Source organism: Pongo abelii, chromosome 4 (assembly GCF_028885655.2).
Source record: "Pongo abelii isolate AG06213 chromosome 4, NHGRI_mPonAbe1-v2.0_pri, whole genome shotgun sequence".
NCBI classification, from domain to species: domain Eukaryota; kingdom Metazoa; phylum Chordata; class Mammalia; order Primates; family Hominidae; genus Pongo; species Pongo abelii.
In genome coordinates this window covers 3,564,234-3,708,412 of record NC_071989.2, presented here as the reverse complement: position 1 = coordinate 3,708,412, position 144,179 = coordinate 3,564,234, and the positions used below count along the sequence as shown (strand labels likewise).

Genomic DNA, 144,179 nt, shown 5'->3' with positions numbered 1-144,179 from the left:
AAATGTGGGCGGAGGGAAGGAGAATGAGTCATCACCAGGCAACTCCACATCACTACCATATCACCCCACTATCCTGAGAAGGAGCCGCAGCAGCCATTGGCTCTTCCATCACTTACTAGAAAACCACAGACTAAGAAGTAGTGAAAATTCGAAGTAGTGAAAATTCCTTCAAGTACAAACAAAAGGACTCTCCCTGAACCGTGCTTTGTGTTTTTGTTTTGTTTTGTTTTATATTGTTTTCCATAGAAAAATTGATGTCTTTACCAATGTTCTAGAGTCTTCCATTTCTTCGAAGAAGAACCAAGTTCAGACTGATAGACCCACACCTGCTTGCAGCATACTGGACTCTAGGGAAAGGCATTATCTTCCAGCTCCCAGTACCTGGACCAATTCACACAGAATATCCCAGGGGATATGGAAGGCATTCTGGTTCATTCTGAATCACACGAAAATGATCAGCTTCCTAATGCCAACACCCTCCCTGTCCTCAAGAATCCCTGAATTTTGTTACTTGTCCTAGTAAGTTACATGGGCCAAGGTGCCCCACTCTGGGCATCACACATCACACACTTCTACCTGTGAGGTCTCCTATTCTGTGAAAAATCACCTAAGGGGCTCACAATCAATTTAAAAAGCATCCTGCCTGACTTGAAGGTGTGTGAAAAAGTAAGACAAACATAAGGACAAGCAAATAATGAAGCTAGGCTTTGTTCATTGATAGATACCAAAGTGTGCCCCAGGGGAGGAGAACACTGAGGAGAACAGTCTGTGTCTCCAGAGACACAGAGCCAATAGGATGGAGGGATGGATAGATAGATGATAGATAGATAGATAGATAGATAGATAGATAGATAGATAGATAACAGATTTATGAATGGATGGGTGGCTAGATGGATGAATGGATGGTTAGATAGAGAATAGACACATGGATGAATGGATACATAGATGCATGGATGGATGAATGGATAGATTGATGATTTATTGATGAAAGAAAGAAAGAAGAAAGGAAGGAAGAAAATAGATAGATGCATGGATGGATTGATGGATAGATGAATAGATGGATGGGTGCATAGATGAATGGATAGATAGATAGATAGATATAGGTAGATAGATAGATAGATATCAAATAGATCCATGAATGGATGGATGGATGGCTAGATGAATGAATGGATGGATAGAGAGAAAATAGATGCATGGATGGTGTGTAGATAGATGGATAGATGAATAAATAGATGGGAGCCTGAATAGATAGATAAATGATAGATAAATAGATAGATAGACAATAGATTCACAGATAGATGGTTAGATAGATGAATGAATGGATAGATAGAAAATAGTTGCATGGACAAATGGATAGATGCATGGATGGATAGATAGATAGATAGATAGATAGATAGATAAATAGATAGAAAATAGATAGATGAATGGACTGATGGATGGATAGACAGGTACATAGAGAAATGGAAGAGAATATTTACTAAGGGAATTGGCTCATGTGATTATAGGTGCTAAAGAGCCCCAAAATATGCTCTGTGCCAGCTGGAGGACCAGGGAAGCCAGCAGTGTGTCTGGTCTAAATCCAAAGGCCCGAGAACCTGGAGTTCTTATGTTCAAGGGCAGGAGAACATCAGAACTCCAGGTGTCCAAGCTCCAGGAAAGAGAGAGCAAATTTGCCTGTCTTCTGCCTTTTCTTTGTATCCAGGCTCTCAGCTGATTGGATGGTGCCTGTCCACATAGAGGAAAGGTGAAATTTTCTTACTCAGTCCAGTGATTCAAATGCCAGTCTCTTTGAGAGATAGCCTCACAGACATACCCAGGAATAATGTTTTGCTGGCTATCTGTGGGTCCCTTAACCCAGCCAAGTAGACACCTTTAATCAAACATCATAGGTGTGGAAGGTTTGCTGGAACAGAGTGTTTGCCTTCATCTTGAATTCATATTCTGGCATAACTCCCTAGAACTCCAAAATACAGATTGCTACCATTACTCTCTCTTGACCACTGCTTCATAGCAAGCTGTAACGGATCTTAGGTATGTTTTATTTTATCAGCTGCTCACATAACATCCTCTACGTTCCAGGTAATCCTCAAAGTTCTTCCCAATTACTGAGGCCCTGAATTCTCAAAATAAGCCTGTAAGATAACTATTCCAATTTTACAGATGAGAAAACCGAGGCCCAAAGATTCATGCAGCTAGTGAGTGAAAGAGCCAGAACTCAAACCCAATCTGTCCCAACAGCAGTGCTCTCAGCTTGACACCATGGTGACATCAAACAGAGACCCCCCTAGTCCAAGAATGAAATCTTGAGGGGAGAATGGATTGTCATCAAAACTTCATACCTGCTCATTGGTACATCCCAGGACAGGGTAACATGTCTGCTCTCTAAGTGTCTGCTTGTGGAAGTCAATCAGGGCAGCCCATCACAGGTCACCTGCCAAGAGTACACAGCACACTCGCTATGAGCTAAGTGTACAAGGGCAAGTGGTCCTCTCCACTGGGCATGGAATGTTGTCTTTACTTTTCATATTTTTTAGATGAACCAAAACCATAAATTTGAGTGTGAGATTTATACCTATTAGTTTGGAAGACTATTTCATTTTCTTGCCAATTATGGTCTACAGTAGATTCAAATATTGTGTGTATTCAGTGATAATACTAGATTCACCCTAGTAGATAGTCTGACAAGTGCATAGAATAGCCGTAATAATATAAGTAATTTTAAAATGTAGAATCAAGTGGTTTAGACATGTATTTAAATAACCAAATATCATAATTTACTGAATAAAGAACACAGTATGAGATTCAGTTCATAAAACGTGAGACCCATAGCTCAGGCTCACAATTCTGCCATCACTTTGTATAGTAAGGACGTTTTCACTCCCCTACTTAGGCTTCCCTCTACTTGAATCATTGGGTCATGCATCTCTCTAGTGACCCATGTTAGACGTTCTTCCTCTGGAAGTCAACTTTATGATCAATGAACCTAGCGGAGGACATTTATGCTTCTATGGAGAGAGCATGAATTGAAATCGAAGTGAAGAGGAAGAGCTTTACCCAGCATTGGAAGGCAGAGTTCCCCAACTCTGCCTGCATTGGACGCTGATGTTACCACATGGCTCCACCTATTTGACCACCCCCCAAAAATGATTTCCTGATTTGGGCTCAGCATCTAGGAAGCAGGTTTTCCACCTCAAAGAATTCCATAATGTGTCTCTTTGCAGTGTCCCTTGTCCCATCTTTGTCCCTGTGGAGAAGGGAAGGAATCAATGGTCACCAGCTTTTAGCTCCCTGGAACCTCCCAGGCTGTGCTCTCTGGAGGGTGACATTCAAATGTGTGAGGAGAGGCCCCACACTGAGACATTCTAAACATGAACAAAAGACTTCCATTTTAATGGCACCTTTCATTAAAATTTTCCTCAACAAAAAAGAGATATTTCAATGCTTGAAAGATAACAGACCCCCTCTGTACCCCCTTCGGACACGCAGGAAGCGTGCTAATTACCTTACAAGGTCGCACTAGTATCAGCAATAAAGTTCACTCCATGTTGGCGACTTGATTTTAGAAATCTCTTTAAACTCAAGAGGAAAGACAGGAGGGGGCCGGGAATGAATGTACCCCACCTCTTCCTGATGAGACGAGGTGAGCTGCACCTGACCCACTGCCTTGGCACAGATTCGCTCCATTTATGTGTATTTTTCATTCCTCCCACCAGCTCTGAAAGCAAAGCAGAGGTTTACTGCATGCTGTAAATATGTAATATGAAAGCTGGGCTGGCTGAGAATATTCCAGGCTTAATGACAGTTCTCAAGCCGTGAGCTTTGCAGATCCTAGATATCAGAGTTGCCTCAGCCACTGTGCTGCAGCCATGCTTCTGCGGAATTTATTTGAATATTTCAGCATTTTAAGATATTTGCATGCATCCGAGGCTAACCCAAGCCTGAAATCTCTGAGTAAGTGCTGCTCACAAGCCTTGTTTTGGAATCACAAAGGAAAAAGTCAAAAGCAGAGACTGAGTGAAGAGGCTCTTGCAGACAATCCACCCCTCAAGGTGCAAAAAGACAGTGCCAAAAACTAAACTTGTCCTGCTTTCCTAAGTCAGGCATAAAACAAAAAAGTGTACTGAGCTAAACACAGAGCCACAACAAAAGGCACAAACACTACGTGAGGAGCAGAGCCTGGTTTCGAATCTGGGTGTGCTGCCTGTGCATGGGGGAATTTTAAAAGGAGCTGCAGACCGTGCTACCAAGAGCAACTAATTACAAGGGCACTGGCTTAGGAGCTCTGCTAGCGTGTGAAGACTGCCTGTTTGCCTATAACGTTCTGCGTTGTACTCATATGTTTCATGAAATTATGTTTATGAGCATTATTATGTCTTTTTCAATTTTATTTAGAATTCATTATTTAATAGACAGAAGTGTAGTTACGGCTGCCATTCATAAGTACCCTTTCTTCATCACACATGTTTCCACATTAATATAATTTAAATTATTTGCTCAGAGGTGCTACAAAAAAAAATAGAAAGAAAGCAAGCCTGTATTTTAATAAGATTTTTTTAAATGTATTTATACAACCTCAGCTTTAACTTTTCAGGAATTATTGGTTCTGGACGTCTTTCCTTTGAGGTTAATTGTAGTTTCATTTCTGAGATCTAATTCCCTACAACTTCTCAAATTGTGTAGCAGACATCTATATACAATCCATAATATATATAATTATATAATATACACATACATAATATATACACATATAATATATAAAAATATATACATATATATATAACATTTTTTTTTATCTAATGCTATAGATTCTTTTCTTTTTTTTTGAGATGGAGTCTCGTTCTGTCACCCAGATTGGAGTGCAGTGGCGCCATCTTGGCTCACTGCAACCTCCGCCTCCTGGGTTCAAGCAACTCTCCTGTCTCAGCCTCCCGAGTAGCTAGGACTACAGGAGACTGCCACCAAGCCCAATTAATTTTTGTATTTTTGGTAGTGAGGGGGTTTCACCATGTTGGCCGTGCTGGTCTCGAACTCCTGACTTCAGGGGATTCATTAGCCTCTGCCTCACATAGTCCTGGGATTACAGGTGTGAGCCACCATGCCCAGTGTATAGATTCTTCTCTTATATAGCTTTTGCTTATTTTAAACTGTCATAACTCATTTGTAAGTTGAGTCTGAAAGTCTGAATTAATTTCCAAAGGGCTTTGCTTCAAGAGAAAGTGCATTGTGGGGCAGAGGATCCAACCTTTTAAGCACAGCGCACGTGAATGCAGGGTAATGATCGCGTCCGTAGAACAGGACCAGAGCAGTGAGCTCAGCAGAACCCATGAGTTTCAGGGACTCATCCTATCTTGTCTTTGCTATAAAATGGGGTTCAGCTTATATTTAATGCATGGTTTTAAAATGTACTAAAACACTTTTCTGTGAAGGGTACTGATTTATATTTTCAGATTTTAAAATTCCAAGACTCAACTGGATGAGATCCAAGCTGAGTTGATCTGCAGGGCTCTGCGGAGGTCCTTTACCACCTGGCAACAATGGTCTCTCCCCTCCCTCAGTCAAGACGGAGATGCTGACTCCAGTGAGTCTTCATTCGGTGAGGCTAGTGCACCTCTAATAATTTTCCAAAGTTGACTTTTCTCCCTCTGAGCCCGTTAGAGATAATCATACATGGATCTCAGGCACTGGCATCTCTCCTAATGAGTGTGTGAGCAAGTCTGGGACAGACATTGTAGTTCCATTCCAATCTATGAAACAGAATATTTTGTGAATATGCAATCAATGGAAAAACCAGAAATTATTAGAATTTGAAAAATGTGTATAGACACAAATTCAATTCAGTGTTTTTCTATCATAAAATACAGATGAACTATACATTGAAAATAATCAATTCAATCATCATCACTCTGTTCTTGGACTTTTATCTCTGGCATCACCTGGGCAAAGGCTGGGATGCAGGCAGCCCACATCTAAATGTGGGAAGGTTCTGATGACATCTCTTACATACATCTGATGGAATTATTCTCCTTCTTTATTTGATAGCATCATAGGGGTTCTTGACTTTTTTGCTCTTTAAAACTTCCACTTATTTTACAGAATTTTAAAGCAGTGGGAGTGAAATGTAAATATATGGTGATAGAAATAGTGGGACCGCACTGCACATTTTGCCACGGACTCCTCCATCACAGTGTATGCACATGACTGAAGCTGGCCTCGGAAGTGTGCAAAAGAATGGGAAATGAATGTATTGTTTTCTAATATTGGAAACATGAAGTTTGGAGCAGAAACCCAGTGGGAAAAAGAAGAAAGAAATATAGGAAGAAAGAGAAAAAAGAAGGAAGGAAGGAGATAAGGAAGAAAAGTAGGGAGAAAAGAACCAGGAGGGACAAATATAAGGAAGGAAAAAAGGGAGGACCGGAGGGTGAGAGGAAGGAAGGGAGCAAGGAAGGAAGCGAGAGGGGAGAAGGGAGGAGGAGAGAATGAGAGGAAGAGAGAGAGAGAGAGAGATAACAATGCACAGAAAATGGCTTTTTCTGGGCCTTTTTGTTCTGCCAAGGTCTAGGCTCCACCCCTGGAACCAACCGCAAACTGAGAAACACAGAGGCCTGGATGTGAGGAGCCACATGAAGCTGTGAGAAAATTCTGGAGGAGCCAAGGCTTATTGCAATTACAGGGCTGGAGAGAGGTCTTTAGGGGTTTTCGAACCCCTGGGCTCTCAGTTCTGAAGCTCATCTCTCCCTTCTTTGCGCAGAGCAGCACGTCCCCAACACACATCACCAAACAGAGCCATGGATGCCCCAGGCACAGGTCTCTAGGTGGCCGTGACAGACCTTGAAACACAACCGTCATGTGACTGCCCACAGGGACCCAGGCATGTGCAGAACGTGAAGGGGGCTGTTGATAGAGACAGGTGATTTAAAATATGCCTGAGAAACAGCCTTTAAAGGTGGTCATGATCAACACATGCACCTACCTTCCCGGAGATGGGTCTTTCCATTGTAGACAGACGTATGTAATAGTAACTCCGCCAGTCCTGCAATGGGTTTAAGAGCTAGTTGCTCTTATAATGCCTATTTTCAGGATTGGAAAACAAGGGCACAGGGAAATTAAGTAATTTGCTTTAGACCACAGAACTGGAAAGGAGCAAAGCTGGATTGGAATTCAAGTAGTCTGCCTCCAGACTAAAAAGAAATATTGAAATACTGAAACGCTGAAAACCGTAGTGGTTGAAATAAGGCAGACAACAGATGAGCGAGTATGCCGAATAGATGCAAGCAAGGCAAAAAGCTTGTTTGTGAAACTACCAGAGGGCATCAGAAAAGGATAAGAATAATAGAGACATGGAAGGAAAATTACAAGGTCAGGAGGATAAAATAAAACATGTCCATATTCACTTAGCAGAAGTCCCACAGGAGAGAAAAGGTCATGGGAAAATTATTCAAAATAGAAATGAAAGATGTGAGGTTGCAAGGGTGTAGAGAGGACCGAGAAGGTCAGAGAAGACCAAACTCACTCCTGGCACACGACGGGAACATGTGAGTGCTCAAGGGGGTCAGAGGACATTCCGACGGCTTCCAGAGAAAGACGGCAGATCACCTAGCAAGAACAAGGAGCACGGGGAGGTTTGTCATCAGAATTCTCAACAGCAACACTGGATCCAAGAATAATGATTTTAAACTAAGGAAGGTGGAAAAAAATCTTTGAACCTAATGTTATGCATTCAGTGAAATTTTTATTTAAAATCTGAAAGCAAATTACAAATATTTTCAGACACACAAAACCTTAGAAGACTAATTATAGGAAAATCAATCTTGAAAACATTCTTGGAGGAAGACCAAAAAATACAAGCCCAAGAAAGTTTCTGCAAGAGATTTGAAAAATAAGGGAGACCAGAGAAGTTAGTAGAAGTTTTTACATAAAAAGTAAGAACAAATGAAAAAGAGAGGGATACATGTATATTCACCCAGAACTAAAATTATAACATTTATAACAATATGAAGATGGAATAGGCCAAAAAAAGCTATCAAAAGTTTATAATAATACATTAAAAGTCTTCTTTTGTTAGGAAGAAAATATGGATATCTAAAAATAAGTTTAAATGAATAGAACAGAGATGGAGAAATATATAATTTTCTTGGAACAAAAGCCACAAAGTTGTAAAGATGTCAATTCTTGAACTGATCTATAGCTTCAGTGCAAACACTATCAAAATCCCAGAAGCATTTTTTTAAGCAATAGACAAGCTGCTTTGAAAATCTATATGGAAAAAGAAAGAACATAGTGTAGTGAAAACAATCTTGAAAGAGAAGAACAAATTTGAAGGACTAATGCAAATTGCAAGACCTATTATAAAGCTTCTGGATGAGTTGATATTGAGATAAAGATAGGCAGAGAAGGCAACAGAACAGATGAGGGAGAACAGAAACAGACTCAGAAATGCTACCAAGTGATTTTTGTCTGAGATGCCAAGTCAATTCCAATGGAGGAGAAATGTGTTTTTAACAAATCCCACCAGAACAATAAAAAGCCAGCTGGGTGAAAAATACACTTGGACCTCATCTCACTGCATACACAAAAATTAATCCAAGACCAGACATAGACTTCAATGTGAAGTCAAAACTCACAATGTTACTAGGAGAAAACATAACAGAATACTTTTGCAAACTTGAGGTAGACAAAGATTTCTAGGAAATGACACAAAAATCGGGCCCTACAAAAAATATAACTGACTACTTTGACTTCATAAAAATTAACCATTTTTGCTAATCAGTGTATCATAAGTTGTATAAAAATGTAGCATATGCATCTGATTTGTATAGATAAAAATTTTGCAAGTTTGGTAATAAAAAGACAGACAACTTAATTTTTAAAATTGATCAAAAGATTTAAACAGGGGTTTCACAAAATGAAATATAATAATGGCCAATAAGCACATGAAGAGACGTTTCATATCCTTAGTCATCAAGGAAATGAAGATTAAAATTTCAATGATACTATTTCACACTCCCTGAAATGACTAAAAAGACTGAGAGCACATGTGCTGGTGAGGAAGTGGAGCACCTGGTAGGCTGGTACATCCTCAGTGAAAGTATAACAAGATCTAATGTTTCCAGCACTCTTTGTCAAGTTCTCACAGTTAACCAGGCATGCACCCTATGACTCCGCAATTCTAGGATAGACTTTTACTTGCAAGAAATGAAAACTAATGACAAAATAAAAAATAACAGGTAAGAATGTTGATCGTAGTTTTATGCATAGTAGCCCAAACTGGAAATAACCCAAGTGTTTACCAAAGGAGAGTGGATTATTAAAAATCAGGATATAGCCATATATTCATAGAATAGGATGCTATTCAGCAATAAAAAGCACAACAGAGATCATTGCAAAAATGAATGAATCTCAAAACAATTATGTTAAACAAGCCTCCCACTGTATATATTATAATATACATAAATATATACAATATAATTATATATGATTAATAATATATATTATTCAGGAGTACAAGAATAGGCAAAGCCATCTACAAAAGTGAAAATATTGTCATTTCTGGGGAATAGGAGAGATGACTTAGAACGAACTTGGAAGTCTCTGGGGTAATACAAATATTTGAGGTAGTGGTTACAGAGGTGTATGCAATTGTCAAAACCCATCAAACTAAAGACTTAAGACTCATGCATCTTATTGTTAATTTTACCTTAATTATTATTAATTTTACTTTAATTTAGAAAAATCAGTAGAAGTTAGTAAACATAATTACGGGTTTCTAATCTTAGGAAACCAAGATAAGAATAAAATAAAATAATTTTAACGTAATTTAAACCTAATCTGTTCAACAAGAATGATGAAAGAAAAATCAAAAACAAGTATAGTAAATTGGAAACATAAGTTTAAGGTAGAAATAAATCACAATACAATAGTAATTATGATAAATGAAAATGTTAAACTCAGTAATAAAAAGACCAATAATTCCAGATTGGTTAAAAAAATACAACATTCCAAATGAATCAAGAAAGGCTACATTGAAGAATGAAAAATACATACTATAGAAATATTACCCACAAAAAAGCTGTAATGACAATTTTAATATTTGACTAAATAAATATCAAGACAAAAATGTCCTAAGAAAAAAAGATGAATGTTATACCAATAAAAATAACATGTAACCACTATGAGCCTGTATACACTTAACAATATATCTTTAAAATATGCGAAACAACTGACAAACCGAAGAGATAAATAAATACAAAAACATTAGTTGTTGGACATTTTAACGCATCCCCTTCCCACCTAATGGAGACAAAAATAAGCAGCAGTAGAGGCCATAATACAATTTATAACTAAAGTGATTAAATTTGCAGTGCTAAGACTAGCAAACCAAGTACACGCAGTCTTTCCGGTTACTTGATGCCTGTCAGCCCCTGTTTTTTACCTGTCTGAAATGAAAAAAATGTAAAAATTGAGAGTATTAAAAAATTTATAACAGTTTGCTATTATTGAGACATACGATTTCATAATTTTTTGTATTTTATTTTATTAAAATTTGAAAAATAATAGTTTGTAACGAAATTAACAATTTTTTAAACTGGTCCTTCACCACAGAAAGTTTGAGAAGTACTATTTTTATGCATACAATGAAGAGTCACATATATTGACTGTATATTAGGCCACAAATGAATCCTCAATAAAATTTAAAGAACCAGTATCATAAAATATGTCCTCTCACCACAGCAAACATAACTAGAAATTCATACAAAAATATAACTCAAAACAATCCTCTATTTCAAAAATTTTGACAACATACATTTTTCTAAAAAGGAAATGATAAATAAAATTGACATAGTTAGAACAGAACAACATAAAACATTACATTTTAAAATGTGTGGGACTCATCTAGAATGGTATGTAAAGTAAAATTTATATGTTAAAATACATTTTCATGAGGCAAGAAAGATTAAAAACAAATGAGCTAATTGAAGGCAAAATATGTTGAATTTATTGCATTAAACTAAGGATTGATTTTAATGAAAAACACATGGGCTAAGTTAACAACAGATTGAGAGAATGTATTTGCAATATCTAAAACCAACAAGGGGCCATATTATCTAGAATATGCAGGAAATGCCTATAAATCAAAAAGAAAAACCGCAATAGATACGGAGGCAAAAAAGATTAAAAGACAATTCACACGAAGAGGAAACCCAAAAGGCTAATAAAATGTGAAAAGATGCTCAAGCTCATTAATAATTAGAGAACTGACATTTAAAACCGCAAGGAGATTTCACTTTGCAACCAACAGACTAGCAAATATTAGAAAGTTGGATTGGCAAGTGTTGGCGAACATGTAGAAAAAGGAAAACACTTTGGCCTGTGGTTATCCCAGGTAGAGTCACAACCTTTTGGAGAGCAGGTTGGCTCTACTGAGTTAAATGTAACATGCATAAAAACAAAGAGTAGAATAGTGGTTACCGGAGGCCGGGGGATGGAGGAAATGGGAACATGATGATCACAGGATACAAGGTTTCAGTTAGACAGCAAGAATCAGTTTTTTGAGGTCTGTTGCACAGGATGGTGCTTACAGTTACTAACGATGTATTTAAAAATTGCTAAGGGTACATTTCAAATGTTCTCACTACAAAAATAAGTATTTGAGATAATGGTAAAGTTAATTAGCTTGATTTAATCATTCCACATTGTGTATACATATATCATAACATTACATTGTCATCAATAAATGTACAAAATTATAATTTGCCAAGGTAGAATTAAAAATAAATTAAAATAAATAAACAAACTAAATTACTGATCCATATCATCTGGTTCAGTAATTTCACCCCCAGGAAAAAACACTTCAGAAAACCAAATGACACATGCACAATAATGTTTCCTATGGTGTCAGGTGCAGTAATGGGGACTTAGAAGGATTCTAAATGTCCACGCTTGGGAAAAAAAATAAGTCAAATCACATAGTCGCACACCATGAAGCAATGAGTAGGCACAAAGTTATGTGAATATTCTGCCATGAAGGGATATTTGAAATAGAATATTCGGGGGGAAAGCAAAAGAAGAAAAAGATGAAGGGGAAGAAGGAGAAGAAGAAGAAGAAAAAGGAGAAGGAGAAGGAGAAGAAGAAGAAGAAGAAGAAGAAGAAGAAGAAGAAGAAGAAGAAGAAGAAGAAGAAGAAGAAGAAGAAGAAGAAGAAGAAGAAGAAGAAGAGGAAGAGGAAGAGGAAGAAGAAGAGGAAGAAGAAGAAGAAGAAGAAGAAGAAGAAGAAGAAGAAGAGAAGAAGGAGGAGGAGGAGGAGGAGGAGGGAAGAAGAAGAAGAAAAGAAGGAGGAGGAGGAGGAGAAGAGGAGGAGGAGGAGAGGAAGAGGAAGAGGGAGGAGGAGGAGTGGAGGAAGAGGGGGAGGAGGAGAAGCAGAAGAAAAGAAGAATAAGAAGGAGGAGGAGGAGAAATAGAACATTTTACTAGCAGCATCGTTTCAAAAATATTATCAGAATATATATAACGTAAAATTTCTCAGTTTAATTATTCTTAACCACGTACAATTCTGTGACATTAAGTACTTTCATATTTCTGTGCTGCCATCACCACGACCCACCTCTAGAACTTCTTTCATCGTCTCCACCTAAAACTCTGCACCCATTAAGCATTATCTCCCCATCCCCTACCCCTGCCTTTGCTACCCACAATTCCACTTTGTCTCTGAATTGACTTCTCTGGGGACCTCATATAAGTGGAATCAGGCAGTATTTATCTTTTTATGCCTATCGTATTTCACTGGACACAGTGTCTTCAAAGTTCATCCATGTTGTGGCATGTGTCAGAACTTCCTTGCTGTTGAAGGCTAACTACCATTCCGTCGTATGGATGTGCCACTTTTGTTGATCTGTTCATGCATTGCCACATGCTTGGGTTGCTTCCCCGTCTTAGCCCCTGGGAATAATGCTGCTAGGAATGTGGATAAACACGTGTTTGGGGCCCTCTTTCAATTCTTTCAATTTTTTGGGGGTATACCCACAAGGAGAATGGTAATTTCATGTTGAATTTTCTGAGAATCCCCCATACTATATTCGACAGGGGCTGTGCCATCTTACATTCCCACCAGCCAAGCCATTACCATCGACTTAAAATGCATGTACAAATGGCAACAGAACGGGCCTTCATAAGATCACACAGCAATAGAAAGGTGGCTCCTCACCCACTGCAAGGCTCTGGGGTTGAGGGGATGCAAGCAGGAAATGGGAATATAAGGGGTAATATAACTAAATCAGCAAGGGTTGGAGGGCTTCCCCCGACAAGTGAAAATGATGGGTCAAAAGCTGATGAGTTTGAGTAATGGAACACTCTGCACTGCCAGAAATCCAAAACCAGAATTGACTCTTCTTATTTCAGAAATGTTAATACCTCTCTCTCTCTCCTTCATAGCAAAAGTAATCATTAGTTAACAAATTATTTTGCTTGGATACGTTTCTATTTTCTCATTAGGTTTCTGGATTTTTTGAAATTTGATTCAGCTAACCTAGGCAGACACAGAAGAGTCCAAGGAGGAAGACACTGCTCCCCCTGCAGAGCGCTCAGGGGCAGCAGTGTTCCCACGAGGAGCCACCATCCCAAGTCGTCCGCAGTACCCACACTTTTCATCTGCGCAAAAAGAGACTTGGAGAGCTGGTCCTCTGAAAAACTATACGGTAAAGTGATTTGTTATTGGCACAAGAATAAATGAGTTCTCTAGAAAAATATTTAAACAGTTATTTCTACCTTTGGACATTTTCAAATTGTCTCTGTACGTGTTGTCAGGTGAAAAAAGCATGATGGCAGCTAGGAAAAAAAATGGTAGAAAGCAACCAATCACCAACAAAATTTCAAATGAAGCAACTTACTTAGCAGTATTACTTCCTTTCCAAATCCTAAACTGTTCCCTGCTTCATACAGCTATGGCTTTTGGAGGAGGCCTGGAAAGCATTGATGAGAAAGACTGGTAAAATAATAATTTGTTTATGTGGACATTTTCTCCAGAACGGTGCACTGGGGAAACATCTCCAAAATTAAATAGTAGAAAATCAACGGCAGCTCATTTGTTTCTTTTTCTGCTACAGATACATGTCCAGCATAAATCGCTACCATTTATGTGACAGTTCTGGAGCTGACAGGCAAGTGGACTGACTCCAGAAATTGCAAATTTGCACCCTCTAGCTTCTGACTCTCTCTGGAACATGGCTCATTTGGGGACATCTCACGGCAAGTAAGTCAGAAGGAACTCTGTTCGCCATCGCTGAGCATACCCAAGTGCTTCCTGGAGCCCCTCGGTGGGCTCAGCTGGAGAGGCTGGCTGGGGCCAGGCCATGCTGGCGTGCTCTCCAGAGTGCCTTGCCTCTGAGTAGGTCTGAGGAACAGACCCCACTCTGAGGCTGGGTACACCCTTACCCCAGTTGCACAGCAGAAAGAGGAGCTGGGCTCGGGGCTGGGAGGGCCAGGAGGGACACATAAGGAGGATGCCACAGGTTTGCTTTCTCATCCCTTTTCAGACACCTGCGTTGCAGAGTGCTTCCACGTGGTGTGCAGATCAGCCTTCACACAGAAAATCTGAGGGTAGGATGTCTGCAGTTTCTGGTGCAAACACCCAAACCCAGCCCTGGGAGTGGGGTCAGGAGCTGAGAACCCTCCCAGCATGTTCCAGGCACAATGGGAAGAGCTCCCCAGTGGGCAAGTCCAGTGCAAGAATTGGTCCAGTCTAATAACTCAGAGCAAGGCTGAACATCTTCCTGAAGGGCTCAAGAGCTGGCGAGAGTCAATAAAAAGGAAGAGAAGGGATGATAAGCCAAGCAGAATGAACCTTCATGGTAATATATGTTCTTACTAGGAACTCTGAAATAGCTGGATAAGGAATTATAAATTTGCGCAGATGGAATCACAGTTGTCCAGTCTTTTTTTTAAACTCCTTTTTTCCAGTAAACAAAACCAAACTACCTCATGAGACATTGCTAATTATTGAATGTACTGTTTTACATGTGGTAAAATTTCAATTAATAAAAATGTTAAGGAAATCAGGGTCTTCCAAGGAATGGATTAAACTGGTCAATGGGGGATTCAGTAGAAATTATTTCATATGGGTCTTAGTGTTGGAAACCTTTCTAAAACATATTAGTTCTATGTTCTTGCCTCTCTAAGCAGTAAAGAATTCAATAGAGGCTGGGCGCAGTGGCTCACGCCTGTAGTCCCAGCACTTTGGGAGGCTGAGGTGGGTGGATCATGAGGCCAAGAGATCGAGACCAGCCTGGCCAACATAATGATAACCCGTCTCTACTAAAAATACAAAAATTAGCTGGGCATGGTGACACGTGCCTGCAGTCCCAGCTACTTTGGAGGCCGAGGCAGGAGAATCGCTTGAACCCGGGAGGCGGAGGTTGCAGTGAGTCGAGATCGCGCCCCTACACTCCAGCCTGGGTAACAGAGTGAGACTCCACCTCAAAAAAAAAAATTAATAAAATCTAGGTGTCTAGTACATAGCAGTTACTCTGATAAGGCAGAGAAGATAGGAAAATAAACAATTTCATTAACAGCATAAAGCTAGAGTTTGAGTTTTGACCTCATCAGATAGTCCCTGCTTTTCATGGAAGAATTCAGTTCCTTCACAATTGATATCAGGATGAATATAGTCAACTTTAATCTCTACTTTATTTTACAATTTTTACTTATTTTGGTTAATTTTTCCTATTGGATTTATTTGCTGGTTTAATGCTTTCGTTTTTCCTGCTCATCAATTCAGGAGTTCCATTTATTCTTTATTCTTTTCTTTCTTACCTGTTTTTTCCTCACATTTATAGTGCAACACGTTTCTTTTTAGAGATATGGATATTATTTTCCACAAGAAGTTGTTTTACTTTTTCAACTGCTCCGCCCCCCCCGCCACACACCTGCTGCACCTCACTACACACAACATCCCATTCCAATTAAACTGGATGCTGGGAAGTGCAGGATATTGAGTCTTTAGCACTGTCCATCCCATGCCCTAAGGCAGATTCCCTAGAACCTGGCCACTCCCCAGGTTTTGCTGAAAGGGTTTAGCTGATTTTGTTTCAGATCATCATAAGATTTTCACTAGCAATATGTCTCTTCTATTTCAAGAAACAAAACGTGGTACATAATTACACATTCCCAGAGAGTTAAGTATATAATCATGCATTCAGAGTGAGAGAGAGAGAACCCACTCAGGCTCAGCTTGGAGCGGCTGGGTCTGTCCTCTTTGCTGTTTCTTTAGATTTTCCTTGGGTATTTGGCTCAGATTAGCTTGCAGTTTGTGTATTTGGTAGACTCACAGTTTGCGTATTCTCTAAAACATTTTTTTTTAAATGTCTTACACCTGAATAAGTCAGTGATTGCTTGGCTGGATATAGAAATCCTAGTGTGCAGTCCTTTTCTTGAGCCACCTGGCATGCGCCTGATTATGTTTGACTGTAGTATTTCACTACATTTTACTTGCACTGTTTGTACTTGAAAAAAAAAAACAAACAGAAACCTAATGCCTTTGTTTGGTTAACAGCTAGGTATTTGAGCCTAGAAACTTGTTAGATTTTTTTTCTTTGATTTTAGAGACGTCTAAGTGTGGATGTTGATTAACTATTTCAATTTGCAGAGGTGGGAATCTCCTTAGCTCAGAAATTCTCATCTATTATTTGTCGGGTTGTTTTTCCCATGTGTCCCTTTTCTGCCCCCAGAACCCCAATCATTTTCTATTGCAACTCTCAGATCTTGCCCCTATTCCTCTGGTATTTTTCCCCTGAGTCCTGTCTCTTGCTGCTTTAGTTCATTTACATGCCATTAATTCCTGACACAAATGCTATCTTCTTCAATTAATACCCCGATTTGGTTGGTTCTCCTTTGTTTTGTTTTTCAGTTCAGGTCTATGTCCTAAGGCTCTCAGGTCACATCAGCCCAGAAGACAAAGTCAGAAAGCAGGTATGTGCCTGCCCTGGCTGTTGGTCCTCCCATCCTAACTATCCTTAGCTCAGGGTGATGGGCAGGTGGGCTGGGCCTTGAGAGGCAAGGAAAAGGCTGACCCAGAGATCTCCCAAAAGTTTAAAAGTACAAAAGCATAAGAATAATCTAAAAGAAATTAGAGAAGTCCTTTATAGCCATACACATACAGATAGCACCCACACATACACACACACAAATACACTCACTCATGCATATACACATACACAGACACACACTCACAACACACACAAATACACTCACTCATGCATATACACCTACACAAACATGTATGCACACACAGGCATTCACATACACACACAAACACACTTATGCACATACACATACACACACTAACAAGCTGTGTCATACACACTAATAGACATCAGAGTTCAATCAGAGAAGTTTTCTAGAAATGATGTAGAGTGAGGAATTTCTTTTTAACATTTGATTTTATGCCATTGTGGGAGCTTCAAAAACAGTCTTGGGCCTCTGCTTCTGAGCTTGAGGTTGCAGGACAGGTGGTCCGGATTGAAGATGGACATAAAGTGGGAGAGGTGGAGGGAAGGTTCCTTCTGGAAACCAGAAGCAAGGAGCTTAGGCCTCCATCTGACTTCCCCACCCCCAAGCCTCCAATGCACGGCCACCCTGCAACTCCCCCAACATCACGGCCACTACCATCCTCCCATTAGCTTACCCAGAGCCTGGGCAGGCCAGATGCTGCTTAACCCACACTCTTTACCCCAGCACTCCACACCTCACACCCCAGCATCCCACCCCACCGAGCACTGTTGCTTGCAGCCGTCAGTGAAGCCCACTCTGCACAGTGTACACGATGTCATGCTCAGTATGGCAGTATAGCCCAGGTGCATGGCAGACAGGTGTGGACTCACCTGCTCCGTCCTCCTGAGCGTGGTGACAGTATAGTGAGCAGCCACCCATTCCCAGTGGCAGCTCCTAACTCCCGTCTCCACCAGCGCAGTGGTTACTTACCGCATTGCACCAAAACCACCCCTTTCCTAGGAAAGAACATCTCAATCAAGAGCAATATGGGTGCAAATTCATTCAAAAGCCACAAGTATTCAAGAGCTGAGTACCCAGGATTAAAATGCAAATGTATGTTGAGAATCAAAGTTCCATTTACTTTGAAGAGCAAGTAGCCTCAGTAAAGTGTCCTTAAATTATCCTTATTCCTGATGGTAAGAAAAAATTGGAAGAGCTGCGACCAGGACTTACATTAAAATTGGAGAGGGGGCAGCATGTTGGGGAAGTTCTTCTGTCTCCACTAAGGCTGGGGCTAACCCAGACCCAGGTCACACTCTCTTGATGGGTTTAAAGGGCTTTACATGAAGCGCAGTTTATATTGAATTTCTTTGTTTCTTGTTTTGAAGGTCCCTGAAGACATGGCAACTACAAAGCAGCCCTGAATAACAGGAATGTTGGAACAGATGTTATTTAGGCATTTCCACATAATAAAGACTTCTAAGAATCCCCAATGCCCAATTATCCTAACAGTTACTCCAAAGTTTTCACTCAATGCATGATAAACGCAGACAATATTGACTTGAATAAAAACGCAATTATTTAGGACACAGGTGATGCCAATCAAAGGAGACATCTAAACAATTGAGTACCACATTTTGAGGACCGGGATAAGCCAAGAACCTAACTTTGTACTTACATAGAACCAATTAGCAAAGTAATAATTCCCTGATAAAGTCTATGTTCTCTGTTGAAAAGAATCTAATTGTTTCTGCATTTCTACATCAAAAATATTTCATATAGTTCACAGTAGGTGTATTTGATAGCATATCTTGCTTCCATCCTTTGCCCTAATTAGAAGGGAGTAATGTACAATCAGGGAAGACGGAGTGTTTCTCCACAAGTACTTTATTGCTTTTTAAAGTATAGGTCAAGGATAATCGCAGTACTGGAAAGAAATTTTAGTACCTCTACCTATTTTTTTTTGTTTTCTTTTATACTGAAAATGCAAACACAATTCACAAATATAGCTTCTGACAACTTCTAGCTTAAAAAACAAATTGACGTGAAGCAAAAATAGCAGATTGATGCACTAAGGTATTTCTTCACTTTTCTCTTTAATGCACTTTCCATTCATACCCTTAACTCTGTGGCCTGGTGATAATATGAGGCTTTGATTAATCAGAAGAGTTTGGAAGACCAGGCCAAGCTCAGCTTAAGAACTCCGTATTTTTGTATCAAAAACAAGCGCATATCTTTTCACTGCGTCAGAATAATGCATATTTTAGAAAGGAGACAAATAACCTTGTGTCAAAAAAGCAGATCTGATGGTTGACAGCAATCTCCATAGGAGCTGTAATCTCTTCTGAAAAAGACATAGAAGAATTTAAACAAGAAGCCAGAAATTAATAACCCTTTCTTTCCACTGCTCGTGCTCTCCCAGATGAACATTAAAGAGGAGTGAAGGGCGTCGTTCAATGCCCCTCAGAATTCAAGGTAGACACAGCTTTGCAGGGAAAAATGGTAAAGGGTCTGCCTTTCTTTCAAGGAGTGAGTCTGCCCAGAGAGACAGATTGAGGAGGAGGAGTGTGTGTTCTTGCCGACCACACCAGTCTGTCCTTGATGCTGACGACTGTCAGAATTCACAGAAGTGGCTCTGGCCACAGATGCTTGTGGAGCTCCACCTCTGCTGTGGATGGGGCTGGTTGCTGTTTCTTGGCTAGAAAACAAGGAACTCTGTGATCCCCACCCCAAAACCACTGCTTGGGATCACTTAGGCGATTATTGACCATGATAGGAGATGTGTCTCGAACTCAGTGGCCTTTTGACCTTCCTGCAAAGACAGGACCGGCTTCCAGCAGCTGGGCACCCCTGTCAGGCTTCAAAATCCAGCTCAAGAAGATTTCTCTTTTCAATTTGAGAATGCTTTAAGTATAACATACATGAAACTACAGAAAATAAACCTTTCCATACTCACCAGCAAAATCTATGTTAACATTTTTCTCTATTTCTTTTTGATATAAAACCTTCCAAAACTTATTTTATGGAGGCATGGAGATTTCTGCAAATCTCTCTACATAATACTTGCTAATTTGTGCTGCCACCAAGACTCTGAGATTGCAGAGTATCCAAGGACCAACTTCTACCCCACCCCTCACTTTATAACTCTTATTTTAACCTGTTCACATTCAATGGTGAAATGTCATAGAATTTCATCTATGACGGTGAAATTCTCAGTGTTGAACAACTAACCCACAAACCCTAACTACAGTTCCAATAAAAGGGATGACTCTGTACTGAACATGTCCGAAGAAATATCGCAATAGTCGAACTGCAAAAGGCTACGCGTAAAGAAAATAATTGAATTTCATAAAAGTCTTATTTTATAGTGAGCACAAAATGTAACTGTTGAAAATATTCATAAAATGAAAAATCCACTTTATATAGCAACCCTACTTTTGGAATCATCAAATCAAAAAGTCCTAGATAGAGATCATCTAATTTGTCAGTAAGCAAAAATGCAGCCCATTAGCTGCAGAGCCAGGACGTGGTCCCAGGTTCCTGGCTCCCAGAGAAATGCAACAAAGGTGTTCTAGAGTCAACCTGGAAAGAGAAAATTCACTGCATTGACTTCTGCCTTGCTGAATATCTACCTTCTTCTATTTGTTACTGGAGAATGAAAAAAGATAAGTGACAACTAGTAACATTTTCTATTTTTAGCTCCACAAACGTTTTCTGGCTATCTAGTTGTTGGAGAAGGTTTCCTAATCAGAAGACACTATTCTTTAATCATCTTATTAACTGTAATTTCACTGTAAATGCTGGCTGAAAAGATGGCAGCGTTGTTGCCATACCTATAATATTGTAGACGCTCTATATTTATTTCATGAATGCAGCTTTAAATTTCATTTCACTCCATCCTTTTATTTTCTCTGATTACAAAAATTATAAATATGTATGAATGTAGAAAACTTTGAGAGCACAGAAGTGTATGAGAATTACAGGTAAACACTGTTAACTTTCGACACATTTATTATAAGGGCTTTCTATGTACTTTGTAAAATTAACATATTTTAACTCACTTTGATGAACAATATATCTACATTTTCTTACATCTTAAAAATACCTTGAAACATAATTTCAATGGCTGCATAATATTTTCTCAAATGGACATATCCTAATTCACTTAACCACTTTCTAATTTTCCCAATCCTGCCTTATTATAAATAATACTTTTACAATGAATTTCTTCGTACAAAATATTGGTAACACCTCTGAGTATTTTCTATAGCTAGATTCATAAAATAGACTTAATTTATATCTATATTAATTTATTCAATCCATATTTATTAAACAGTAGGTCAGATAATCTCAGAACCCTCCAGACACAGAATTTCTAAAATTATAAATAAAACATAATTGAATATATGTATGTGTATGTACATATGTGTATATATATGCATACACACATATATGTCTCAGTATTTCCTTTAATACACACAAAGAAAGGATGAGTGACCAAAGCAAAATTTAATAAGAAAGGGCAAATTCCAAAGTGTTCGAAGACCTAATTGTATCTGTTCATCCTCAGAGGTCTAGAGCTCTCAGTTTAATAAAAGGTGTGCATGGAGGAAAGAGATAAAGCTGAGGCTCACTGTAAGGTATAAAATCAGATCCACGTCCACAAAATGGAAATATGAAACTCTATACCTGTAGTTAAAAGGTGAAAGAAAATGGCAAAATAATAATAATAATAAAAACAATAAAACACAATTGTCTAAGGCTTGGCTCTGCATAAAGAAGCAAGTTTTTCCTGAGAATCTGTAACCACAAACTGGCCTTTACATGAGTTAGGCCTCTAAGTCATGCCTCCATATAGCCTGATAACACCACACTGAGAATTTAGTTTACACTGACCATGATATGATGCCCTAAGAAGGGTACATTATTTTTATGCTATTCTTAGCCAAAATGTAGAAGTTCAATTTAGTCATAAAAAAATATTAGATGAACGCAAATTGAGAGGCATTTTACCAAATAACTCACTAGTAGTCTTTGGAAGTGTCAAGATCATGGAAGGAGAGGGGTGACTAAGGAATGACACGGAGGTGAGGAGACTAAGGAGATGTAGAAATGCAATATGGTGCCCTGGATTTGATACTGAAACAGAAATGGGGCAATAGTGAGAAACTGGTAGATTTTGAAAAAGACCTATAGTTTAATTATAAGTATTGTAGTAATATTAATTCCCCGATTTTGATAATTATACTATGGACACGTGAATGTTAACAGTAGGTGAACCTGGGAGAAGGGAATATGAAAAATCTGAACTATTTTCACAACTTTTATGTAAGTCTAATTATTTTCAAAAGGAAAAGTTAAAACTCTTGATAGTAAAATGTTCCTGACATGACTCTGCACTCAGGAACCTGGCTGAAGTCATCAGATCTCTCTGGAAAAAATGTGCCTTAAACAATAGCTTCAAGAATTTTCAAGGATAAGGTTCTAATAATCATGAGTTTATAATTCTTTAAAAAAAATGACAGAGCATATGGGAAAACAAAACACTGCTTTCCAGATTCAGCAGAAAAGAAAATGAAACTACCAACACAATAAGGATCACAAAGATCTCAAATAACTGAATTACTAGAGTAAAAATATATTTAATATTTGATATTATATTAAATATGTTTAAAGGAAAAATAGAATACTGAAGATATGAGAAAACAATAGAATATTATCAAAGTAAATAGGCAGACTTGTAAAATAAGTACATACAATCTCTAGAAATGGAAAATGTAGTAGTTAAAGCAAGAAAAGCAATGGAGATTCAAATATTAGCTATTAGATAAATGTTAGACACCGCTGAGGAGAGAAATGAACTGGAATGTATGCCTAAAGAAAGTACTCCTAATTCAACAGAGATAATCAAAAATGAAAAGAAACACTAAGAGAATGAAAAACAGACAAATGAGACCTAATATGCATCTATCTAGGTACCAGAAGAATAAAATAACAGACAATTAGGAAAAGAAGATATTTGAAGAAGTCAGGACTGATAAGTTTCCAAAGTGGGCAAAAAAAAAAGATCTTTATATTAAGAAAGCCAAATAAATTATAAACAAAAATGAATTCTCACTTACGAGTATGACGGTGACTTTGTAGAACATCAAAGGCAAAAACAAGATCTTCAATGAAGCCAGAAAGAAAAAAATAACTGCCAACCCAGAATTGGATGCCCCAAAATACTCTTCAAGAGTGAGGGCAAATAAGGATGTTTTCCTGTAATCAGAAACTGAGAAGTTTATTACCAAGTTGAAATAAAAGATAGGCTGTCTATGAAGGAAAGTCATCCAAACTGAAAGCTCATTTCTCAAAATCACTAGTAGAAACCAGAAGACAATGGAATGACTTCTAAATATTGAGAGAAAGTTACTGTCACCTAGAGTCAGAAAGTTGCTGTCACCAGAACCCCCATCTTAAAGAACGAGGGCACTAGGAAGATATTTTTCTGACAAAGAAAAATTGAGAGTGTTCACTATAGTCTGAAAGAAAGCAACCCCAAAGGAAGATTTGGAATACAAAAAGAAATGGGTAACAGAGAAAATATACACATGATGGTAAATCTCAGCAAGCATTGCCTTTAGAAACAATAATAAAAGGGTGAAAAATTGCCAAGCTAAGAAATAAAATACAGAACTAAAATATTAGAAATTATAAAATGCTGGATAGCATGCAATTTAAGAGATGAGATTAAACTGAAGGAAATCTAAGTCTCTTTTATTGTTTAGAAGGAAAGTAAGGATCTAATTAAGCTGGGGTTAATCAAATTAAAAAATCTTGTTACAAATCCTATGAAAACCAGTAAAAGGAGTTATAAAAGTCTTCATCTTGCAAGCTAGTCAAGGATTAAAAAAAAAAGAATGTGAAAAAAATTAAAAATAGAACCAAAGAAAGAAAGATAAGAAAAAATTATGGAGTATAACACACATGGATTTATTTGTAAATAAATCCAAATGTATTGGAAATCACAAAAAATGTAAACTTCTAGTTTAAAGACCTATTGTTAAAATAGTTATAATTAAATTCATCAATATGCTTTTAAAAATAGATCTCTTAAAAAAGAATACAGAAAGTTTGGAATTAAAAGACTGAAAAAGAAGTCACAGGCCAACTACTAATTCAAATAAAGTCCGTATGATGATATTAACCTCAGGCAACATAGATATTAACTAGGAAAGCCACACTAGTGCATAATCCACCCAAAAAAATCAAAACATTTAATTTTACCAGAAAGATATACAAATTCTAATCTTGTAAAAATAGTAGAACTCCAAAATAAATACAGCAAAAATTATGTTTTTGAATAAATTAAAATATCTACCACAATAGTGAGAGATTATATATCCTTTGAAAAATAATGGATAAAAACTGACATAAAAATCAGTATTGATACAAATTTTCTAAAGATGAGTCTCACAGAGAGGATATTACTGCAGAAAATCATGGTGTTGAGATTTTTTTCTATCAGATATTAGTATTCAGCCACGGCAAGGAAGAGAGTGTATAACTGACAAAGGATTCTGTCTAGAACGTCTTCAGTATAGAATGGAGTCCAGAAAGAGTCCTACACATAGGTGAAAATGAAATATGACAGAAATGCTTGTAATCATCGGTTATTGATGAACTATTCAATAAGATCTAACCAGAGCAATTAGTTATCTATATGAGATAACTAATCATATATAAAAGTCAATTACTGATGAAAACTTTAAAATGTTAGAACACTGGGACTAACTACTAGGGGGAGAGAGGGAGAAGGGAGGAAGGGAAGGGTTGAAAACCCAGTTATTAGTTACTATGCTTACTACCTGAGTGATGGGATGATCCCTACCCCAAATCTCAGTGTCACACTGTATTCTCATGTAAAAAAACTTCACATGAACCTTCTGAATCTAAAATAAAAGTTGAAATTATTTTTTAAAAGAAATAAAATGGAATATCTCTACTAAAATAGCACCCTCTAACCTGGGAGTGCATGAAAATCACCAGGGAAGTGTCTTAGTTAGTTGCCTTTGCTTCGTCAAGATATAGTTTACACAAGCTAGGCATGGTGGCTTACATCTGCGATCCCAGCACTTTGGGAGGCCAGGACGAGAGGATTACTTGAGCCCCTGCGGTAAAGGCTGTAGTGGGCCATAATTAAGCCACACTGCACCACAGCCTGGGTGACACAGTGGGACCCTGTCTCAAAAAACAAACCATACCAAAAAAAAAACAAAATCTATAGTCTAAACACAATAAAATGCACAGGTCTGCCACACTGCACCGCAGCCTGGGTGACACAGTGGGACCCTGTCTCAAAAAACAAACCATACCAAAACAAAACAAAATCTATAGTCTAAACACAATAAAATGTACAGGTCTTAAGTGTACAGTCCATGTATTTTGACAAATATATACACCCATGTAACTTTCACCCCAATATAGACAAAGCATTGCCAAAGAAGTTTCCCCTGTACCCCCTCCCTAGCTGACTTCCCCTCACCCACAGTCAAATACTCTTTAATTCCTGTCATTATTTAAATGGAATCCGAAGCATGTACTCCTCAGTATCCGGCTTCTTTCACTCACAGTGTCTGTGAAATTCAGTCACTCACTCCTTTGCATTATTGAGTAGTATTTCATGGGATGAATATACCTGCTACAGAATGGGAGCCCCAATATTTCATATGTTGAAGTCCTAACCCCAGTGTGATTGAATTTGGAGATAGGGCTTTTAGTAGGCAATTAGGACCCTAAAAAGGTGGGGTCGTAATCCAAAAGGATTGGTGAATTTATAAGAAGAGACAGAGCTCTCCCTGCCACCCCACTCCTCTCTCTATGTGCATACACCAAGGAAAGGTCCTGTGAGGTCACTGGGAGAGGGGATGTCTGCAAGCCAGGAAGAGGCCTCACCAGAAACTGACTCAGCCCACACCTTGATCTGGAACTTCCCAGCTACCAGAATCATGAGAAATACATTTATGTTGTTTAAAAAAAATTTACAACAGAATAGGCAGAATATCTTTGTCACCTTAGTATAGGAAAAGTTTTATTAATAAGAGAAAAAACTGTCATTTTGGAATAAGCATAAATAAACTATAGGATATATTCAAATTAAGAATTTCAATAAAGCTCTATAAAGAAATTGTGGAAAATGTGCCTAAAAACTAACAGGAGATATTTGCAATACACACAACCACGAAAAATCAGCATCTGGAATTCATACTGCCTATACAAGCTTCTTAATGTAAAGAATTTTACACTGCATATTTTATACTGCATATATAAGTTTCTTAATGTACACAAGAAAACTACAACCTAAAACAAAAAAGAGCAAAAGGCGTTGATATGGTTTGGCTGTGTCCCCACCAAAATTTCTTCTTGAATTGTAGCTTCCACAATTTCCACGTGTTGTGGGAGGGATCTGGTGGGAGGTAATTCAATCGTGGGGGTGGGTCTTTCCCACACTATTCTCATGACAGTAAATAAGTCTCACGAAATCTGATGGTTTTATAAAAGGGAGTTTCTCTGCACAAGTCCCCTTCTCTTGTCCGCAGCCATGTGAAACGTGGCTTTCACCTTCTGCCATGATTGTGAGGCCTCCCCTGCCACATGGAACTGTGAGTCCATTCAACCTCTTTCTTTTGTAAATTATCCAGTCTCGGGTATGTCTTTATCAGCAGAGTGAAAGCAGACTAATACAGGTGTGAATAGGAGAATTAACAAAAGAAAAAACACAGGAAAAACAAATGAAAACATGGAAAGATAGTCCACATTGGGGAAATGCAAATTAAACCCTCAAAGAGAACAATTTCTAATCTTCATATTGGAACAACCAATATATCCATCACTACCATATGGAAATTATCTCTCCAAGAATACTGGAGAAATGAAAACACTCACAGCTGATATGGGTACAACAATATTCTGTAAAACTGGAGATGTGTGTATCCAACAAGCCAGCGAGGCCACTCCTACACTTGTATACTAGGGGGAAACTCTCGCATCTGTTTCAGGGATCATGTACAAGAAGGTTTCTAGAAGAGAAGAATATAGAAGAAGCTGGATGTTAGTGGACAAGAGAATGGATAGGTTGCAATATTTTCATCTGAAGAAACAGCATGCAGACTGAAAATGATTGAACTAGCATTCAAAACTTAATTCTTGGGCCAGGCACAGTGGTTCATGACTGTAAGTAATTGCAACACTTTGGGAGGCTGAGGAGGGCTGATCATTTGAGCCCAGGAGATTGAGACCAGCCATGGTGAATCCCCATCTCTACAAGAAGTACAAAGATTAGCCAGATGTGGTGGCACACACCTATAGTCCCAGCTACTTGGGAGGCTGAGGTGGGAGGACTGCTTGAGCCTGGGAGGTGGAGGTTGCAGTGAACCAAGATCACACCACTGCACTCCAGCCTGGGCAACAGAGCAAGACACTGTCTCTAAAAACAACAATGAAGCATAATTCTTAATGAAAAAAAGCAAGTCCCAGAAGAAAAATAAAATCACCTACAGATGAAATTATGTGCGAAAAAGTAACAATATGTGGCTGAGTGTGCAACTGCTCCTGATAGAACCGTAAGTAGTAACAAAGAATTATGAACAAGAAATTGGAGATGCGAGTCACATGCCAACAGCATCCTAGAAGGCATGTAGGATCCCCGAGAGGTGATGGTGTGTCTTCTTAAATTATAGTATGGGCTCCAAGGTGTATATTTTATTACCATTCATTTGCATTATATTTACTTTGTAGATTACACGACACCTTTAATAAATAAGCTAATAAAAAGGCATCACCTGTCATGGGCGTGGTGCTCAATGCCATGAGAAGAACAGGCCAGAGGTGAAATAATCCATTACAACATACAGTTTTTCTTCAAAGATGTTTACAATTGAGTCGATTCAGCAGAAAAAGTTTGAAAATGAGTTTTTCAGTAGTAGTCCATCTCAGTTAGAGAGAAGTCCCTGCAGGCTGGAGAAAGCCAGGGGTGGTGTGAAAAGCCTAGACAAGGTCCAGATGGGAGGTCAAGGCCTGGGCCAAGCCCCGCCCCGGGTCACAGGGTTCTAGTGAGAGAAAAAGGCTCCTGGGCTTTCCGGAGCCAGAGGGACCAGGGGTGGCAGGGTGGGGACTTTCCCACAGGATAGGCCTGTGGGGTTCTCGGGGTGGGCCTTGCTTTCCAAGGGTCTCTGTTCCCATGCAGAGAGCCTGTGTGTGGTGCACACAGCACTGGGCTCAGTCCCAGCAGGCCGAGGAGAAAGGAGGTGTTCCGTGGGGAGGTGTTAGACTCACTCAGAGAGGGAGACGTGATTCCAGGACACCTTTAGGTTTGCAAACCTCATGACATTTTGTTAGCAAAGCTTTCCCTGAGCTCCCTGACTGGAGGTTGTAGTTGGGTTTTCAAAAGTCTCAAGGTTCCACGGGGCCAACTATTTATAGGGTGAATATAACCGATTTCAGCAAAGCCACATGAGAGGATTGGTCTAATCTTTCTGCCCTGTGTTTCTTTCTGTGACCTAAGGTCTAATGGTGAAAATCTATTAAAAGACTTCCTGATAATAAAAAAAATGTTGACATTTCACTTGGTCAAAATTGAAACCCAGCAGGGAGAGCCGCGGCTTCTGATGCACCCGGATTGACACAGCTGCATTTTGCTGACGAGCTGGTCAGACGCCAGCCCCAGCACAGCAGGCCGGTCAGGACAGGGGCACCTGGAGGGGCACCTGGAGGGCACCCTCAGGGGCACCTGGAGGGCAGCCTGGGAGCCAGCGGGCAACATCTGTGCAAACATGCTATACAGGTGCGGTATCACAGGTGCGGAATCAGCCACCGAGGGCGCCCAGATGACCCGCTTCTTCCAGTATGGATACTGGCTTTTCCTATTAGGTGTCCCCCACCTTGGAAGCCGACCTTACACATGGGTCGGAGGCACAGGGCCCCAGGAGCACGTCTGTCTCCCCTGGGCTACAGCAGAGCCAAGCCTGGCCCCTGATCAGGGGAATTTGTATTTCAGGAATCTCCTGGTGCTTTTCACATAACTGAGCCTCACAAGAAGCACAGAGCTCTGCACTTAGAGCTGTAATTTCACATTTTTAATTGCTGTCACCCTTAATCTCATTTCATTCTCTCCCAGCTCAGTGGAGGATGAAGGAGGCCTGTGGTCTCTGTTTCACAGCAGAGGATGCTCTTCGGGGACCCTTTTCTCCTTTGCCTTTCTGACAAGATGCCTGTGAAGAATGGCCCCTGGAGCATGCATTTGGGAGGGGCCATTGCAAGCTCAGAAATGCCCTCCGGGCTGAACAGGCCCGGCATGTTCTCTGGGCAATGGCAGGGCTGCCTGGCCAAGAGGCTGAGCTTTGCGCTGAGTGAGACGGGGTGCAGGTGAATTTAAAGCACACAGGGAGATAAGAGAATGTATACCAGATTGAAAAGTGATCATCTGTCAAACGCAGTCATAAGTATTTTAAATACATGTTTAAGAGAGTCTGAATGAGTGGATGATGCCTGTGGCTTCAGGACTTTGAGATTGGGCTTCTGGGTTCCAGGTTCTAATAAAATCAGCGCTGGTGCTGGCACCGTCACAGCCCTCCCTGTTCGTGCCATTTTCTTCTGCTTCTGCAGACCCCTCCCACTCTCCCACTACCCAAGGAGTCAGCACAGAAGCACAGAAGAGAGAGAGAGAAAGAGAGAGGGAGAGAAAGAAGGCGAGAGATTCCCTACATATTTCAAACTGTGAGTGATTGGTGACATTTATGAACACGCACCGTGGGCTAGGCCCCAGTGCCCAAATGAGCACCTCACATGTTCCTCACAACACATGTCATCCCACGTGTTCCTCACAACAGCTAAAGGAGGGGACGGTTACCTCACTTTTCAGATAAGGATGCCAAAACCCCTAGAGCTGGGATGATGTGCCAACATCACCCAGCTAGACAGCGATGAGCTGGGATTACAATCCTGACTGTGGGACCCTGGAACCACTCAGGCCAGTGTTTGTGATGACAGGTACAGTCAGTCCTCTAAACCCATGAGATCTGCACTTGCAGATTCAACTCATGGAGAATAGAAAATATTTGGAAACTATTTCAGGAATGGGAAACCAAACATGGTATGTTCTTGCTCATAAGTGAGAGCTGAGCTATGAGGATGCAAAGGCATAAGAATGATGCAATGGACTCTGGGGACTCAGGGGAGAGGGTGGGAGGGGATGAGGGATAAAAGACTACACAATGGGTACAGTATACACTGCTCGGGTGATAGGTGCACCAAATTCACAGAAATCACCACTAAAGAGCTTATTCCTGTAACCAAACACCACCTGTTCCCCAAAAATCTACAGAGATAAAAAAATTTTAAAATATGACTATTAAATGGGCAAAAAAGAAATAAAATACTTGGAAAATAATTGTGTCTATGGCAAACATGAACAGACTTTTCTCATCATTATTCTTAAATAACTAGCATAACCACTATTAGTGTTTACATTGTGTTAGGTACTATATGTAGTCTAGAGATGATTCAAAGTACATGGGGGATGTGCATAGGTTACATCAAATGCTTCACCATTTTGTATAACAGACTTAAGCATACATACATTTTGGTATTTAAGGGGGTCCTGGAATCAGCCCCCCAGGGTCACTGAGAGATGACTGTGTATTCCCTGTAACATAAATTTAAATTAAAAAGTTCACTTGCTCACACAATAATTAATTTTGATGAGGTAAAACAAGAATTATGTTAGGCATCTTTGTTTCTAACACTATAAGTCAGTTTGAATCAGTTCTTCACAACATAAAATTAAAACAAGTATCATTTACAAACCAAAGTAAGACTAAAACAACTCTTGTTCTGCCAACATTAACTTGGAAAAAAAAATCACTGTTATAAAGATCCTAAGACCGTTTCTAAACTTCTCAAGGTTGTCCAAACAGGAAAGAAAAATAAAATTAAAAAGGAAAACTAACCCAAGTTCCCTGGAAGCATTAAAATGCAAAATGATTCATCTGCCCTCCACCCCCTCCAAATGGGATGGCTTTGGACTCTCTTTATGTCAACAGACTCAACACCCAATTAAAAAGCCATCAGCCCACCACCCACGGTGCAAGCTGACTCTCTGAGCATCAGGCCAGACCCTCCAACCAGCCATGGCCAGGAGAGAACGGGGACCTAGGGGACAAAGAAGAGATAGCAAGAGAAGAGAAAGAATCTGGCTGCTCCGAACAATCCCTTGAAGTGGAGTGTCCTGATTACACTGCTGGTGATTGACTCGGAAAGCCCTCAGTCCGGCAGTGAGAACGGGCCTCCTTCTATCCTCAAGAGAAGTGTGGACAGCATCACCCTCTGGGAACGCACAGGACTTAGGGACCACTTGAGGCCGACTTTCTTCCAAGCCCTGCGGGTCTGAGCTTCCAGGAAACCTCAGGAAAGCTCCCTCCACAGAGCCGCTCGTGGTGTTGAATGCTCGGTAAACTGCCTGCGATGTGGGTGAAACTGCTCTGCCCGCCTAGATCCGAACTTCATCTGTACCCTAATACCTCCGGAGAGTTTCCAAACACTTTATCTGAGCCAGACAATTTGTTCAAACCATTCATGTGTGTCTCAGCAATCCTTGGAATACCTAAAGCATGCATTCTTACTTTCCCATTTTACAAATGAGGAAACTGAGACCTGGTATGGTCCAGTGAATTTCCCCACCTACCGAGGGCAGGGCCCGGCTATTCAGCCAGAGTCTAGTGGCTTCCTCAGCCTGCTCCATTCCCATACTGTTCATACACTGATCAAAGCTGAAACACAGCATTTGGTTTAAATATATTGTTTAAGTTTTCTGAATACAAATTGCTTGATTGGCACATCCTGAACTCAGCTGGTTCTTATTTCACATCTCTGCTCTTAAAGAGAACCCATTCACAAAGACCCAAAGCAACAGGATTGTGCTTCTATCTGGAAACACTTGAAAGCAGCAGTGTTTTCTATCACTCGGCCTTCCCTCTGATGGATTAAGTGATCAGGAGGGAGAATGGTGACAGCCCTGGATGGGAGCCAGGAACTGCTCCAAATAGTTCCTATCTGAAAGGCGGGGAGAGGATTCTCTGCGTCCATCAAAACCCCCAGCACCATGTGTCCTCAGATCAATGGGACGGGGTTACACTGCAACTGAACTTCTAAGGAAGTCATCTAAATGCAAGTACAGCAGGAATGAAGGAGAGAAAGGCAGCGCCATGAACTGGAGTCAGGTGCAAGCCTCCCTCTGCATTCATTGGCTTTCCTCACACAGTGGTCAAGAACAACACTCTGTTCTTGCCGGTCATAAGGTTATTTCTAAAACATCATTTTCTTTTTCTTATAGATGGAGTCTTGCTCTGTCGCCCAGGTTGGAGTGCAATGGTGCAATCTCAGCTCACTGCAACCTCTGCCTCCTGGGTTCAAGCAATTCTCCTGCCTCAGCCTCCTGAGTAGCTGGGATTACAGGTGCCCGCCACCATGACTGGCTAATTTTTGTATTTTTAGTAGATACTGGGTTTCACCATGTTGGCCAAGCTGGTCATGAACTCCCAGCCTCAAGTGATCAGCCTGGGCCTCCCAAAGTGCTGGGATTACAAGCGTGAGCCACCACACCTGACCTAAAACATCATTTTCAAAAGGAGTAAAATGAGTAAACAACTTCAAATTTAAAGCAGTCAACTAACCCCTTTAAAAGATGCAGATCTTTTCTGCTATAATTGGCAGTATAGAGGTGTAACTTTCATCTGGGTCTCTGATAATTTGTAGGTATGGAACATAGAATCAGAAGAAAACACATTTAGTGGATAGAGATGGGTAGGTAGACAGAGATCCATAGAGCAAAACCTGACTGTGAACTGCTTATTCCCAAGGGAAATCATTAATTTGGTGAGTATATGGAACACTTTTTCTATTGAAAGGATCTGCCACATCAACACAAATGGTCATTACAGGAAGTTCATCCTGCTTCCTGGAGGTGTTTTTGGGGATAAGTCAACTGAGACCTCCAGGGCGAACGGACATTAAAATGATTGATTGATTGATTGATTCAATTAAAAGAAGACTGTAAACTGAGGGATTGGGGTATGGAAAAAGGGAGATGTCAGTCAATGGGTATAAAGCTTCAGCTGGATGGGAGGAATCAGCTTTGCTGATCTATTGCACAATGTGATTACCTTGGTTAATCATAATTTGTACATTTTAAAAATGTTGGCTGGGCGCGGCGGCTCACACCTGTAATCCCAGCACTTTGGGAGGCTGAGGCAGGCAGATCACTGCCAGGAGATTGAGACTATCCTGGCTAACACGGAGAAAACCCATCTCTACTGAAAACACAAAAAATTAGCCAGGCATGGTGGCAGGCGCCTGTAGTCTCAGCTACTCGGGAGGCTGAAATAGGAGAATGGCATGAACCTGGGAGGTGGAGCTTGCAGTGAGCCAAGATCACACCACTGCACTCCAGCCTGGGCGACAGAGCGAGACTCCATCTCAAAAAAAATAAAAATGTTAAAAGAGTATATTTTAAATGTTCTCACCACAAAACATGATAAGTTGGTGAGGTGCCGGATGTTTTCATTAGCTTAATTTAACCACTAGGCTGTATGCATAGGTCAAGCATCACAGCGAACCCTATAAATATATGCAATTAATATATGTCAATTAAAAATAATTTCTAAAATTTGAAAAAGAAGATTGTGAATAGAAAAAAAAGGATGAGGGAAGGGAGAGTGGGAAGGAAGGAAGGAGGGAGAGAGGAAAAGTAACTAGAAGGATATCATACATATCAGTCTAAGAAAGAATTGTTTGAGAATAAGAGAAAATTTAATACCTGATATACGCTTTTTTGTTTGCTTGAGTAATTATACTTCATACAAATGTACAGGATTATAAACACTGTCACAACCAAAAAGACTCATACAACAAATTGACTGCTTATAAAAGCATTTCTTGGGCATAAATCACCATGACAAATGTTTCAAAAGAGATTCAGTTCTAATTTTCTTTATCATAATTTATTATGCAGCAATGCAAGAATCTATTGCATAATCAACTCATTTGTTCACTCAGCAAATATGTAGGAATGCCCAGCACGAGTGAAGCTGCAGTGTAGCACGGGACTGGGGAGGGGGTAGTGATGGAGAGATGGCAGTGGGCAGGCTCCACTCCTATGGCATTCACATCCTTGATTCACAATGCGGGGCTGGGGAGGGGGCAGTGATGGAGGGATGGCAGTGGGCAGGCTCCACTCCTATGGAATTGACATTCTGGATATACAATGCAGGGTTGAGGAGGGAGTGGTGATGGAGGGATGACAGTGGGCAGGCTCCACTCCTATGAAATTTACATCCTGTATATACAATGCAGGGCTGAGGAGGGGGCGGTGATGGAGGGATGACAGTGGGCAGCCTCCACTCCTATGAAATTTACATCCTGGATATACAATTCGGGGCTGAGGATGAGGCGGTGATGGAGGGATGGCAGTGGGCAGGCTCCACTCCTGTGAAATTTACATCCTGGATATACAATGCGGGGCTGAGGAGGGGGCGGTGATGGAGGGATGACAGTGGGCAGGCTCTACTCCTATGAAATTGGCATGCTTGAAACACAGCATGGGGATGGGGAGGAGGTGGTGATAGAGGGATGGCAGTGGGCACGCTCCATTCCTGTGGAATTGACATCCTTGATACACAATGCTTTAGCCATAAATGCAGCTCTCATCCTTTCATAGAGAACTTTATTTTTTACTCAAAGTTCTACTCACATTACATCTTTGTGTGCCTGTTAAATTTTCTTCTTTCTTGAGTTTCTAGATATGGTGGACTCCAGGTGAACTCTGGAGAACAGAATGGACCCTCAAGTGGTCCACAGTTACACACTTTTAGCTCTGGACCTCCCAGGTTTTGTCTGGCTGCACAAGACCTTTCTTTATAGGACTGAGTAGGGTCTCCCTTGTTCATTTGGCTCCAGTAATGAATGCCAGATGAAGGGCGTAGCTCCCATACTGGAAGAAGAACCTCCATTACTGGACTATCTGTCCCTATGTCCCCTCTGGATATTTTCTATTGAAGTGTGTGTAGAATTCCCCACGTCCAGCCTCCTCCCCTCTCAGAATGAGCCCACACTGGTGCAAGGACAGTTACCACCCTGACTCTAGGTACTTCCCAAGCCCAGTCTGTCTTGACCCCATACCTTTGGGCCTAGTTTTGAACTGAATTGAAGGATCTGTGGGGTCCTTCAAAGGGCCTTGGAAAATTAAACACCTCCCAGAAGGTGTCATCCACACAGGGAAGCAGGGCAGCATTTCAGGTGAGACCTTTCACCCTCTTATGGGACCAGGAGCAGCCTGCCTACAGCCCCACAGTCTGAGCAGCTGGGTCTACAGGCCCCATCACAGAAGCGGAGGAGAAAAAGCCAGAACCACAAGCACCCTCTTCCAGGAGGGCCCTACTGAGGCCACACTGGCCCTTTTTGTGGGGGCACTGTCTCCTCCTAGAGGGTCTTCCTTTTTACAGATGTCACAACAAGGAGACTCCCTCCTGGGACTGAAAATGGAGAGGCTTCCACCAAACACACCCAGGACTGGCCAGTGCCCGCTGCCAGGCTGGGAGTCTGCTGGAGCAGGTGCCCCCCATGTGCTGCAGGAGGCACCCTCTCATGGTCCACACAGCTGCCTTCCCACCATGAAAAGAAGAGATGCTCACTCACTGCTTTTCTCCCCGCTTTCTAAAAGCCCCTGTACTATAGCAAGGTGGGCACTGATACTAGAATTAAGAGAAGATGTTAGAATTAGCTGGGCTGAGGAAGGACAATATACTTAATAACCAGGTAACCCATGCTTGGGGGAAGAACAGTTGTGAGAAGCGGCTGGTTCACCATGTTTGCCAGTTCCCATGGTGTAAATTCTCCGAACAACAGGGCTCCTAGGTGTGGCCCTGAATGTTGGCAGTCAGGGCTATCACCCTGATGCACACCTTGGGCACTCCTCAGCCCAGCATGAGGCTCCAGCAAAGGGCAGGAAGAGGCTAAGGCAAGCCAGACTCTCAGGGCATGGCCTGGAAGGAACTGTCCATGCTTGGGGCCACCCTGTGTGACCTGAGCCTGGGCATCGCCCCGAATGCCCCTCCTGAGCTGCTGCCTGCTCCAGCATGACTTGGGAGCTGTCTGCTTGGGATTCCATTTATTATTGATCAACAGCAGCTTTGAGAAGCTGTGAAAACCTCAGGGAAGCCACACTCGCTTCTTCACACCTCCTTTGCCTTGATTGGGACCCTGCTGGTAGCTCAAAAGGTGAAATCGTCGCCCTGTGAAACCAGAGAGGAAGCCCTGGGAAGCAGAGTTTTAAAGGGAATCCAGGGTTGAGGAAGCACTGCAGAAGAGGGGGCAGCATCCTGGCCATGAGGGACCAAGAACCCCACCCCAAAGACAGGAACTATAGGGACAAAGATCAAAGCGACTAATTACTGCCTCCAGGACCACACCTGGACCAGGAAGTCATTCTCAGGGGGAAAGTGCCATCCTCTTCCTTCCCACTTGAATGTCATCTGCAAACCCAAGAAAGCCACACTGAAGCTCAAAGGAACAGAGTCCCCACGTGACTGCTGCCTGGCTGTGACAGTCCTGACAGTTATGATCTTCTCCTCCTAAAACATGAATGTATTCATTCACTTCAGATGCAGAGGGAAGAGAGCAGAGAGGGATGGTGTCTCAGTCCCACCTGTGAGCTTGTCGGAGGGCCGGCTGCCAGGCACATGGGCTGTTAGTCCTCACAGCTGGAGGCCCCATGGGTGGCACAGCTGGCCAGAGCAGAGGCTGGGCAGGCACATGCCGGGTCAATGGCGTGCCTTGTGTTGGGAAGAGGCAGCAAGGTGCATGTCCAGGGTCTCTGCAGCCACCCCCTGCGACGTCCTCCAACTCGGCTGCTCAGTTCTCTGCTGTGTGCAGTCGCTCAGCCATGGAGAGCTTCTGCGTTGAGTCTGCCGGGCAAAGGCAAACCTTTTATGCTGTCCTGAAAGCCAAAAATCAAATCACAGCTAGGAAAATGCCCACAGTGGAGCTGGGGTCCTGCTGTCTCAGGAGGGAGGATGTGTTCCCAAAGCTACTCTTCCATTTCCTGTCTTGTCTTCCCAACACACTTGAGGACACTGATGTCTTAAAGAGTTTAAAAACAAAGACACACCCATGGGGAGGGACCATTATGCCTAAGAGTAAACAGACACTCACGATGAGGCCAGGTGATGTCTCAGGAGGAAATCCAGCAGCCTGGAGGGTCCAGAGAGTGGAGATGGTGACGGGAAGCCCGCCGCAGCTCTGAATTCAAACTCTGCTCAGCTGCTCGCCAGCTGCCGGCTGCCCAGCCTTATGAATATTCCGTAGGCTTCCTGGGTTCTCATCTTTTCTTCCAGAAAAGAGGATCACGAGCACTCCCTTGAAGTTTGCTTTGAGGCTAATGTAAGTTTAAATGTAAAATGTCTTAATACAGTTTAAATGTAAAAATGCCCCTCAAACAGTAGGTGTTTAATAATTGTCCCTCTGTCTCCTTCGCTCCCCTTGGCTCTGCTTCACTGTGATTGATTGAAGCTTCTTTCATCAGACAGCCTTAGATTCGGGTCTTGTCTATTGATTAACTCTAGAGTCTTAGACATGCATTAGCCTGTGTGAAGCCTTTGTCTTCCTATCTCTTAAATTCAGAGCTGTGATATCTGTGTCCTTGCATTGTTGTGAGAATTAAATGAGATAATATACGTCAAAAGCTTAGCATAGAGTTGGGCCACAGCTAACACTTAGTAAATGGCAGCTACTGGTATCTTTCTTTCCTCAGACAGAAATTTCATAAAAAATGAGTATTGAGTAAGCCGCCATTTCTCTATTCATAACAAATTGAGAATGTGAATAAATCATGAACATCTAACACTGTGGTAATCCACGAACAAGATGAGAAATTCCAGTTAGGAAGGGTTTTTACAAGCTTGCATAGGCCACTCAAATAGTCCCATGACAATCCTAACTGAGAGATGGAAGAACGGTTTCGGCTATTTTTTTAAATTGTCAATAATGTTGAGTTAGAATTATTTATTTTTGCTGAAAGTAATATGTTCATAAGACAAATTTTAAGCTAAGACACCACAGACATATAAATGCTTTGCTAAGGTTTTTACAAGTTATTTATGATTTTCTAATGATTTTCCTAATAATTCTAACATCAAATTAATTCGATATTCATCAGCTTAATACAAAGTACATTTCACCTTCAAATTAGCATAAGAAAACTTAAAAAAAAGTTAAGGAAGAAGACGTAACTTTTGATTAAATTTCATTGAGAATTTCTTTTTGCGGTGACTACAGCAAAAGCATGGCTCTTGCTGTGATCTGGAATGAACTTCATTCAGCAGGATTAATCTGTATCAAATGCTAATTTACTTCTATTGAAATTGTGCTTCTTGAAGACATTTAGTTATTGAAGATATGTAGCAGCAGACCAACAGGACCAAGAAAGAAATATCTGGCTTTAATCCTATCCTGACTGACAGCCCCCAAAAGCTCTAAATAATTTAACAAAAGGCTAAACTTCTAACAGCATAGAAGCGACGTGAACAGAGGAGCCTTCCAGCAGGTGAGGAGTCGCACAGGGAAGCAAAGCCTCACCCGACCTCCCCGCTCCCGGAACACACGTCTCCATTTTCCCTCTCTTGAATCCATTGACTGTCAGAAAACAACAATTGCGGTGGCTTTATAGCCTCTCCTGTTTAGTAGCTTGTTTCATAATTTAAAATATTAAACTTGAAAGAAAACTTGAGGGCAGGGAAGGTAAATAGTCCCTGGGACTGCCCCCTCTTCCCATCTCTCACCTGGGGAATTTGGGCGGTTTGTGTTGGCAAGGATGCACCTGCACGGTGTGCTGGCTGTCAAGAGCGTGGCTAGCTGGCCGCTGGCGAGGAGCCTAGTGAGCACACCGTCCACTGTCCCTAAAATCCACTCATGTGTCCTTCGACAAAGACACTTGCTCTGGGCTTGTGAGATCCATCGGGAAACAAAACGGACAAAGATCTCTGATCCCTGCCCTCTGGAGGTTTACATTCTGGTAGTTGGGGAATGGTAGTACCATAAAAGTAAACATACAAATAAGTAAATTATCTATATGTGAAAAAATATATATATATTTGCTTCATATATATATGCTTTATATATATTTGCTTCATATGTATATATTTGCTTCATATATATATGCTTTATATATATTTGCTTCATATATATATTTGCTTCATATATATATATATACATATATATATATACACATATATATATATATGTGTATATATATATATATGAAGCAGAAAGTAGAGGGAGAGAGCCAGCTCTGAGGAAAGAGAGTGGGTCAGGGCATGCTTACCGGAGAAAGTGGCATCCAGGAAGGAGCTGAGGGATGAGTCCTGCAGGAAAGCCGGGAGCAGCATCTGTGTAGAAGGAACCACCAGCACAAACACACCCAGGCCGAGCTGCCGGGAGTGCTGAGGAAAACGTAAGGAGCAGCCGCTGGAGCAGAGTGACTGGTGGAGAAAACGGCAGGAGGCGAGAGGTGAGCTGAGTAGAATCAAGGCTGGAGCAGTCCCTGTGAGGACGTTAGCATTCTCAACAGGGAAGCCAGGACCTTAGCTGGGTTTGGTCCCATGAATAAGTCAAATAAAACCTGCAGTTAAAGACCCAAGACAAACAACACATTCAATGCTGAAAGCAGTGTGCAAAGATCGCAGAGCTGGATCGATAGAAGAGAGGTGTCAGTATTTGCAGGTGGTGGTAGGATTCACTGCACTTTGCTTCTCCCATCAGAGAGCTGGTGGGCTCTTTTCCTATCTGTGAACAAGTATCTGCCAGTGAAAGGTTTCCAGAGACTTCTCTGTGTGGTGATAGGGCTTGGAGGGGGTCCTCGTCACTGCAGCACATTCCAAGCTCCAAGGAGCATGCCTCTCAGGCCAGCCCATGCATGCCCGTGAGAGGCTGCCCATGAGGAGGAGCTGGGAGGCCTCTGGACTGTTCAGATGACTGAACGGAGGAGGCCGACTTGCAAAGGGGCCAAGAGTTTCCTAGAAGCCCAGTGTCAAGACCTTGAGCTTGGCCCTGAGAGTGGTGTTACCAAAAGTTTTCTGATTGATTGAGAAAGGCCTGACCAAGACTCCCTGAATTTACCCTGGAAACCCAACGGGCAGTACCCCAACTGGGAGTTCTGGGGTGGTAAGTAAGGAAACACGACTCAAGCAGCCCTTAGCAGTAAAAGGAAGAATTCCAGAGTGTATTAGTTCCTTCCCACACTGCTATAAAGAAATACCTGAGACTGGGTAATTTAAGAAAGAAAGAGCTTTAATTAACTCACAGTTCTACATGGCTGGGGAGGCCTCAGGAAACTTACAATCATGGCAGAAGGCAAAGGGGAAGCAAATTTGGACCTTTCACATGGCAGGAAAGAGAGGAAAGTGAAAGCACGAGGAATGCTGGATGCTTGTGAACCCCTTAGATTGTGTGAGAACTCACTCACTATCACGAGAACAGTATGGGGGAACTTCCCCCATGACCCGGTCACCTCCCTCCCTCCACACGTGGGGATTACAATTCAAGATGAGATTTAGGTGGAGACACAGAGCTAAACCATATCACAGAGGAAAGGCGGGCCTCAGGTGGGCTTGACCCCATGGCCACTGTGACCTCAGGGCTGCGGCTCAGTTCCTTGGCTCTCCCAGCTCTGTGACTGCTGTGTGTTTACTTCTGCCTTGGCAGTTGTCCCGTGTCACAGCAGCTCCTGGACAAGTGTCTCCACTCACATCAGGGCAGGCTTTTGGGATTTATTCTGACTGCATAGTCCTAAAGTGTGAGCAGAGTGCAGTGGGACAGGGTTAACCCAGAGGGCTCAGACCAGGCAGCACTCTCCCCTTGAGCTGGAGAAGTGCCCATCCCACCCAACCCTCCCAGCTGCCATGCCATGGGGATGGGTGATGTGGGTGAAGCAGGGACAGAAGGGCGCTGACTGAGAGTCCACCTGATGACACAGGGAGCCCAGGCTCCCTGCACCCTCCAGCCAAGGCCCGGTGGGCCTGCTGATCCAGACTCTGTAGCTTGGGGGAGGCCTTGAGCACATGCCTGGGCAGCCCCTTTGCCAAACAAAACACACAGGAAGCAGGCAGCCTTTCTTTTTGGTGTCACCATACCTCACTTGGCCCCACCAGCACCGGGGTTATCCAGCAGTTGAGGAACCATCTTAGGAAGGGTCTTGGCCAAACCCAATGGCATCTCCTTTATGCTGCTCAGCTCAGCACAGAAAATATCTCCACAGGGCCTTGTCCTACCCTTGTTTCATATGGTTCTCTGGGGGCTGATTTGGCCCTTCCTGCCCCCTACAGCCTCTGGAGTACAAGGTCAGCACCATCACAGACAAAGCCTGGCTGAGCCTCTGCTCACCCCCATCACAGTTAAGGTCCAGGAGCGGCACAGGTCCTAGCCGAGTCCACACAAGTTTCTACTAGGGGTATTGGGTGAACTCTGTTGATCACTCAGGAGTTCAGAGCAGCAAAGACCACACACCGTGAGCAAGGAGACCCTCTGCCCTGGCTTGTAAGGAAGCCGTTCACACAGGAGAGAGCAGGGCTAAAACCCAACAAACAATGCAGCCAAACAGCAAGAGGAAGCCACGACGCCACGGTCTCAGTCTTTCCTTCGACCCAGGCCTGAGCCTTTTACCCTAGACTTTTCAACTATGTGAACCAAAATTTCCCTCCCCAGGGTTAGGTGGTGGGAGTCGGGCCTTTAGTCTGAGCAACCGGCAGGGCCCTGGGGCACACACACATTGAACATTCATGACTCCCCAGTACAAAGCCTGGCCACAGCACTGCCTGGCTCTCAGATATCTCCCTGCAAACACCTGCTTCTCCCATGTGACTCGTCTCAGTCACCTTCCCTCCTCTCTCTCCCAGCAGGGTGCATTCTCCCTGTCTGTGTCCCTCCCTACCACATCATATTACATCAGTCAACACTGGATTGAATCAACTGGCTTGCAATTCTCCCTCCCCACTGGCGCATGGGTTCCTCTGGACACAGCTCAGAAGGCATATCTGTGCCTGAGTCAGCTTTGACTCTGCAGTCCTCAGCACAGTGCTGGCACACATTAGATGCCAAAAAAATAGGTAAATCCCTAAACTAGCAACTGAGCTGCAGGCTGTGGCTCTCGGCAGCCTTATCCTCTTTACATAAAGGTACAAATTCACACTAAACAAGCAAATACTATGAAGAACATACATGGAAGACATATTCAAACTCCCTGGAAAATCACTGATTCCCCAAGTCCCATGTGGAGTTCGTTCATGCATCCCAAACCTACATCAAGTCCTCTTGTAGGAATCTACTGAGAATATCCAAATATGCCTAGGGTGGTGAGCAATAAAATTATTACCATAGATTAAAGTTTTTAAATTGCACAAGGACTTTGTAAATATGTGATAACTGCATCCACATATGGGGAGGGGATAAAGTTACACTAGTAAGTAAATATTTGAAAAGATGAAGGTGCAGAACATTGTGTAGTATTCTGCCACTGTGCAGAAGCAATTGTGCATGGCTATGCAGACAAGAACATATCTCTGGCGATACACAGATCCTAGCAATGTCAGTTTCCTATTAGAAAGGAAAGATAGCTAAGCCACAGGAGAGGAAGGGAGGTTTTTTTAAAAAAAAAATCCTTTTATTTATTTGTTTGTTTTAATTATGAACCATAATATTGTATTAGGTACTCAAAAATTTTCATATTTTAAACACAGTCAAATCTCTGAAGGGGGATTAATATAGTTGTATTTGTTTGTAGAGACAAGCTCACCAATGAATGAGCATTGTCTCAATCACTGCTTCTCACCTCTTTTGCTCATCTCGTCCACGTGGCTTTTCAACAACAAAAGGCCACTTCAGTGGCGAGGCCAGGAAGCTGATCAATAAAGGAATTGGACTGCTCTTGATACTTTTACATAATATTTGTATTTTTCTTTCCTGTAAATATAATGAAGTTATATCCTCATAGGGAAATCTGAACCAATTCAAGGTCATATCCGCATAACTTAAGAAAACTTGGTCTTTGAGTGTCTGGCAAGATGGCTGAATAGGAACAGCTCTTGTCTGCAGCTCCCAGCCAGATCAATGCCGAAAGCGGGTGATTTCTGCATTTCCAGCTGAGGTACATGGCTCATCTCACTGGGACTGGTTAAACAGGGGGTGCAGCCCATGGAGGGCTAGCCAAAGCAGGGTGTGGTATCACCTCACCTGGGAAGTGCAAGGGGTCGGGGAACTCCCTCCGCTAGCCAAGAGAAGCCATGAGGGACTGTGCCATGAGAGATGGTGCATTCTGGCCCAGATACTATGCTTTTCCTGTGGTCTTCGCAACACACAGACTAGGAGATTCCTTGGGTACCTTCACAACCAGGGCCCTAGGTTTCAAGCACAAAACTGGGCAGCTGTTTTGACAGACACCAAGCTAGCTAGAGGAGATTTTTTTTTTGTACTCCTGTGGTGCCTGGAATGCCAGTGACACAGAACCGTTCACTCCTCTGGAAAGGGGACAAAAGCTGGGGAGCCAATTGCTCTAGCTCAGCAGATCCCACCCCATGGAGCCCAGCAAGCTAAGATCCACTGACTTGAAATTCTTTCTTCCAACACAGCAGTCTGAAGTCAATCTGGGATGCTCGAGCTTAATCAGGGGTGGGGTACCCACCATTACAAAGGCTTGAGTAGGCGGGTTTCCCCTCACAGTGTAAAGGAGAAGTTCAAACTGGGTGGAGCCCACTGCAGCTCTGCAAAGCCCCTGTAGCTGGAATGCCTCTCTAGATTCCTCCTCTCTGGGCAGGGCATCTCTGAAAGAAAGGCAACAGCCCCAGTCAGGGGCTTACAGATAAAACTCCCATCTCCCTGGGACAGAGCACCCAGGGGAAGGGGCAGCTGTGGGCACAGCTTCAGCAGACTTAAACCTTCCTGCCTGCCAGCTCTGAAGAGAGCAGCGGATCTCCCAGTACAGTGTTTGAGCTCTGATAAGAGACAGATTGCCTCCTCAAGTGGGTTCCTGACCCCCTTGCCTCCTGACTGGGAGACACCTCTCAGTAGGGGTCAACAGTCACCTCATACAGGACAGTTCTGGCTGGCATCTGGCAGGTGCCCCTCTGGGACGAAAATTCCAGAGGAAGAAACAGGCAGCAATCTTTGCTGTTCTGCAGCCTCCACTGGTGATACCCATGCAAACAGGGTCTGGAGTGGACCTCCAGCAAACTCCAGCAGACCAGCAGCAGAGGGGCTTGACTGTTAGAAGGAAAACTAACAGACAGAAAGGAATAGCATCAACATCCACAAAAAGGACATCCACACAAAAACCCCATCTAAAGGTCACCAGCATCAAAGACCAAAGGTAGATAAACCCATAAAGATGAGGAAAAAAACAGCACAAAAGGACTAAAAATTCCAAAAACCAGAATGCCTCTTCTCCTCCAAAGGATTACAACTCCTCACCAGCAAGGGGACAAAACTGGACAGAAGCTTAGTTTGATGAATTGACGGAAGTAGCTTCAGAAGGTGGGTAATAACAAGCTCCTCTGAGATAAAGGAGCGTGTTCTAACCCAATGCAAGAAAGCCAAGAATTTGAAAAAAGGTTGGAGGAATTGCTAACTAAAATAACCAGTTTAGAACATAAAAGACCTGATGGAGCTGAAAAACACAGCACAAGAACTTTGTAAAGCATACACAAGTATCAATAACTGACTTGATCAAGTGGAAGAAAGGATTTCAGACATTGAAGATCAACTTAATGATATAAAGCATGAGGAAAATATTGAAGAAGAAAAAAAAAGGAACAAACAAAGCCTCCAAGAAATGGGCTATGTGAAAAGGCCAAACCTACGTTTGATTTGTGTACTTGAAAGTGATGGGGAGAATGGAACCAAGTTGGAAAACACTCTTCAGGATATCATCCAGGAGAGCTTCCCCAACCTAGCAAGACAGGCCGACATTCAAATTCAGGAAATACAGAGAACACCACAAAGATACTCCTCGAGAAGAGCAACCCCAAGACACACAATCATCAGATTCACCAAGGTTGAAATGAAGGAAAAAATGTTAAGGGCAGCCAGAGAGAAAGGCTGGGTTACCCACAAAGGGAAGCCCATCAGACTAACAGTGGATCTCTCTGCAGAAACCTTACAAGCCAGAAGACAGTGGGTGCCAAAGTTCAAGATTCTTAAAGAAAAGAATTTTCAACTCAGAATTTCATATCCAGCCAAACTAAGCTTCATAAGTGAAGGAGAAATAAAATCCTTTACAGACAAGCAACTGCTGAGAGATTTTGTCACCACTAGGCCTGTCTTACAAGAGCTCCAGAAGGAAGCACTAAATATGGAAAGGAAAAATCGGTACCAGCCACTGCAAAAACATACCAAATTTTAAAGACCATTGACACTATGAAGAAACTGCATCAACTAGCAGGCAAAATAACCAGCTAGCATCATAATGACAGGATCAAATCCACACATAACAATATTAACCTTAAATGTAAACTGGCTAAATGTCTCAATTAAAAGACAGACTGGCAAATTGGATGGAGTCAAGAACCATCGATGTACTGTATTCAGGAGACCCGTCTCACATGCAAAGACTGACATAGGCTCAAAATAAAGGGATGGAGGAAGATTAACCAAGCAAATGGAAAGCAAAAAGAAGCAAGGGTTGCAATCCTAGTCTCTGATAAAATAGACTTTAAACCAAAAAAGATCAAAGGAGACAAAGGAGGGCATTACTTAATGGTAAAGGGATCAAAGCAACAAGAAGAGCTAACTATCCTAAATATATATGCACCCAATACAGGAGCACCTAGATTCATAAAGCAAGTTCTTAGAGACCTACAAAGAGACTTAGACTCCCACACAATAATAGTGGGATAATTTAACACCACAATGTCAATATTAGACAGATCAATGAGACAGAAAATTAACAAGAATATTCAGGACTTGAACTCAGCTCTGGACTCAGCAGACCTAATAGACATATACAGAACTCTCCACCTCCAGTCAACAGAATATACATTCTTCTCAGCACCACATCACACTTATTCTAAAATTAACCACATAATTGGAAGTAAAACACTCCTCAGCAAATGCAAAAGAACAGAAAGCATAGGCCTGGCACAGTGGCTCATGCCTCTAATCCCAGCACTTTGGGAGGCCGAGGCGGGTGGATCATGAGATCAGGAGATCTAGACCATCCTGGCTAATACAGTGAAACCCGTCTCTACTAAAAACACAAAAAATTAGCCAGGCGTGGTGGCGGGTGCCTGTAGTCCCAGCTACTCAGGAGGCTGAGGCAGGAGAATGGTGTGAACCCGGGAGGCAGAGCTTGGAGTGAGCTGAGATCGTGCCATGGCACTCCAGCCTGGGCGACAGAGCGAGACTCTGTCTCAAAAAAAAAGAAAGAAAAGAAAAAAGAAGAAAAAAGAAAAGAAATCGTAACAAACAGTCTCTCACATCACAGTGCAATCAAATTAGAGCTCAGGATTAAGAAACTCACTCAAAATTGCACAACTGCATGGAAACAGAACAACCTTTTCATGAATGACTACTGGGTAAATAAGGAAATGAAGGCAGAAATAAATAAGTTCTTTGAAAACAATGAGAACACAGACACAACGTACCAGGATCTCTGGGACACAGCTAAATAAATGTTTAGAGGGAAATTTATAGCACTAAATGCTCACAGGAGAAAATGGGAAAGATCTAAAATCGACACCCTAACATCACAATTAAAAGAACTAGAGAAGCAGGAGCAAACAAATTCAAAAGCTAGCAGAAGATAAGAAATAACTAAGATCAAAGCAGAACTGAAGGAGACAGATACATGAAGAACCCTTCAAAAAAAATCAGTGAATCCAAGAGTTGGTGTTTTGAAAAGATTAACAAAATAGATAGACACCTAGCCAGACTAGTAAAGAAGAAAATAGAGAAGAGTCAAATAGATACAATAAATAACGATAAAGGGGATATCACCAATGATCTCACAGAAATACGAACTACTATCAGAGAATACTATAAACACCTCTACACAAATAAACTAGAAAATCTAGAAGAAATGGACACATTCCTGGACACATACACCTTCCCAAGACTAAACCAGGAAGAAGTCGAATCCCTGAATAGACCAAAAATAAGTTCTGAAATTCAGACAGTAATTAGTAGCCTACCAACCAGAAACAGCCCAGGACCAGACAGATTCACAGCTGAATTCTACCAGCGGTACAAAGAGGAGCAGGTACCATTCCTTCTGAAATTATTCCAAACGATAGAAAAAAAGGAACTCCTCCCTAACTCCTTTTATGAGGCCAGCATCATCCTGATACCAAAACCTGGCAGACACCCCACAAAAAAGGAAAATTTCAGGCCAATATCCCTGATGAACATGGATGCAAAAATCTTCAATAAAATACCGGCAAACCTAATCCAGCAGCACATCAAAAAGCTTATCCACCACAAACAAGTTGGCTTCATCCCTAGGATGCAAGGCTGGTTCAACATACACAAATCAATAAACATCATCCATCACATAAACAGAACCAGTGGAAAAAAACTCATGATTATCTCAATAGATGCAGGAAAGGCCTTCGACAAAATTCAACACAGCGTCATGCTAAAAACTCTCAATAAAATAGGTATTGATGGAACACATCTCAAAATAATAAAAGATATTTATGACAAACCCACAGCCAGTATTATACTGAATTGACAAAAGCAGGAAGCATTCTCTTTGAAAACCGGCACCAGACAAGGATGCTTTCTGTCTCTCACTACCCCTATTCAACATAGTATTAGAAGTTCTGGCCAGGGCAATCAGGCAAGAGAAAGAAATAAAAGGTATTCAAATAGGAAGAGACAGAGTCAAGTTGTTTCTGTTTGCAGATGACATGATTGTATCTTTAGAAAACTCCATCATCTCAGCCCAAAATCTCTTTAAGCTGATAAGGAATGTTAGCAAAGTCTCAGGATACAAAATCAATGTGCAAAAATCACAAGCATTCCTATACACAAATAATAGACAATCAGAGAGCCAAATCATGAGTGAACTCCCATTCACAATTGCTACAAAGAGAATAAAATGTCTAGGAATACAACTTACAAGGGATGTGATGGACCTCTTCAAGGAGTCCTGCAACCCACTGCTCAAGGTAATAAGAGAGGACACAAACAAATGGAAAAACATTCCATGCTCATGGATAGGAAGAATCAATAACGTGAAAATGGCCATACTGCCCAAAGTAATTTAAAAATGCTATCCTCCTCAAGCTACCATTGACTTTCTTCGCAGAATTAGAAAAAACTACTTTAAATTTCATATGGAACAAAAAAGATCTCATATAGCCAAAACAATCCTAAGCAAAAAGAATAAAGCTGGAGGCATCACGCTACCTGACTTCAAACTACACTACAAGGCTACAGTAACCAAAACAACATGGTACGGGTATCAAAACAGATATAAGACCAATGGAACAGAACAGAGACCTCAGATACAATGTCACACATCTACAGCCATATGATATTTGACAAACCTGACAAAAACAAGCAACGGGGAAAGGATTCCCCATTTAACAAATGGTGTTGGAAAAACTGGCTAGCCATATGCAGAAAACTGACACTGGACCCTTTCCTTACACCTTATACAAAAATTAACTCAAGATGGATTAAATACTTAAACATAAGACCTAAAACCATAAAAACTCTAGAAGAAAACCGAGCAATACCATTCAGGACATAGGCGTTGGCAAAGGCTTCATGACTAAAACACCAAATGCAATGGCAACAAAAGCCAAATAGACAAACGGGAACTAATTAAACTAAAGAGCTTCTGCACAGCAAAAGAAACTATCATCAGTGTGAGCAGACAGCCTACAGAATGGGAGAAAATTTTTTCAATCTATCCATCTGACAAAGGTCTAATATGAAGAATCTACAAGGAACTTAGGCAAATTTATGAGAAAAAAATCAAACAACCCCATCAAAAAGTGGGGAAAGGATATGAACAGACACTTCTCCAAAGAAGACATCTATGTGGCCAAAGAACATATGAAAAAAGCTCATCATCACTGTTTATTAGAGAAATGCAAACCAAAACCACAATGAGATACTATCTCACACCAGTTAGAATGGCGATCATTAAAAAGTCAGGAAACAACAGATGCTGGAGAGGATGTGGAGAAATAGGAATGCTTTCATACTGTTGCACTGTAAATTTGTCCAACCATTGTGGAAGACAGTGTGGCAATTCCTCAAGGATCTAGAATCAGAAACACAATTTGATCCAGCAATCCCATTACTGGGTATATACCCAAAGGATTATAAATCATTCTACTATAAAGACAAATGCACACATATGTTTATTGCAGCACTATTCACAATAGCAAAGACTTGGAACCAACCCAAATGCCCATCAATGACAGACTAGATAAAGAAAATGTGGCACATATACACCATGGAATACTGTGCAGCCATAAAAAGGATGAGATCATGTCCTTTGCAGGGACATGGATGAAGCTGACAACCATCATTCTTAGCAAACTACCACAGAACAGAAAACCAAACACCACATGTTCTTATTGATAAGTGGGAGTGAACAATGAGAGCACATGAACACAGAAAGGGGAACATCACACACTGGGGCCTGTTAGGGGGTGGGGAGCTAGGGGAAAGATAGTATTAGGAGAAATACCTAATGTAGATGATGGGTCGATGGGTGCAGCAAACCACCATGGCGTGTGTAAACCTATGTAACAAACCTGCACATCCTGCACATGTATCCCAGAACTTAAAGCATAATAAAAAAAAAAAAAAAGAAAAGAAAACTTGGTCTTCATATAATGAGATCTAAAGGTGTGTTTCCCTAATAGGCATTTTTTTCTTGCAAAAAGGGGTCCACAGACACTTCCAGCAATGTATGCATTTGCCACGCCAAGATGCTTTTAATTTTTCACTGCAGTTTCAATTGCAATAAAAAATGTGTGGAGGGCCAGGTGCGGTGGCTAACACCTGTAATCTCAGCACTTTGGGAGGCCAAGGCGAGTGGATCACCAGAGGTCAGGAGTTTGAGGCCAGCCTGACCAACATGGCAAAACCCTGTCTCTACTAAAAATACAAAAAAATTAGCTGGGCGTGGTGGCAGGCACCTCTAATCTCAGCTACTTGGGAGGCTGAGGCAAGAGGATTGCTTGAACCCCAGAGGTGGAGGTTGCAGTGAGCCGAGATCACGCCACTGCACTCCAGCCTGGGCAACAGAGTGAGACTACATCTCAAAAAAATAAAAAATTTGTGGAGACCTATCCTATTTTGGCTTGTTTCATGGGTAACTTGGCCTTAAGAAAAGGACAGAATTGGATGTAATTAATAAGTGATTCTTTTCTGCCAAACTGAGAACATTTGGCACCGTGGTGGATGAAGGGATGCTTCTCTAAAGTTCAATGGAGAAAACAGAAATGGGGAATTTTGCCATCAGATAACACATCGTATGTTTAACATACAGCAAGTTGAACCCTAGAAATCACAATAATGTTCACATTGTGAAGAGAAACTTAATTCCAACTAAACAACAACACTGATACTACTAATTTAAATATTATTGATAGTAAACCTGTATTTGCATCTAATTTTCAAATTTTGTGCATAAAGGTAAATGGGAAGGGTTGATACTAGTTTTATTTGTGTACATCTTCAAGTAACAGAAATTAACATCATTTATGCCAACACTAGAGATCACTGAGAAAATGTATCCCCTGGGCAGAGAGCCTATTTAATATTCATGTCCAAGAAACCCTACTCTGTGGGATCTCTATAAACTAGGAAATCCAGGGTTCCTTTGTGAATTGCTAAGAACTCCTCGAAGCAGAAAGCAGGATAGAGCCGCCACAGGAAGCATTTTTCTAAATTGATGCATTTCCTGAAAAATCTCTATGCAAAGCCTCCTTTCTTCTCCACCCACTATCCAGGTCTAAGCATGCACACAGGGCTGTAGATACAGGAGAATGTTTCTGCTTCTCTAATGAAGCACAGTCTATATTTGTTCATGCTAGTCTATAATAATTCCCTGCCATTTTATTTCTTCTCTGATGTGTCCATGTAGAATGATCTGAGAATAATGCACTTGGCCTCAGGCAACAGACAATCCTACAAAGAGTGGTGTCTTTACAGACACACAACGCTTTCTTTTCCTCTGTAGCAGACTTCTGGAGGTGGGTGACTTGGAGGCATGAAGGTGCCAGTGCTGCACTTTGTAAATCTCTCAGCCTCTTCTCTATGGCAATCACCATGCCCATAGTCTCAAGGCTACAGTGGGAGCTCCAGAGCCCAAATTTGCAGGACAGGCAGGGATAAGGCCACAGCTGCCAGGGCTTGCTGGAGAGACTCTTTCAGTTTCTTTTTGTTTCTGAGAAAGAGAGTTCTCCCCAGCAGAGCTTCTCCCTAAACTCTAACCAAAACTTGACCCCATGCCCACAGTGAGGCCAACCCCTGGTCTAAGGGAAATGAGGCTTCCAGAGCCCAGGACCCTGGCCCTGTAGGGCCTTGCCCCCCTGAGATGACAGGAGCTGAGCCAGCAACCTAGAGCTCTTGGTGGCATAGCAGGAAGGGCGGGAGGAGGTGGCCATTCTGCTACAAACAAGCCTTTCATTCTCATTTTTAAAAACACTGTCATGTTGGCTGATAACTGTAAGAAACCTCAGAATTGTAGGAAAGTCCAAAATTTATGAAAACAAACTAAAGGTTTATAAAAATGTGTTCAGAATATCAGCCTGTTATATGTAATAACAAAAATACTCATTTGGTATATCCAATATTGTTTGGACAAGATTCAATTCTATTTTTAGGAGATTTCAATTTCCTTTCCCATAAACTCTATGAAATACAGTATGTGGCATATTTATAGTGACCCTTTTGAAGAGTGTTATACTTTGGGCCATTTAATAAGTCTAAATGAGAAGGTCTCCCCCTCACCTCGCTCAGCAAATAAATAGCTGCCCATGACAATCATTGGAATTAGGCATAGTGTCCCTTTGCCTCTCATGCTTAACAATCTCAAGGCTTCCAGTTCCTGTAACAAAAGCTCTCTGAAGACAGTTCTAGGTAATAAAGACAATATTTAGGGCCATCTGGTGATTCTATTCAATTTATTTCATTGACAAGACTTGTAAATAAGAAAGCGCAATTTCCAAAAGCAATCATGAAATTTACTATGCAAACTACAAGCCGTAGCCCCTTCTGCCCCTCTTTCCTTCTAGTGTACATGTGGGGCCTCCTTACATCATGATAATTTTACAGCACTTTGCATTTTCAAAGCACTCTGCAAAATTAACCCATTTATCCTCAGAGAATGGATGGTAGCAGTATCTGCAATGAAATGAAGCAAACTGGCAGGGGCTTTTACACACCCGGTGAGAATCACAGTGGACGTGCCCTTTCTATTTGCAGATATTTATTGCCACCCCCTGTGTTCCTTGGGTGCCTTCCATCTCACGGAGGCAGCCCCTAAAGAAGATGCACCCCACATGCTCTTCATGGAGCCACAGCACCCTGCCCTCCCAACTCTGGAGAAAACAGCAAAGCCAGTGCCTCATCCTCAAGGCATCTAACAGCCTCCTCTCCAAAAGCATTCCTCTATAAGCCTGGGTGCCTGAAAGCCTGGGAGCTAGAACAGTCCCCTCTCCCGTGGTGATCCCCATCAGGGAGGCGGGCACCAGGGAGGGCTTCAGGAGATGCTGCTTGGTTTTTCTAAATGAACCCCACCACCCCCAGCCCACGTAGAGAGTCACACAAGTAACTCCTCTTGCATTGGCATAAACTCATCCCAGTGGCCCTACAATCTCTCAGCACCCATCAGGAATCCTTTCTTTAGAAGTTTTTCTAGGAACTGTGAAAATGAGACCTGTATCGTGGAGGAGGGCTTACCAGGTTTTACCAAGGATGCTAAAGAGGAGTGCTGAGATATTCTGAGCAGCAAAAGCATTATTTTAAAAAGCGCCTTTCCATCCCTGCTCCAGGATGCTATGCAGCAAGGAAGAGGGATGAACTACCAGTACAGGCAGCAGCCGGCATGGGTCTCAAGGGGTTTATGTTGAGAGGAAAAAGCCAGTTCTGAAAGGTGACATACTGTGCAATTCCATATACATGGCCTCCTTTCAATGACAAAATTCTAGAAATAGAAAGCAGATCAGTGGTTTCCAGGGATTAAGGAGGGGAAGAGGGAGGAAGGTGAGGTCATAACAGGGCAGGCCATCACATAGCATTCCTGCGGTGGTGGGAAGGTTCTGCGTGGTCATAACGGGGCAGGTCATCTTATAGAATTCCTGCAGTGGTGGGAAGGTTCTGCGTCTTAACTGCGATGACGGGTACATGAATCTGCCTGGGTGATAGCATTGCATAGAACTCAACGCTCATCAGAGTGAGTGAAGACCGACTGGGGAAATCTGAACAAGATCAGTAGATGACATCAATGTCGCTATCTGGCTGTGAAGTGCGTTGTAGTTTCGCACTAATGTTATCATTGAGGGAAACTGGGCATTTGACATCTCCCTGCATTATTTTATGCTCCCGCATGTATATCTACAATTATTTCAAAATAAAGTTAAAAGTTGAGTTTTTTTAATAAAATATATTACTTCCCGGAATTTGCTGGCACTGGGCAATGTAAATTCCATTCCGTGAATCTGCATTCATCATGAGACGAGCTGAGAGCGTGCTGCTCTCTCACTGCTCTTGTCGGAGCTGAGTCTGCGGCCCAGGCCACAAACCAGCCTCCTAGAGGCCTTCAGAGGCTGCCGGGCCAGGGCTGAGTGAGCAACTTCAAGGCCATTTTGAAGCACTGCTCTTACTTTCTGGTGGTTCTTTGGCCAAACGTGATCCTATTTTTCTGTAAAAGGATGCTTAGGAGTTACTTCCGCATTATTATCAAATTTCTTCTATATCTCGCTGTTGAGAAAATCATTTCTCTGCTTGGCAGGATCCAAGAATGCCGAATAGATATGAATGCAGAGACAGGCCCCAGGCAGAATATCCACTGCGAAAAGCCCACAGGCAACCCCAAGAGCGCTTCCTAACACGGAAGCAAGGACCATCCAGACCCAGAGCCCTAGGGACTCCACGGTCCCCTCCTAAGAGCCCAGTCCATGTCCATGGCCTCCCAGCCCGACAGGCCACCCTTCTGCTCACTCTTGTGCCCTGCCCCAGTGTAATTTCATCAATTCCAGCCACAGCAGCATCCTCACCCCTCCCCAGACAGCCCAGGCCCTTTTACCCCGGGACCTTTGCACATGTTTCCATCTGGAAAGCTTGTGTGCTCAGTGTCTGCATACTGGGAGAGGCCTAGGTTTTGGATGCTAGAAGCCGAAAGTGGGAGTAGAGCAGGAAGGCGGAGGTTTTTCAAGAAAGGAATACAAAATTACCAGTAGGGAATTGGGCACATAAGAAAATATTTCTTTATAACGAGTACATAAATTACAAATTTTTAGTTTTATGAAGACCACATATATCACAACATCCAAAATGACAGCACATTTTCTAAATCTCCTGCCAGACACTCTAGTACTGCTCCTCCACGTTTTCACTGCTTCTTGTCATGACAATGATTTACTAACATCATTTTTCTGCAGAGAGAATAGATCAATGGTGTAGCCTCGCTGATGGAAATTCGTGTTTTATCTTTGATGTTTGGAACGCATAACCATGCACCTTTACACACAGGTGTCCTCACTTTTTGTAGAAATGCAACAAGTCTGTATTCTCTAAACAAATAAATCCTGCAAATTCTATTTTGATCTTTTCCCATTTTAAAAACAAAGAGAAGGAGGCTGGGGGCGGTGGCTCACGCCTGTAATCCCAGCACTTTGGGAGGCCAAGGCAGGTGGATCATGAGGTCAGGAGATCGAGACCACAGTGAAACCCCATCTCTACTAAAACTACAAAAATTAGCTGGGAGCAGTGGCGGGTGCCTGTAGTCCCAGCTACTCGGGAGGCTGAGGCAGAGGCAGGAGAATGGTGTGAACCCAGGAGGTGGAGCTTGCAGTGAGCCAAGATAGTGCCACTGCACTCCAGCCTGGGCGACAGAGCGAGACTCCTCAAAAAAAAAAAAAAAAAAAAAAAAAAACCACAGAGAGAAAGGAGAAGAGGAGGAAGTAGCCTGTATCTACAGAGGAGGATGCTACCTAGGAGAGAGAGCCCCTGGGGTGAAATCTCTTGTTTGGGCCAAGCATGGAAGAGAAACAAGTCCTCCTCCTATACAATCCGGTACAAGCCATGAGTGGAGGAATGTTCTAGCATTGTGCATTACGGACCTGGTTTTTCCTCCTTCCTGCAGGTGTCCAGATAGGGGCACCCTGGGATATAGCCGAGGTGAGCTGGTCCCTCTGGCCTGGAGTCTTCATGTCTTGACACGCTGGCGATGACCTGGAAAATGATGGACACCTTCCCATCAGGGCTGTGCAACTCAACAGAGTGGCAGCAAACCACACGCACGTGGTTACTAAACCCAACCAAAGCATCCCAACTCAACCTTAGCTGGATCCCAAAATTGTCCACAGCCCTCCAGGGCTACTCACCACGGGGCAAAGTGACAGAGGGGAATTCAGGATGGAAATAGTCCTGACTACAGAGAAATCATATGGACCCTGTGAGCCGCAGGAACAGCCCATGCAGAAAGCGGGTCTTGAAGCTGAGGACCCTTGGCTTTGGGGCAAGTCCCTCCACCTGCAAGGCTCTCCCTGACACAGTGCAGGTCCTCCCTCCACCCCTGTGAGTGCTCCCTCCCCTCACGTCCTCCCACACTCGCTTCCCCACTGCTTTTCCTACGTGACACTTGCAAGGTCGAATGTACTCTATGCCTTACGTTAATTTCCTGATTGTTGGCGTCTCACCACTAAAATACGAGATGTTCCTTCTATTTGATTCCCTGCTGAATCTCTAAACCTAGGAGCATCCTGGCACACAGAAGACACTCAGGAAATACTTGTTGAATGAATGAATAAACAGCTATAAGGTCCCTAATCATTCCTCCCTCCTCAGGTCCCACATACCCTATGATGGCAGCGTGGCATCAGGAAAACAGCTCAGCTCATGCCCATCGCCTGCAGCCATCACTTCACCCATGAGTATTTTTAGGATCAACAAGGAGTAAACAGAAAGAAGACCTCGGGGAGCTCAGAGGTCTTCTTCCAGACTCAGAGGTCTGGAAAAAACCTCGGTGAGAAAACCCTTCTCTGACAGCAGCTCTGAGAAGCACTGGGGAGCAGGGAACCCAGGAAGAAGAGAGCATGGGAGGTGAGCATCCTCCTGCCCCCGACTTCAGGTCTGGTCCCCAAGCAGCACCCACCATCGCTGCAGGGGACTGCTGGGTCTCCCCGGCACCTGGTTTGCACTCATTGGCCCTAAAGGAAACCAAGGGACTCAATCCTGTGCCGGCAGAGAGAAGAGCTGAGGTGCAGACTGGCTTGGCTGCCCAGACCCATAGCTCACGATCAGTGGCAGCTCACAGATAGCAGATGTGGGGCCATTAGAATCCTGCCTGCAATGATGCCTGGGTTAAGTAGCTTAGATTCCCAGGGATGCACTCAGCCCACTAAAGCAGGGCATAGAGGAGGAGGAAACAGCCTATCTCCACTGTAAACACCTATAGTCTTAAGAAAATCGTGCAGAAAAGAGACAGACTTACCTCAGTTTAACCCAGTGTTTCCCAAACTTACAGTATTTCCTAGGTGCTCGAGTGCTTTAAAAAAAGAACTTCTGAAGTTTGGGTACATCTAGGAAGTGCTGTTAGCATTAAATGCCTAAGTGTCAGATGTATTCCAGAAAAACTGTCATTAAATTAATGAGGCATACTCCAGCTGTCAGCACCTGGGAATTAAGGAAATGTGATATTTAATTATCCACTGTTCCAAACGTATCTCCCCCCACCCCCTCCCCCCAACAATCAGAACAAAGTTTAGGAAAAGGAGCTTTACATGGAAAACAGAGCTGACCTGGCACATCAAGTGTCTGTAGATTGGAGAGGAGTAATTCCACAGAAAAGCACCCCACTGGTTGAACAGGCTGGGAGCCCCAGCACCTCCTCCCCGCTCACAGAAGGGCTTCTCCCCAAGATTTGGAAGCTGGGCCCTAAAGAGCAGGGTCTCCCTTGGGCCATCCATCTGTCCTGTCCAGGCCACTGCTCTGTCTCCTCTGGAAAGCAACCCCTTCTTGCGGATTTGTCAGAGGATGTGGAGAAAAGAAAACCCTTGTGCATTGGAGATGGCGATGGGTGCAGCCGTTACGGAAAACAATCAGGAGTTGTCTCCAAAACTCAAAGAGAGAACTACCATTGGAACTAGAGACCCTACTTGTGGGCATACATCTGAAGAAAACAAAACCAGCAGCTCAAAGAGACGTCTGCACTCCAGTGCTCATTGCAACATTATTCACTGCTGCCAAGATGCGGACACAAACTAAGCCTCCCTCGATGGATGAAGAAAGACATGCAGACGTAACAGAATACTGTTCAGCCTTAAAAAAGAACAAAATCCTGCTGTTAGTGACAATGTGGATGAATGTGGGGGCATTATGCTAAGTGAAATAAAAGTCAGACAGAGAAAAACAAATACCACACGAGTTCTCTTATATGTGGCATCTAGGAGTCTAACTCATAGAAACAGAGTAGAATAGTGGTTCCCAGGTGCTGGTGATGAGGGCAAGAGGGAGATGTTGGTCAAAGGGTTGGGAGGTTCAGTTACAAGATTAATCAGTTCTGGAGATCTAATGAACAACATGGTGACTGTAGCTAGCAATCCTGTATTGTATCATTGAAATTTGTTGAGAGTAGATCTTAAATGTTCTCACCAACACACACACAAATGGTAACTAGGTGGGGTGCTGGATGTATTAATTAACTTGATTGTGGTAATCATTTCACTACATATATATTATATTATAATATATTATGTTATAATACATATATATGTATATATATGATCAGCATATTATTTTCCCCCTTAATTCATACAATTCTGTTTGTCTATTATACCTTAATGAAACTGAGAATAAATTTTAAAATAATAAAATTAAATTTATAAAGATTTAAAAGGCAAATTATGCTGTTCAATTCACCAAGACACGAATATAACTGTGATTCTATTGATAGCAAATCTACAAAGAAAAAATATTGATTGAAGTCACCTTTGAACCAAATCCCTTGCTTTGAGATGTCACAGCACGCTCAGAGGCTGAGAGCGGGCAGAGCGCTGCCCTGGGAGGTGAGGGCAGTGGATTTCAGAGACAGGAGCAGAAGCAGGGAGGTCAGGAAGGGAGCCACCTCCCAGGGAGTTGGCAGGTGCTTCCTTTATAGTCAGATTCTACCTCCTTGGGTAACAATCAGTGCGGAAAACCATACTGACCACATCGGGTAGGATATGAGTTTCTGTCCTGGAAAACTATATTGCCTGAAAATCCAGTTAGTGTCAATTTGCAGAGATCTGACTGGTCCTGGGGGGCAGCAAGAATCAGTCCCCCATGGTTCTACGGTCCCATGGACAGTGGGCAATACTCCTTCAGGCTGGGTCGGGGGCCAGGGAGGGCCCTTCAGAAGGATGGAGGCAGCTCCAGGCTTCATGTTGTCTCAACACTTCCACACTCTAACAACTGTGCAGCCACGACACAGCCACAAGTCCTGGGATCGCCACTTCATCTCGACAGATGTGGCTGAGGAGCATGTAAGTGGCACCTACTGAGAGTGGAAATGGACTTATTTCCTGGCTCTAAATTTTGACATAGCTTTACTATCTGGATTCAGATGAAGACCATAACAAATGAACAAACTCAGACATCTCCGTTAGGCAGGTCGTAAAGGGCCCGTGCTGAATAGCTATCCAGTATTTCCAAAGTCCCTCTCCCCACTCTGAGAATTAAGTGACACGGTAACGTGTGTTGGGTGACAGGAGAGTGGATCACTATTACCCCTGAGTTCTGACTGGGGCTTAATGAAGGGTGAGATGGCAGGCACGCCACATTCCAAACCTCCTGTATTTTCATAATTGTGGGCAATCTTTCACAGTGGGTTGTGTGTTCGTGTCTCATCAGACGTGTAATGCAATGGGAAAAAAAGTAATTTTCAGACTCCAACACACCTGGATGCAAGGTTCCTCTGTGCCATATCCTCAGCGGTGCCTGGATCTCCAGTGAGATGCATACATGTTTGGAGCCTCCATTTTTCTCATCTGTAAAGTGTTATTCTTTTACTTACTTCATGGGTTTGTAAGGGTTGATTAAGACACTAAATTGGTAAGCAGATGGATCTCACACACAAGAAGCATTTGACAATGGTGGCGCCTTTCCTTCTGCCTCCTCAGCCGGGCCCTCTTGTGAGTCCACGAGTTGCATCTCAGAGCACAGCAAACAGGCTAACATTCATACAACAGGAATAACAGTTTCTAAATGACAATATATAAAGCCAGAAAAATAACTTATCAGATAGTCTCTGACTCTAAGTTCATAAAGGAAGCTCACATCCTATATGGGTTCCCCAAGTAAAACCACTTACTCCTTCCAACTTTCATTCCAACTTAGTCTTTTCTTTCTTTCCTTCTTTTTCTTTCTTTCCTTCCTTTCTTTCTTTCTTTCTTTTCCCTTCTTTCTTTCTCTCTCTCTCTTTCTCCCTTTCCTTTCATTTCCTTTTCTTTCTTTCTCTTTCTTTCTTTCTTTCTTTCTTTCTTTCTTTCTTCTCTTTCTCTCTTTCTCTCTCTTGTTTCTTTCTTTCTCTCTTTCTCTCCCTTTCCTTTCCTTTCCCTTTCTTCCTTCCTTTATTTATTTATTTCTCTCTTTCTCTCTTTCTCTCTCTCTCCTTTCTTTCTTTCTTTCTCTTCCTTTCCTTTCCTTTCCTTTCCTTCCTTCCTTCCTTCCTTCCTTTCTTTCCTTCTCTCTTTCTTTCTTTCTTTCTTTCTTTCTTTCTTTCTTTCTTTTCTTTCTTTCTTTCATCAGATTCTTGCCCTGTCACCCAGGCTGGAGTGCAGTGGCATGATCAAGGCTCACAGCAACCTCTGCCTCCTGGTTCCAAGCCATCAAACCATCCTCCCACCTCAGCCTCCTCAGTAGCTGGGACGACAGGTACATGCCAGCAAATCAGGCTAATTTTTTCTTTTTTTGTAGCAGTGATGTTGCACCATGTTGTCCAGGCTGGTCTTGAACTCCAGGGCTCAAGCAATTCCACTGCCTTGGTCTCCCAAAGTACTAGAATTACAGGTGTGAGCCACCACACCCAGCCTCCAACTTAGTCTTTTTACCAGATTTTTCCCACTATAAATTTTAATCAATGAAATACAATGAACCAACCAGAATGTTTTCTTGCAGTGCAAAGTGAGTTCCTTATAGAAGCTATATCTTAGGTATTTTATGGTTCTGAAGTGGTATGCTATGTCTATTGATTTGAAGTAAAATATGGATAACTAAACTTTATTGTTAGGAAATGAGACATTTTGGTCTGTGACAACATCATCTAAATGTTGGCCAATACCAAATATGCACTAAAGCCCTCCTCCCTCTACTCTCCTCGTCACCCCTGGTGGGAAGATCTAACAGTGCTGGGCTGTGCTTTCTATAAAGGGATGGATTTTCACCTCCTATTTCCCACTTTCCCTGCCCGACAACACTTCACAGTCACCACCGCAGACCAACACTCCTAGAAGATGTTGTTGGGGAAGAAATGTAGACTCGTGGTTAGGATTATACACTTCAGGAAACTTTAAGGTGAAAGTAGTTGAAAATCAAGGTCTGAGATTGCTTGGAATGGTTGACACTGACAAAGAAATATGGAGCTGCAAGTTACAGATTGAGACATTAACTTGTTTTGTCACTCCAGGGAATTCTTCTGAGCACCAATCAATGAGTTCTTTTGATGCTTCAATATCCTCCCTAATGGAGTCATTTCAGGGATGAACATTCCCCAAATGAAATAGAGGAAAAATAGCAGCAACTATTTTGTCAGGTATAATAATAAAAAACTCAAAAGGGAACATATGGGGATAATAACATTAGCAATGGAAGGTATCGCTACTGCCTTTTCAAGGGCATTTGGAATATTAAAATGCTGAATCCTATGGCGGCTGGGGATCCTGGTATGGGAGCTGCAACACACAGAATGCACAATGGTGGCCTAAGAAACACCTTGTTTGATAGTTTGCTTGCTTTAAAAAAAATGCAGATTAGATTTACACTTCAAGGCTATTAAGGAGTGAGTTGAGAAGCAAAACAGGTACACAGAGTGCATTGTTTTGAAACCTGTAACCACACCCAATGCTACAGGAAACATGCTCTGCAGACACAGCTCTGTCATTCAGTCTGGAACATGGCAGGAATAAGGTACAGATGGGCAGGGCTTTCAGGCAGCCAGTTCCCAGGGACCGGATTGCTCAGCCGCCTTGCCAAAGAAGACTGAACTGGAGCTGAGATGGAATGGATGGCCCTTGGTGATGCTGTCTGCTCAGGCACTCTATGGCAACCATGCTGACACGGTGAAGACCACAAAACTACAGCCATGCATTTCTGGCTGTGTGGCTTGGGTTGGGCTTCTTGGACCCATTCCCCTCCATCTGCTCATCTCTAATATGGGTTCATACCATCAAAAGTTTCTGAAGAGTCAACTACGTCTTGTCCACAGTGGGCTGCCCAGGACACCTGGAGCTTAGAATGCACTGAGTGTTGGCCCCTGATGTTGGTATCAAGAGACTTCTTGACTTTCCACCAAATATGGTCTGGAAAACCCTCCACCCAATGCCTCTGTTGAGTGCCCAGGTGCTGGGTGAGCACTGTCCCGTGGGTTATTACTGCCCTTGAGGCTCTCCTGAGACATGGAGGACCTATGGGAACTGGCAAGCAGAAAACCGGCTGTGCTCCGGAGCACACGTGTTTAGCGGGTCAAATTCACCATAAGCAGCCAGGACCCCAAGAATGAAAATCATGGCAGGTGTTGCTTGGCTGGGGGTCCCTCTGAAATGGCTGCAATATTCATATTTGGGTGTAACCACCAACTGAAAGCACACTGAGCCTAGAATACAACCACGGTTTCTCCCAAGAAAACAGTGGAGAAAATAGCATATCCGGTTGCATCATCCAGGCCCAGAAGAACAATCTCCAGCCCACGAGGCCCACACCCTTACCTCAGTCAGAAGGTGGAATATTGTTCACAAGCTGAGTTGTAAAAAACACAAAGATTCTGTGTGTATGAAGGGGAAAAATCTAGCGGAAAGTTCAACCATTCCAAAAATGAAGCTCATAAAATAGTTTTGAGCAAATGACTCCGCTTTTAACTTTTAACAGTTATTTACCGGTTTTTATAGCCCAATGTTAACCAAAGTAGTAAAAATATAATGACTTAGACTGCACAAAAGCACCAGTACTTTTCAAATTTTATTCCCAGAATAGCAATGCATGGTTTTAATGTTTAGTTGGGATTATGTGAGTGTCCCAAAAATGTGTTATGAATTGTTGTAGAAATTAGAATTTGTTCAACGGAAAAATAAAAGAAACTATGGCTGCCTGCTCCTTCCCACTCTCAACCCCAGCACACTGTCCTTTGCGACATCTCCCTCAGGCGCCAGCCCAGTGAATGAGGCTGACAGGGGGAGCAGTTCCATGGGCAGAGAGCAAACTTCCAATGGCCTCCTTCTAGAGTTGCCTGACACCCACAGCAGGCATTCCTGGAATGGATCTTCTCAACAGGAGAGGTTTCTGTTTCCCTCACTTCCTGTTGGAACTGACTGGTTACTGCTGAAAGAGGATAAGGTAAGGTAGGGTAAGGCTGTCCACCAACCAGGGCAGCATCAGCTTCTGAAAGGCAGAAGATGCCCCTGGAGGAGCTGAGGTCTGCACCTCACCCCATTGTAAGAGGTGGGAAATGATGTCGCCACATTGATCTGTGGAGTCTTAAGCTCCAGGTAAAGGAAGGAAGGATTATTAGTCATTCTCACGCTGCTGTAAAGATCTACCTGAGACTGGGTAACTTATAAAGGGAAGAGGTTTAATCGACTCATAGTTCACCACGTTTGGGAGACCTCAGGAAACTTACAATCATGGCATAAGGCAAAGGGTAAGAATGGCACCTTCTTCACAAGGTGGCAGGAAGGAGAAGTGCCAAGCAAAGGGAAGCCCCTTATAAAACCATCAGATCTCGTGAGAACCCACTCACTGTCACAGGAACAGCATGGGGAAACAGCCCCCTCGACATGTAGAGATTATGGGGGATATGAAGATTACAATTCAAGATGAGATTTGGGTGGGGATACAAAGCCTAATCATATAAGAGGGTCTCCGGAAACATAGCCAGATTCCCCCAGGCCAGCTGCACTGACTGAGCATCCCCACTGCCTCCACATTCGCCTAGCAATTAGGGTCACAGGAACTAAAGCTCAGAGAGTAGCCCAGTGCCTCTTGACAGCCGCCAGCCTGAGCCAGGGTGGTGGGACTGGCTTTGCCTCCATGAGGGGAACTCAGGCTGCAGTCCTTGCTTTCCAGACCCCCTCCAGGTGTGGGTCACAGTGAGGGATGGTTGGGAAGACCCTATCCCTGCAAAGACAGCTAAGAGAGGAAGAAAGAGAAAAGGAGCCCTGAACAAGTGGGTGATGACCTCCCCACTCGCCCTGAATATGAGTTTAGCAATTGCTTAGCACCTTCTGCAGAACTCCAGACCTCAGGGAAGGACAGAGAAACCAGCCAAGGAAGATTCTGCAAAGCCCTCACAATGTGCTGGCATAGTCTTTATTATGAAGACTTGTCGGGACCTCTCTCTCTACCCCAGAACAGAAAAATGCAGAAAGAAACCCATGTTTATGAAGCATCTGCCATGCAACAGGGGCTGTGCCAAGAGCTGTCAGCGGATCATCCCCGTTAGGCTTCACACTGGTGCGCGAGGTGGGTAAGAGCGTCCCAACGTTCGGCAATGCTAGGCAAGACACCCAAACTCACAGGGCTACAGGACGCAGCTGAGTCTCCCATGCAAGCCTTATGATCCCTCATCTTCTGCGCCACAGCTCTTAATGCACCTTAGATGCCTCAAGGATTTCATTAGGGGGTAAAATCAGGGGTGAGACCAGGGCAGCCTCAGCTCCTGAAAGGCAGAAAATGCCCCTGGAGGACCTGACGTCTGCACATCACCCAGTGAAAGAGGCAGGAAGTGATGTTGCCACATGGATCTGGAAGCTTTGGCGATAAAGGCAGGCTGAGCATGATCCCATCAGGTGCCAGGATGCTGGTCTTCATGTAGGGAAGGGTAGGGAGAGAGAAGTCCTGTCTAAAGGCTAAGCCCTTCTCTGTTTTGAGGGTTTTGTGTATTCAGAAGGGTGGACCAAGGAGCAATTAGTCCTGTGGGCATCTCACCTGTTTCCCCAGGACATGAAAGAGCTTGACCACCCAGGGTTTTTCTCCCTCACCACTGCAGGTGGTTGCCTGAGCCACTTCCACAGTTTGTTCCCTGTACACAGCTAAATCCAGACTATAAGAGTTTCCTTCCAAGGCCTCATGAAAACAAATAATCCTACTTACATTTGTATCTTTCACAAAGGATCTTTTATGATGATACAGAATATGCATGAATTGTATTTTCTCCATTGGATGTACTCCCACTTATGAATGAAGGCTACAGAAAAGCTTCCAACCCTCCTGGTAGAAACAGCAGCCATTTGCCTTCGAGCCACCCTGACTGCCCTTCTTCCCACTCCTTGGTCAGTGTGCCGAACAAACAGGACCACAACTGCCACTGGTGGGAAGGACCCCAAGAGTAACCCCAGTGACCCCATCCTTCACCAGTGAAAAATAGAGCACAGAGTGATCCAACAAGCGCCACCCCCATGTCCACAGCTGAGATGGGGAGCTGGGTTCCCTGATGCCCTACTCAGAATTCTTCCTACATAAGAAAACAAAATTATAAGCAGAGTTTTGAAGTATGTAATGCCACAGCTAAGACAATGGAAAGATTTCAAAAAGCTAGATCGTGACATAACAAAGTAATTTGGAAAACACTAGAAAATGACCATTCTCATCTATGTTTGGCCATTAAAAGGAAAGACTATAAAAAGGAAAGACTGTCTTTGAGGATTATGTTTTTATGTTACTAATGAAGACATAACCAGGTCATGAAGCTCATCAGAGCCCCTCATTCCTGGAGCAAGTGTGAAGAGACCCCAGCAGAGGCCCTGCAATCCCCCACCAGCTGCACATCTCTGAAAACTGCCAGGGCTTCCACGAGACCTGCTGAGAAGCACTAAGATTCCTTCCTGGGTTTCCGGAGCTTCCTGAGGACAGACACCGTATGTGGGCATGACACCACCAAACATTTAATAAGCATCTGTTGAATTATTTGATTGATGGGTAATGGATTGATTGTCCCAGTGGGTGAGTGAGTTGATGACCTTTCAAACAACTGAAAAACATGTGTCAAGTCAAATTGCTGTTCAGGAATGCCTCCAGCAACAGAGGCAGTGCAGACATGGCACTGGGGGAAATGGCAAAAACAAAGCTCAAAATTATTGGTCCTACCAGGCCCATTTCTGTGGACAAAATGTGGCTGTGGGGTTTGTTGAGAGAGAGGTTCTGTGGACCAGAACTGGTCTGGAAAATCTGGAACAATCTAGGATCCATGCACGACAGTCCTTAGAAATCCAAGGCTCAGGCCGGGCATGGTGGCTCATGCCTGTAATCCCAACACTTTGGGAGGCTAAGGCGAGTGGATCACGAGGTCAGGAGTTTGAGACCAGCCTGGCCAACATAGTGAAACCCTGTCTCTACTAAAAATACAAAAATTAGCCGGGCGTGGTGGCACACACCTGCAGTCCCAGCAACTTGGGAGGGTGAGGCTGGAGAATCACTTGAAACCCGGAGGTGGAGGTTGCAGTGAGCCAAGACCATGCCATTGCACTCCAACCTGGGTAATGCAGTGAGACTCCATCTCAAAAAAAAAAAAAAAAGAAAGAAAGAAAGAAAGAAAGAAATCCAAGGTTCTTGGTGGGGAAGGCAGAGAATGTTCCAAATGCTCAGTTGGCTTGACAGGAGTCTTCTTTTCAAGGTGCCCTCTAGAATAACTAAAACTTTCTTTTTTATGATTTCAATTTTTATTTTATTTTCAGTGGGTACATGCACAGGTTTGCCACCAGAGTATACTGCGTGACGCTGAGATTTGGGGTACAATTGAAACTGTCACCCAAGTACTGAGCACAGTACTCAATAGGTCATTTTTCGTACCTTGCCCCCTCCCTGTCTCCCTCCCTCCCTCCCTTCTTTGTAGACCCCAGTGTCTATTGTTCCCATCATTATGTCCATGTGTATCCCATGTTTAGCTCCCACTTGTAAGTGAGAACATGCAGTATTTGGTTTTCTGTTCCTGTGTTAATTTGCTTAGTATAATGGCCTACAATTTCATCTATGTTGCTGTAAAGGACATGATTTCATTCTTTTTTTTGTCTGAGTAGTATTCCATTGTGTATATGTATCATATTTTCTTTATTCAGTCCAGTGTTGATGGGCATTTAAGTTGATTTCATGTCTTTGCTATTGTGAATAGTGCTGTGATAAACATACGCATACATGTGTCTATTTGGTAGAATTATTTATTTTCCTCCGGGTAAATACAAACACCCAGATATAGGATTGCAGGATCTAATGGTAGTTTTGCTTTTAATTCTTTGAGAAATGTCCAAACTGCTTTCCACAGTGGTTGAACTAATTTACATCCCCACCAACAATGTATAAGCATAACATTTTCTCTGCAGCCTCACCAGCTTCTGTTATTTTTTATTTTTTATTTTGTTTTATTTTTTTTGAGACAGGGACTTGGTCTGTCATGCAGGCTAGAGTACAGTGGCATGGTCATGACTCACCGTAGCCTCAACTTCCTGGGCTCAAGTGATCCTCCCACTTCAGCTTCCCAAGTAGCTGAGACTACAGGCATGTGCCACCATGCCCGCCTAATTTTTAAATATTTTTTTGTAGAGATGAGGTCTTGTTATGTTGTCTAAGATGGTCTTGAACTCTTGGGCTCAAGCAATTCTCCTGCCTCTGTCTCCCAAAGTGCTGGGATTACAGGCATAAACCACCATACCCAGCCAGCATCTGTTATTTTTTTAGTTTTTCATAACAGTCATTCTGACTAGTGAGAGGTGGTATTTCATTGTGGTTTAAATTTGCATCTCTCTGAAGATGTTGAGCATTTTCTCATGTTTGTTGGCTGCTTGTATGTTTTCTTTGGAGAAGCGTCTGTTCATGTCTTTTGCCAAGTTTTTAATGGAATTATTTGTTTTTTGTTTGTGAATTGTTTGAGTTTCTTGTAGATTCTGAACATTAGACCTTTGTGGAATGCATTGTTTGAAAATAGCTTCTCCCATCCTGTAGGTTGTCTGTTCACTCTGTTGATAGTTTCTTTTGCTGTGCAGAAGCTCTTTAGCTTAATTAGGTACCACGTGTCAATTTTTGTTTTTGTTGTGATTGCTTTTGAGAACTTCGTTATAAATTCTTTCCCATGGCTGATGCTCAGAATGCAACTTCCTAGGTTTTCTTTTAGGATTCTTATAGTTTGAGGTCTCATATTTAAATCTTTAATGCATCTTGAATTTATTTTTGTATATGATGAAAGGGAGAAGTTCAGTTTTATTCTTCTGCATATGTCTAGCCAGGTATCCCAGCACCATTTATTGACTAGGAAGTCTTTTCCTGTTGCTCATTTTTGTCGACTTTTTGGAAGATCAGGTGACTGGAATAAGTGCAACTTTATTTCTGGTAGAACCACAAAGACTTTCTGAGGACAGACTCCAAAACAAACTCTGGCCTCAGAGGCAGAAGCTGGTCCATTAGCTCCAATCTAATAAATCCACTTGAGCTCCCACTGCCAACAGACAGGAGACTCCCCAGTGCACCCCCAAGAGTCTCGGAGGGCTGTCTTGAGAGCCACTGAGCCCACCATCCACCACGGTGAGAGCCTGTCTCACAAGCCTGCTTCCCCGCCTCTCTTCCTCCTCCTGTTTCCTCTCCTCATCCTTTCTTCTTCCCCTTTTCCCCTTGCTGGGGATGGAAAACGCTCCAACTAATATTCTGAGGACAGTCTCACAACCTCCGCAGAGAAGACCAACAAAGTAGACCAATTCAGGTCACAAGCAATGCAAGAGGAAGCTGCCTTTCCCTACAGAGTCTGGAAACTCCCATAGTGGGTTTCATGGCAACTCAGCTTGAGGGACACCGGGTTTGGCTCAGGAAGCAGGTAATTGTGAGGATTACACAGGAGGGCAGTTTCTGTTGGGTGTGCTTGGGGCACAAGAAAGCCACTGTGAATATGAAGCCAGAAGGACGCAAAGGAAGTGAGTGTGTACACCTTTGACCCAAAGGAAATTTGACTTTTTCCCTTGACTTTAGGAAGAAAAATAGAGCCTAGAGAATCCAGCACACTTGGACCTAAGTCTGGGTTGACTGCTCAGTTGAAGCAGACCTTTAGCAGGAGAACAGGCAATCTTCCTTTCTTGACTGAGCCCCAGGGAGGAGCTTGGCCCATGCCTGGGATATGGAGGCCACTGGATAAAAAAAAACCTAAGCAAAGAACTTCAAACATGGCTCCATGTCCAGGGTTCTGCAAACTGTTGGTTTCCTAGGGACTTGCTGGGACAATAGCCATGCAGCCTGTCAGAGGGAAACCTTCCTGTTTTAGCAGCAAAATGTGGTTGTTAGAGAGAAGTTGTAACTCAGTGAGGCTGTTATCCTCTGAGCCCCGATGGCTCTTGTGCACACATTGGAGGTCCTTCCCAGGCTTCCAGACTGGAAGAAAATACACACTCCTGGGGCATGGAAACGGTCCTCTTTACCCCCTGCTGCTGAGGGGCTGCCTTTTTCTGGGTTTCCATCCTCAATTAATGCCCCCAGCCCTGTGCACCAGCCCTATCTGTATATGGTTTCCTGAAGTCAACGGGCTGTGCACAGAGTGAAATTGCAGGAAAGCTCTGAGTCCAACCACCATCTAAGAAACCAAGCCAGAATACACTCTTTCCCTGGCTGGGGCTTCTGTTTGTCTTCTTAAAAATTCAGAAAAAATTGTTGGTTTTCTGAAAACATCCCGATGGCAGAATCATTCTCTGACTCGTATGTGCTTTTAGAGGGCTCTGTGGCCCAGTTAAATGTGTTTGGCAAGTAGCAGAGAAAATGGTTTCTTTCCACAAGTCTGTTTCTGTAACAGGTTAAAGCATTGTACTTACAGTACCCAGTTGACATTTATAAGGATGCCTATGTTTTAGTGCAAAGCAAATTAAGTATTAACAAGCCACTTTCCATCAAGAGCTGGCTTCTGCAATTTGACGTTCGCGGTTTGCCCTCCACGCTGCTCCTTCCTCCTCTTTCGTGCCATTGCACTCCTTCTGCTCCGGGAGGCATAGCCAGCACCCGAGGTCTGACGCTGTCTCCAAAATGCAGACTCCAGAGGCAGGGCGAGATTTTTGAATGTTCTACGAAAACTACTTACTTCCCACTCATTTTTTAACTAAAGTGATTACTTGTCATCTTTCCATTTTCATTACCTTCTGCCACTGGAGTAGAGGGAGTGCTAATGAGAGTAACGCAAACATGGGCTTCAGCATCTGGAGGGGGCTGGTGGGGGTTTGGCCTGTTCATAGAAATGGGGTCAGTAGGGATGACTCTGGATTCACCCTCAAGAACCCACAGTCCATATAATGACAATGGACATTTGTTTAGTGATTTGTAGTTTTCAGCATCCTTTCCTCCATCCTGCCTGCCTTACTTTTCATGGAGCTGGATGAAGCCAGAGCACATTTGCACCCGGTTCCCCAAGGAATGTCTCTTGCCCTCAGCCTGGTGACTATGACCAGGTGTGGGTGAACAGGGAGCCTGCCTCCTAGAAGGCCCCAGGCTGCAAAGGCACGGAGGGAAGCTGCTTGGGATGGAGGGACGGAGGGGGAAGGCTGTGGTGTCAAGCTGGTTCTCCGGGGTGAACTATCTGCCTCCTCATTTTAGCCCCATAACAGGAGGAGGGAGGGACTGCATCCAGATTACAGTCAGCAAAGAGACTTTTGCAAGATATTGCCACTTAAAAGCAACACTTTGAAGAGCAATTTGGTCAAATCCCTTCATCATAGGTTTAATCTCTCTCTCATGAAAGACTTGCCTACACCATGGGCCACTCAGCCAAGAAGAGGTTTCTAGACTTTAACTCCACCAAGAAACCTTGGTCTGGAAGGAAAGTGTAGGACATAAGGAGGAGGGGAACTCAGATGAGAAGGTTTCTACCTCCCGGCCAAGAACAACCCCTTATTTCCTACAGGCCCCTCCCCGCTGCCCTGGGCAGACAGGGCCAAGTGCTCTTTCAGTTTTCATCTTTTCTTTTCTTTTTTTTTTTTTTCATTTCTTCAGGTTCTACAAGCACTGGAGACAGCCGTTGGCTACAGGACCCAAGGAGGGAGAGGGCCTGTTTCTGACTTGCAGGCCCCAGGAGCTCAGAGGAGGGGGGCGCAGAGAGTGTTCGAGACATGGTATATGCATGCTCCAGGCTGCTCTGAACACTCCTTTCCCTTCTCCTGCTTCTTCCTTTCACTGGTCCCTGAAAACAGGATTGAGTTTAGGACCTGGTGCCCTTTTCCTAAGAGCAGGGAGAACTAGCTCAGCCAAGTCTCAGTACTTTTCACCAGGCCTGGCACAGGGGGGCCCTGGGATCTCTGCTGACTGAATCATGGCTCAGTGGAAGAGAAAGATCAGGTCCTGCTCCATCCTCCCTGCCTCACTCTGGGAGTGGCCGCTCACCTCTAGCCTGGAAGCTTCTGCCCCCAGGCAGACGATAAAGGCGACCTCTCCCTGCTGCTCCAGCTGCCACTAAGAATATTGAGACAGAATCAGCTGGGAAAATCTTGACAATGCAGATGCCTAAGCCACATCACAGACCTGCAGTTCAGATTCTTGGGTGTACTGAGTATAGTACCCAGTACTGATGGTGAGGGGGACATCTGCATTTAAACAATCGTTCAAGATGATTCTTCTTCAGATCCAACTCTGAAAACTGCCATCTTTCAGCATCCAAGACAGCACTGGCTGAGAGAGGGTGGGGAAGGGGCCAGGGGAGAGGAAGAGCTTTGCAGAAAAATGGAATGGACGAGCGACCCAAGAAACCCATAAATGGAGCCTCATACCTTTGTGTATGGAGGCACACACCTCTCACCTCGTACCTTAGTGTGAATCCAGAGAGTGCATCCTGGTAAAATATGCCATGGCAGAAGGACCATAGGAGGTGTTAGGATCAGTCAGGCAGCCGAATCACAGAAAAGGAGGATGTGGAAAGAACAGGCTCAAAAGCTTCAGGAAGGCCGGGCATGGAGGCTCATGCTTCTAATCCCAGTGCTTTGGGAGGCCAAGGTGGACGGATCACAAGGTCAAGAGATCGAGACCGTCCTGGCCAACATGGTGAAACCCCGTCTCTACTAAAAATACAAAAATTAGCTGGGAGTGGTGGGGCGTGCCTGTAGTTCCAGCTACTCAGGAGGCTGAGGCAGGAGAAGCACTTGAACCCGGGAGGCAGAGGTTGCAGTGAGCCGAGATCATTCCACTGCCCTCCAGCCTGGGCGACAGAGCAAGACTCCGTCAAAAAAAAAAAAAAAAAAAAAAAAACTTCAGGAAAAGTCCACCCCAAACCCAAAGACAGCCATGGACAACAGTTAAAATCCTGAGATTTTATGAGCAAGATTATTTAGCAGATGGATTCTTGACTGAACCCTCAACTCTCCTTTGCTTGTCCCACTGTCTTGTCAGAGGAGTGGGCCCTGTACCTCCCTGTCCACATGCCACAGTGAGGATGTTCTCTACGTTACAGCACTATGGAGTTAGGTGAGGACAGAGAGGAGCCCCATGCACCAGCATGCTAATGGGACTTTCCTCTTGCCTGAGAACCCCCACTAGAACCCCGGAGATTAGGATAACAAGGAAAAGCCAGCCCCACTTTCTAAAGGGATCTGAAAGGGAGGTGCAGAATTGCTCCTGGGACTCATCAAGGGTAGGATGTTGAACAGCACCCCCACAAATGATACGTTCACATTTTAACCCCTGAAATCTGTGACAGTGACCTTATTTGGAAAAGGGGGTTTGATAGGTGTCATTAAGTTAAGGTTCTTCAAATGAGATCATTCTGGATTTAAATTGAGCCCTAAAAGCAATGACAGGGGTCCTTATAAGAATGAACCAGAGAGACGCCAGGTGCAGTGGCTCACCTCTGTAATCCCAGCATGTCAGGAGGCCGAGACAGGCGGATCACTTGAGGTCAGGAGTTTGAGAGCAGCCTGGCCACCATAGTGAAACCCTACCTCTACTAAAAATACAAAAATTAGCCTGGTGTGGTGGCTTACACCTGTAGTTCCAGCTATTTGGGAGGCTGAGGCATGAGCGCTGCTTGAACCCAGGAGGCAGAGGTTGCAGTGAGCTGAGATTGCACCACTGCACTCCAGCCTGGGTGACAGAGCAAGATTCAGTCTCAAAAAAAAATAATTTAAAAATTATTTTTAAAAAGAATGAACCAGAGAGAGCTTTGGAGGAAGACCCAGAAGAGGACTTGCTGGATCACATGCTAGTTCTATTTTTAGTTTATTTAGTCTGATGTTAGTGTGGCCATTTTCATCTCTTTATTCTTCATTGGCTATCTTTTTTTTATTCCTTCATTTTCAAGCTATGAGTGTCCTCAAATCTAAAGTGAATCTCTTGTACACAACTTATGGTTGGATCTTGGTTTTTTCTTTAATTTATTCAGCTGCTGTCTATCTTTTGAGTGGGGAATTTCCATGCTCATTGCAGCACTACTCACAATAGCCAAGATGTGGGCTGCTCCTAATTATTCATCAAAGGATGAATGGATAAAAAAAAGGTGGTATAGACAAAGAGTAGAATACTACATAGCCATAGCCATAAAAACAAAGGATATCCTGCCATGTGTGACAACATGGATGAACCCAGAGGACATTACACTGAGTGAAATAAACCAGTCACAGAAGGACACATACTGAATGATCCCACTCCTACAAGGGATGTAAAATAGTCAAATACACATAGGCCAAGAACAGAACAATGATTGCCAGGGCAGGGAGGGGAAATGAGGAGTTGCTAATCAAATTAAATCAATGGGCATAACATTTCAGTTAAGTAAAATGAATACATTCTAGAAGCCTACTGTCTAGTATTGGCTTTCTAGGTAACAGGACTGTTTTATACACTGAATCATTTGTCAAGACAGAGCTGAAGCGGGATTTGAATCTTGGACACGCAGCAGAGAAGGCCGGGTGAAGAGGGAGGCAGGGATAGAACTGGCTGCAAGCCCAGGATCACAGGGGCCACCAGAGGCTGGAAGAGGCAGGAAAGGGCCCTTTCTGGAGCCTTTGGAAGGAGGCCCAGCCCAGCAGACACCTTGGCTCTGGACTTCCAGCCTGCAGAAGTGCCAGGGGATGCACCTCTGTTGTTTTTGTCCACCCAGAGGGTGGTTAGTTCCAGCAGCCACAGGAAGCTCATGCATCAGGAAAAAGTTAAAGGGTTTCTGCCTGACACACTCACCCCTCCAACCCATCTAATAAGAAGAAGGCGACCGTGCCTCAGAGAGTAGACAGGTGTCAGGGAGAAGGAGGTGTGTGGCCAATGCACTAAGCTATGCACTAGGGAGGGACGGGCCAGGAGAACCACCAAGGACGGAGGAGCTTCCTGCAGGAAGGGGACCTCATGCCTACCTCACTGTGGATGAGCTCAGAAATGCAGCTTCCTGCCTGTCCCATAGCAGTTCTCGGGCTGGCCCTGCCCAACGCCCACCTGCCAGTGAATCACACCACAAAGGGATGCTGAGTGTCTCTGGTGCAAGACACAGAGGGATGCTGGGCGTCTCTAATGCAAGACACAGAGGGATGCTAGGCGTCTCTAGTTCAAGACACAGAGGGATGCTGGGCATCTCTAGTGCAAGACACACAGGGATGCTGGGCGTCTCTAGTGCAAGACACAGAGGAATGCTAGGTGTCTCTAGTTCAAGACACAGAGGGATGCTGGGCGTCTCTAGTGCAAGACACAGACGGATGCTGGGCTTCTCTAGTTCAAGACACAGAGCGATGCTGGGCGTCTCTAGTGCAAGAATGTTAATTCTCTCTCTAGCCACACCCCAACTTCCACTCTTAAAAGTGGCCTGAGGATAAAGGCTCTACCTGGCTCACATTTTAAGACAGCAAATACAATGCCTCTAGGGAATCAATGACTAGCAAAGCCTCTGAGATGGGCCAGTGGAGGAACAGTAACATTTATGAAATCAAAGTTTGTAAAAACTACTTTATTTGCCCATACTAAACAAAGGGGGAATTTGTAAACAAACAGCTTGGAGGCTCAAGTGGTGACAAGAGTGTGAATGCTCTTGGCGGCCATCATGAATGGTGCAGCCCCTCCAGAGACTGCCAAAGGCAACTCCAAAATACACATGTCCAAGGTGTCACCTAGCTGCATGAAACCAGGTTTTGCATTGACTGTGTGGGTTTTCTCCACGTAGGCTTTTAAAAGACTGAGACCTCTGAATGTCTTTCTCATGAGCTTCCATATTCATTTTAATAAATCAGTAAGATGTGCTGCTCGCCGAAAATAATGTAATTCTGTAATACAAATTAGACCAGCCTTCGATGCCTTTGAAATGTAGTGTGTTAAAAATGGTACGTACAGGTTAAAAGATACAGATTCGGAACACCAGGATTTACATGAAATTATCACACAGACTTTGATAGAGCCCTGGACTGATTCAAAAGAGCACGTTTCATATGAAGCTGTCTCATTCCCTTTGAAAGCACGTTGATCTCCTTGCAGTCATCTATTAATTATATTACAGATAAGGTAAATAAAAGCGTGGCAATATGGAGATCACAGCCTTCTTTTTTCTTGTGGAGACTAAAGGTATGGGCTCCTGTGAAGTCTGTGGGCAATGAGGGATTATAAAGGCATTCGAGAACCAAGAGGCTGTATTTATTTTGACACGTGATGGAAAGATCTGAAGTTCAATAGCTGAGAGCAAAACTGAGAGGGGGCAGCCCAGACGTGGCAGAGAAAAGGGTCCAGGAAGAACCACAATTTTCGGCCAGGGCTCAAAGTGAGGGAAATCATTCTTTTAAAATTATTGCTATTATTTATATTTTCATATACTTCATTTTTGGAGCAGTTTTAAGTTCAGAAAAATTGAGGGGAAAGCGTATAGACTTCCTATCCACCTCCTGCTCCCCCATTTACACAGTCTCCCCCACTGTCAGCACCCCCACCCTAGGGGTACACTTTTACAATCACCCTACACTAACAAGCCACTGTCATCCAAGACCACCGTTGACATTCTGTCTTCTTCAATTCTTCTAATTAAATAAATGTTACATGCCTTGCACACTGTCTTAGTCTTGTCGGGGTGCCATAACAAAGGGCCATCAGCCTGGAGGCTCATGAACCACAAAAATCTATTTCTCACAGCTCTGGAGGCTGGAAATTCCAAGTCAAGGCACGGGCAGCCTCCGTGCCTGCCGAGGGACCTTTCTGGTTCACAGTTGGCGCCTTCTTACTGTGTCCTCGTGGGTCGGGGGGAGGGGAGGGGCTCTCTGGGGCCCAGATCCCATTCACAGGAGCTCTGCCTTCCATGACAATCACCTCCCAAAGAACCCACCTCCTCATATCATCTTGGGATTAGGATTTCAACATACGCAGTCCAGGGGGACACGCACGTTCGCTGCATTGCAGACAGTGGCAGTGATTCTCCAGCGTCTGTGTGCCTCCACCAGGAAATGCCAGACGTGTCCCCTAAGCCACATGCTCATGGTCAGTGTCAGTGGGTGTGCTGCTGAAGCTCCCAGAGCGAAGGGGATGAGGAGTACTGGTCCCAGAATGTAGGGGAACAAACCAGCCCCTTCTCCCTGATTTTGAGGTAGAATTCTAGGGTCTCTTCAGGCACTTATCAATGTGTTTAAATGAAGTCAGATTTGTCTTTGGGGAAAATCCTTGACTTGTGCCTAAATCATGCCACGGGCTCCAAAGTGTCCGTACTCCCTCTGAAGAATCCAACCGCCTCATCAGTGCTCAAGCCCACCCAATCAGGAGGACGGACCATGGCTTCTAACTCTGTGTTTAGTAAGAGCTCAAGGCAAGGCCTAGTATCTTAGTCTGCTGGGAAGGCCATAACGAGTGCCACACACTGGGGCTTAAACAACAGAAATTCATTGTCTCACAGCTCTGGAGGATGGAAGTCCAAGATGAAGGTGTTGGCAGGGTTGGTTCCCACTGGGGCCTCGATCCATGCTGTGCAGATGGAACGTCCGCCCCGTGTCTTCTCACGCTCATCTCCCTGTGTGGCTGTGTCCTAATCGCCTCTTGCTCTTCTTCTTCTTTTTTTTTTTTTTTTTTTTTTGAGACAGAGTCTTGCTCTGTTGTCCAGGCTGGAGTGCGGTGGCGCGATCTCAGCTCACTGCAAGCTCCGCCTCCCCGGTTCACGCTATTCTCCTGCCTCAGCCTCCCGAGTAGCTGGGACTACAGGTGCCCGACACCATGCCCGGCTAATTTTTTGTTTTTTGTTTTTTTTAGTAGAGACGGATTTTCACCGTGTTAGCCAGGACGGTCTCGATCTACTGACCTCGGCCTCCCAAAGTGCTGGGATTACAGTCTTGAGCCACTGCGTCCGGCCCCTAATCACCTCTTCTTATAAGTACACTAGTCATTTGGGGTTAGGCCCACCCTAGTGACCACACTTTAACTCATTTACCTTTGTAAAGACCCCATCTCCAAATACAGTTACATTCTGAGGTCATGGGGCTTAGGGCTTCAGCAGATGAATGTGGTGGGGCGGAGGCCCAGTGCAGCCTCTAGCACTCAGGATGTAGTGTGTTTGAGAAGCACCCTGCAGGGCCGCAGGAGTGACTGACTTCTGACTGTGCGCTGGCCCAGCCTCTGAGCAGAGGCAGTCGGGAAGGTGTGCCGTGCTTGCCTCAAGAGGCTCAGCCTTTGTGAGTCATCTGAAAACTGCTCTGCCTTTGGCTTAACACTCCCCATGGGCAGTGCCCATAAAGCTTTAGCAAACTGCGAATGTGACGCAGGAGAAACCTCCCACAGAACGCAGGGCGAAAGAACCTCACACTGTTCAAGGAATCACCTGCTTTTTTTTTTCTTTTTTCAATAACTGAGGGACAGCCCTTGAAGGGGGGACTGTGGGCCTTCAGCAAATAGCATCAACCACACCACGGAGAGTGTGGAGAACGACTGTGGGTCCCATGGGACCTCAGCCTGAAAAAGCCACAGGATCCAACAGGCTCTGCACCTCTAGGACACCTGCAATCTAGTGGGAGAAGCATGATATCAAAATAGAAACACAGAGATATGTGGCAAGTGATGCGACTGATGGAGAAACAGCCAGGTAGGGGGGATGTGGGGTGCAGGTGTTGGGAGGGTGGAGTCAGGGAAGTCACCCTTGGTGCAAAGATGCTCAGTTGGTGAGACATCTGGAGGGCAGTGTCCTTGGCATAGGGCACCCAGCGGGCTCTCAGAGCAAGAGCAACCCCTGTAGCCAGAGAGAGCCACAGGACTCAGTGCTCAGGGCCTGGAAGGCCAGTGGGAGGCCAGGCCTCTACCCAGGCAAGACAGGAGCCACTCAGCAGCGGAAGGATCTGATTGACACCAGAATGTGTCTGTGTGGGCTGCTGCACTGAGGATAGCATGGGGGACGGTAGGAGGCCCAGGACTCTGGCTCTGACCTGCCAGCACAGCCACAGGGGAGGTGGGGAGCAATGCAGGGACCCTGAGTGCATTTTAAAGGGACCACCAGCCGGGCGGTGGCCCAAGCCTGTAATCCCAGCACTTTGGGAGGCCGAGGTGGATGGATTACCAGGTCAGGAGATCGAGACTGTCCTGGCCAACATGGTGAAACCCTGTCTCTACTAAAAATACAAAAAAAATTTTAAAAATAGCTGGGCATGGTGGCGTGTTCCTGTAGTTCCAGCTACTCAGGAGGCTGACGCAGGAGAATTGCTTGAACCAGGAGGCAGAGGTTGCAGTGAGCCGAGATCGCACCACTGCACCTCAGCCTGGCAACAGAGTGAGACTCCCTCTCAAAAATGAAATAAAATAAAATAAAGAGACCACCAAGGAGATCTGCAGACCAATCTAACACGGAGTGCAAGGGGACGTGAAGAGTCAAGGGTGATCCAGACTTGGGCCTGGGGGCTTTTGTCCTTACATTCCCGTCACCGGGCCCAGCACCTGGCGGGTAACAGAGCTGAAACAGGTGTTTGCTAAGTGGGCGTTTCCTGGGTATTCTATTTTCATTTGTGTTCCCAATTTCGTTTCCAGGCATTGTGTGTATATTAAACCTGGCTGTTGGTACATTTGCTTCTCCTTCCCATGTTCCCAACTGTATACACAGAATTTATCCACCTTTCAGTGTGTGTATGCCTCTACTGCAAATGCCTCAGAGCATTCCTAGAAATAGGTGGTAAATAAGGAAACCAACTAGAGCAAGTACATGCTTTGAATATCAACCTTATTCTTAATGCCTTGTGTTTAGGTAGAAGCCAAGTTCGTGGCCTTATTCTTCACTGTGACTGATTATGTGTTTTTACTGCTTCAACTTGATGTAGCTTACAGAGCTTTTCAGAAAACCCTACACCTTTCTGTCTCTAAAAGGCTCCGAATGAATGGACTCATTACACAAAGTCTTCCTGTAACTCACACATTCATTCATTCTGCAAGTGTGTGTCAGGAACCTGCAGGTTCCAGATCTTGCAGATAAAACAACACACAAGCAGGCAGGGTGGGACTCAGTCTCCCTGGGCGAAGGGGAGCAAGATAAAAAGTGTGAGGTTGGCAGTTGTCATTCTGTATGTAGATTCAGGATTAAAATATTTCAAAAAAAAAAAATCTTTATCAGAAACAACTCCATGCTGGGTATGGTGGCTCATGCTTGTAATCCCAGCACTTTGGGATGCTGAGTCAGGTAGACCCCTTGAGCTTGGGAGCTTGAGATCAGCCTGGCCGACATGGTAAAACCTCATCTCTATTAAAACAATACAAAACATAGCTGCACATAGTGGTGCTGGCCTGTGGTCCCAGCTACTTGGGAGGCTGAGGTGGATTATTTGAGCCAGGGAGGTTGAGTGAGCTGTGCTCATGCCACTGCTCTCCAGCCTGGGTGACAAAGCAAGACCTTGCCAAAAAAGAAAGAAAGAAAGAGAGAGAGAGAGAAAGAGAAAGAGAGAGAGAGAAAGAAAGAAAGAAAGAAAGAAAGAATAAGAAAGAAAGGAAGAAAGAGAAAGAAAGAAAGAGAGGCAGGCAGGCAGGAAGGAAGGAAGGAAGAAGAGAAATAGAGAGAGAGAGAGAGAGAAAGAGAGAGAGAGAGAAAGAGAAAGAGAGAGAGGGAGAGAGGCAGGGAGGGAGGAAGGAAGGAAGGAGAAGGGAAGGAAGGAAGGAAGGGAGATGGGAGGAAAGGAGAGGATCCTCAGAGGGGTGATGGGAGCACCTTTCCCCAGGTCTGCAGGCCTTTTACCCCTGTGAGGAGTTGGGCGGTCAGCCTCAGATTGAGCTTGTGGATAACAAACGGACAAGAGAGGAAAGGAAAGGAGGAAGGAAATGAAAGGGGAAGGGGAAAAAAGAGGGAAAGGAAAGACTCCACACTCCACTTGGCAATGCTAATGTACATTTCACAGAAAAAAAAAATTAAGAGTCACCTATTGTGTTGAGAAAATGTAAGTATTCTGGATGAAAATGTTTGTAATACTATCTTAGAAACTATCCGAACAAAAATGGGTGCTGGAACAAGGGAGAATGAGAAGCGGCTGTGAGCCCGACCTGGTGGTCAGCACGGGCGTCTGAGGAGCACAGCATAGTGACGGCCACTAAGCCTCAGTCAGAAGAAGGCTCATTGGCTTCTGAGCTCCCCATAGTCAATGCTGCTGCACGGAGTCTGAGGAGGGAGAGGTAATGCCACTCCAGGCGTTTCTCTCTCTCTCTCTCTCTCTCTCTCTCTCTCTCAGAATGCCCACTCACATGCATGAGTCAAACTTGGAAACGTAGACAGGCCCATCTCCAGGAGCGAAGGAAGGAATCTTTAGGATTTCTAATTGATATCATCGTCCCCAAAATATCCCAAATAAAAATCAAGTTCTCACCATGGATAAAAATCAAGTTCTCGCCCTGGATAAAAATCAAGTTCTCGCCCTGGATAAAAATCAAGTTCTCGCCCTGGATAAAAATCAAGTTCTCACCCTGGATGAAAATCAATTCTCGCCATGGATAAAAATCAAGCTCTCGCCCTGGATAAAAATCAAGTTCTCGCCCTGGATAAAAATCAAGTTCTCGCCCTGGATAAAAATCAAGTTCTCACCCTGGATAAAAGTCAAGTTCTCGCCATGGATAAAAATCGAGTTCTCGCCATGGATAAAAATCGAGTTCTCGCCATGGATAAAAATCGAGTTCTCGCCATGGATAAAAATCGAGTTCTCGCCATGGATAAAAATCGAGTTCTCGCCATGGATAAAAATCGAGTTCTCGCCCTGGATAAAAATCGAGTTCTCGCCCTGGATGAAAATCGAGTTCTCGCCCTGGATGAAAATCAAGCTCTCGCCCTGGATAAAAATCAAGCTCTCACCATGGATAAAAATCAAGTTCTCGCCATGGATGAAAATCAAGTTCTCGCCATGGATGAAAATCAAGTTCTCGCCATGGATGGAGACACAACTTTCAGACACATTATCTAATCTTCTGCCCATAGCACCACCCTGAGCCCCAGCACAGAGATTTCAGAAATGCCGCTTGTTATCCACCAGCTCAATCCGAGACTGACCACCCAACTCCTCACAGGAGCAAAAGGCATGCAGACCTGGGGTAAAGTTCTCCCGTTGCCCCTCTGAGGACCAAGGTGCCCTCACCAGCAGGGAAACATGAGCTCTGATTTGCACTGATTCATCTGCTGCCTACTTCACATTGAAAACTTTGTTTTTGCTATAGCTCTTGGTATGTATGTTTTGTTTATGCCAAGACCATAATGATAAACTGCAACAATTATCCATTTGTAGTTACAAAGACCCTATTTTATATCATTTGTTTAGCTGGCTATTAATTCTGGGCTTTTCATTAGAAAAAAAAACTAAACAAATTCTGGTTGACTGCGGTAGACACAAGTATGTGAAGCTTTCTAATCTTAAAGCAGTCTGTTATCAATGCAACAATGACATTTTCAATTGAAAAATCAATTTTTTCCTTTCACTCCTTTTAACCTCTGTGCCATCTTCATTCCTTCCCAGCATCCAGATAACATAACTCACCATGAAAGCCAGACAGAAACAGCCCTGGGCATGTCCATGGGAAACTCACATGCATCTCCTCTGCAGAAGGACTCATTTCCCTCCAGCTACTGGGCTTTCCCCAATCATACATTTCAACTCCCCGTATAAGTCCTTACAATTCCTGGGGAAAAAAAAGTCGAGTTGTTTCTGTTAATAATGCAAGAAGGCGTGAATGCCAACCAGGCAGTTCTGGAAAAAAAGTGTTGTGGCTCAATTAACCAGACGCCGTACTCAGACTGAATACAAGTTGACGGGTGTAGCCCAGGGTGCTGGAAGCCCACTCTGGCCCCGCGAGTGGAGCCTGCATCATCAGAGCCTTGTGTGCTTCGCAAAGCTCCAGATCCTCATTTCCTTTTCGGAGAGGGACCTAGAAGGAGTTTGTGTGGTCAGTAAAGGGGTTAAGACCAAAGGCCCTGGAGCCGCTGGGTGGATGCTGGTGAGCACAGAGGAGATGCTCCCTGAGGACTGTGGCAACTTTCCATGCAGTACTGGGTGCTCTGCCCACAAACGGCCACAGCCTCAACCTCTCCGGGAATCTCCTGGTTTGAGAATGCCTCCCCCAAGATCACACATCCACTGCGGCAGCCCACATCCAATCCCAGGTTGGTGTGTGGGTAACAAAGCCCCCTCACCAGCCCCAGGAGCACAACGCAGGCTCCCGTGAGGCTGGCTGAGTCCCGCGTGGAGACTGCATCCCAGCAAGGTGCCTGCCCTCCACCCTTCCTCCCATGGGTGTTCCTGCACGGAGCTCTCCTGCTGAGCTTCCTGCACGCTCACCTCCTTCCCAGCGTCTGCTTCCTGGGAGCAGGTTGAGCTTAACTTTACCCTCTGCAAACCCGTGGCCTGGGCACATCTTGTAACTTCACCTCAGTTTTCTCACCTGTAAAGCTGTAAAGCCAGGATCGCCATAGTGCCCACCTCTTAAGACTGCGGTCCTGATACAGGCCAGGCACTTGTAGCTCTTCCCAGGACACAGGTCTTTGTAACTACAAGTGGATAATTGTTACAGTTTATCATTATGGTCTTGGCATAAACAAAACATACATACCAAGAGCTATAGCAAAAGCAAAGTTTTCAATGTGAAGAAGGCAGCAGCTGAATCAGTGCAAATCAGAGCTCACGCCTTCCCCCGATCCCATTCAGAATCTATTAGCATTGATTCAGGCTCCTATCACAAAATTACCATAAACTGGGTGGTTTCAACAATAAGCATTTATTTCCTCCCAGTCCTGGAGGCTGGGGGCGGCTCTCAGGTCCAGGCCCCAGTAGTGTCTGGTGAGGGCTGCCCGCTGGTTCATGGACCACACCTCAGGCTACAGTCTCACCTGGCTCTACCCTCATGGCCGTGTCACCTCCCAAAGATGCTACCTCCTAAACCATCGCTTATATTATTTCAGCAGAGGAATTTTGGGGGAGACACAAACATTCAATGAATAACAATCAGTTATTACCCATATGATTGTAGCATGGCTTGAGCAGGTAATTTCAGTAAAGGGCTGATTTTTCTCCCATTTGTGAAATGGATACTTCGTGCTCTTCTTTGTAAACCACAGTGAAAAGTTTATGTGTTTTGTTTTGTTTTGTTTTGTGGCAAGAAGCAGCCATCAACGGAAGCTCATAATCACAGCAATAAAGTGATATGATTTACACTTTTAAAAGCCCTCTCTGGCTGCCTTCCCCATCCAGCAAAAGTTCAGTGGCTTTTCCAATCACCCAGGCAAGAGAAGGTGGTGGGTTGGGCCAGGGCAGTGGTGGCGGAAATGGTCAGGGGTGGTGGATTCAAGAGAGATCCCGGAGGTGGCGAACACAGGACTTGCTGATGGACAGGCCAGGGAATGAGAGGAGAATGAGGAATAGCCCCAGGTCTTCAGTCTGAGCACCTGGAAGCAGAGGTCCTGTTCATTTGAAGAGGAGGAGGGGTGTGGGACAGGCTTGTGGTGGGGGTCAGGACACCTGTGGCCTAGTGGGCACTTTGATGTCCTGCGTGGAGCCCTGCACAGGGCAGCTGGCAAGGCCAGTGTCTGGCTCTGGAGCCATCTGAACGTGGACGCTGCTCAGAGTCACCTAGGGGATGAGTCACCCGGGAGAGAGTAAGGAGAGGTGAGAAGGTGAACTTTGCACCCTGCAGAATTAGAGGGCAGGAGGAGCTAGGAGAGGCAGCTGGAGGGAGATGGCTAGTGAGCGGGAAGGACAGCTAGGGTGTAGGCAAGCCCAGAAGCCACATCTAAATCATGCTTTCCCGCTATGGGGCCAGGGAGGCCAAGTGTGCCAGATGCGATGGAGAAGCTGAGTCGGGAGAAGAGGCGCCACACACCGTCGGATCTGCAGAAATGAGGGTCTCAGTGAGCATGGCGGCCACAGGTCCGGCGGACAGGCCAGGAGTGCAGCACCCAAAAGGGAGCGGAGGAGAGGCGGAGAGATGAGACACTGGGGGCCTGGATAACTTTCCAGAGATAGTTTTAATGAAGAGTCCATTGAAAGGGGACATAGGCTCATGACAGGGGCATTGCTGTGCTGGTTTGTTTTAGAGGAGAGATATTAGAATGGGTAAAAATGATCCCAGAGAGAGAAATACATAAATAAACCTGAGAAAGCAGAAAAGAAAGGCTGCATAGTATAAAGCCAAGTCTTAGGGGATAGAAGGGCATAGGACCCGAGGCAGGAAGGCAGGGTCCTGACTTAGCACAGAGACACTTCCTCTGCTGTGATATCAACACAAGCAGGTCAGTAATATGGGCTGGCTCTTGTCTGGCTCTGGTAGTCAGCTGGGCACGAGGAGCTTGCAGCCTTTGAGAGGGAGAAGAAGAGGGAAGTGGTTATATTGGTAAGAGAGGGAATCCGGGAGGCACTAACACAGTGGACCGTCCTTCAGTCTCAGCAATGCCACCACTAGCTGGCCATGGTTTTGAAGGCTCCAGGAGGAGCTGATTCCTAAGTGTATCCTTTCTTACTCTGCATATGTCTGTAGGGAGGACGGCTAGATTCCCAGGTGTAGGTGGGTTCCTAGTAGGTTTGAACCTTGTTGAGCATTCCAAAGATGTTTACCCAGCCTCATTGAATCTCAGAGATGGAAGGGGATGGTCAGCAGACACCATGGCCAGTGCCTCCCTCATCCTCTCTGGCTGTCCCCACCCAGTCCTGCCCCAGTGACACTCACCGCTTCCTGTAGGCAGAGCCCTCAGACCATCCCAGAATCTAACATAAGATGCCACCATCCCTGGCTTCCATGACAAATTCAACATGGAATGGGATCCAGTCTGGGTCACTGGGACCCAAGGAAAGAACTGCTGTGAGGCTTGTGGGAACGGTTCTCCTGCATCTAAGAAATAAAGACGTCAGGACTCTTTTCCTTGAAGGTGAGGTCACAGGCATATGATCCCTGGAACTAATGAGTCTTCCTGTGACCTTGATGTGTCCTTGAGGGGACACATGTCTCCTCCCACCTGCAAAAAGGCAGAGGAGAAAGATGGCGCGCCCAAACTCTGGCAGCCGCCTGGAGACGCTCACCAGGCCGGGACACTCCTGCCTTAGAGGACGGCCCCATGGGAGGGTGAATGCAGACAGCATTTCAGAGATTCCAGACCGGCATCTCCTTACTGTAGCACAGGACACACTGATGGCTGGGGTCACTGCTCAGAGCTTGTTCTCACCTCGTTGTACATATTGTAAGAGTCCTTCTTGTGAAGTATATGCATCGGTGTTTGCCAGGATACAGATCACGGCACAAATTCAGTTGGTCACAACCAGCTGTAACATTAGAATTGAAGGCCAGGCATGGCGGCCCACACCTCTAATCCCAGCACTTTGGGAAGCCAAGGCAGGCAGATCACTTGAGCCCAGGAGTTGGAGACCAGCCTGGGGAACATGACGAAACCCATCTCCACAAAAAATACAAAAATTAGCTGGACATGATGGTGCACACACCTGTAGTCCCAGCTACTTGGGAGGCTGAGGTGGAAGGGTCAGTTGAGCCTGGGAGGTTGAGACTGCAGTGAGCTCATGATCACACCACTGCACTCCAGCCTGGGTGAGAGAGCGAGACCCTGTTTCAAACCAAAAAAAAAAAAAAAAAAAAAAAAGGAAAACAAGATAAAAAATAACAAAGTGTGTTGCACGTGTACCGGCAAGTATATTTTTCTGAAGTCTTTCCTTGCCTATAAATCTGCATGTATATGAACATATATGTACATATATATTCACTGAATATATTTTTGTTTCTGTGCTATAGGTTAGTCTATTTTATACTTCTGGAAAAGGAAAAACAAGTTTGAAGTCATCTTACTCAATGATATCTATGGTTTTGACTCAATCATTGACTCCATGAGAGATTGAGTGGCTTACCCCAGACTGCATGGCTTACTAGAGTCAGAAACCACAACTCACTGTGGGGCCTACCCCCAACACCAATGCATTTCCTATTGTACTGTGCAGCTAATTTTGTTGGTGTTATTGCTAGGTGTAAAAAAGTCACAAGTGCTAACAATTAGAAGAATCTTACAATGGTAGACTTCCAGAATGAGTTGTATGAGTGAGATGTAAAAGCTAAAAACTAGTACATGAAATTTGGAAAAACAGAAATTATAGTTATCCTCAAGTATGGCCTCCTAATGTGACTAGAAATGGTGTGGTTTCTACCCTGTGCATTTATGGCAAAGCCCCGGGACTGACTGTCCTGTCACCAAGCCATCATGATGGTTTTCCTGCTATTAACAGGCATGCTGGTGCTCCTGCGTGAAGTGAACAGACACCTGTTCTATGACTGGAGAGGGAAGATGCTTGATATGGTTTGGCTGTGTCCTCGCCCAAATCTCATCTTGACTTGTAACTCCCACAATTCCCATGTGTCATGGGAGGAACCCAGTGGGAGGTGATTGAATCATGCGGGTCGGTCTTTCCCGTGCTATTCTTGTGATAGTGAATGAGTCTCACGAGATCTGATGGTGCTAAAAATGGGAGTTTCTCTGCACAAGCTCTCTCTTTGCCTGCTGTCATACATGTACGATGTGACTTACTCCTCCTTGCCTTCCGCCATGGTTGTGAGGCCTCTCCAGCCATGTGAACTGTGGGTCCAATTAAACCTCTTTCTTTTGTAAATTGCCCTGTCTCGGGTATGTCTTTATCAGCAGCGTGAAAACGGATTAATATGATACTCTCTCACTGTCCAGTGATTTTGAACCTTTTATTCTTTTGCTAAAGATCGTTTTAAAAATTCAGTTAATAGCCAAAGTTTTTATTTTTGTAAGTTTATTTTTTACAAACAGGAATGCCATCAGGGAGGCTTTATCTGAGATGTGAGCCTGATGGCTAGAGTCAGGGGTTTGGGAACAGTAAGGACCTGGCCATTGTTACTGTTTCTCCTATAGGGGAACGTAAAGGTGTTTGAAATGGTGCATCACCCACAAGACAGGCATTTGGAGGGTTCAAGGGTGTTGACTCTCAAGACACACATTGTAGGGGCTGAGTGTGTTTATATGAGATGGCTTCTCATCGCTAAGTGGCACTTGAAATATGGAGTTCTTTATTTTTACTTTCCAAAATCTCACAAGGATTGCTATCCATCTAGCACGGTTTGCAAATATGCATCTCTACATGGTGTGAAATGGCTTCTGTAAGTGATCTCTGCCTGTTCATTCTATGTCTCCCTTCACTGGCTGAAATGTGCACACACACAAGGATTACATCTGATTTTAAAGGACATTCTGGGATAAACCCAGATCTCAGAAAGCTGGTGTAATTAATTTTATAACTTGAAGTAAAAATTATTCCAAAACTATTTCAACTATTACTGTTTTATTACAAAGCTTTTCTGTCTCATTTAATAATGTCAAAAATTCATTCAAGTATAAAGAAGAAACACCAATCAGCACTATCACACCATTTAATAGGAAAAACACAATATTTTTGTAAACTTCTCTTTAGGTTTGTTTCAGTGTATTCATGTGGATAGAGATATGGTAATACATAAAAAACTATATATTGTTTTCAGAATTAAGATCAAGTCATAAATATAGTCAGTTTCCATATTTTATCACTTAGCAATGCAACACAAACATTTTTGCATTGTTAAATTTTGGGGAAATTTGATTTTTAATGCCGCATATTTTTCCTTTGAGTGCTTGGATCAAAATCCATTTAAGGAATTCTCACTTCTGAGACTTTTAGGTTGGTTTTCATGTTTCACTTTCATAAATAACTTGATGATGGCAGATCTTCCCCTGAAACCCGAGAATTATTTCATACTCTTTTCTTCTCTCCTTATGTTTTCTTGTAATTCTTATTCTTCCCTCACTTCTCCTTCTTTTAAAAAAATATACATATATACATATATACACGTATATATGTATATATGTATATTTTTAAAAAAATATACACGTGTATATACACGCGTATATATATATGTGTGTATATATGTATACACACACACACACACACAGAAGAAATTCCTTGGGACTACTCTTGGGTTGAAAATCAAAATTAGTGCCATTTTCCTGGGGCAATGCCATACAAGCAGAGCCAGAGTGGAAGCTGAGGTCTGGAGGCAGCCTCAAAGCTGGAATCCTTCAGGGATGTTCGGGAGACCTGTTTCTCTTAGTGGATCTAAAGAAGTCAGTCACTTTGAGATAACACAGCTGGCTTTTCAGGCCCTATCGGCTTCCCCAGGTTTAGAATGATGAAGCTCGAATTTTGTAGACTCCCATGACCACAGATGCCACAGGAGGGATCTCAGGGTCTCCTTTCCCTCTGGAAAGTATCTCGGGTTCTCCTTTCCCTCTGGAAAGTTGAGCATTTCAGCTCAATCCTATTACCTACTTCGTCATGATTGCCAATCTGTCCTATTAAAGAATCATTTAGTCAGTTTGTTTTTAAAGCAATCTCTCAAATTCAGTATTTTTTACTGAAATGAAAACATAAAAAATAGAGTATTTCCCAAGGAGCCCACCGTTTGGTCTATTGTGAAGAAGGCCCAGCGGGTGCAGTGAGTTATGTCTACCCAGCACATAAGATTCATAACTAGTGGCTCAATCCATGGTCCGTGGCACTGTGCACACACAGATGGAGAAGATTACACCTTTTCCATGACTTGGGCCTGAGATTGCTTCACCTGGGTGTGTGAGAAACAATACATGGCACCTTTCCATTTCAGAAGTGCCAGCGGTGCTCACCAAAGCCTGCTCCCGTGGGCTCATTTCCCTGAACCACATGCTTGAGGGTGCACCGTGGGATCATCTAACTCTGTAAATGCCATGAAGTCCAAGTGCAGATGAACATATTCCCATAACCAAGGAGCCCATGTATTCCGGGTCCTGATTGCAAATAAAGGGGGTACCGGTGAGCTTCCTGAGGCACACACAGGTGCCTGGACTGCCGTTCCCTTGACCCCAGACACACCACAGCTGGTCGACAGGAAAGCTTCCTCCTACAGCACCTCCTGGAAAGGTGAGCTTGCTTGTTTTCTGAATGTTTTGGACTGAATTTGTCCTTTCTTGCTTCCTTTTCTGATTGGCTGTTGATTGCAGACATCTTTCTTACCTTTCAGTCATTGCAATGTAGTGCTTTGCATTTCAGAAAGCGAGGGTAGGTCCTAGGTCCATCAGCCCAGCTGTGAAATGAGATTTTATCCCTGTATGTTGCAAGAGTTTAGGGAACAGAAGGCCTTTCCAGCTGGCTTTCTAAGGAGGGAAAGGAATTCTATCTGCCTCTGCCTTTTCAGAAACACAGATGATGTTATGCAAAGTTCCTGACCATGGAAATAACTAAACAGAAGTGAATGGCAATCACCGGGCCCGAAGAGCTGGTCAGCGTGAGCCGGCCAGGCTTCTGAGCTCTGAGTGCCAGGCCCTCTTCCTAGGCACTGGGATGATCCTGGTAGGTGTAGGTGAAGTCTTCCTGTGCAGCTACCTCCTGAACTAGTGGAGAAAACACAGCATTGGCCCCTGTGCGTTGAGGTGTCACCCTTGCTGCCTAACTCACTCTGTGTGTACTCCCAACTCTTTGATTTTCTTCTTCCTAAATATTCTTCAAGTGATATAAAAACTCAAAAGGATTGTCCTCAGATGCCTGACAGTTCACCCTTTTACAAACCAGAGCTGGTTCTAATTCACATTGAGATGCATATGGTGGCCAACGTGCTCTCTACAGAGGGGCTGCAAGGACCCCTTGGCTGTGCCCGCTGGAGACACTGAGTGTGGGCCACTGATCAGAAGACCTAATTCGTGAAATTCAAATGTAAGGTTCTTATTCTTTTTGACTGCTAACATCTGGTCATCTGGGAGCTTTCAGATGTTAAGCTTCCTTTACTTGAGGTGAATGTCTTGTGTAAGCTGCAGCAGGAGTGGTGTCTTTCTCCCAGCTCAGTATCTTTCACCAGAAACACAAGCACAGGACAGTCAGCCTATTCAGAAGTCCAAATAACACTCTGTTGAACCAGGAAGAGAGCACTGGCTCCCAGATGGGTAAACTGAGGCCCAGATGTGATGGTAATTAAGGTCACACAGTGAGTGTGTAGAGGAAAACAGGGCCAGGTCTTGCATCTGAGAGTGCCCTGTTTAAATTGATTATCAAATTATAATATCAAAGGTTAAAACTAAAATTTGGGTGAGTGATCTCTAGATATGAATATGACACTTCATGAGAAAAAAGAAGTGTTGGGGAATTAACAAAAGAGGGAGATAACAGTGGTGGAAAGATGGCCACTGGAGTGGCCTGAGCCCTCGGCTCTGCCTTTCAGCCTTCCAGCCTCAGGCACTGGCGCAATGTCAGGATCTGCTCATCAGTAAAATGGAGTTCACTCACAGGCCTCCACTGATGCATGACCCCCAGAGTTGCAACTTATCTGATCCCCACTCCTTCTGTGCCTAGAGGAAAATCGTGCTCAGCCCTGGGATTGCACGTCCCCTCCCTATGACACTTCTTGAAGAAAGGCAAGAGGTCCTCTATGTCCACTCTGAAGATAGGAAGACAGAGGCCTAGAGACACCGTGACCTGCAGAAGATGCTCTCGCATGCATGCTGGGCCTGGGGCTGGAGCCCTGGCCTTTCTCCATCCACAGCCGTGAAGGAAGGAGCATATGCACATGCGGCGCTACCCAGCTTCTCCGCTCTGGCTCTGCTGACACTGGGGCTGGATAATTCTCTGCTGCAGAAAGGGGAGGGTGTCTCATGCATTACAGGATGCAAAGCAGTGTCCCTGGACTCTACCCACTAAATGCCAGCCACACTCACTGTCAGCACCCATCGATGTCTCCAGATATTGACAATGTCCTCAGGGCAGGGAGAAAACCACTACACTAATGAAGAGAGCGGAGGGGAAAGCAATTTCTCACCAATGTGCGTGCAAAAAAATTCATGGTCAATAACAATGAGACAGGCCCACCCCAAGTCCAAATTATTGTTTGCTAGGAAACTACTGAGGATCCTCCAGAAATGTCCCCTAAGATACAGGCTGTGCAATTTAGACCCAAGGCAAACTGTTGTCAAACTGGCCTCCCTTCCCTTACTCTGTCACCTGGAAGCCACCACCCCAGCTTAGGCTTTTGTCCTACTTCATCCTCATGGGGCCACGTGGCCTGGCCACCTGCTCTCCCACTATGGCCTTCCCGCCACCCTCGCTGTGAGCCAGGGGCCCACCTGGTGTCTCTGCACAGCCCCAGGACAAAGCAGAAATTTGTCCTGCTTCGATGTACAGCATTGAGCCCGTGCTTTCTCTCAACCAATTCCAAAGGACATCAGTTCTTGTGAACTCCTCAGTGGTCAATTGGGCAAAACTTTGACTGAAAAGAAAACGTGAGTGAAGGAGTTAACCCCAGAGTGCCTTGAGAAGGAGGGAAGACTTGGAAAGGCAGCTTTCACCTTCCAGCACGGTGGGCAGCTGTTCCAGCCCTGTGCCTCAGAGCCTCCTCGTGGCCTGTAGCAGGCAGGCTGCGGTGGACTCGGTGCAGCGCGAGGCCTCTCTGGTGTGCCTGGGTTCACAGATGGCTGGCGGATCACCAGAGGCTGCAGGGGGTGCTGGGTGCAGGGCCTGTTTCCTGTCTCTTCTGGACTGAGCTGAGGGTCTGTGCCATGGAGAAATGGCCTCCAAGGCTTAACTTCCTTTATGTGCTGACACTTCCTCTGGCTTTCAGAAAACTGGCAGTGGGTGGGACACTCTTGCCTTCTTTGATGGCAGTGATTAGACAGGTACAAATGATTACACATGAGCTTCGTTATCTCCTTTCCTTCCCCTGCTCAGAGACAGCTGGACACCACAAAACTTCATTGTATGAATCACAGCGTGGCTGCCACAGGGGCTAGGCAGCTCTCTGAAAGGCCAGGTCCCTGCAGGGCTGGGGGAGGGTTGTGGAAGCTGCCTCCACCCTAGTTCTTTTTGGCCTTTACTTCCCACTTCACTCAAGGTCCTCTTCAGTTCCTATCCAGGAAACAGGATGTCAGCATACATTCATTTCAACTTGGTGGCATTTCTGTTCGATTCATACCACATTTGCAAGGAAAGCTGGAGTGACCACCTCTTTCCAATGATTCATTCCAGCAGTAATAGTAAGGGGATAAAACAATTGAGCATCCTGTGGAATCTGGAGGCTTCTGATTCCCCACACACTAAACTTCCTTATCGGAGATGATCCCGAGGATCGGATCTAAATGCCATCTCCCTGCAGCCACTCTGGGCTGATGCCAGCTGTGGGTGACTGAAGGACTGTGCTGTCCTCGGGGGTCATGGGCTGGCCCCCCAGCTTGTTCTTCTCATGTTCTTTCAGCTCCCAGTGCCCACCAACTGTCACAAGGGGAGTTGGTCCTCCAAGCTAGAGAGACAACAGCCTTGGAGACACGAACTTGGCTTAACGTGGAACATTCCTTCTCTGATAGGGACACTCAACTCTGGAGTGCACTGATACCTGGAAGCCTCACAGTAAAGCAGCAAGGACATTCCTGAGACTGAGAAGCCCTCACTGCTGAGCACCTGTCATGTGCAGTGATGGGCCGGTGTGCTCCCAGCCTGCAGAATGAGGGGACAGCTGGGAGACAGAGGCACAGAAAAGATAACACAAAAAGACACATTCTCGGAAAGTCCCGCAGAAACTTCGGAGGAAATATTGGGTTTTATACTGTGGTTTACAATTATTTGCCCTGGACAAGAGCAGGAGCTGGTATCAGGAAGGCTTAGAGACCCAGAGCTTGGGTCCTTTCTGTATTCCCAGCTGAGAGTTATTTGGTTTGTCACTGACATGTGCTTCATTGTCATAAATGACATTTTTCATCATGAGCTTGTACATTCTTACACCTCATCCTTATGGTCAAAGAGACATGCATGTTAAAAAGTCAACAAATAATTGGCATGGTAGAACTATTTGCCTGCCTCCAAATAAAATTACTTGAGTATAGTTATATGATCTTCATATCACTTCCACTTAGGGGAAAGATCAACTATCTATCTGAATTAGGGAATGTCTTATTTTCTATTTGCTAGGGTGCATTCTTAAAAATAAACTCATAAGACTTTAATATGTATTCATGTTCTGCTATGAGAACACACATCTTGGACACATCACAAAAGATGAGACAGAAATGAATAGTTGTACTCGTTTCATAGTGACCTGCATTTATCATCAGATGTAAAAATCAGGACATGAAATTTTGCTAGAAAGATAAAAGTCGGACCACATGCCGAACGATATTGGTGGCAGATGTGATCGTCAGAGGAGCGATGGCATTTCCTCTGAATGGGAGGGTATGTTCCTCCAACTTGGATGTTAGCATGATGAGCAATGAAAGTGTGCTTTGTTCCCTAGCCTTCACATGCTCTCCATACTGGCAGTTATCATTTACTGGTATTTTTAAAATCAAATACTATCCCATCCCCTGGATGGATGCCGCCTCAGTGCCGCTTTTGAGCTGGGCCATACAGTCGGCCGTTCATAAATATCCAGCTCCATGAGCTAAAAATAAGTGCCACGGGCCACATGCTTTGCCTTTTGACTTAATGCAACTCTATACCTACCCACACAAACATCCCCATACATACACATACACCCCTGGCTTTCTCTGTGGGTACCTCGGGTGCTCAGCCCAAGGACGTGTTCTCTTAGCACCAACGCCCCTCACATAGCTCTCCACCCCTCAGACACCCATTAATTGACTGCAAATGCAACTTTATTGCAAACTGACTGCAGCTTTATTAAGCAACTGGATTTACAGGCAATAACATAATCAATATAACATTAATATAGCACATAATTAAATAAGATTCCTGCAAGGTCCTGCCTGGATCCTGAAATATAGAGAAGTTAATTGTTTTCATGGATGGCATTAACTAGAGGGATCTGAAACCAAAGTTGGAAGAACACAGTTCCCAGTTGTTCTTTTTTCTGGTCCAGCATATTCCATCTGATACAAATAGGATATGATCCCCCAACCCACAGGCATGCAGTATCACCAGTAACTCCCTCAAGACCCCCTCTCTCCCAGCCCCTGGGGGACAGCAGTCACTCAGCCGACTAATGATCTCGTGATGAACTGAGGGGTGAAAGGCAAATAGCAAATTGTGTTTAACTTGTTTCCCACCAGCAGAAACAGGACAACCCAACACGGGCTCTTGGAAAGTGACCACAGAATGCACCATGTCTGCTGGAAAATGGAAGAGCTCAGTCCTCCTGGAATGAAGTCAGCCAGCACTGTCTCTAAAGTCATGAGCTCAGATTTCAAATTTAGGGAAATCCATGTAGAATGTTCTTGCAAAGGGCCCAGTAAGGAAAATACTGCGAGAAGAAAGCCCTTTCAGTGGGAACATTGCACATGTTTGCAGCTTATAGAGTATTTGAAAGACAAACATTGCACACAAGGAAGAGTCCTAAGGGAGGAGGTGGCTGTCTCATTAACTCCACCCAGCCCAGCCTCGTAACAACACTGCCCCACGGAGCTTCCTACCTGTGCCCTCCATAAATTCAGGAACTTAGACACTAGCTGCTCACACCTTCCATTCCCCTTCATAACCACCTACCACTGCCAAAATTAAGTGTTTAATTTAAATAAAGAACTAAAGTTGATGTAGCTTTTGAACACAGGGTGTACAAAACCATCCTTAAGCCATTTGGCATTATATGCAACTCAGTGAGATGAGGAAACAGAGGCATCACCATTAGCAACGCTTTACACAGATTCCATTTTGTATATGATGCTGGCTGGGTAACTTGCAGAAAGACCTCTACCCTTAAGAGGGTCCCAGTCTTAGAAAGAAAGAAAGCAAGCAATGCAATTGGGCACAGGGCCTCAGCTGCAAAGAGAATACTTTGAATGCACTTAGGTATGGAGCCCAGTATTGATCCAGAATCAAAGCAATTGCTATTCATCAAGTGAATTTCAACAGGTCCTTGTAAAATCCCTCTGAATCAGAAAGTCTTAGAGTCCAGAGGATACAGGAAAACAAAGCTATTCATGTGCAAAGGGTCCAAAGACTGAGTTGTCAGGATCCACACAGTGGCGATGGTTGACAGCATCATGACCACAACCAGTGTGGCCAGGCCAGGAGATGCTGGGAGACTCAGAGTGGGAGGAGACACACACGCAGCCACTCTGGCCCAACTTCAAGGTCAATGAGGACCACCTGCTGGGGCATGTGTGAGTTCTTAGGGATGGAGTCAGGGAATGAAGGCTGAGCTCAGGAAAAGGGAAGCAGGCAGATCTGTGGAATCTGGCATGTGCGTGCCAAGCCCTGGAGACTGGAAGGCCAATGCTGAAGCCCTGCCTGCTCACATCTCCCAGATTCCCTCTGCCCCCCTTTACTGGCCACCTTTCTCAGGTGGCCTGAAGACCTTGGGAATGTGCTGACGTGGAGTCACTTCCTCACACATGCTGTCACGTGTTCACACTAGCCACAGGTGGTCCTGACTAGCATATTCCTTCTTCTCTCCATTTGTAGACAGATTTGTGGGTGCTTAGCAACTCACTCAGCCTTGTGGGGTTCATTTTCCTACCAGTAAAATGAGCTGTGTGTACCCTACAGGGTCCATGAGGTTATAGCAATGAGACAAAGACATTTGGGTTAGGAGACTTTCCCTCGGTAAACACATGAGGTTCACAGGCCTCAGTCATCCGCACTGGTGTCTACTTGAATCAAGTTAGCAACACTGATACTTGTCTCTCCCCATGCCCTTCCCACACCACCTCCAACACCCACATACCACACACATGCGCAGACATTATGTACACATGTCACTTACCATTTAGAAGCCTCACTACATCCCTCACATCATAGACAAAACCCAACCACAATCACAAGGGTGGATGTCATATCCACGGCAGTTGCACCTTCAGTCTCCAGAGCGATCTGGGGAAGCCATGCCTCCTCCTTTACTACGTGAGCCTTTCTGCCCCTCGCTGCTCCCACAGAGCCTTGTAACCAGGAGGACACTCTCAGAGATGCCCTTCCTGGGGTGTGGGGAGCCTCAGAAACTTTGGGGAGAGACACAAAGAGATAGATGCAAACCACTGAAAGACACTGGCTCCTCTGCTTTTTGCCTCTTGGCTGCTGAGTGCCTTTTCTTCCCCAAACCCTGACTCACTCACCTTTGCTTTCTCTTTTGCATGGCTCCCCAAAGCCACGCAATGTGTATGTAATTGTTGTGTATGTAATTGTTGTGTATGTATGCAATGTGTATGTAATTGTTGTGTATGTAAATCAGGCTGGAGCTGGACAGCTGTTCCTCTGGGTTTGCATCAGAACATCAAGGACAAGTTCTGGGGGACAGTGTTGGTGGCATCCCAGGTCCTGTCCTCAGGATGTAGGACATACTGCAGAGTTAGGATAGCAACACTAGGGAACAAAAAGGCTAGAAACTTACCTGGGTAAACAGTAACACACACACACACACACACACACACACACACACAAGCAATTTTGATGATGAAGACCTAAAGAATGCAAAAAGGCTGCTTCTATCATGAATTCACAGCCTCTGAGAATCAGAAGAAACCGGAAGCTGTCAAGAAGTCCAAATTACCCTAGTGGAAAAATGCCCTCCACAACACCATAACAAATGCTTTCCATCTTCTGGAATGACTCCTTCTTGGGTTGTTTCTGGAAACTCCTAATATCTTCCCTCTGAGCCTCTCTTGTTAGAACACTCTTCCTTAGATGAGCTGATTTCTTCCTGGACTTCCCTCCACAGCAGTACTCCTTCCAGCCTCTCAGTAAAAGGGGAAAAATCTGCTAACTCCTCATGAGACAACCCTAAAACAGCCAATGGTGTCATCTTAGCCTTCTCCTTCCCATGCCGAGCAGACACACTATCCCAAACCATCAGCAGCAAACACTCAGCCCTTCTCCTGCATTAGGAGCCCCGATGAGAGATAAGTCACAAAACCAAAAAAAGGGGGGGAACATGAACATGAGACCCGGAATTCAAGTAAATCAAGATGGTCCTCAGGTATTACAGGAAATCCCACTCATAAAGAACTTTGAAAAATGTAATGAATATGTATATCTGGCCTGTGCACATGATGTAGGGATGTCATCTGTGTTTGCTTCTGAGTCACCGAGACAGGAGGCATCAAAGGCATGAATATGAAGAAGCAGGTGCATCTGCCTGTAAAGAATGGCCTAGGCCAGCGTGGCGGCTCATGCCTGTCATCCCAGCACTTTGGGAGGCCAAGGCAGGAGAGTCGTTGCAGTCCAGGAGTTTGAGACAAGCCTGGGCAACATAGTGAGACCCCATCTCTATAAGAAAAAAATTTAAAATGAGCTGGGCATGGTGGTGTGCACCTGTAGTCTCAGCTACTCGGGAAGCTGAAGCAGGAAGATTGCTTGAGATTGTAGTGAGCTAAGATTGTGCCACCAATGCAGCCTGGGTGACAGTGAGACCTGTCTCAGAAAAAAAAAGAAAGAAAACAGAAAGTAAAAGAAGCTATGTGGTCATCATTGTGAGTTGACATTTAATTCTAAAGATCCAGCAAATACCATCACTAGCCCCTGAAAATCCTGTTAAATAAAGTGTATGCATCTCCACGGAAGTCACAACAAACAATAGATCTCTTCTCTCTCTCGTATACAGAGGAGAAAGGAAATCAGCATTCATGGATAGCCTACAATTTGCTCAGCATCTTGAGAGGAATTATAAATATCATATTATTTTAAATGTGCATTTCTAGAAGAGGTTAAAATCTTAGTGGTCCAACTGCACAAATAAAGAAGCCAAGAGAAAGGGAGGACCAAGGCCCTTGATGGCACCGTGGTCTGATGCAAAGCCTGGGCTGTCTTCTCAAGGCTCCCGAGTCTGAGCCCTGTAGACAGAGCATCCTGTGAGGCCCATTCGACTTTCAGTCCTGAAGGCCGAGGGCATCCCATTTACCCACCTATGGAGGCAGAAGATGGCTCAGCCCTTGCCGGTGGGGGTGCAAAGTGCCCTGGCTGCTCTCCCAGTATGGGACTGTCCCCCACAAGGGCTCACTGTGACACTCAGAGGAACACAAGAAATGTGTGCATTGGCAGCCCTCTGCAGTCCACGGCAGTGTGGGTCTCCTCTTCCATCCCGTACATACCGGGTGGGGGGTGGCAATACAGGAGTTACCAGGATCTTCACTGTCAATGGAAGGCAGAACCAGGAAGATGGAACCAACTGCAAGTTCTGAGAACCGTGGACACCTGTTTTACATAGAACTCAGATGTCTGTGGCAATGGAGAAACAAGAACTTTCTTCCTACAAAAAGAAGGTTGCTAACAATACGCCGGCCTGTTTTATTCTGGTGTGAAAAGACATCAGTAAGAAAAGAAATAGTATTGCCTATTGATGAGAGAAAATTGAGAAAATTGCAGCCCAATTTTAAAAGGAAAATATTGCAACAGATCAGCCCCATCCCTAGGGGTAGTGAAACAATGGCAGGGGCTGAGGGCCACAGAGGGCCATCAGGGAGCAGGGCACACAGAGGCTCCCGTGGCAGGGGAGCTCCCACAGCCCTTCAAGGCTCAGAAAGACAGCCACACCGTCACGCACCAGGCAGGCATGGCAAGAGCCCCACCTCCTCCCATGCCATTGGGCAGGGGGCGGGGGGTTATATTCAGAGGCAGTAGACCTCGAGCTTCCGAGGTGACTTCTGTGTCCCAGTCCCACCAGCCTTAAAATTACAGGAATAGTAACTCCAGCCTCACCAGATCCATTACTCCGTGTCAACTACAAAGAACGCCTGGCACCCCACAATTGCTCCTTAAGGTTCAGGAATTTTGATGATCCTAAGTCAGGACTAAGATACGTTCTCCTCTATCTGCCTGCGTATATGTGTTGTCACTCGTGGGAAGTCATTTTAAAGTCATCTCTTTAGGCCTGGGAGATAGGCTTTAACTTTCTAAAATATGAACTGTTTTTACATAACACATGCCCCAGGACTGATTTTTGACTCATCGAAATTAAAATGTCATTGGTAAAACTCATCCACCAGCAGAAATTCCAGAGAACTTGCCTGTATCTGAGCCCTTCAGGAGGTGGAAGGCAGGGAATGAGAACAAGGGCTCACTCTCATTCCTACCTAAGAATCACAAGTCATGACCTGCACTGATGAGCTTTGGACTCTCCCTCCAACAGTAAAATCTTCCTACCATGGATAAAGCATTTCTGCAACTTTGATACTCCCTAGCACTTAGCAGCCAAGAGGCTGGAGTCAGTATGCAATGTGAGGGACGAGGAGGTTATGCAACTCTGGGAAGTTACACCCTTCTACTTCCAAACGGGAAAAGAGATTGCAGAGTGATTGTTAAAGCCCCAGAGGAATTCTTCCACATCAAAAGCTATCCAGAATGAACAGTTGACTCTGGTAATTGTAAATATATCCAAAACATGTGCATTGAATTCAGCCCCTTAAAATTATGGATGGGTGTACCCAACTGCACAGTGTTTGAACACCTCAAACTTTCCAAAAATATTTGGGGTTCAAAGTAAGCTTCTCAAAAAAAACCAAAGCCATATGTTTCTGTTTCATTTATACTTACCTTATCAAAATGTTTGCTTTTAACAGATATTTGATGCCCAAAATGTTTGGGGGGCCTTTCTTTTTCTTTTTTTTGAAACAGAGTCTTGCTCTCTCATCCAGGCTGGAATGCAGTTGTGTGATCTTGGCTCTCTGCAGCCTCCATATAAACATGGCATCTTATAAAATAACAAAATAATATTTAAATAAAGGCATGAGTTACAACATGGAAAGTCAGAAAACCATGGAGAGAGTTTAGATGTTTTGAGGTCAGGGGTTCGAGACCAACCTGGCCAACATGGCGAAACCCCATCTCTACTAAAAATACATGGTCCTGACCACATGTATGTATTTCCTTACATTTCTCTTGATTTGATTGGAAGAGTCTTTTTATTTATTTATTCATTTTTTGAGATGAAGTCTCCCTCTGTCATCCAGGCTGGAGTGCAGTGGGGCTATCTGGGCTCGCTGCAACCTATACCTCCCAGGTTCAAGGGATTCTCCTGCCTCAACCTCCCAAATAGCTGGAATTACTGGCATGCACCACCATGCCCTGCTAATTTTTATATTTTTAGTAGAGACGAGGTTTCACCATGTTGCCCAGGCTGATCTCAAAAACACCCGCCTCGGCTCAAGTGATAACGCCTGCCTCGGCCTCCCAAAGTGCTGAGATTACAGGCGTGAGCCCTTGTGCCCAGCCACCTTTCTTAACAAAGTTAAAAATATCTTCCTTCTTAGAAGTAAGGAGTATTTCCTAAGATAAAATGAACATCAGTCCATGTAAATTAGGCTGGTTTCAAACTTGGCTGAGAAATTCTTTTCTATCTTTATTTTTCTATGTGGGTGACAGAGGGAGGAAAAATGAAGAGGAAAGCAAGTGCCTTGGGTGGGGTGATCTTTTTGCTTTTTTTCCCTGGAAAGGTCTCCTGGGTTTTGTGTTCCTTGTCCTACCTTGGAGGCCACCTGGGGTCAGCACTCAGATCTCATTCACAACACTGTACTCAACAACATTTTGTTATTCCGCAATATTTTATTATTTTTACTTTTACAATTATTTTGTTATTCCTTTCACTGGGGGCTTCCTTCAATGTGGACTTTCTATCAAGGGTCTGCAGCCTCGTTCACCAAATGAGAGACTCTCACTCACGGCATCCATTTCATTACATCTTGGACAACTGCCCTCTACTTTTGGAATTAGCAACTGCATGAATAGTAAAAAGTAAAATGTGCATGAGTAAAGGTTAATTATGTCACAAATAATCAGTGGCCCTCCATTGCAGAGAAGACCCTTGGAATGAACTGTCCCTAGAATAGAGAGCCCAAAGTGCCACCGCTGCTGCTGGCTGACAAATGAATCTGCCATGCATTTCGGTTCCAGCCATAAGTTGGGGATCAGGCAACATTTCATTATCCCCTTTTTAACTGCTGGGAATTGATAAATGGCCCTGATGGCCATGGACACAGTAGGACATCAGCGAAGATCTGTTGTCGCCGTGGGTTCTGCACAACCAGAATGTGTTCACAGTGACCAGGCCCCTCCCCCAGGAGCTGGCCTGGGGAGCACTGCAGAGAGCTCCCAGAGGTCCCTCCCTTGGTTGAGCAGAAGCAATGCTCACCATTAAAGATTAATTTGTTTGGCTCTGCAATAAGTTAAAACCTTTCCATCTCAGTTCAAGTGTTAATAAACCAGGGCGGGTGACACTGGACTCTTTTAGCGGGGGCTTCTCTAGCAAGAAGTCATTTAACGCAGCTTAGGGTCGAAGCCTAGGCTACACCTTCAGCTTCAGAATGACCCTAAGACCCTGATTTAAAATGCACATTCCTGGGCCCACTCCACTCCTGCTGAAACAGGAATTCAGGAGGGGTGGCTGAGGAATATGCATTTGTAACAAGCTTCTCTAAGAGTCTTCTCCCGAGGATGAGGGGCATCTGGGAGCAGGATAAAGAGAGAGTAGATTACGCAGACGGACAAACCCAGTTCTAGGTCTCCTCCCCTACATCCCCACCCTGAGAGCTAGCGCTTTCTCTCTTTCTCTCTCTCTCACACACACACGCACACACACCACACACACGAACACACACTTGGACAACTCTTGAGCCCACAATGCTGGAGGACCCTCTGTCTGAATGCCATGTGGGAGGGACCAATGGGGCTTCTCCTGGCTTCTTGGCAAGGTTTCCTCACGTCTCTCCTTCTGGTAGCCCTTGCCTACCTGTAGGCTCTGGCAGCTCACGTTTACTGGTAATATGGCAAGTTACAGAATTTTAATAGGGAACTACTAGAATTCTTCCATCAATACATCTCTGCACATCCTTGCTACTGGCGCAAAAATGCCAAATGTGTCTTTAGGAGCATTTAAAGTCAGAGAAAAAACAAATATAAAATAAAACCATCAGAGCAATATGTTTTTGTGTATACTAAACCTATTTATTTTCCTGCACAATTCCATATGCTTCACTATCATTGTTACACTGATCTTTAGTTTTCTTTTTTTCACAAACAAGATGTTATCTGAAATTAAATTTACAAACCCCATCCCAACACCGTGCCGAGCAAGGAAAGCAGATGGCTGACCACATGAGAGTTCAAAAGAGAAGGACAAGGAGAATCATAAAACTCCTGGATGAAAAAGAACAAACAAAGGAACACAGGAGCAAAATGTCCACCCTCGGGATGTGATCCGTCCACACGGAAGCACCAACAATGACCCGTCCAGTGCTGGGAAGAGAACACAGAAGTAACACATTCTAATTCAGGGACTAAGATTGAAAAAAAAAAATCCTTTAAGTGTTCAAAGCTGGAGGTGCAATTCACAACCTAATCAGAGTTCAGGAACTGGTGAAGTGGTGTGATGCAAGAGCAAAGAGATGGAAGGAAGCCTTTGGCATGTATTTCTGTCTTAGCCCAGGGAGCAATGCGGGGAAACCGGGGTCTGCACGGGAAATATGTGGCACACACACACCACCCTGAAAGCGTCCACGAGGCCGGCCACCGAGCATCCACCTGTGTTCCCTCTGGGGTGGCCGGGAGGCACACTTGAGACAGGCCCTTGTCTGCTGAAGCTTGCAGGGGTCTCGATGCCCAGGGTGGGTGTCAGGGAAATCAGCCACTCTGCTGGGGTGTATTTATCGTGAATAATCTTTCAGCCAGAAACCAACTGAGACTCTGGCCCTGTGCTTTTCATGGAGAGGTTTCCTTTACAGACAATACAAAAATACATGGGTTTCTTATCAAATAAGAGCTGTGAGAAAAGGGAAAGGAAGGAAAAAAGTCTTACCAGAATCTCGAACCTGCCCTGGACATCCTGCTTTGAAGCCCCATGTTTTCAATTATGCCTCCTGAATCTGCGTGGATGCTAATATGTGTGCATTGCTGGCTTTCATTTTATTTTTTTACAATTCACTGTAGGACAGCAAAGTCAAAAATATACTATTCTGATCAACAGGACACATCTGTGGTGAATCCACACAGAAGCAATTAATTTCCTGGTGGTATTTTTACACTGGGGGCCTAATGCAGGCCCCCATTATACAAACAAAAACTCCAGACAGCTCCTGTTGCCTGATAAAAAATAAATCAGATTGCAGAGGGCTGTGTGGCCTAGGACCGCTACAGGCTATGACTTGTAATGAGGCATCCCAACACTAATTATGAAGCTTATTAAAAAGAATTGTCGAACTTGTACTAAAGTGCACACTGTAATCACGTTAAAGAAGGCAGGCCTTGGAACAAGCAGCCTGCAGTCACCTTGCTCAGCAAAGTGGGCCGTGCAGGCATAGCCAGGGCGTGGATCAAATCACAGGAACAGTCTTACTGTGTTTCGCAAATTGGTCACGATAAATTTGATAGAAGAGCAGGTGAGAATCACAACAGCTTGGTGATGACTCACACATCAGAGTCTCCCTCACTCACTAACACCTGGAAAGGAAGGCTCCGGGACACCATCAGGTGCACACATTGCCAACGCAGTATTTTATTATTAAGCTTATTCTGAATCTTCTCTAAGGTTGCAAAAGCAATATTTCAATGTACTCTTTCAGGAGGGAAGGAGAAAAAACATTAATAAAGATGTTAGGAAGCTGAACTGCTGTGAGATTTGTTTAATTATTCCCCACAGGACTGCCCCCGCAATCTGCTGACATTTAACCCCAACCTTGCAAATCCTCAGTAAATATTAATATATCAACTCAAACAGGGACCGTTGTTTTATCGGTTCACGGAGCTCGGAGAGATTCGCCACAGCAGTGAAAAATAATGTGCACAACTGAGGAAGACCGGCTTCTTTGATTTCACCTTCTGCTGCACACATGAGCTGGGAGCATCAACAAAATGGAAATGCTGTTACTTTGCACAGCTGTAGAGTGACACTTCAGATGCCTTCGCTTCCCTTTGTACAGCCTGCTGGAATAATCCCAAAACCACAGTGGCAAGAGATTAGAAAGGAGAGAGAAGGGGAGACAGAGAGAGGAGAAATCACACTTTATTATCTGGAAGAGTGGAAATTTTAATAATGCAGAAGACCCGCCCTCCAATCTGATCAGCTTTGCCAGAAGAGTGGGCCCAGGATGGGGGTTAGGAAGGAAAAAGCGGACTCCAGCCCCTCCTCTTGCATCAGCCCTGCCTGCCCTCCCTGACCCAGGGCCACATATCCCACGTGCATATCTGAGAATGGAAACGGCCTGCTTTGGTTGAGAGTTTGCTAAAATAAAATAAAATAAAATAAAATAATTACTGGTTGCTTTTTAATGTTGCCACGTGTTTGTGTGTTGGGGGGGAGAGGGCGGTGGAGGCATTTTTGGAGGGTTTTTCTTTCGAGGGGGTAGCTCAAACTTAGATATCTCTTATTGACGTATCTTCTCATAAATACTCTAAAATTCCTAATGGTTGAATGCTTGCTGTGGGCCAGGGAAGGCTCCAAATTCTTGGGTGTAAGAAAGGGGGCTTCGGCTCCACATTTGGCTTTCAGATGTACTGTGCTGCAGAGTTTAATGCGTGATTAATTTTATTCATAAAAATGTTAATCACTTCATTGTGAGATCTTTTTAACATTCACTGCAGACAGCACCTTTTTAAATTTCTCTTGCCGACCATCTCACAGAAGTACTTAATATTTTCAGGCATTTCTGCAGCTATCCAAGGCTCTGGCAATTAAGCATATGTTTAAAATTCAGTAACAAGCAAAGATACAGCAGCGACAAACAGCAAACAGGAGAAGACAGAGAAACACACACACACACCAAGAATGAAAGTGACCAGCTGGGGAATCCTGCAGGCTGTCACCCCGCTATCAGGGCGTCCGCAGCCTGGGTGACCTTCCAGAGCGCCGCGCTCACAGATAGATCATAAACACGCACGCAGAAACGGAGCTGGCTTCTTCCCTCATCGAAAGGGCTGTTTCAAAGGGGAATCGGAATTTAAAATAAAAGCCCTTCAATTTGGAAGATTTCACCGACCTTGGCGTCATTCCCACCATTGCGTTCTGCCTGAGGGCGTGGGACCCGTGGAGGGTGGGTCGTGGCTCAGCGTCTCGGGTGGGGCTGGAGGAGGGTGGCGCTAGCTGAGTGCCCGGTCTCCCTCCACCCCCACCACCTCCTGCCATTGTGTCCCCGCACCAGCCATTGCGCTCACGACTCCGGATAAATGGATTAGGGGATCAGAGACAACCGCTGCGTCTTCAGAAGCCCAACAGCAGCCGCGGAGAGGGCGGCCACTTATGCCCCGCCCGAGGGGAAGGAGGGGCGCTGACTGCTCGGCCTCTTCCCCGGGTCGGCCTGACCCCCCTCACTGCCCAGAAAGGGCCAGGGCCGGCCTTTCCTCGCGGAGGGGCGCCGGGTTCAGGCGGGGAGCTGGGACGGCGCGGACGGGAGCTGACTCCGGGGCGCGTGCTCCGCGTGGTCACCATTCAGGCCCACAGCCTGGGATCCTGCGGCGCGGCCGAGCCGTCCCTGGGTCCCAGCTTCCTGGCTTGCCATGTCTTGCCACCCAGCGCGCAGCTCCATCCCTTGCTCCCTCCCGGGTTCAAGGCTGCCTTTTCTCTGCCTCCTCATTTAGAGCAATCCTAACATTTTAGGTCGCTCCTGAAGCCTCCTCAGTCCCAGGCCACGTGGTGACTTCCGTGGGCCTAAGGCAGACGCCTTCTTCATGAGAAACTTATTAAAAATTTTGTTTTACCACTCCATTGGTATAAAGATGAATATATTGATATACATTAACACATTTTCTTCGACCCAAAAATTACCGGATATTTTTATATGAAAAAAAAAATTAAACCATTTTCCTGGGCCCCTCAAAATACCCGGGGCCCCCAGGCCCAGGCTCGTAGTGCTGAAGTCACCGGGCCGGGACCGCCTTGGCATCTGGCCCTCGTCCGCGCTCGCCCTAAGAGGTCCATTTTCAGACGTCATTCTGGGGCGAGGGAAGGGGATCTGCGTCCAGCCGCCAGTCGCCGGGTACAAAAGGCGGCCAGCAGTCCCCGCGGGATGACCTTGGCAGGCCTCTCAGCTCAGGAGTCATAATTGGAGTCGCTGGCTTTGTGGGGAGCGCCGGAGAAGACCTGGAAAGCATGGCCTCTCCCTGGAGCCGCTCCTATTGCTCTGGGGCTGCCCATGGGCCGGGGTCGGCGGCCAAAGCACAGAAAAAGTCTCCGGGCGGTCGAGGCGGCTGGGTGCCCTGAGTGAGGAGCTCTCCTTCCACAAATCTATGCATTCCCCACGCTCGCTGGCTCAAGGGATACCTAAAGGTGGGTGGGCTTCTTAATTCCCCCAGAATGCGCCCCCTCCACTGTTTGCCCTGTCTCCTGGCCCCCAAATTGGACTTACCCCACATTCCCTCCCCTCCTGGTGCCACATTCTGACTTCAGGGCCAGCGAGATGGCAGGGGCCTCTGTGGGAACAGAGAAGTCACCAGGCATTGGGAACACGCTCAGTGTCTGGTTCCCTAAAGCCTCCCTTTCCTTTCTGGAGGGCTCAGAGTCTGGCTGACTCCTGTGGCAGTGCTGGGTCCTGCGGTGTGGCCCACATTGCAGAGGTGTTCCTCTGCACGTTCCTCTGCACACACAGGAGGTTCCTCTGGCCTTGCAAGTTCTTTCCTCAAGGGCACCATGAAGCTCCGCTCCTCCGTGGGGCCAGTGCTCCCCCACCCTTGCAGGTGACCCTCCCTAGGCTCTGCTACCTTCCCTTTTTTTTGACCTCCAACTTGCAGTCCCCACCAACAAACAGGGCCCTGTCATTTTGAGAAGTGCATTCAGTGGTCCACTCTTCCCAAGTCCAAGTCCACAAACCCCATCTCCACTTGGAATCCCTAACCCCACCCTAGACCTTGCCTCTGTGAGAGGAGGCGACCAGCGACCCACTGGCATCGTGGCTGGGGTGGACAGGAGAGGGTGAAATTAGCATTCCCCTCTCAGGCAAGAGGTTCAAAAGCAGAGAGGACAGGGCCTGCCTGAACCCTCCATGTTGAAAAGCCAAAGGCCAGTGCCCTGTCCCAGGTACCCCTGGGTGCTGTGGCCCACCGTGTCCTCTCTCCTTTCTGCCTCCCTCCCTCACTCCAGCTTCCTTGCTCTCTGGCAGAGTCCCATCTACAAGGACGACTGAAACTTTATAGGGCATGATTCATCGGTGGCGCACCCCTTGGAGCCGAGACACGTATTACATTAATCAGTGTCAGACCACTAAAACCGAGATATGAATATGAATTCTCCATATTGCAGGCGAGATAAATGTGCTGGTGAATGTAATTGATCGGAGGACAGTGGGCAGGATGGTGCGAGCAAGGAGATTTCAGAGACTCCAGCTCAACCTTTGGGCTGGGGGCTGCCAGGGCTGTAACACAGAACGCAGGAGCCCAGGACCAGATTTATGTCTTTCTCCCCCACACACATACCCCTCCAGAAAAAGCCCAATATAACCAGAAAAGGGAACTTTTCTATAGGAAACCCATTTCTGATGACAAGGGGAACCCTATGTCTGGAAATTAGTCCTGTGGACAATCTCCCCTTAGTCTGTTCAGGGACCGTCTCCTCCCTGCCGGCCACAGAGCAGCTGCCACCTCTGAAACAGTCCTGGGCACTGCTGAGGTAGGGAAGCCCCTTTCCTCAGGCAGAAAGCCCCTCCAGAACTAACAGGGCTTTGTTTTTAGAAGCAACGGATATTTGTGGATTTTCTATGTCCACTCCAGATTTTTCAGGAGCTGAAGCACCGGGCATGTGGGGTGCTCCCATGGGACCCTGCACACCTAGATGGCTCCCATGGCCAGAAAGATGTAAACAAATAGTGTCCAAAGGACAAAAATGCCCTCAGTGCTCCATTACAAATTCATTTGTAGCTTTTCATTGGAGAAAAATAATTCTGAGGCTAGCAATCTGATTTCCTCGTATGGAAAACCTAGCTCTCAGGAAGGTGCACAGACCTTTCATGACTCTAGGCCACGCAGCTCAGTAGCCAGGACTCCCAAGGATGAGCAGGTGCTGGCCGAGCCACCTCAGCAGCAGTTCTTGTGGGGGTGGGGGTGGGGGTGGGGTCCCAAATGTCTTGCATTGACCAAAAAATCAGGAAAGGGTGGAAATAGGGGTGTGCAAAGCAGCAGGTGCCAGCACAGACCATCCGATTTGATTCAGGGAAATAAAGAGCTGAACTTGCCCAGGGGCAGAGAACTCTACCTGGCCCACCTGAATCCAACCTGCTGTTTCCAGCGTCACCCAGAAGGCATCTCCCAGCACACTGGTTGCTTGAGCAGCACGTCTCTGTGGCTGGGAACACAGTTCCTCATCAGAGGCGAAGGGCGTAGCTGGTCAAGCCCCTCTAGAGACACCATCTGGCTAAGGACACAAGATCTATTTGGGCCCAGCAGTCAAAGTAGGCTCTAGGGCCCCATTGCAGAACCTCTGGAATGATGAGCCCAGGGCTCTGATGATCCACGAAGGGCTAGGGCCGAGGGCAGATGAGAAACACCTCTCTGATTTAGCAAGGAAGGCACTGGACAATAAAAGTACCCCACGTAGAGCCCGGTGCTCACTACCTCCAAATACCAGTAGCCTACCCTGCAGGCCCGGCAGTCCCCCAAAACACACACAAAGAACCAGTGGATGCAGCCCTGGAACCCAAAGCGGTCCCCATCACTACAAATCCAGGCTCGTGCCCACGGAGCCCCAAGGCCCAGCGCCCCCAGATTTGCCCCACACCCCAGGAGCGAGATCCGCGCTGGTCAAGGCCGCATTCCGCTTTCGGACCATAGAGGGCGCCTGCAGCACGTCCATTCAGACTGCGGAGCTGCTCCCCGGGGCCCGGCCCGAGTCCGTCCGCCCACGGTCCACTCCACTCCGCTCCGGCCCGGCTACTGCCTGGCTCATCCCACCCCGCCCACTCCCCGCTCCCCGACGCGCCCCTCGTGTCCTCGGCCCACTTGCCCTACGCGGCGCCCTTCGAGCCTCCTCTTCGCCGCTTTTCCTCCCGCCTCGGGGCAGGGAGAGGACCTTCCCCTCTACAGGGACCAGGAACGGGACGGAGGGCTGTAAAAGGATGCGGGCGTCGGGGGCGGGTAGGAGCCGTGGACCGGCACCTCCTAGTCCTAACGCGAGCCTCCCTCTTTCCTGGAACCTCTGAAAAGACACCAGCGCCCCGACTTTCCCCTCGCTTCGGCCATGCACGGAGTCCCCACGCGCATCACTGGCGCCAGCGGGTCTCGAGCAGGCCGGGAAGGGCGGGTCACAGGCTGAGGGTGCGAGCGGAGGATGGTCGCTCTGACTTCGGGACTCGGCCCTGTCCCCACTAGACCGTTTTTCCCAGCAGCCCACATCCTGGCTGGCAGTTTTGGAAATGTTTGCTGGCTCAGTTTTCACGTATTCAACGCAGAGTCGCCTGCGCCCTGAAGGCCCTGCGCCGGGTCCGCAAAGCCTTCTGAAGGTGCCTGCTGCTGCGCTTGGCGCGCGTCCCGCTCCGAACCCAGTGATGCTGATGTCCCGGACCCGCAGCGATGTCCAGAATCCTAGGCCTTTCCCCACTCGCGCGCGCCCGAGGCCAGCCCCGCTGCGAGTGTTTCCCAATATCGCTGCTCCCAGCTGCCTCCCCGCTGCCCGGCCGCGGCCATCTAAGGACAATTTACTCTGGACGCCCGCGGTGCGCGCGCCTGAGGGCAAAGGACGCAGTCCGTGGAGCCCAAGTGTAAAGGGACTTCCCTGGGAGACCAAAGCCACCCCTTCTTTCTCGCTTCCCACCACAGCCTCAGCCCCTGGTTCACACCTCACACCGCAGAGAACCCCCGCACCGCATCCCAGCTGGCCCATCTGTGGAGTTTTAAAGAGCCTTCCAATTTCTTACCGTGCTTGATTTAAGCAAATCACTAAAAATTCATGCAAAGCAATACTCCATTATTTTCACACTCAACTCAGAAAACGGCCAGGCGCCACGATGCGCCGTTGAGACAACTAGTTATAAGCTCATTTCTAATCCGAAGTTCTCTGGGGTCGCAAATAAAAATTATTTTTCCTCCGTTTTTACCGACTTTATAAAATCGTTTTGTAAAACTGCCTCAAATTGAACTTATGTCCCGAGAAAATTATGTCTCAGAAAAATGTTCCTGAAAGCAATTGAACTGCCAGCAAGAAACTGCCACAGTGACAATATTTAAAAATTCAACAACAACCACAAACAACAAAAAGATGTTTAAAGCACCTGCCTCTTGGGTGGAAACATTCTCTAAAGGCCCTCCATGAGAAGCCCATCTCCCCCAGCCACAGGCCCTTGGGTCCCGCCCAGGGTTCCAGGATCCCTCTATCCCCCACTTCTCTCTCTCTCTCTCTCTCTGTCTCTCCTTCTCCCACACAGACACACACACACATACACAGACACTCACACACACACATTCACACACAAACACACACTCTCACACAACGCTGGACAGGCACACAGCAGCAGGAGCGAGGAGGGGGCGTCATTTCATTTAGTTTATTAGACAAAAATATATGATTTAGACAAGTTCGCTGACGCGCTATTTACAATCTGAAATCACTCTATATACAGAAAAGGGGGGAAAGAGACACAAGCACGTGGGGGCATTTACCGAACCCGATAATCGCAGCCACCGGAGCCGCCGGCAGAGAGGCCTGGCCACCTGGACGCGAGCTCGGGACCGAACAAGCCCCTTTCTGCAGAAAGCGATGGATGGGAGTCCTTGACGTCGTTGTCATATTTGTCCTTTACACCAGTCTGAAATATTTGTCTTAATTCCTCCCACATTCCCTCCCTCCCCAACTCCTCCCCCCTCCCCCCAGCAAAAGTAAAAGAAGACCCTTAATCAGGCGGACGGGAGGGCTGCTAGGATCCGCGGCGTTCCCTCCTGCGGGGCCAGAGAGCTGCATGGGAAAACAGCGAGACAAGAAGACAGGGGCACTGTGAGTGGGGGACGCAGCGCCGGGCGTCGCCGGTTCCAGCAGCGGAGCCCTGGGGGCGGGGTCGACAGCCAGCGCGGCTCCCGGCTCCGGAGAAACTCCAGTCTCCTCGGCTCGCCCGGCGCCCAGGGCTGGCGGGGAGCGCTCCTTCAACAAGGACTGCGCGACTCCCACCGCCACCCAGCCAGCTCCGCCCGGGTCCCGACCACTCCTCCTCCCCCCTCCCCACCGCCTTCTCCCATAGCAAAAGCAAACAGCACTCACTTGTCGCGTACCGGCTGGAAGGGCGACTTTAACTGCTGTGCCGGCGAATCTGGCCTGGGGACGAGGTCTCTCTCTGCGAGAGATCAGAAGAGGCAGAGTTAGGACGGAGAGACGGGCGGGAGAGGTCCCAGGCCTCCTTCGCATCAACTTCTGCCTGCTGCCCAGGCAGATTCGCCGAAAAACGTCACCCCTCACCCCACCACCACCCCTTAGCAGGCCCGCCGGTAGGGCAAAGCTCTCTTGGGAGAGCCCTAGGGCCTTGTCTGGCTTTCTAAATTGAAGCAGGGATTAAGCGCAGCCCCAGGGCTTAGCGACCACTGCCTGGTACCCTCCCGGCCCATGCTGCACCCCACGCTACGACACCTAACCAGGCCTCTGCACTCCCAGCTAGGGGACAGGTGGACGCGGCCTAGAGCTGTACCTGGGAGCGTGGGGCTGCTGCGGGCCGAGGCCTTGTCTCCGTTGAGCGCCCCCGGGGCAATGGCGACCGGCGGCTGCGGTGGTGGAGGTGCAGGAAGGTGAGGGCCATGGGGCGCGGCGTGGGGCGCGCCAACGCCCAGGAAGGAGCGCATGTTGAGCAGGGAGCCCTGTGTGAGGAATGCGCTGTTGGTCCAGTTGGAGAACTTGCCGATGTGGCAGGTGTACAGTCCGTGGCTAGGCAGGAAGGCGGGGTGTTGCAGCGGCGCCCCGGCGGAGGGCCCGTGCGCGCAGGGGTGGCCCGCGGGTGGTGGTGGCGAAGCCTTGGGCGCACCGTCGGGGCTCGTGGCTGTCTCCGCCAGCGACCAGATCTTGGGCTTGCCGTGCGGCGCACCCTGCAGGCCGCCCGCTGCAGCGCCGGGGCTCAGCAGGCGCGTGCTGCCCGGCTCTGGGGCCTCCTTTGCCAGGCCCAAGGGCGAGTCCTGGGGCTTGAGAACGTCGGCTGCTGCCAGCGGCGAGCCTTGGTCCCGGGCAAGAGCAGAAGGGGCTGCGGGCGCGTGCGGAGCCTCGGCCTTGTCCTCGTCATCCTCGTTGCTCTGGTCGCCATCGTGCTCGTCGATCTTGTCAATGTCGATGCTTTCCAGGTCGATCTCCTCGTCGTCCTCGGCCTTCTCCGGGTCGCCCTCGGTGTCGCTGCCGAAGAGCGCTCCATCTTCTTGGTCCTTGCTGCGCGCTCCCCATGTCACCTTGTTCTCCTTCTTGAGGCGCCGGCGCGCGTTGGCGAACCAAGTGGAGACCTGCGTGAGGGTCATCTTGGTGATGATGGCCAGCATGATCTTCTCACCCTTGGTGGGGTAGGGATTCTTGCGGTGCTCGTTGAGCCAGGCCTTGAGTGTGCTGGTGCTTTCACGGGTGGCGTTCTTGGGCCGCCCGGGGTCCCCGTATTGGAACTGGCCGTAGGGGTAATAAGCCGGCGCCGTGTGGGCTGCGAAGGTGGCGGGGTGCACCCCAGGGTTGTCCTTCAGTTCATACTGCGAGCCCTGAAGCCACAGGGCAGGGCCGTCGAGGAGAGACAGGAGGGAAGTGGAGAGAGAGAGGGAAAGAGAGAGAGAGAGAGAGAGAGAGATGAGTCCCCAAGAAGGGAAAGTGGGAAGCAGCCACTCCAGTGGGCTCGAGGGCCTCCCGGGCGCTTTGCGGGGCTCTCCTGTGCTGGGCAGATCAGGAAGTCACCCCCAGTTCACTGCTGGGGAGAAGGGGAGCCAGGACCACGAGCTGACTTCAGGAACTGCCCTTCACCGACAGTGGAGATCGTTTTTGCCACTCTAGAAAAGTTCCAGAAACAGTGCACTCTCCAGAAGAGCACAACAGAGGCCGCGGTCCCTGCAAGTTCCCTAGGCGACCCCTGTCCCCACCACCAACCGCTGCAGAAACCTGCATTTCCAAGTTTATCTTTCACTAGCTAGAGGGAAAAACCTTTCAACTGAGCTGATAAAGCCATTTCTCCAAACGTAAAGGGCCCAGAGCCCAAGCCTCCTCTCTGCCGCCCAGAGGGGGCTCAATCAAAATAAACCATCCCGGGTTTTCTACCGGTCTAAATCCGCCAGCAATTTAAAACGAAAGCACAGTCCTTTGCCTTCCAAATTAATCTGCATATAATGGTTTACCCACATTAAAAGGTCTTTAGTGGTGACAGGTAATTTAAAATTTTAATCCCGGCCATCATCGACAACAATAACAAAAACAACATTTTTTTTTTTAAATACAAAAGGAAGGCTTAGCCTGTAAAATATTAACGCAAGGGCAGGGAGCCACCGGCGGCCAGGAGGGGAACCGGTTCAGTATCCTAGGCCTCTTCTCAGTTACTTCATCTCTTAAGTTTGACTTTGATCTGGAGGGAGCAAACACTAACTGTTTGCAGGCATTTAGAGGCGGTGATTTATTTGCAATCAATATTCTTTTTATCATCAGTAGTAAAACACAGCAAGTCAAATTATCCCATCAGGTTTTTTGGTAAATAACATTTTATCTTTCTAACAACCTCATTAGGCCTCATTATTACCATAAATTGCCCAGACAGACATTCAAATACAATTTTATCTTTTGACTTCCAAACGCCCAATTATAATGGCTTGGAAACCTAGGCCTAGAATCGGGGTTTGGGTTTGAGTTTACTCTCTCAGAACCAGCGGGAGAACTGGAGGAAACACACACCTTTTGGGTAGGAATAATTTTTACATATTATCCCTCTAGAGGGGAAAAACAACTCAGAACAGCAAACATCTCCCTTCCCCAGCTCTCCACAAAGGGTGCAGGTCCTCACACTGAAGCTCTCTCCCTCCCCCGCAAACACAGGCAGGGTTCCCAAATGGCACACAACTGCATTCGCAATTTCTGTAAAAAATGTTCATCCTCTATGTAAAAACGGTCGAGTTGCAATGTTAGCAAAGGGAGTTCCAGACTCTGAGAAAGTTGTAAAGACCAGAAGATTTCTTGAACTAATTAGTTTGGTGACTGAGGCCGCCGAGAAAACGTTTCTGCGGCTAGATTTCGTTTTTGCCCAATCGTTGCAAAATGTACTTTGCGCTTTTCTAATTATTTTAGTTGTAATTGTAAAGAAGACATTTCGGCCTCGTCTCCACTGGGAATTCTTTTTGAAAGGACAACTTGTAAATCTCTCATCGCGTCCCGGCCTCCCCGCCGCCTGAACAAAATGGGGGCTGATCTTTTTCGATAGTAAGAGACCTGAAAGGCAGCCGGGCCGCTTTCTTTCAAAACTACAAGAAAAGTTACAGGGAAACCAGCTCTTTGCTTGTGCACACTGGAGGGGCGTTTACTCCCCGCTTCTCCTTCGGGAAGCGGGGAGATATTGCGGGTGCTTGGAAATTGCTTTATCCCGCGGGCAGCGACCCAGGAGGGGGCTGCCTCCCAGGGCCCGGCTCCCGCCGCACAGTTCACCAGCCGTCCGAAGTTTAAGCACCGACCTTGCAGTCAGACCAAGGAAAATGGATCATTTGGACCGGCAGACAGGCCAATGCCCCCGCGGAGAATTAAGTGTGCCGCCGCCTGCCCCCACATCTAACGTCCACTGGGAAGGGAGACTAAGAGGACAGCATTTATTTTAAACCAAGGGACACTGTTTTCTTTAATCCTCCATTATGTAACGAAGGAAGAAAAGTGCTTTTCTTTCCGTGCAAATGAAATGAAAACTTTGGCAACTTACAAAAGTAAAATCAAACACCGTTTCAGACACCAAAACGTTACTGCAACTTAATTTTTGTTTAATCTCAAATTCGCACTCACGCCACGGAGAGACCTCTCCATCCCTTTGGACCTCTATTGTTAAGATTATTTTGATTGACTCTACTAGGCTTAAAAGGGGTCTGTCTGGCAAACTCGGATACAACTATCTCGGAGCTGCTAAAGAGGGAGAAAACCAAGTTTTCCAGACTCGGTTCGAAAACTAAAGAGGCCGCGCGAGTGGAACCCGCGGCCAGGAAGGGAAATCCTGCTACGCTACGCCGGGCCGACCTGCAGGAACCCCGTGGGCCTGCCCGGGCGCCCTGGCCGAGCCAGGCGAGTTTGCCCCCGACCTCCAGCGCGGGCACCGCTCCCCGGGCCTGCTTCTGCGGCCTCTCTGAATTCTCTCGCTACCCGCTCCCTGGCCCGGGCCTTCCGCTTTCCCAGGCCGAGATGGCCCAGCCGTCACCCGCCCGGCCTCCCAGCCCTCTTGCGTCCCCGGGGGCCGCGGCCTCGGCCACCGGGAACCTGCCCCTGGACCTTTCTAGTTCCTCTTCCGGACCAGGTCCACCCGTCGTCTCTCCCTCCCGGGCGACCCGCCACCCTTGCCCTGGCGCGGGTGAGACAGAGGAGAAGCGGGGGAGGCCGGGCGCACTCACCATCTGCGAGAAGAGGCTGAGATCCGCGGCGTAGGGCAGGAAGGCGCTGTAGTTGGGCGCGCCCGCGTACGGCCCCGCCGCCGCGTACATGCCCAGCACCGAGGTGACTGCAGCCGCGCCTGCCCCGCCGCCCAGCTCCGCGGCCCCCGGTCGACCCGACGAGGCGGCGGCCGCCGCCGCAGCGGCCGCGGCCAGCACCCCCGGGCGCTCGCCACCGTAGGCGCCAGGCCCCGCGGCGCTCAGGTACTGCGGGTAGCCCAGCTGCGGGAAGGACATGTCCGCGGACTCGGCGACCGCCGCAGCGGGCGAGTATTAAAGGCGCGGGGAGGGAGGCGGAGGCCGGCCGAGAGGGTTGCAGGGGGCGCCGCGAGGGGTCTAGGGAGGAGCGGGCGGCCGGCCGGGCGCGCTCGGGCGGGCCGGGAGATAGGGGCCGGTCGCGGCTCCTCTGCCCGGTGCTCGCAGGCGCCCGGCTCCCGGCTGCGCCCGGATCCGCGATCGCGCGCCGACTGCGGCGGCCGCCCTCCGCTCGGCGGCGGGGCTTTCAGACACAATTTGAAGTTGATGCTTTGATTGGCATCCCCTTGAGCGCAGGCCCCGCCCCTGGCTCCCCTCCCGCCCCCTCCCAGCCTCCCGCCCGCCCTCGCCGGCCGCTCCCGCCCCTCCCGCGAGCACGTGGTGCCCCGTGCCGGCCGGGCCAGCTACTCTCGCGGTGGGCGCGCGCGTCGGGGCGGCGGGGTGTGGGCCCGGAGGCCGTGGGCTCCTTCCCGACCAGCCCCCGCAGCTGTCTGACAACCTGTCGACACGGGTTTACAGCTGTCTGACACTGGGTTTGCAGTTTCGCGGCCGAGGTGTGTCCCTTTTTTAACAAAAACAACTTGGCGCCTGCTTTTCTACCGTTTGGGCAGCTGGGAAGGGGCCGACGGCCTGGGCGCTGGTGACGGCGGGCGGGGAGCGGCCTCTCCCCCGAGTCCCGCGCGGCCGGTGCCTCCAGGGGACATCTTTGGCAGAAGTGCACCCGGACGCTCTCCGCGAGCCACTGAACCGGCGTGGCGTGACACCCCCGACTCCAGATGCGGGTTCCCGTGGGCCCCTACTGGGTAGTAACCGATCGTCTGCCAATGACCGGCCTCGCCGCCCTTGGGGAAGCAGGGAGCGGCCGAGCTCTGCGGGCTCTTTCAATTGTGCAAACTTTGAGCGAGGGCAAATCCCGCAGAGAAGTCGCCAGCTCGGGGGAAGCAGGCGCAGTCGGCGCCGCGGGTTCTCGGAGGGAGGGGTGGGGGAGACGCGGGGGGAGGGGTTTCTCTTCACCCAGAAAGCCCCCTGGCAGCCGGAGGGAAACATCCCCCGCGCCCCAGCGAAGGGGGAACACGGTGTGGCCTGGACGCCCGGTTTGTCCACCAGGTGTGCAGAGGCAGACAGGAAACTTGTGCGGAACACGCGAACCCGAGTCGCCGCCGCCGCCAGACCGGGAACGGAGCGGCCTCTTGGGTCCAAGTCCCGCGTCCCTCTTCTCCCTGCGTCTCCCTTCTCCATCCTCAGCCTCGTCGGGCTACAAGACGCGGCCAGGCGCGGCGCACTTGAGATGGGCTCGGTGTCGCCGCGGCCCTGGCCGTGCGGCTCCCGGGAGAAGATGCCAAGTGCACGGGCCTCCTCGCCTCCCTGAGCCTGGGAAGGCGCTGGCAGGCCACTTCTGCGCCTCGTGGCTGGAGAGGTCCGGACAGTGCCGTGGGGAACCGGGTACCAGTCCCGGCTCCCGGGGCCACTTTGCGAACCACCTCCTACGCACAGCCGGGGCCGGGAGTTCACCCCGCTGCCGCTCTCCAGCACACCGGACTCCGCGGGAATTTCAGCAGCGCACTCTGGCGTCTTCCCGGCTTTAGGCCGGGTTGGGGCTACGGGATGAAGGCGGCCATCGGGCCAGAGTCGGCATGCTGTTCTGCTGGTGGGCTGAGCCACCCGTATCCTGGACACCGGCCAGGCGGTCCCTTCACCCCCTGCCTCGCTTCCCTCTCTTCACCAAGCCTCGAGGCCCAGGGACTTCAGCAGCATCAGGAGGGCTCCGGTTTTCCGGGCCTGAGGACAGACACTGAGACATCGCCTATAATTAGCAACAATAATGCCCGTGATAGTAGTAATTACTAATAACCAGCTCCGACATCGGGCTTGATTTTTCCCTGCTCTGAGTCAGATTGTCTTCCCAGTCATGCTGCTTCCCGCCCTCAATTCGCCCCTCCACACTCCAGAATCCGCCTACAACCTCCAGGGTTCCTTTCCTGCTTTTACATAGATCCCGGGCGGGGTTTGTGGGGACGCCGAGGGTTGGTGCAGAGTGGATTTTTGGTGACACAACTCCGGGAAGCCCCTAACTGCAGCTTTTTTCTGTTCCTCAGCCTACCACCAGACATCTTCTAACCCTAAGATAGATTTCCGATCTTCAACCTCCTCTCCTCTGTACCCAAAACAAATCCATCCATTGCACGTGACTCACTGTTTGAGAAGTGGGCCAGTCCCACCCACCCCTGTCCGGTTCAGCAAACTACAGTGTCACATTTCAGGTTGACAGGGGAGATACGCCCTCTTGAGTGACCTGGAGAATGAGGTGGGATGTAAGTCCAGGGACACTTCTCAGCCTTGGGATTCAGCTACAGCTTGTCTGCCTCCATCCAATCCACTGAGCACCACCACCCCACCCGCAAGCCTCAGGTCTCTCTGCAGCTGGCAGAGCTTTGTGGGGAGGCCCACTCCTCTGTGCCACTCCTCTGTGTCCTGGCTGCGTCACCTCCATTGGCGTCACATCACAAAGTGATTGCAGGCTCCTGAAAACACCAGGGAGCTGGGTGGGGAGGACCTGGCTGGGCCCCACTGGGAGACTCCCCTGTGAATCCTGCCTGAGGACTGCACAGTTCCTGGGGAAGCAGCACTAGCAAAGCTGGGTAACTTGCTCCCCGGGGAGCCCTGCAAAGGTGCAGAAGGGGAGATTGTGGTCTATTCTCTGCCCAAGGCCAGGGCCTGGGGCTGCACTGCAGGCCTGTGGTCCTAAAACCAATTCTAGGACGTCCTTTCTAGGAAGTTCTAGCAGAGCCTGGCAGGCCTGACTCACCTCCTCTCTTCTTTCTCCTTGGCCCTTGTCCCCAAAACTTTCACCTAGGATACTAGGAAGCAGGGTGGACTGAGAGAGAGAGAGAGAGAATTGCCACCAAAGCATCCCATCAGAGAGGGGGAGGGGCGGAAAAGGAGCTAGAATCTCCTGGCTCAGCCTCTCCTGGGAGAGTTTCCTCTCACTCGTTCTGCCACTCATTTTCAGCAGCAAATGTTTCAGTGAGGCCCAGGGCTTCATGGCCTCAGATGCTGGAGCAGGCAGAAGGGCTGGGCGTCTGGAATCCATGGGCCTGATTTGAACGTCCTTTTAAAAATGTCGTGAGAAAGTCTAAACTTTCTCTCAAAGAGACTGCCCCTGCCCCCGCCCGGACTCAGCGTCACTGGCATCTAGGACCATCCCTCTGCTCGCCTTAGGGGTGCCAGGCAAAGGCGATGGACGTTGGAATGGGAGGTTGTGTGGCTCCCTCTGTTTGTCTTTCAAAACAGACGCCCCAGCTGTGAGGCGCTGGACCTCTGAGGCAGGAGACAGCCACTTCGTTGGCCCTTCAGCAACTTTTCCTGCCTCCAAAGGGGGTGGCTGAGGCAGGCCCTGCCGCTGCTCCGGAAGTTGCTCCTGGCGGAGCTGGCCGCACCCGGTGGCTGCCCCCTGGTCACTGTGCCAAAGACAAAGACGAAGAGCCTGACGAAACCAGGTCTAGGGGTCGCTGCGCAGCGGAATCGGAGAGCTCCTCCTGCTTAGCGCCGGGGGGATCCAGTCCGGAAGCCCTTGGGCCCCAGTGCTCCGGGGACCCAAGGCACGTGGCCCAGGAGGCTGGCGAGACCCCGCGAAGCTCGGCAGTGGGGGGTGACTGGGACTCCCCTGCTGGGAAGCTAGGAATTTCAGCGTGTCCAGGGCTGGGACAGATGCAGGCCTCTGGGTGCAGCGGCGTGGGCAGAGAGCGCGCGTGTCTCGGGGAGCGCAGGGGGCAGGCTGTGGGGGTGGGGATTGGGCAGGGAGGAGAGGAAAGGCCCAGAGGCGGTAGTGGAGGGGGACGGGCGTTGGTGTACAACTGCAGTTTAAGCTAACTTGATTTTTAAGCTGGTGTTAAGGCTTGATGGAAAGTTTACTTGCAAGGTGCTGCTGTTGTTATCATTATTATTATGAGTCAGTTTTCTAAATGGGAGGGATTTGTTATTCCTGGAGAAGATCGTTTCCCTTTTCTCTCCCCCAACCCTCGGTGAGGATTCCACCCGCCCTGCCCCACCCTCCTGGGGCATATTTACATCAGGACAAGATTAAACACACCCAACAGCTTCCTAATTTACGATTTTATTTCTTGGGAAACAGTTCGCTGGTCTTGAAGCTCTGCAATCCGGGGGTCGCTAAGGAAGAGGAGGATGTCGTGGAGACGCATCACTCCCGGAAGCCGTCTGTGGGACCAGCCTTTGGCGCTGTGGACCAGGCGACACAGACCCGCCGCGGGATGCAACGGGTGGCGCGGGCCTGGCCTCCTGCCTTCACACTGGCCGCTGTCAGCTCCAGATGGCGGGGCTCTGCGTTGGGCCGCGGCTCGGTGGCGACGGAGGCGGCCTTACCTGGCGCTGCAGCGCGGACCCCAGCCTGGCGCTGCGCCCCGACTCGCGCGCAGACTTAGGAGTCTGCTTAAAACGCACTAGGACTTCACACCGTCCCTCAGCAGCAGCTGGGAGGCCACCCAAGTCCGCAACATTGAGGCAATAGTCAGACAGTCCTCAGCGTCTGAGACCCCCGGTGGGTCCGGCCGCTGAGACTCGATGGTTCCCTAGGCTCCGACCCCTGTGTCCAGTCTGCTCTTTCCTGCCACGCCAGGCAGGGACCGGTGGCCCCTGGGGACCAAGAATAGTCTACAGTGAGCGCCCCGAGGGCGCAGGGCTGCAGGGACCCAGTGGCTAGCCGAGCTGAGTTGGGCAGGCGGGAGGAGTCGACTCGAGCCGCTGCAAGGAAACCCCAGAAGGAAACGCCCAGAAGCAAAGGACGCAGGACAGTCGCACGCTGCGGGGAGTGCCCCCCACCGCAGGCATCGCGGAACCAGCTCCTCAGCAGCGTGGGGACACCACCCGGGAACGCGGCGGGCGGACCAAGTGCGACCCAGGCCCTAAAGCTGCGGCACTGCACCTGTATTTCCCACAAACGCAGGGCAGAGGAATGGACCGCAGTGGCCTGGCCTGGAGTGCCGCTACGACGCCGTCCCCAGTGTCGAAGGAAGTGAATTACATGCGTGTGCACACACGTAAATATTTTATAAACCTTCCCTTAATTAACCAGATCATTTCCATTATGCCCTCAATATGAACAACAGCAACGGTGTGAGAGTTCTCAGGGCTTCTAATTTGATGTCACCAGACGGTTGCTCGGGGGCAGAGGCACCATCGCCGTGCCAGCTGCACTTGTATTTATTTGTTTTTCTGCCTTGTTCCTGTAGGGCTCCATTATGCAGTTTTTAATTAGTTTGTGTTTGTATTTCACCCGTCCCAAATCAATGCCATCCCGAAGCAAGGCGATGTAAATTCTCTCAGTACAGGTGTAGCTGCCTGCGCGGGTACACCGGCAAACGCGTGTCTGACAAATGAAAGCGGGGCCGCTGCGCAGCCGACTGTCAGCTCTCGGCAGCGGAGAGGCGCGGATCAAAGCCAGCGGGACTTCTGCGCCCCCGTGAGCGCCGTCGTGGCTGCGGCTCCTAATGTCATTAGAGGAGGCCGGGCTGAGCACGGCGTGGGGAACAAAGTGACTTTTCATTTTGCTCAGGTCCTGTGGTCTTTGGGCCAGCGCTGGCCTCAGAATCGCCTCCCGCTTGGGGCCTATCGGATGCAGCTGAAACCGCAGTGGCTGCGGCCAGGATCCCTGGCTGTGCGCACCCGCACCCGCAGTGACCCAGCGCCCTGGGATCACTGTGGCTTCCCTCCGGGTCCCGCTAACCTTAACCCGCAGCCTTAAGCTGAACCTGCTCCGGAATCTCTGGACAGGAGACATCCCCTCTCCGTGTTGTGTTTGCGTCTCCGCCTTCTTGAAATGACCTCTGTGGAGAGCGTGTGTATCTATTCTTCCAGCCATGGGGAATTCTTTTAAAGCTTTCTTTTTTTGTCAGGAACAAGAGATTGCTCATCTTTAACTAGGCCACATAGAAATTATGATTCAACAGCAGTGTATATTTAATTAGAGTAATCTCACTTGAATTTAATTACCTAATGAATTATTTGTTTAAAAGGTAGAACGTCTTGTTTGCCAAGTACCGTGCAGACCTCCGATAAGAATTTCTGTTACGAGGACGTTACAGTTTAAAAGCAGGCATGTGGAAGGGTTCTATTTTAACTCTTTGAGTATGTGACTGTTACTGTACACTCCAACAAAAACTAAGATGGTGGGTAGAGTCTGGTGGATAGAGTCCAGAGGGCAGTGGGCATGACCCTGGCCACACAGAGGTGCGCTCCTGTTATGTACACGTGTGTGCCCAAGTCGCTTTGGAAATTAATGTCCTTTGACTGTCATGTGAGTCGAGTTTATCTTAAAACTTATTTCATGTTGCTTCAGTGCCATTTTTTCCCTCCTGGTGCAAGTCAGGACAGTTCTGTACTAGCAACTCATTTCATGAAAGTGTTTAAAACAAAATAATGCATCCTTCAGAAGACTCCAGTCAAGCCACTGAGTCCCACGCACTCTTTGGGTCTCTCCCATCCTAGCTCCTCTTGATCCCTGAGGCATTCACACTACCAACAAGAAGTCTGTCAGGGAGTTGTTGTTTTGTTTGTTTGTTGTTTGTTTTAACTTACAGCAATGGAAGGTACCACATCCCAGACTTTGATCTAAACTCTTAAGTCTTAGACTGTGGAGCAACCTCATTTCCTCTTGGTTTCCAAAAGCAAGAACCACTAACTCCAAGCCATGACAACCTTTGAGAGGCTCCAAAGGTAATTTGTCTCCACACAATGCAACAGTTGGTGCATCTAATGCAACTTTAAGAATTTTCTATCACTGCTGCATGATGAAACGCCAGCAGGGAAATTTACATAGGGGTTTAGGGAGGGGGCAGAGAGCATTTCACCCTCTTCCTGAAAAGAAGATAGGAAATAAGAAGAACTCAAATCAACTTGGTTGAATTCCACTGTCATTTTCATTAATATTTTAATAATCAAATAATTTTTTTAATTGTAAGCTCATGAACTATTGTCACATAAATATCAAATATTATTAGTACAGTGTTCAATGAAGTAGGAAGGGGTTTAGAAAATGCAACAAGTTGATAAAAATGATTGACTTTTTATTTCTTTTTAGAATTCCTGACTCTTATCATAGCTGTGCATTTTGAAATTGATGTTCTAACAACCAATAGTGGTTAAAATATACTATCCACTTAATTACATTCAATTATGATTACAGTAGCATGTCTCCTTCAAAGAACCAGATCTACATGGATGCGTACTTAAAACTTATTTATCAATTTACTTCATATATTCTTCCCAATAACAACAGACAGTAACGACCAGAGAGGAAGTAAGATGCTAGCTTAGGAAGGATATTACATTTCCCAGAGCTGAACAAATCCAGAGAAGATTTCAGGGTAAAACCCTCAAAGGATTTATATGTGTGTGATGGAAGAAGGGGAAAATACTAAATGGTGTATTTGTGTTTGGTGTTTCCAAAAATATTTAAAATTTAGACCAGTGTTCTGTCTCCAATGACTTCATATCAGCCCTCAACCACTTATACATTATTAAAGATAAAAGCCCACCTACTACAAATCTCTTTAAAAATCCATTGAGAAATACATGCCCACAAAACACCTCCCAAGCAGAAAGCATAGCACATTTCAGGTTTTTAATGAATGTGTGCAACAGCAGACCTCCTAGGCCCATAGGTTAAAATCTATTCATCAAACTTTAGGGACACAAGCTCAACAGCACAGTGTAGTGTCTCAAAGCCTAACAGACATTGGAAGTTCAGGGAAAGTTTCTGGGAAGTTCTGAAGACACTTAGAGCCTACCAGCATATTCCAAGACCACTGTTATAGAAAAATCTGGGGTATGAAATGAGTCTGAGGAGGAAAACTTAAACTATCCCTTGAACCATGGTTCCCATATCTGTTCTTGCTCTGACTTTGCCTCTTACATAACTGTCACCCAACGTCATCACCATAGCTGTACCCTAGTCTGGGGTTCTTAGCCAGGTCCCCACCACTCGCATCCTCTCTTTTGTAGGACATGAAGAAAGGCCTCCGGACCTTCCAACCTTGCACCAGCTTTGGGTGCTGTGTGAGTGCATGCATGCTTGTGAAAGGTGGAAATAGTGTGGGGGGTGGAAGAGAAGAGAGGAAGAAGAGGAAACATTTTCTTCTCCCAGACACATTTCCAGTGGGGAATTTGGCCCCTAGAACATAATACACCTGTGACCAAGAGGAGCCCAATCCAGGCAAAATCCCCAGATTGGCAAGTTCCTCTTCTCAGTCCTCCATATTCCTCCAGATGCCCTTCCCAAACCCCGGCATTTTAGAGCCCGCCCTAAAGGTCCTCATGCTGATGGCAGGCTGCCTGGGTTGACCTTCAATGCCACCTATGACCCATGCTTGGGCTCCCGTCACCTCCAGTGAAGATTGATGGGGCCTGTGGTCCATTCTCTTAGGAATAAACTGAGGGACTGGCAGACAAATCAAAGATTCTAATATGACCCAGGGTATTTGTTAATTGACAGGGATAGGTTAGCTTAATCTCCTGCAGAGAGAACATCTACATTTTAATAAGGGGCCATAGAGCAGTCACCCAAAGCTCCTAGGGGACACCCACACTTTTGCTGGAGGTTTAGGGGAGAAGCGGCTTCCTTCCCAATCACTCTTTGGGGGAAGGAGGCCTTCTGCATCCCCCTTGTCAGTGATTTCCTTCTCAGATGCTGCTGATGGTAGAGCCAGGTTTGAGAGAGGCCTGCAGAATCCTGTCTACCTGTGTGCCTTGGCTGGGAGTGCTGGAGCAAAGTCCCAGGGACCAGGGGCTTCAATGGCAGACATTCATCTTCTCCCAGCTCTGGAGCTTAAGAGTCCAAGGCTAAGTTGTTGGCAAGGTTGGTTCCTTCTGAGTTCTCTCCCTCGCTTAGAGGTGGCCCAGCAGCCTCTTGTTGTGTCCCCCCCTGGCCACTCGGTGCATGGGCATCCTGGTGTCTTTCTATGTGTCCAAATTTCCTCCTTTTGAAGGGACACCAGTTCAATTGGACTGAAGTCCATTCTAATGGCTTCGTTTTACCTTGATCACCTCTTTAAAAGCCCTGTCCCCAAATGCACTGGCATTATGGTGTACTGAGGATTAGGGCTTCAATGTATGAATTTGGGGATGGGGTGGAGCATGATTCAGCCTATTATACCATCCATGAACACCTATACCTCTTTCACTACCACCCATGACAACCTACACCTCTCCCACTACCACCCATGATCACATACACCTTCCCACTACCATCTATAATCACCTATACCTTCCCATTACCATCTATAATCACCTACACCTTCCCACTACCATCTATAATCACCTACACCTTCCCATTACCATCTATAATCACCTACACCTTCCCACTACCATCTATAATCACCTATACCTCTCCTGCTACCATCACGACCACCTATACTTCTCCCACTACCATCTATAATCACCTATACCTTCCCACTACCTTCTATAATCACCTACACCTTCCCACTACCATCTATAATCACCTATACCTTCCCACTATCATCTGTAATCACCTATACCTTCCCACTACCATCTATAATCACCTGTACGTATCCCACTACCATCTATAATCACCTATAGCTTCCGACTACCTTCTATAATCACCTACACCTTCCCACTACCATCTATAATCACCTATACCTTCCCACTACCATCTATAATCACCTACACCTTCCCACTACCATCTATACTCACCTACACCTTCCCACTACCATCTATAATCACCTACACCTTCCCACTACCATCTATAATCACCTACACCTTCCCACTACCATCTATAATCACCTACACCTTCCCACTACCATCTATAATCACCTACACCTTACCACTACCTTCTATAATCACCTACACTTTCCCACTACCATCTATAATCACCTACACCTTCCCGCTACCTTCTATAATCACCTATACCTTCCCACTACCATTTACAATCACCTACACCTTCCCACTACCATCTATAATCACCTACACCTTCCCACTACCATCTATAATCACCTACACCTTCCCATTACCATCTATAATCACCTACACCTTCCCACTACCATCTATAATCACCTATACCTCTCCTGCTACCATCACGACCACCTATACTTCTCCCACTACCATCTATAATCACCTATACCTTCCCACTACCTTCTATAATCACCTACACCTTCCCACTACCATCTATAATCACCTATACCTTCCCACTATCATCTGTAATCACCTATACCTTCCCACTACCATCTATAATCACCTGTACGTATCCCACTACCATCTATAATCACCTATAGCTTCCGACTACCTTCTATAATCACCTACACCTTCCCACTACCATCTATAATCACCTATACCTTCCCACTACCATCTATAATCACCTACACCTTCCCACTACCATCTATACTCACCTACACCTTCCCACTACCATCTATAATCACCTACACCTTCCCACTACCATCTATAATCACCTACACCTTCCCACTACCATCTATAATCACCTACACCTTCCCACTACCATCTATAATCACCTACACCTTACCACTACCTTCTATAATCACCTACACTTTCCCACTACCATCTATAATCACCTACACCTTCCCGCTACCTTCTATAATCACCTATACCTTCCCACTACCATTTACAATCACCTACACCTTCCCACTACCATCTATAATCACCTACACCTTCCCACTACCATCTATAATCACCTACACCTTCCCACTACCATCTATAATCACCTATACCTTCCCACTACCATCTATAATCACCTATACTTCTCCCACTACCATCTATAATCACCTACACCTTCCCACTACCATCTATAATCACCTATACTTCTCCCACTACCATCTATAATCACCTATACCTTCCCACTACCTTCTATAATCACCTACACCTTCCCACTACCATCTATAATCACCTACACCTTCCCACTACCATCTATAATCACCTATACCTTCCCACTATCATCTATAATCACCTATACCTTCCCACTACCATCTATAATCACCTATACGTCTCCCACTACCATCTATAATCACCTATAGCTTCCCACTACCTTCTATAATCACCTACACCTTCCCACTACCATCTATAATCACCTATACCTTCCCACTACCTTCTATAATCACCTACAACTTACCACTACCATCTATAGTCACCTATACCTTCCCACTACCATCTATAATCACCTATACCTTCCTACTACCTTCTATAATCACCTACACATTCTCACTACCATCTATAATCACCTGTACCTTCCCACTACCTTCTATAATCACCTACACCTTCCCACTACCATCTATAATCACCTACACCTTCCCACTACCATCTATAATCACCTACACTTTCCCACTACCATCTATAATCACCTACACCTTCCCACTACCTTCTATAATCACCTACACCTTCCCACTACCATCTATAATCACCTACACCTTCCCACTACCATCTATAATCACCTACACCTTCCCACTACCATCTATAATCACCTACACTTTCCCACTACCATCTATAATCACCTACACCTTCCCACTACCTTCTATAATCACCTACACCTTCCCACTACCATCTATAATCACCTATACCTTCCCACTACCATCTATAATCACCTACACCTTCCCATTACCATCTATAATCACCTGTACCTTCCCACTACCTTCTATAATCACCTACACCTTCCCACTACCATCTATAATCACCTATACCTTCCCACTACCATCTATAATCACCTACACCTTCCCACTACCATCTATAATCACCAAACCTTCCCACTACTATCCATGACCACCTATACATTTCCCACTACAAAATATAATCACCTACACCTTCCCATTACCATCTATAATCACCTATACCTTCGCACTAACATCCATGATCACCTACCCCTTCCCACTACCATCCATGATCACCTACACCTTCCCACTACAATCTATAATCACCTATACCTCTCCCACTACCATCCATGATCGCCTATAACTTCTCACTACCATCTATAATCACCTACACCTTCACACTACCATCTATAATCACCTACACCTTCACACTACCATCCATGATCACCTATACCTTCCCACTACAATCCATGATCACCTATGCCTCTCCCACACAAGCCACACCAGAGTTCATTAGCTGCGTATGCTCATTGCTCACACTGCAATATATTCTTTAGCTCTGGGGCAAAAGGTCTTAGAAAAAGCTCTAGAGTTTCCTCTCTTCAGTGTTAAATAAAATAAAAATATGTCATATTTAGGTGAATTATATTATTCCATACATTAAAAATTTCCAACATTGGTTATTATCGAAGGTTAAATTTCCCACCCTGATGCAGCGTATTCCTGTTTAAAAAGACTTTTGAATTTTGTCTGGCTTATAGGTTCTCTAGACAAGAAGGGGCTTCGATTTGAGAAAATGAATTTGATCCTGGGCTCCGAGCTACTTCTATTTCTTCCGTCTTGACTCCAGGGTAGTCAGCTAGCTGGTAGGATGTCTTCATAAACCAAGGAGGCCAGCGTGCTGCTTTTACTCCATGCAATAGATGTTCCAGTTGTGCTATCTTGATGTCATTTCTGCCACGCACATTTCAAAGCTGTCAGTTAAGCCCCATTTCCTAGATTTTGCAAAAGAGGAAACCTTTAGTAGCCCATCATGTGAATATGCTTGGGTCCCAAGGTCGTAGCTTACTGTATGTACATTAGGCAAGAAAAAACTGCCATAAAAACAGAACATTTGAGCCCCCTTGTGTGTTTTATCAGCTGCTGTGCCTCACTGCCAGCAGATACGTTGCCACTGTGGCTGTGATAGCAGTGGCAAAGGATCAGTGATCATTTTACAAACTGAGAACTGTGTGACATTATCTCTAGGGTTGAGTTAAGTGGTTTGTCGAAGGTCGCTCAGCAAGTGTGCAATAAATCCAGGATTAGAACCTCAGCACCTCCTTCAACAGCCCGCCCACTGGGCCCGGGACTGACAGACTTGTTGATCTCATGACACCACCCTTCCCACACTCTCTTCTCCCAGACCCTGTGACAGTCCCCTGGTCTCTGCACTTCTAGGGGCAGCTCATCATGTTACAGGGCCATCGCCAGCACAGCTGTTACCCGTGCCTGACTGCGTTTCCTCCCTCCTTCCTTCCTCCCATCCCTCCTCCCTCCTTCCTTCCTCCCATTTATCTTCCTTCCTTCGTTCCTTCCTTTCTTCCTTCCTTCCCGCCTCCCTCTTTCCTTCCTCCTGTCCCTCCTCCCTCCTTTCTTCCTCCCATCCCTCCTCCCTCTTTTCTTCCTCCCGTCCCTCCTTCTTCCTTCCTTTCTCCCATTTCTCTTCCTTCCTTTCTCCTGTCCCGCCTCCCTCTTTCCTTCCTCATCCCTCTTCCCTTCCTCCCATCCCTCCTCCCTCCTTCCTTCCTCTGTTCTTCTTCATTCCTTCCTCCCTTCCCTCCTCCCTCCTTTCTTTCTCCCATTTCTCTTCCTTCCTTCCTTCTGTCCTGCCTCCCTCTTTCCTTCCTCCTGTCACTCCCCCTTCTTCCTCTCATTCCTCCTTCCTTCCTCCCATTTCTCTTCCTTCCTTTCTCCTGTCCCGCCTCCCTCTTTTCTTCCTTCTCCTTTCCCCCTTCCTCCCATACTTCTGCCTCTTTTCTTCCTCCCATCCCTCCTCACTCCTTTCTTCCTCCCATTTCTCTTCCTTCCTCCTGTCCCGACTCCCTCTTTCCTTACTCCTGTCCCTCCTCACTCCTTCCTTCTTCCTGTCTTTCCTCCTTCCTTCCTTCCTCCCATCCCTCCTCCCTCCTTTCTTTCCTCCCATTTCTCTTCCTTCCTTCCTTCCTCCTGTCCTGCCTCCCTCCTTCTTTCCTCTTTTCCCCCCTCTCTCCTTCCTTCCTCCCTCCTTTTCCCTTTGTTCGTTTATTCTCTGAAGGCTTTAGGGAAACACTATAAGGAATAGACAGTATCTTGTGCTCTGGGAGAAGCTGAAATCAATTAGACAGTTGTCTGAGTATCTATGTTACATGTCTAAATTAGACAATTAGGTGAAACACATACAGACACATAATTTTTCTATAAGGCAAAAGTAACTGCTAGGAGGGATACACCATTATGAAATGTCCATCTCCAAGTTGCCAGCCCCCTTCTGCATTCTGCTGCACAGTGCCAGGCTCTGCTAAACACACTTCTCCACAGCAGCCTCGCCCCTCCCGCCCAGGTCACTTCCCGTTACTCTCCACATCAGCTTGGCCACATGACTTCACCAGGCAGCAGCTGGTCCAGTGGTCCAGGTGTCCAGCACTCACCAAGCCAGACCGTCAGATTCCCTCAGACAACACCATACCAGCCAAGCAGAGTGTTCATTTTAGAGGCTTGAGTTTCAGCCTCTGCTCTCCTCCAATCCATCTGCCTGCCCTCCCTTGTCCCCTAGCTAATGGGTGGCAGCTGCTTCCCGCATTGCCTCTGCCATAACTTCATGTTGGCTCTTTGCCTTTTCTGCTAACTTGTTGAAAATCCATCACAATGTCTTCAGTTGCTAGGGCAGTTGTAACAAAGTACCAAGACAGGGAACCTAAACAACAGAAACTTATTGCCTGGCAGTTCCAGAGGCTGGAGGTCCAAGTTCAAGGTGGCAGCACAGTGGGTTCCTCAGAGGGCTGTGAGGGAAGAGCTCAAAGATATCAGAGCCATGCTCTCTGCCGGTTGCTGAGGGTGTACTGGCAGTTCTGGTGTTCCTCGACTTGCAGATGCCTCACCCCAATCTCTGCCTTCAGCTTCAGATGGAGGCATTTTTCCTGTGGGCTCTCTGTGCTCAAATATCCCCCTCTTATGAGGTCATTAGCCATATTAGATTGGGGGCCCACCGTACTCCAGTGTGACCTCACTTTAACTATTTCCATGTTCAGCAATTCAATTTTCAAATAAGCTCTGAGATACTGAGGATGAGGACTTTAACATCAATTTTAAGGACATGCAATTGAACCCATACCAATATCTAGTTGAGAATTATTTTCTCTGTCCAAATAATTCACAGGGTTTCTGTCTCCTAGCTAGACCCTCAGTGATAGAAGAGCTGTGGACTTCAGGGGTCAAAGGAGGACATGACTCATTCTGCCAATGAGGAAAGAGTACAATGACCTGCCATTTGGACCAGGCTTTGGAAGGTGACATGGATTTTGATAGAGAATATGAGTTAAGGGGATTCCATCATCTCAGAAAATGTCTCAGGGACCAGTGAGCAGTGGGTGAGGCTGCGGCATGGAGTTTATCAAGGATGCAGTCAAGGACACCGAGGTCTCATTGTAAGGGATTTCAGTCGCATATGAATGAGTCTGGGCTTTATCCTCTGAGCAGAGGGAGTTATCAAAGGTGTCTGAGGAGGAGCAGGACAGGATTTAATGTGTCAGAGGATGATTACAAAACTGATCGAGGTCATATCTGCAGGGTGGGAACACTATCAGCAAAGATGATTCTGCATTGCCACTGATGTTCATGCACAGCGGGAGTGAAGAGCCAGCCCAGGATTGAGAAGCATTGGCCCCATCGTCTGCTGGTGCAAAAGGGACATCTCTGTCCCCTGGCACTCAGATACTTCTACGGATAGATGAGGAAGATGGTTGGCTCAGCGGCAGCAAAACATGATCTTAACCCCACAAATGTTATTGGAAGCTCAGAAACCACATGGGGTGCGGCGGTGGGGTGAGAGAAGTCCAATTTGGGAGGACGCTAGGAACATTTCTCCTTGTCCTTTAAACAGAACAGCTCCAATTTCCTTGTTTTACATATCAAATTTCCAGATAAGGTTTTGTTTGAACAAAGTGTTTTTCTTTGCCTAAATGTGAATTTGAAAAATCACTGAAGTATATGATTGTTAGAGTTCGATTCTGATATCTTCAACCAATTTGATGATGTATACACCTCTGATTGTTTGGGAAATACAGCATGTTAGCACATCTCCTTTCCAAGGGCAGATTCAGTGGGAATCTGCACATGTGCAGAGTATGTGCCCGCATCCCTCATTACAGAAATGTTAAGCGTTTGTTTGATTCTTTACGATATATAAAATGTTAAATTAAACAGAAATCTAGAATGACAGAAATTAACAAGGAAAATAATACTTTCAAGTAAAGGTAATTACCACTATTATTACTACTAACGCTGATGAAAATAATTTATTTGCAAGCCTTCCCTTGGCATCAGAACATTCACGCTGTATCACAAAGTCCGTGTTAATAGTTTCTTCATGGGGAGGGCAAATACAGTGCCTATAAAGTACAATGACACTCCTCCTGTGTTATATCACAAAACTCATCATAGTCATGTACAGGAGGAATAATTAGATATCACAGGAACAAAAAATGTTCCTATCTCCATGATTTCCTTGCTAATGCCACACACACACAATCTATGAAAAATATCTCATTGATTATCATCTGTCATGCAGCTCAAACTCAATGCCAATTAAGAACTTTTTCTCAATGCCCCTTGGAATCTTTGCTTGGAAATACACTCTGCCATGCTTCTAGTAGTCAAGTTGATTTCATCTGTGTAGAGGAAGGACGGGAAGGTGCTCCTGCTACAGTTCCCTAAACAGTGGCATAGTCTAAATCCTCATCAAGTCTGTAGTCAATTTCTGGGTAGCTTGCCCCTAACTTAACTATGTCACTATGTAACCAAGTTATGTAATTAGTTAAATAAAAGAAACTGTATTGAAACACTAGCCTTAACGTTCTTCCCTCCATGATGATTGTAAGTCTTATCAGAAGGGAAATGATTTTGTAGAACTCTGTGTTTGTGTACGTTTATCTGTCCATGCCTGGGAATATCTATCATGACACAAGGATAAAACCCTACTCCTCATGACTCATTCTCTAATAAGTGGAAACCCTGCAAGTTTGTAACAGAAATTTGTTTATTTCAAGAATTTGATTGTTGTTGATGTTCTAAAAATTCTTTTTGCCCCTTAAATTATATCTTCCCTTTTTGTCATTGAGCTAACCCATCAAAGGAAATCCTCCCTTCTTACAAACTGTATTAGGGTTTTCCAGATAAACAGAGCCAATCGTGTATGTGTGTATACACACACGCACGCATGCACACACACACATATTTACATATAAAAAGAAATTTGTTATGATGAATTGATTCATGCGATTATGGAAGAATAAAATCCCACGATTTGTTGGAGACCCAGAAAAGCCCATGGTGTAATTCTAGGCTGAGTCTAAAGGTCTGAGAACCAGGAGAGTCCACGGTGTAAATCCTAGTCCACGGGCAGGAGAAGATCTATGTCTCAGCTCCAGCAGGCAGCCAGGAAGCAAAAGCACTCATTGTTTTCCTCCTCTGTGTCTGCTCTTTCTGGACCCTCAGGGGATTGGATGACACCTGTCATCTTGGGGTGTGTGGGGGGGGATGCAATGTACTCCATTGACTCTCATGGTGATCTCTCCTAAAATGCCCTTCCAGACACATCCAGAAGTAATGTTTAATCTGGGCACCCTGTGGCTCCACAAAGTTGACACATAAAAGTAACCATCACCCTGCCTGACACCAGAAAGGTGCATCTGTGAAAGTTTCCAAATGCCTGATAACCATGTGTTCTACTTTCTTGCCCAGACGAATCACCTTTCACCTCTCCCCTCCACATCCTCCCATCATCCACCTCAGTGAATGCTTTCTTCTGCAGCCCAGGAGCCTGTTTTACTTCCCTCTTTACATGCTGCCTACATCCATTTACTATGATCTGCCAAGTCTTTCTCAAAAGCGTCTTGTAGATCATGTTCATCCCTCCCCAGTTCAAGCCCTTAGAGTTGCCTATCTGGGTTATTACCAGGGCCTTGAAGAATCATTGTTTTCATCACTCTTTCATTCTTGCGTACACTAGTCATTTTGCCATCAGAGTTACCTTTATTTTATTACTCTACTAAAATATCCTGAGTTTCATCTTCACAAGAGAATGAAGACTTTATCTCCTTACATGTCATATGTCTTCATGTTCATGGTTGAAACGCATCGAGTGAAGCTTGAAGGAATTAGCAACTGCAGGTCTATTCTCCTCATCTCCTAGAAAGTTTATTTTAATGTCATCCACTGTTTTCTTCAGACCAGAGGAGTGTTCTTGGTGAAATGTGTGGTTGGCATCTGCCCAGATCTATTGTTTATTCCTATTTATTGCTTTCACTTTTCCAGCCCACAATTCTCAGTCCAGAATTGTCTTCTCCTTTCTAAGTCCAGCTTTTATTCCTTGGTATTCAAAATCCAAGTGGGAAGGCATATATTATCCTAGGATTCTAAAACTTCAGAATCCCTCAGAAAACATGTTAAAATTCCTGGACCTTGCTCAGAGATATTCGGATTCATTAGGTGTGGGATTGGTTCCAACATCTGAATTTTAAATAAGCACTTGAGGTGATTGGGATTCAGGGGGTTGAAGGAACATATTCCATGAACTACAGTGCTCAGAGCACAGTTTGATCCTGCATCCCAAGGGACCTCATTCCATTCTGCTGCAGACTTCTAAGTCAAGCTTCAATGGCTCTGGCTCTGACACCCACCGTCACTGATACAACCCCTTCTAAAGTGTTCTTTTATCTCTCTGGTCACTCCTTCTCCATCTAACTTTCTCTTAATTTCTTCTGTGCCTACTTCCTAACTTCCATGCTGTCATACATTCTGTTTTTCCCCTCTCTTCAGCCCATGCACCCTCCTCAGAAAATCTTATTCGCACTCTGGGGATCCCAAGGTGTGAATAAGTTGTCCACCTTCAATTCTGTCTTCTTCAACATCCATTTATTCAAAGGTTATTTATTGAGCACCATGAAGTTCCTGGTAATGGAGCAGCTCTGGAGATAAATGGTAAATGGTGAACAGAAAAGGAGATGTGCTCCTGCTTTCATGGAGATACCAGGCAATATGTTACTGTACGGATATCATCCCAGTGTTTCTCTTCTTTGTCTCCTATTACTGGGATGATCATACATTCCAGTTTACCTGGGACATTCCAAGTTTATGCCTTCTGTCCCAATGTCTCTCTGGCTACCATATTTCATTTTTTTAGAGTTTCTTGGGTTGGACAATAAATTATATGGTCACCCTACATGGTAGCATTCTTTTACTTAAACTGACATCATGAACAGACTGGGTTATTGTCATTATTCCCTAAAAGATCTCTCTGCCTTAAGTCTGGTTCCATTTTCATGTACCTTCCTTTCTACTTCAATATGATCTTTGTACATGATAAACTAACCAAATTGTTCTCATCAAGATAATAGTTATCAAGTTTTTCTCCCTCATCTAGAAAGTAAGTCCAAAATTCTAAGCAAAGGCATAAAGGATTCCAAATTGTTGGTTTGGTTTCTGTCCACTTTTCTGACCTAGATCCAGTCTATTCCAGGGTAGTCCTTTTCCAGCTGGGCTGCCCAGCACATGGGCTTCTGGGACCTCATTCTATCTGTGCCTTGTCCTTCTTTTTGCCTGAAGGTCATGCTGCCCCTCCCAGCTTGATGGGCTTTGGCCCCTCACCCACCTTCAGTTACAAGGACCTCCTTCGCCAGCCCCCATGGAGTTTCTATGGTAAAATGTCACCCTCTTGTAGGTAGCCCCGGAAGACATGATGTTTGGCTGGAACCTGAGTTTTTTTCTCTGAACAATGTCTTGCCTGTTTTTTCCTGTCAGCACATATAGATTTTCCCCGTGTTTTAAAAACTGTTGCTCAGGATCGCAGGGCACGAGTGTGCTGTAGTTTATCTAATTACCTGCCTCATAAAGGACACTTAAATCGTTTCTAATTAGTAACGAGTGTACGTGGTGCTGCAGGAGCTGGCCATGCACGTGCCTTTTTGTGTCTCTGTATAAGAGTTTCTCTAGGGTGTTTGCTTTTAAGGCTTCTGATTTGGGAAAGTATCCATATGCCTTCTTTGTGACTGTCCAGGGGTGAGCTCACCTGAGATCTTCAGGGCATGAACCTCCCTGGGATGGAAACTCCTGGTGTGGGAACTACTGGCCCGTGTGGTGTAGAAGCTGCACCACAGCACTTGCAATGTGTTGTCCACCCTGCATGTCTCTGTCACTCCCCTGGGAAAGCCTGGCAAAGTATGAAGGGTGCAGGGGCCGAGGGGGCACCTCTGGGAAGCCCCGCCTGGGAAGAAGGGGACAAACACAGGACACTTTCTGAGGAGGGTGAGATGCTTGCTGCTGGCATTGATCTCCTGGGCCAGCCCCATGGAGGTCAAAGCTGAACACCAAGGCAAAAGGAGCCAATGCGTGCAGTGGGCAATCTGCTGCATGTCTAAATGTCCTGGCCCACAGGCCCTTCTGGATATGGACCCCTGTGGAGTGGTAGCTCAAGGGACTGTGCACAGGCAGCATGAAGGAGACATGGCCAAGGGAGGAGCCACTAACTTGCCCACAGGGCCACCGAAGACTGGCTAGTAGAAAGGCAGAGACTGTGCAGTTTGGACAGGTGGAGGCTGAGAGGCTGTGCCCAAGAGAGAGGGGCCATGGGCCTGGCACTCAGTGCCCACCAGGGCCTGAATCAACATAGTAAGACCCCATCTCTCTCTTTCTCTTTATATGTATATATATATATGTCTGTATATATATATATACATACACACACATATATATGTATATATATACACACACACACGTGTATATATAGATACATATATACACACATATATATATATTTCTATCTATATATAGATAGATCTATCTATCTATCTATCTATCTATCCATGTACATATATAGAGACAGATGGGGTCTTACTATGTTGACCAGTTTGGTCTCGAGCTCCTGGCCTCAAATGATCCTCCTATCTTGGTCTCCCAAAGTGCTGGAAATAGGAGCATGAGCCACCATGCCCACTCAACCAAAGCCAATTATATTTAGTCTGTTCTTGCACTACTATAAAGAAATACCTGAGACTGGGTAATTTATGAACAAAAGAGGCTTAATTGGCTCATGGTTCCACAGGCTGTAGAGGAAACATGATGTTGGCATCTGCTTGCTTGGGTTCTGGGAAGGCCTCGGGAAACTTACAATCATGGCAGAAGGTGAAGGGGAAGCAGGCAGGTCACATGACCAGAGCAGGAGCAAGAGAAATTGAGGAGGCAGGTGCCACACACGCTTAATCAACCAGATTTCACAAACTCACTCACTACTAACATAAGAGTTGCACCAAAGGGATGGTGCTAAACCATTCTTGAGAACTTTGCACCCACGATTTAATCACCTCCTATCAGGCCCCACTTCCAAGACTGGAGATTACAATTTGGCTTGGAGTTTGGGTGGGAACACAAATCCAAACCATATCACCAATGAATGAGAATGCTACTTTTGTTTGCAGAACAGATGTCCTCTACTTGGTGTCTCCCAATGTCTGTTGAGTGACCAGCAGGGAGGTGTGGAGGAAGTGTTACTTACCTTGATTACCCATGGCCACATGCCTAAAGGGTCAGTTTTGGGGCAAAACAACATTACATCAATAGAGTTTATTTTAGAGCATGTAGTGTATGCCTCATTTTCTGCTTGCTTGTTTAATGACTTTATGTCACAATCTGATTGCATTTCCTTCCAGAAACTTTAGTGAGATTGGGGATGGAATGGGATTGGTGCAAATAAAATCCTAAGGATGAGAAATGGTGGCCAGAGATAGAGCATCCTTTTCAAGGATGGTTGGTGAGTACGGCTGAGACAATCTTTTCCCTCTTGCTTGTCCTGACCCAAGTTGGCCCTGGCCTCAGCCATGGCATGAGATTGGTCATCCAATCCCAGCATTGGCCTGGAGATCTTATTACCAAATAAATTAAGTACATCATGGGCAATATACCTTGAAGCTAAAACATGGAAGAACTTGAAATATGTCTTACCTTCATCCAAGTTTCTTTGCCGTTGGCACATATCCTCCTGAGTCTTACTTTAAAATTCACGGAGTCCTATACTCTGGAATTCTTCTTTCAGGATAGATAGTTACCTAATAGTTGTATTTCCTCTGCTCACAAAACACCATCAATAAATAGAAAAGCAAAAAGATGAAATGGTTTATGCTTAGAGCGCTGCCATTTCCTATGTTTGGTCTTTGGGATAAGATGATTCTGGAGTCCCGGGGTCTTCCAGGCATGTCTAAGGGCAGCAGTACCCAGAGTCTATTCAGTAAGTTAGGAGGCAAGACCCGGGGGAGAAGACCTAACCACAACAGGTACCCAAATAGAAACTCAGCAGGTCAGTTAACACCACAAAAAATGTAGCAGGGGCTTTACAAAACACTCAAAATAATGTGAAGAATCATTTTTTAAAATTACCTTTATGTGTGTTGAAAACTGAAAACCTCAATGACTTCCCACTGTGGATTTTTGCACCCTAGTTGTCAAGGGCACGCACAGTTTTCCTTAAGCAGGGTTACATAACAGATCAAAAAGCTGTCGCTGGACAGATATTTATTGAGTGATGACCACAAAGATGGCATGGGTCTGGGCTTTTGATGCAGCATTCAGGAGGCTCAATTATGAAGTTGAAACAGCCTGTTCACTGACTTTGGGGCTTCTGAATTTCCTGAGATGAGCTTTGGCAGGCAGAATGCCCTGCATAAAGCAGCTACTTCACGAAAAATTGCCAGAGGAAGGGTTGGTTCTGTCAGTATCCTCGAGGCCTGCCAGCCTTCCCCAGAGCTCCCAGAAGCTGCCGTGTGGGTGGCCAGGGCCTAGCCTGGTCTCTGCCATTGCCAGAGGCCCAGATACGTCTGCTTGTGAGGACTGGAGTGCCTAGTTGAGGGCACCTGGGAGGCCGATGCGTCCCTGTGCTTCCTACACACCATCAGAGACACCGAAGCCAGAGGACACCTCAGCTCAGGGCCCTCAGGAGCAAAGCGGGAAGGGGCTGGGATCTGCATTCTGCAGCTGCTATCACAAATCACCAGGACCTGGGTGGTTTGGAGCAACAGAAGTCTGTTCTGTCACACTTCTGGAAGTCAGAAGTCTGAAATCACGCTGTTGGCAGTCTACACTGTCTTCGGAGGCTCGAGGGGAGGGTCCTTCTCTTCAAGGTTCTAGTGGCTCCCAGTGTCCCCGGACTTGTGGCCACATCAATATGCTCTCCACCTCCTCAGCTCATGACCTTCTTTGTGTGTGTGTCTTTTCTCCTGTTTCTTACAAGGACACTTAATAGATTTAGGGGCCATCCAGATAATCCGTAATAATTTGTGCACATTGAGATCCTTAAATTGGTTACTGCAAAGAGGCTTTTTCCAAATGAGGTCGCATCCACAGGTGCCAGGGCTTGGGCTGTGGACATATCTTTAGGGGCCGTTGTTCAACCCACTACAGGGCTTAACACCTGGGGCTTCTGGCTCTTGTTGGGGAAGGTCTTAGCCAAACTCACAGTGAGTGAGCACATGTGGACAGGACCTTTTCCCACAGCCCATGCAGACCACAGCCTGGGGGCATCCTGGGGAGAGGGGAGGGAGAGAACACCCTGGGTTTCCATGTGATGATGTGAAGATGGTCGGAGTGAGGCCCTAGAAAATTGGCAGTGGCTCCAGCCAGTCCCACATGAGGGTGGTGGGACCAGCCGCCCTTCACATCCTGAGACCAGTTAGTCCCACATGCGGGCAGTGGGACCAGCCCCTTGACATCCTGAGCTCCAGGTGTCTGGCAGTTTCTTCCCTCTGCCAATTCCTGGGGAAGCTCCATGATTTCACTTGTGTCCCATAAATGAGAACCTCCTCTTATTTTTCCAGATACTCTTGTCATTCTGAGACTTGGAGAGAAGTTTTCTTTTACCTCTTTGCTCACCTGTTATGATCTTAGGGAGTTTAATCCTCTCTCCCCCTTTCCTTTCCACACTATAAATCATCCTGTTTTATCTTTGCATATCATCCTGGAATTCAGTGTTCAGAGTGGTGAACTGAAAGGACACTTTTTGATGTGTCTTTTTAGTTCAGCACTGATTCAATGCTGTCTGAATCACAATGGATCAAATTAAAGAGAGCAAAACTGCCAGATTTTAATGGAGTTTAATTAAAGCTACCCTCATTAAGGACAGGAGAGGAGAGCTCCTTCAATTGCTTTTAAAACTCCTTCAATTGCTGTTGCCAGCTTCAAACATCTCAAATTTTCTACAGTTAATTACACTCCAAGTTTCTAGCGCTGCTTCATCTGGAATTGTGAGGTCTATGCAAGTTACTTGCAGCCTCCTACTAAGTCAGGTGCTACATTCTGTGCTAGATGAAGGTACGAATCAGAGCCCACTGAATGACAGAGATATAAACTGATAGCCATATGCAGTGACAGATATTGGCAGAGAGGACCAGGATGTCCAGAGGGGAGGGGATCTGCCACCTTCTGCCTGCTGCAGCACAAGTGGACCCAACACCCCTGATGAAGCCACTCCTCTGCTGCCTGTCCCTTCCACCTTTTCTGTGTGGCCCTGTCATCAGGGAGGCCCCGCCCACCTGTGATGCAGAGACCACAGCCTCTGTGTTTTAAACCTGCTGGTTTTCTGACTATAGAAGTGAGGCATCCTCGTTCATTCTGCTTTCCCGTGGCATTGATGATAAACACTGTGATCAACTGAGTCTCTAGCACCCAGGATCTAGTGCAAAGCCTGGTGCTGAGTCAGTGAACCATGACCAAATGAGGGGTTACCAGAAAGGATGCTGTCCCTTGCAGGCGGTCTCTGCAGACAATGTCTGTATTCCAGGTGCCTACCAATCTGTCAGCATCTTTACTCCTCAAGAGACTGTCTGCAACTGCCCCAGTGGAATGAGTTCTCCTTCCTGGGGAACTCATTCACTGAATGTTATTGAATGTTAGATCTCTATTGCAATGCTGCCAAGTCTATGCTGTAGCTCGTTATTTGCAGAACTGTGATTGTGTCAGTTTGGATTCATTCATCTACAAGCAATAAAATATCTGACTGATAGACTAATCAAGGCTTAAACAGAAAAGTAGCTCCATTGTCTCACATAAGAAGCCTGAGGTGTGTAGTTCAGAGTTAGGTATGGAAGCATTCTGGTGTCATGCATTCATTCTCAGGCCCTCTTTATTTTCCTTCTCTGTCACTATCAGCTTGTTGGAGTTGCCTTGTGGCTTCAAAGTAGCTGCCACAGATCCAAACATCACATCCTCACACAAACTCATTCAAACAGGGAGCAGGGAGAAAGACAGGCAGAAGAAAAGGGATTCACTTATATCTGAAAGAACACTCCTTCCTAAGAATCTTCCAGCAGAGTTTGTTCCCAGGGCTGGGCACATTCTCGCCTGTGGTGGTCCTTGCTCTGATCACACATTCCTAGCCTCTTGTTCTGGGAACGTGGTGGTCGTCTCTTCTTCACTCACTTGAGGCTGGATGTGGTCACATGATACTTCGAGCAGTGAAATGCAAACTGAGAAGCATTTCTCAATTCCAAGAGCACTGTTTGGGGCTGGTGCACCAGCAGCAGGTGTCCTTTCCTGTGCTCTGATGATCTGGAAGCTCGTGTTCAGAGGAAGCCTCTATCAGCTGGACCCTTGCCTATGAGGGTGAGCAGAGGACGCTGTGCTCCTAGAGGGACACAGGATATTAACAAGAAAGAAACCTTTGCTCCGTGAAGTCACTGTAAGTCCAGGGCTGTTGGTTACTGCAGTGTAGGGTGTCCCATCCTGACTGATTCTCCCTCATCTTTGACTTGATACAACTGCCTGCCTTTGGGGAAAGAGACACAGAATGGGCACCTCAGGGGTCTGTCAGACTCTCTTCTCCACAATTATGTCCCCCCCTCCCCACAGGGCAGAGAGCATGCCTTCTCTTTCTGCCATACTTTGTGCTTGGTATAACTCCTGTGCACAAGAGGGTATTCATATATTGGTTTTGGTTTCTTAACATTTATTTTTAATTGACAAATAATAGTTGTATAAATGTATGGGGTACAATGTGATGTTTTAATATTTGGATACATTGTAGAGTGATTAAAGCTAATTAACATATCCATCAGTTTATATTTTTCTAATGAGATCATTTAAAATATACTGTTAGCAATATTGAGATATGCAGTACATTATTATTAACCATAGTCACCAGGCAGTGCAACAGATCTCAAAAACGTGCTTTTCCTGAATAACTGAGGTTTTGTACCCTTTGGCCAGTATCTCTTTCCCTAGCCTCTGGAAACCACTATTCTCCTCTCTACTTGTATGACTTTGACTTTTTTAGATTTGACATATAAGTGTGATCATGCAGTATTAATATTTCTGCACCTAATTTCACAACACATAATTTTACTGAACATATCTCTAGGTTCATTCATGTTGTTGCAAACGATAGAACATCATTATTTTTAATGGATACATAGTACTCCACTGTGTATATATACTACATTTTCTTTATTCATTCATCTGATTATGGACACTAAAGTTGATTCCATAACTTAGCTGTTGTGAATAGTGCCACAATAAACATGGAGGTGCAGATATCTCTTTGACATGCTGATTTCATTTCCTTTGGATATGTATCCAGTAGTGGGATTGCTGGATTATATGATAGTTCTATGTTTAATTTTTTAGGAACCTCCATCTATTCTTCTGTAATGGCAGTAGTAATTTTTATCTTCCCAGCAGTATTGTGCAAGGGTTTCCTTTTCTCTGCCTCTTCACTAACATTTGCTGTCTTTTTTCTTTTTGATAATTAGGTATGAGGTCCTAACTTGTGGTTTTAATTTGCAAGTCCTTGATAATTATTGATTTCCAACAGCTTTTCATACACCTGTTGTTCATTTGTATGTCTCATCTTTTGAGAAAGTCCATTTGGGCCTTTTGTCCATTTTTAAATTATCTTATCTGTTTTTCTGTAGTTTAGTTGTTTGAGTTTCTTATATCTTTTCGACATTAGCCAGATGTATGGTTGGCAAATTTATTCTCCCAATTGGTAGGTTGTCTCTTCACCCTGTTAATTGTTTCCTCAGCTGTGGAAAAGCTTTTAGTTTGATGTAATCCCTTAGTCTATTTTTACTTCTGTTGCCTGTGCTTTGAGGGTCATATTCAGAAAATCATTGCCAAGACCTATGTCATGAAGCTTTGCCTCTATGTTTTCTTCTAACAGTTTTACAATTTCAGAACATATATGTAAATCTTTCATCCATTTTGAGTTGATTTCTGGATATGGTGTGAGATAGGGATCCAATGTTATTTTTCTGAGTGCAGCTATTAGTATCAAGTTTTTCTAGTTTAATTAAGATCAGCTCGTTTCACTTAGCTCATTACTTTGTGTTTTAAGGGGACAAGGAGAAAAGGTGAATATAGAGAAGAAGGAAAAGTAGAAAGAAAGCCAATAGCTGTTGCAGAATTTCACAGAGATTTAGATGCGTGTGCATGGTGTTACATTCTCCAACAAAGTGAAGAGTTTCTTTCTAATCTCCCCCACCCTAACACCTTGATTCTCTCACCATGTGATACCTATTATGGACTTGCTTGCCTCTATGCAATAGATGTTTCCATTTTGAAAGACAATGAGACAGTGTGTATAATGAAAGTCAATTAGTTTAAACTAGATTTGGAAGTTTAACATATAAATGAGTGCAATCATGAATATGTTTGAAAAATAAAGAATTACCTCCAATTTATCCTTAAAACATCACTACATTTTCTTAAAGATCTACCTATAGTCAGAATTGGTGCCAGTGACAGAAACAAACAGTTCTTCAAGGTGCAAGATTCAGATTCTGGGTTGTCACCTGAGATCACTTTGCCCACACTAAGTATGTCCAAGCAGAGACACTCATTCACTGCAGCGTTATTGTTGTCCCATCGTTTTCTTTTAGAATTATTCCCTGATGTTAAGAAAGTATGTTTTTCAGGTTAGAACAGAAAAAAAGTGAGATTTTCCAAGAAAGTGTTCTTTAGGTCAGTTCTGCTACTTTTTATATATGCAGTATTTTATATTCTATTGTTCTAGGGGTTTTTGTTTCATTTATTTTGTTTTAGCTTAAGATACAAGATGTGTAATGTGACCCAGTTACCATTCTTGTAGAATCTTGTAGAAATTGGGGGGTAAAACAGACCTTTTGGATGTTAGGCTTTCAAGCTGAACTTTGTGAGAACGTAGTTGCGTGAGTTCTGATGTGAAATCCATTTCCAAATAGGGACGGGGCAGAGTTCAGCCCACTGTCAGATGTGAACAGCATGAGAGGAGAGACACCTCCTGGGTTAGGGAAATTGGGGTTCACTTCTGACTGACAGCGAGAGGTTTGTCTATCAGTGGAATGTGCTGGATGATTTGTCATCCATTTATTTATTTTAAAAAGTGGCACCTTCCTCTGTAAATCATTAAATATGGGGAAAATATGGTCTGTGATTTATACTTTATTTTGCTGGTAATTGGGACTTTGGTGGTTTTCTAAAAATATTGGATAATAGTTTAGGCAAACGCTGTGTCAAAATGAGAATTTCTAAGTGAGATTTGAGGGTCACTACTTTTTTTGAAAGTTCATTTTTTATCAATTATTTATTTGGAGGGATGTTTACTTTCTGTAGGAGGGAGAGGCTGATGGAGCACAGACGAGATGGAAGCCTGACAGGAGAGAGTGCCGGGAGTGTGACAGGGTGGAGGGCTCTGCTTCTGGGGGAGCCGCACGCCTTCCTGACATCTGTCTTG

At 45.7% G+C, this 144,179-nt stretch overlaps 2 protein-coding genes across 10 annotated transcripts; one reads left to right on the top strand and one right to left on the bottom strand.

The window, feature by feature from the left end:
* Window positions 1-34,718: 34,718 nt before the first annotated feature.
* IRX1 (iroquois homeobox 1) lies at window positions 34,719-115,826 on the bottom strand. Of its 9 annotated transcripts, none has more exons than XR_010139912.1 (11): window positions 115,278-115,814; window positions 111,386-112,421; window positions 110,965-111,037; window positions 99,339-99,495; window positions 59,178-59,450; window positions 57,042-57,561; window positions 56,735-56,916; window positions 55,362-55,473; window positions 39,389-39,545; window positions 37,222-37,444; window positions 34,719-37,006 (listed from the first exon to the last, which is right to left on the bottom strand). XR_010139912.1 is itself a non-coding variant. In XM_054555381.2 (4 exons), the coding sequence occupies exons 1-4, from the start codon at window positions 115,551-115,553 to the stop codon at window positions 99,432-99,434; spliced, it is 1,449 nt and encodes a 482-aa protein (XP_054411356.1). In that variant the 5' UTR covers window positions 115,554-115,814; the 3' UTR covers window positions 93,514-99,431. The 9 variants fall into 9 exon arrangements, 2 of the variants coding, with proteins under 2 accessions (XP_054411356.1, XP_002815448.2); XR_010139915.1 differs by having other exon boundaries at window positions 56,766-56,916; XR_010139913.1 differs by having other exon boundaries at window positions 55,362-56,916; window positions 59,178-59,267; window positions 59,355-59,450.
* Window positions 115,827-115,978: 152 nt separating this feature from the next.
* On the top strand, window positions 115,979-121,543 carry LOC129059322 (synapsin-1-like). Its single transcript, XM_054555380.1, has 2 exons — window positions 115,979-118,210; window positions 119,704-121,543. Exon 1 carries the CDS (start codon window positions 116,348-116,350, stop codon window positions 117,155-117,157), a length of 810 nt encoding a protein of 269 aa, XP_054411355.1. The 5' UTR covers window positions 115,979-116,347; the 3' UTR covers window positions 117,158-118,210; window positions 119,704-121,543.
* The last annotated feature ends 22,636 nt before the right edge of the window (window positions 121,544-144,179 follow it).

What these genes read in the sequence shown, in the direction of transcription:
- IRX1 (XM_054555381.2), bottom strand. Translation starts at nt 115,553, where the DNA reads ATGTCCTTCCCGCAGCTGGGCTACCCGCAGTACCTGAGCGCCGCGGGG. An exon ending in CAGCAGCCCCACGCTCCCAG is followed by an intron (nt 111,038 to 111,385) that starts GTACAGCTCTAG and finishes GATCTCTCGCAG; the next exon opens with AGAGAGACCTCGTCCCCAGG. An exon ending in TTCCAGCCGGTACGCGACAA is followed by an intron (nt 99,496 to 110,964) that starts GTGAGTGCTGTT and finishes TTATTTTATAAG; the next exon opens with ATGCCATGTTTATATGGAGG.
- LOC129059322 (XM_054555380.1), top strand. Translation starts at nt 116,348, where the DNA reads ATGCGGGTTCCCGTGGGCCCCTACTGGGTAGTAACCGATCGTCTGCCA.